Source organism: Canis lupus, chromosome X (assembly GCF_048164855.1).
Source record: "Canis lupus baileyi chromosome X, mCanLup2.hap1, whole genome shotgun sequence".
Classification (NCBI taxonomy): domain Eukaryota; kingdom Metazoa; phylum Chordata; class Mammalia; order Carnivora; family Canidae; genus Canis; species Canis lupus.
Window position 1 is genome coordinate 98,885,045 of NC_132876.1, and position 121,896 is coordinate 99,006,940.

General features: G+C 42.4%; 1 protein-coding gene and 1 non-coding gene across 3 annotated transcripts; both read right to left on the reverse strand.

The window, feature by feature from the left end:
- Positions 1 to 13,189: 13,189 nt before the first annotated feature.
- Positions 13,190 to 13,262, reverse strand: TRNAE-CUC (transfer RNA glutamic acid (anticodon CUC)). The gene has a single exon. It is a non-coding gene; the product is annotated as a tRNA-Glu (tRNA).
- Positions 13,263 to 28,762: 15,500 nt separating this feature from the next.
- On the reverse strand, positions 28,763 to 121,532 carry LOC140627529 (uncharacterized). 2 transcript variants are annotated; one of them, XR_012026224.1, is made up of 3 exons: positions 48,399 to 53,339; positions 33,659 to 33,855; positions 28,763 to 32,386 (listed from the first exon to the last, which is right to left on the reverse strand). XR_012026224.1 is itself a non-coding variant. In XM_072815907.1 (3 exons), the coding sequence occupies exons 1-3, from the start codon at positions 120,996 to 120,998 to the stop codon at positions 29,277 to 29,279; spliced, it is 996 nt and encodes a 331-aa protein (XP_072672008.1). In that variant the 5' UTR covers positions 120,999 to 121,532; the 3' UTR covers positions 28,772 to 29,276. The 2 variants fall into 2 exon arrangements, 1 of the variants encoding a protein (XP_072672008.1); XM_072815907.1 differs by lacking the exon at positions 48,399 to 53,339 and adding an exon at positions 120,937 to 121,532 and having other exon boundaries at positions 28,772 to 30,013.
- Positions 121,533 to 121,896: the final 364 nt, after the last annotated feature.

Here is a 121,896-nt window from a genome sequence, read left to right on the forward strand (position 1 = left end):
TGTTTATTGGTCAACTTTTTATTTTATTTTTTTAAGATTTTATTTATTTATTCATGAGAGACACACACAGACAGAGAGAGAGAGAGAGAGAGAGAGAGGCAGAGACACAGGCAGAGGGAGAAGCAGGCTCCATGCAGGGAGCTCGACATGGGACTCGATCCTGGGTCTCCAGGATCACACCCCAGGCTGTAGGCGGCGCTAAACCGCTGAGCCACCGGGGCTGCCCTGGTCAACTTTTTAAATCAAGTGTGGTATGCAAAGAAAAGTGCACAAATCAGAAATGCATAGAGGTCAATGAATTTCCACGGAGTGAACACACCCAAGTAAAAGAATCAAGAAATAGAACACAACACATTCAGAACATCAGAGAGCGCTCCTTAAGCTTCCTTCCAGTCACTCACCCCCACCCCAAGGTAACCTCTATTTTGCCTTCTAAGAGCATAGTAGTTATGTCGGGTTTTGAATGTTACAGAATGGAATCATACTATCTTACTTGTAAGATTTTTTTTTAAGATTTTATTTATTTATTCATGAGAGACACGCAGAGAGAGGCAGAGACTCAGGCAGAGGGAGAAGCAGGCTCCCTGCAGGGACCCCAATGCGGGACTCAATCCCAGGACCCTGGAATCATGCCTTGAGCCAAAGGCAGACGCTCAACCACTGAGCCACCCAGGCGTCCCTGTAAGATTTTAATTAGCACCCTGGTGATCCACTGATCTAATCAGTAAGTGGTGCATCTTTGTCTCTATGCTCAGAAAGGGATGGCCATGAGTGTCTGGCTGATGAAGTCAGTGATCAAAGTACATCCCTAACCACTGTGTGTGTGTATGTGTGTGTGTTTCAAAAGAACTGCATGAGAGAACGTTGTGCCCCCAAATTACAATACCTCTCTATAAAAGGACACATCCCAGGACAACATCTTTATCTCCATTCTCTTTCCAAGTCATCAATTTTAAATTACCAAGTGACCCAGAGGCACTGCAGATTCCAGGCCCATAATCTCTTCCGAATCAGGAAACAGAGTGGAGAGGATCAATCTTCAGCCTGTCAGAAAGCCCTGAAACAACAATATCCCTGTTAACCTCGTTAGGAAGAAATTCCATTCTCTCGTGCTCTGGGGAGGAGAAAGGCTTCAGCCCCTGAAATTAGATTATCTCCTCTGCTGGTGCACGATGGGGCAAGACCAGGGGTGACTTCATTTTGGATTTAGTGGGTGACTAAGTGGGGCGCCTGAGGGATGTCTTTTGGGTGCGGACACTCTGGGCAGGAAAGATATAGAAAGTGACACAAAGAACACTTGGGAAGAAAATGCTATAAAGGCAATTGTTGAAGCTGTTGATGGAACGCAGACTTGGAAACCTGGGTATGTAGTACGGGTGTCAGGAATCAGTGCTATTGATGACCACACCGAGGATACTGGATGCCAAAGGTAGAGCAGCATCTTTACTTTTCCCATTTTTTTCCCTCAAAAACCTCTCTGGCTGAAGTCTACCTCACCCATGTCAAACTGAGGAGATTGTAATAGCCACGAAGAAGGATCTGAGGAATAAGAACACATTTTATCATTTCAGGAGCAATGAAAGCTTCCTGCATGGTCCAGAATAAAATTGTTATGGCTCTAGAATGTAAGGATTTTTTAAAGATTTTATGTATTTATTCATCAGAGACACAGAGAGAGACAGACACACAGGCAGAGGGAGAAGCAGGCTCCCTGCAGGGATCCCAATGTGGGACTCCATCCCTGGACCCCGAGACCACTACTTGAGCCAAAGGCAGAGGCTCAACCACCGAGCCACCCAGGTGCCCCTAGAATGTAAGGATTTAATACAAAATGTTCACCCATGTAAAGTCCTATTGTAGCATCCAGATGTAGGCCACAGAGCCTGATATCTTGATTGGGTAACACATCCCGTCTTATTTGAGGTCATTAGAACCCGCTGGTGGTGGCATGCAGCTTTTATGAAAGGATGCTATGACAATGTACACAGCTTTCAGTCAGGACACATTCACAGTTGGCACAAAGCCAGGTGTATTCCCTGGTCTCAGGAAGCGCACTGTGGGGAGGGAGTTGGGCATCACCTGGGGCTGGGGTGAAGCGCAGAATCCCGAGCTCCTCCCCACTCTTGAATCAGAACCTGCACTGGAGTAAGAGTCCAAGGTGCTGTACACCCACATTTAAACTGGAGAAGCTTGGAGCCTAAATGACACTCTAGCTCAGTTATTCTCAACCCGGGCCATACGTTAGAACTTTCTGGAGAACTTGAAAAGTCCTGGTTCCCAGCAGAGCAGTATGTCATAAGAGGCCCTGGGCTCAGAACATGAGGTGGGAAAAATGTTGGGGTATTCCAGAAGCAGCAAGCAGGAATGAGTGATGGAAAGAGCGGTGGGTGGTAAGGTGAGCAGCAAAGACTGTTCCAAGGTAACATTCAGGCCATTGGAACTAGTAAGGGTTTTATTTGATGGGAAGCCCTTGGCGCATTTTGAACTGGGACTAGCTAGTAAGCATTCAGAATAGGAAAAAACTCAAGTATTAGAAAGCAAAACAAGAGGCACCTGGGTGGCTCAGTCGGTTAAGCATCTGACTCTTGATTTCAGGTCATGAGCTCAGGGTCCTAGGATTGAGCCTTGTGTTGGGCTCCATGCTCAGCTCAGAGTCTGCTTGTCCCTCTCCCTCTGCTCCTTTCTCTCAAGTAAATAAATAAAATTTTTAAAAACAACCAAAAAACAAAACAATGGGGCGTCTAGGTGGCCCAGCCCATTGTCTGCCTTTGGCTCAGGTCATGATCCCAGGGACCTGGGATCAAGCCCCACATCAGACTCCCTGCTCAGTGGGGAGCCTGCTTCTCCCTCTATCTGCCACTCCTCCTGCTTGTGTGCTCTCTTTCTCTATCAAATTAAAAAAAAAAACTTTTAAAAAATGCTGGTAAACTATTTTTTAAAAAAGCAAAACAAAACCCCTACATACTGAGAGTAGTTTGTCTATTAATGCAGTGTAGAAACCAAAATTAAACTTTATTAAGATAACAGAATTCACAGAGCAAAATGAATTAAGTAAACTCACAGGTTGAAGTCCTTATCTGGTGTTGCAAGATCAGTTGATCCACCAGCAGGGTGGGAAGGAGGTGGAAAGGGAGTCGGAGAGAAAGATTGAGAGAGCCAGCGCCCCTCTGTGGATGGGAGGCTATTTACAAGGGTGCCCAAGAGACTGGACACCCTTCCCAGGCTACCTCTTGGGCTGCTCCCTCCTCCACCTCCACCCCTTCCTCTACTAAATCCTTTTCTGCCACGCCCTGTTCCCCCAAGCGAAGTCACTTAACATCAGTTAGATGAGCTCTGGTAGAGTCTGTGCGTCTGGCTCTAGTCCTCATCCTGAAATGGGCTACCTCCCTTCTCCCTCAAGATCATAATTCTAGGTGGGAGATGATAGAGCAAAGTGAGGGATGGAGAAGGACATGGTGCACAGTCTGGGAGATAACTCTCAAAGACTTAAATCCACCAATGACAGTAAATAGCCTGCAATCCAGTTCTCCTTACATCATAAAGTTAGAAACTGAAACCCAGAAAAATGAAGTGTTCTGTTTGTTGGTTGGTTCATTTGGTGTCAGAAATGTAGAGCTAGGGATCCCTGGGTGGCGCAGCGGTTTGGCGCCTGCCTTTGGTCCAGGGCGCGATCCTGGAGACCAGGGATCGAATCCCACGTCGGGCTCCCGGTGCATGGAGCCTGCTTTTCCCTCTGCCTGTGTCTCTGCCTCTCTCTCTCTCTCTCTCTCTCTCTCTCTCTCTCTCTCTCTCTGACTATCATAAATAAATAAAAATTAAAAAAAAAAGAAATGTAGAGCTAGCTTGTAGCCAAACCCACTCTCGAGTCGAGGCCCTCAGTGAAATTGCCTGTCCTCTGAGGAGTACTAAACCCCCTCTTCATGAGTGCAGTTTGCCTCCAGAGAGCCAGGCACCATCCTACCCCTGAGCCTATCGTGTGGATGTCTGCCCTCATCCCTGTCCTTGGAGTTTCTGCAACTATCCCAAAGATTCTCAGTTGAATCAGAACAAATCCAAGAAACATACAGAAATGTCAGAGGACCCTCAGAGGCTGTGGAGTATAAAGAACTCTTGGGGCACCTGGGTGGCTCAAAAAACAAAAAAACCTTTTATTAAAAAAAAAATACAGTATGGGTGTCTACAGAAAAGAACGGTTATCTTAGAGTGCTGGGATTATGGGTATTTTCCCATTTTCTACAATCAGCATGTTTTTTGGGGTATTTTAGTAATCAGAAATAGCCAACAAGGACTATTTATTTATTTAAAGGGAGCAAAAATAACCAACTCTTGCTAATACAGAGAGGCTTGTTCTTTTGTGCTTTCATTTTCATCTTGGGGGAAGTAGAAGAGTGGAATATATCGGTTTGGGGACTGTTTGGAGAATTTCTCTTTCGGATTTTTATCTTCACATTCTCTGAAAAACTTGATGTGAATTTACTACTCAAACCGCTTTGCTGTGTTATTATTAGACCATCCTCCTCTAAACTTGGCCGGAAATCAAAGGCCCCTCTAGATAAGAATCTCCACAATGTGCATTTTCAGAGCAAGTCAGAAGCTGTTTTGTTCTAACACTCAAAGAAAGCTTTTGTATTTTCAATTTCAAGTGCTCTGCAGTAAACCAACAGTCTATATAGATTATACAAAAAGGTCATATGTTGGTTTGAGCCAGTTTCTGGGACGGGGGCGGGGGGGGGGTCACAGTTGAGGAACAGCAAGTGTTTAAACAATGAACTGACAGCTGCCGGTCCATTAGCTCCGTCCATGGGGCCAACTCCCTCTCCTTTCAATTTCACCGTCCTCTGTAGATACAACTCTCTGTGACTGAGCTGGTGGTGATGGGCTATGTTCCAAAGGCACCTGCACTTATCAGAGCAATACCTTTTATCAGAGACCTCTCACCCAGTCCTTTATAAGGAAGAGAAATAGTGCCAGCATGGAAAGGGAGAAGAAAATACATACCAATTTCAAGTTTCGTATTGGCCACTTCAGTACTTGCAGAGTGAGCACTAAAGGCTTGAGGCTCTCGATTTCTACAATACTCCGTGGCCATCCTCAGGAGTATCAGAATCCCTTCTCAGCCAAAGTTTCATCCAAAATCATAAGCCTCATAATTTGCTAAATGAAGTGCTCATTAATGATAAGGTCTGTCTTTAAACAGTATCTTTCTGGTGACAGGCTTACAGAAGCCAAACAAAAGAATATTTTCTTCCATTTGCTTCAGGAAACTACAATCCTTTTAATTTTCTTATCATTGGGGGCAGATGTGAATCATCAGCACCAGCCTTTTCAAACAGTCCAGGGGTTTGGTTCAGGGTTTCACAGGAGAGTACAAAGTTCTAGGTGAGGACTAGCCTTTGATTATTTGTATCCAGGTTTTTTCCACACCTTTGATTTGCTTCTCTGGGGGGATTGCTTCTTTTCCTTCAGTCTCGTAGAATGCCTTCCCTTGGGAGCTCTGGTTTAGCTTTTCGGTTGCTGTTTACACCTCCGTTTGGGCCCACTGCTTACCTTGACCTCATCTCAGATGTGCCAGATCTTGGCTGCTTACTCACTGCTGACTTACTTCTGAGACCCATTACTTCCTCTCACCTCTGATCCTTAATAACTGTCCCTCTGGTTTCCTCCACATCACTTAGCTGCAGCTGTCTGCACTCAGACCCCGAGAAAACAAGGTTTTAACTCTCCCAGTTTGAACTGAGCAGCTAGTTGAGTCAAAACAGTCAATTCAATTTACATTCCAAAATTTAGTTCTTCGATTCAGTGGATTTACTTTTCGTGCAATTAATGAGCAAATTTTCTACTGCACTAAATGATAAAGTCAAAACAGAAAATAGGTCATGTCTCAAACAATGTCCTATTTTAGCCTTTTTCCTCCCTGCAAGAATACTGAGTACATTTGGTAGATGTAGGGAATACCTATTTTAATTTTATGGTTTAAGGTTTTGCAGTTGGGGGCCGCCCGGGTGGCTCAGTCGGTTAAGCGTCTGCCTTCTCAGCTCTGGTCATGATCCCAGGGTCCTGGGATTGAGCCTCTCATGGGCATCGGGCTCCCTGCTCAGCAGGGCATCTGTTTCTCCCTCTTCCCCTCACCCTGCTCGTGCTCTCACCCTGTCAAATAAATAAATAAAATGTAAAACAAAAAAAGTTTCATAGTTGGATCTCAAAGCAGAAAGAGGCTGACTTATTTTATCTGACCAAAGTAGATAATGATAGATAGCAGTAGTCTAGTATGAACAGCCAAGGACACAACACTTAAAATTGATGCTATGAGACCCGCAGTAAGTAATCTCTCCATTATCTAGAGCCCTCTACCTACTACCCAGTTCACACCTTCTATTCCATTTGGTCCTTATTGGTATTTCGGCTGTTCTTCCTGAGGACAAGTGTGAATGCCTTGAGGTTGGGCACCGTTCCACTCATCTTAGTACCTTCCACCATCCCTAGCACCAAACTTGGGGCCCAATTAAGCCTCCAATAACCACTGAATTGAATTTAATTATGATTAACCTGAAGAAGGAAAAGGCTTACGCTGAGAAACAGAGATTTGTGCAATATTTTTTTTTTTTAAGGTGGTAACCCAGGAACGAAGAAGGGTGAAAATAACGCCTTAGCGAAAGTGCTTCCAAAGAACTTCGGGGAAGCCTTTAACCACTCAGAACAGGTTGATGTCATGTCACCTTGACTATGGGGAAAGAAAATCAAAATAGGTTTAGTATTCCAACAGCCACGTAAAAAGTTAAAACTGCTACTAAAAAACCTGAGTATGATATTTTTACCAAAAAAAGCCCAAAGGCGTCGGATGGCAAAGTAACATCAAAAGATTCCTCAGACCAGTTTAATTCATCCGGAATGAGATGAGCAGGGGAGCAGTTTTGTCTGGACATGGAGGCATTCAGGCTTCTCTCTATCAGACAGAAACATTCCATCCAATGAGACGACTGCAAACACTGCGAAACATTCTCTATGTATCATCAGAATACAGAGCGACATAAGTTACCAGAAAATGCTGAACAAAGTCTGAAGTACTACCACTGTCAAAATGCTGACGTAGATTTTATTCACTTCTTAAGATCTAAATTGGAAAATCAAAAAGGATCAGATTGAACACAGGTCTTTATGATATACTATAATCAAAGACAATACAGGGCTAGGACTACAATGCATAATGGAAGGTCTCGAAGGATGGAATTTGCTGATTCTGGGATGGAGGGAATGAGCTGCCATTATCAGAATGGGTTTTGTTCCACAACTTAGTGATTTATTACTCATGCTGCCAATTCACAGATCATCATCGCCTCACTCAGACAAACAAAGCTGGAGCTTTGTAAAGAATAAATAAGGAAAAGCAAAGACCTAAACCCACGAAATTATGTGCAAATAAAGAAAGGGAAAACTAATTTGCTCTCAAATAGCTTTTATCTTTACTTAAAAAAATACAGAAGCACAAAGAAACAATTCTTCCCTGCAGTTATATATAAAAGCAGAGGCGCTGAAAATTTTTTAAAGAACTCATCTTTCATAGAGAAATGTATTTATAGAGAAAATAGACATGCCAACATGGAGTTGGGAGAGCTCAAGTCTGGAATCCCCGCTTCCTTTGTCAGACGATTGCTCCCTTAATTAATGTGCTAGGTCAGGAGTCGGTAAACTCTGGCTCGCGGGGCAAGTCTGACACACAGCCTGTTTCTGTGCCACCTAAGGGCTGACAATGGTTTTGACATTTGCAGATGGCTGCAGAACATTTTTTTAAAGCATAATATTTCATGACGTGTGAACATCATATGAAATTCAGAAGTCGATGTCCATAAATAAAGTGTTATTGGAACACAGTCTCCATGTGCTTACAGATCGTCCACGGCTTCTTTCATGCTACAACGGCACAGCTGAGTAGTGGTGAGAGACCGTATGGCCTGCAAAACCTAAAACATTTGTTGTCTGGCCCTTTAGAGGAAGAGTTTGGTGACTCTTGTATTAGATCATTAATAACGTATTTACATTCAAAAAAGGATGCGTTTCCAAAGAGACTGGACCTTCCTGTAACCAAAGAGGCTGGGACTTCCTGTAACTTGACATTCGAAGGAAAACAATATTGTCTTATGCAGATGCACAGATACACTTACTTCCACGCACACACAAATGAGGTACACAAATGACCTGTAGGGGCAGCTAGTACATCTTCTGAATGCTTTTGATGGTTTTTGGCTTTGTTTTTTAGAGAGAGAGAGAAAGAGAAAGAGCAGGGGGTGCAGAAGGAGAATCTTGAGCAGGCTCCAAGCACAGAATGGGGCCCAATGTGAGGCTTGATCTCATGACCCTGAGATCATGACCTGAGCCAAAATCAAGAGTCCGACTGAGCCACCCAGGCACCCCTCATGGATGCTTTTGATAGAAGGGTGAATTCACATACTACCTAGAGAGCTACTTCTAAGAGGAGATTAGCATTTGGAACAGATCCCTGGTGGTTTTTCTCTTTTCTTTTTATGACTGGAATAGATGGGCTGCATGTGACTGAGCTATTTCATTAATTCTAGACATATACAGAAAGGAAGAATGCCAAGGTCAGATCTTTCCAAATTTAAATATATAGAATGTCACCAGTACCAATGAAAACCTAATTATTCTTAGAAACTTGCCACATTATAAAAAAAAATTGCACCCTCTTTGACACCAACTCGCTCCCATACCCCAGAACGCAGGTTAGGTTGTATGTTATTGGAACCCTGGAGGACTTGGCCAGAGAGAAAATGGAGCACACACAGAAAAATATATTGTTGAGTTTCCTGGTTATGGCTTTCTTATTTTAGGCAACTCAAGTGTAAATGCAATCCTGACATATCCACACGTTGATATGTGAAAAATACACAATACGAGCAATAAACAACCACCCAAGCATTATATTTCTAATGTAGTCTGCTACTGTCTTACAGTATGTTGATTTGCTAAATATAATTTGTAGCCTCGCTATTGGGCAAAAAGCCACTGCCCACAACCAGGTTCTCTGAGTAAGAGTGTCCCGTAAAATATCTCTAATAGAAAAACAATACATTTTTAAAAATTTTACTTGGTGTACGCACGAATGACCCTGAGTATAAAAATAACTAGTGTGTGGATGTAATACGTAAATCAGGAGATAATATGGAACACTAGCTATTTTTATTAGAAATTTCTCACCTTGGAATATTGTGATGTCTCTGTAGGACCCAGTCACTGAAGAGGCAAAGCAAATGATCTTGGGAAACAAGGAAGAGAAGCCCCGTATTGTTGACGGGGTGAGAAAGGAAGTTCACACTCACAGGACTTTGGACAAAGCGCTCCTAGAGAGTATTTCTTCCACCAGAGATGGTGTGGTTGATTGCAAAAAAGGCCACAGATCCCTCTCATCTCTGTATGTACTCCCTCTGAAAGTTAATTTTTCTGCTTCCCCCAGCAAGAGGTGGAGTCTACTTTCCCACCCCTTAAATCTGGACTTGGCCTCAAGACAGTAGCAAATATGACACAAAGGGAATCTTCTAGAGCCCCCACCCTCCCTTTGGAGTTTGCCCTCTCTTGGTGCTCTTTGCAACCCTGAGCCCACCATGTGAAGAAGCCCAACAAGCCCACTGGACTTTGTGGAGCAGACAAGCCATCTCAGCTGTAGTCCCCGGGACCAACCACCCCACCAACTACCAGGTAGCACAGAACAGAACCCCTCAGCTGACCCACAGAATCAGGGAGATTAATAAGTGTTTATCATATTAAGCCACCACATTTTGGAGTGACTTGTTACGCAGCACGAGCTAGAATAGGTGCCTGGGTGGTAGAACCAGAGTGGTTCCTGCATCGGGGGTCCAGTCACACTGCTTTGGCCTAGAATTTGCCTGACTGTGGGGGCCATTATATACAAGCCCATTGAAGTCTGCTGGGCTGCGTGCTGATTGCTGGGATTTGTTTATAGGGTACAGGGTTACCGTAGGTAACAGAGGACATGCCAAGCCCTAGGGGACCTTCTTGGGCTGGCAGCCACTTCTGTGAAGATTCTTATAAATTTCGGTTCCTTTGGGTTTCCTGCCGGTCTGCTGCAATGGCTCAGATCCATGAAGTTGGGGAAGCCCTGGAACTTCCTCTACCACTTAGGAGTTCTTTCTTTTTTTTAAAGATTTTATTTATTTATTCATGAGAGACACAGAGTGGCAGAGACACAGGCAGAGGGAGAAGCAGGCTCCCCGCAGGGAGCCCGATTCAGGACTCGATCCCAGGACCCCGGGACCATGCCCTGAGCTGCTGAGCCACCCAGGCACCCCTTAATGAAAGTTTTATAATGATGTGTGTACAATCTTGTAGAAGTGGGTTATTCCTGAAGAGGTAGCAACGGTCTGTTAAATCTTCAAGAAACATCAAACTGTAAAGGTTAGCTGACAACCGTTCTCACTTCTCTGATATACTTTCTCCCGTGGCTTTGGCCAAATGTAATGCATCTTACAGGATCAAAAGGGACAGTGGCACATCAACAAAATAAGGAGAAACAATCAAGTTAGACGCACAGTTAGGATGGAATCAGAAGCTGGTACTCCCTCTATATTAATTGGCCAAGAATTTTGTGAGCTTCTCATTTAATCCTGTTCTACTCCCAAACCAAGCTAACTCCCACTTATCTGGGCCCCCCAAATGATCATGACTGCAAATAGAAATGTGCTCTAGAAGGAGATGGTTAAATCCACACCAAATTTCCATGGCATGTGCATATGTGTGTATATGTGCAGGCACTGCTGTGTGCACACACTCATCTGTAGCCGTCGCCCCAAAAATAGAGGCATCTTTGCTTTCTGAAGGGCAATGCAAGACAGTCATGAACTTGGGGCACCTGGGTGGCTCAGTGGTTGAGCGTCTGCCTTTGGCTCAGGGCGTGATCCCTGGGATCAAGTCCTGCATCGGGATCCCTGTGGGGAGCCTGCTTCTCCCTCTGCCTATGTCTCTGCCTCTCTCTGTGTGTCTCTCATGAATAAATAAATAAAATCTTAAAAAAAACAGATATAAACTCATTATAAAAGCTATCATTTTCTAAGTACTACCTAAGCTCTGTGCATTATTGAATTGAACTTCTTTCCTGATCACACTATTCAAACTGCAACCTACCTCCCACCCCTTGCCCCAGTGCTCAAGTCCCCTTACCATAGTCTACTGTGTGCTTTTTTCCATTACACTTATCACCTTTTACAAAATTTACAATTTACTTGTTTTGCTGTTATTACTGTACTCAGTTCCATCATTGCCTTGTTCATTGATGTAACCCAAGATCCTCAGTTTCTGGCACATAGTAGGGGTTCATTAGATATGTGTTTACTAAGTGACTTCATGAACACGTTCCTTCCTCATCTTCACAACAACCCTTTGAGATTGATGCTATCATCTCCATTTTATTTTTTTAAGATTTTATTTATTTATTTGAGAGAGAGCAGGAGCAGGGGGAGGGGCAGAGAGAGAGGGAGAAGCAGGCTCCCCAACACAAAGCAGGGCTCCATCCCAGGACCCTAGAATTATGACCAGAGCCCAAAGACGGATGCTTAACCGACCAATCCACCCAGGCGCCCCTATCATCACCATTTTAAAGAAGAAGAAGTTGCAAAGGAGGTTGCAAAAATTGGCCTAGGGTCACATAGCTAGTAAGTAATATAATTTTGGTTTTGAAATCAAATCTCTCTGGACTCCAAATCTTGTAGTTTAAAGAGTGGTCCACAGACCAGTGCTGTTCCATGAACCGTTATGATTGAGATAAGTAAACTTGAGAAGGGACCTTTGGAAACCTTTTAACAGTTTGACGTTGCTGCCACATGTAAGAAAGCGTCTATCAGTGGACTGGTGTCATGGAACAGGGCACGGACCAGCTTGGCTGTTGTCACCCTTGCCTGGTGAGTACATGTGGTGCCAGCTGCAGACAAGTCAAGCTCCGTAAGACCACATTACAATATGTCATATTTTAGGATTACTCTGTCACCCGTAACTCTAAAGTCTAGAAGAATCAGAGACAACTTAGGAATTTATTTCTTTTAATAATTTTTCAGTCTTACAATGTTTTAACTTTTAAGGATCCACATTATTAACTAAATTAAGGAAGTAAATTTTGATGCTGGATCACATTTGACAAAATAAGCTTCACTAGGACATTTTTGTCAAGAAGATAAACCATTTCTGATGGCAGCAAGAGTAGTAAACCAGTTGATGCTAATCAAAATTGAGTCCTGAAAAAAGAAGGCCAAGAGGAGTTTGTACTAGTTTTATTCACAAGTATATTCCTTCAAGTGGTAAGTTCAGGTTTGTAGCCATAACTGATGGTAAAGTGCTTCAAACAGAATGTATTAGTTGTAGAGTTTTTCTAGCTAAAAAGAGCAATCAAAATATCAAAATGTGAGAAGCATTTACAGGTCAAACATAAGAATGAACGAGTATTGAAATAAAAAGTCAACGGAAGCAGATGCGCAATTTTTCACACATAAACACTAGTGCTGTGCAGCCTTCTTTTTAAAAAAAGATTTTATTTATTTATTTGAGAGAGAGAGAAGGAGAGAGCACCAGCAGGGACAGGGGCAGAGGGAGAAGCAGACTCCCCACCGAACAGGGAGCACAACATGGGGCTCGATCCCAGGACCCTGAGATCATGACCTGAGCCGAAGGCAGATGCTTAACCAACTGAGCCACCCCAGTGCCCCATCTGTGTAGGCTTCTCATAATGTAGCCCTTCAGTTTGCTAAGGCTCCAAATCCATATACAGTTGCCAAGGCATCAGAGAAAGACACAACAAAAATATTTGCTTAGAAATGTTGGGTGAATTGGTGGCAAAGAAGGTAGCTCAGGTTTCACCTTCCAAGCAAAGGAACAGTCTAATTTATGAAAGAGCAACTCACACAAAACGTAAAGCTTGCAAAGTGTTTTCCATTGCAACTCGGTATCCTTAGCAAATAATTAATATAGTAATTTTTAGCATATGTACAATTTCAACGTGATGGAAATATTAAGGAAAAATTGTTTTGTCAACCTCATTGCTTAAAGTACAACTTGCACCGCGCTGTATAAAACCAGGAAGGCAAATGTTTCATCTGATAAAACATTGCCAATAAAAGTGGTCGAAAGTTTAGATTCCACATAAAAGTAATGCTTTGTTTTTAAGTAGGCTCCATGCCCAACATGGAGCTTGAACTCACAACCCTGAGATTGAGAGTCACATGCTCTACCGACTGAGCCAGCCAGGCGCCTCTAGAATTGACATGCTGATAAGTCATCTGCAATCATAAAAAAAACATTCCAAGTAGTTACTCAGATTAAGGTGTCTCCAGAATGTAAATCAACACACTTTCCTTCGGCAAGAAAATCTTGCTATGAAAACAATGTCAGCTAAACCAAACAATGTGCTTATTGACATAGAAAATCTGAGAATTACATTAAAACAAATGCATTATGGGGCACCTGGGTGGCTCAGTGGGTTAAGCATCTGAATTCGGCTCAGGTCATGATCTCAGGGTCCTGGGATTGAAGGTTGTTGGGCAACTTGCTCAGCAGGGAGTCTACTTGTCCCTCTTCCTCTGCCTCTCCACCCCCACCCCTGCTCATTCTCACTGGATCTCTCTCTCTCTCTCAAATAAATAGATAAATCCTTAAAAAAGAAACTAATGCATTACACTTCAGATTTTTGTCTGTATTTCATGATAACATAGAATCTGAACATAAACAGTGATTATTGCATGCTGGGTATGATGATAAGCAAGAGAAAAGTTTTGTCAAGGATGTTTAAACTACAGAATAAACTCTCAGTGTTCCTGCAAAATAGGAAAACAGTTTAATCCAACTTTTTAAAGGTACAAATTAGACAGTTTGATATTTTTGTGTTATATTTTCACTATATTTATAGGACTTAGTACATGTTTTTTGACAGTAGATAAGATGTAAAAACCAAACAGAAGCTAGAACCTTGGAAGAACAAAGTTTGTACAGATTGTTATGTCCTATTTCATAATTTAACAATTATCATAGACTTGGGTAATGATTTCGATATTGCATATCAGCAAAAAGTTTTCTCTGAATATTTTACAACTCTGATAGAACATATTGAGTTTTATTTTCCTTTTTTTTAAGATTTTAATTTATTCATGAGAGAGAGAGAAAGAGAGAGAGAGAGAGCGAGAGAGAGAGAGAGGCAGAGACACAGGCAGAGGGAGAAGCAGGCTCCATGCAGGGAGCCCAATGTGGGACTCGATCCTGGGACTCCAGGATCAGGCCCTGGGCTGAAGGTGGCGCTAAGCCTCTGAGGCACCCGGGCTGCCCGAGTTTTATTTTCCTTAAAAAAAAAATCACACACGGGAAATTCATGGATCTTTAACCCATCCCTTTCATAAAAAGAGATCTTAAATTTAATTATACTTTATAAGATTAATTGTTAGAACTGGCTGCCGATGAAAGATTGAAGATGAGGTTTGAAAATACAGCATTGCTTAGTACGTTTGGTTAAAAGTTAAAAACAAATATCCCCAGCTTGCTGAAACTGCCTTAAAATACCTTCTTCCATTTCCCTCAGCACACTTAATATAAGACTGATCTCTCTACTATGAGTGTTATTAAAACAAAACATAGAAACATTTTAGATATGCATTATGCTCTGTGAGTAGTCATATCTAGAATAGATTAGTTAACAAGCAAGAAGCAGGCTCATTTCTTACCTCAAAACTACAAATATTGATATATACAATGTTTGTTCAAAAATATGTACTGGGTGGCTCAGCGGTTTAGCGCCGCCTTCACCCCAGGGCATGATCCTGGAGTCCGGGGATCGAGTCCCACATCAGGCTCTTGCTTCTCCCTCTGCCTGTGTCTCTGCCTCTCTCTCTGTCTCTCTCTGTGTCTCTCATGAATAAATGAATAAAATCCTTTTTAAAAATGTGTACAGGCATTTAATATAGGGAATTGCCACTTTCCTCAACTTTTGTTGTGATTGTGGCATAACAAGAAGTTATGTGTAATGGTGATTATATTAATAGCCTATATGCACATTTTCATAAACAACCATATATGCTTTCTGCGCTTTTCTCTTTTATGTTTTATTTGCTTTGATTATATTTATTAAAATGTAATTTGATGCCTGTTGAATCTAATAAAACAGACTTGAATTTTGTCTTTGTTTCTTTTTTCTTTTCTTTTTCTAGTATTTTGGTTTTATTGGATTTTTGCCAAAGTATTGGTTTACTGTGGGGCTGGGGAATTTTTTAAACATCTAATCCTGTACCACAGATAGCTTGAGAAGCACTGGCCTAGGGTGATATGCTATATGTTGGGGTGATATGCTATATGTTGGCAAATTGAACTCCAATAATAAAAAAAAAAAGATTCTGACTTACAGATATTGTGAGATAATGATGCATATTAAGTTGCTAATTTTCAGTAGTTTGTTATGCAGCAATAGGAAAGTAATAAAGTTACCTTGCATAACAGAAAAAAAAAAAAAGAAGCACTGGCCTAACAGCCACCCCTTGGTGGCCATGTTGGCCTACCAGGAAATCTGCATCTATCTATGTTGCTCCTTTAGATTTGGGCTGGTCAACTCATTCACTGAATCCCCTTAAGATTTTGGATCAAAGGATTTAACACAAGTTGTTTCCTGCATCCATGCAGGGTCTATTTCTATAGACAACCTCCTGAGCCCTCTGGAACCCCTGAGTCTTATCCTAGGACCCAAAACCAAAAGAAAGCATGATGGAGTCCTTTGGGCTATTGAGAAATGTTGATGGTAATGTATTTCCTTGTCCCTTAAGCACATGGATGGAATGTGTTGAGCCAAGGCAGGAGAGGTGGACTGAAAATCAAGTTGACAAGGAGAAATATGATAAAAATAGAGCAGAGCCTAATCATTAGTGACAAGGAAGCTTGCCACCAGGGAGCAAGAGGAAGCCAGAGACCTGCTAGTCTTTGGAGACAGGTTTGGCTTCTGCTTCCACATACCAGTTTGCAGGAGGCCCTCAGCATGCCCTTGTCTCCTTGGAGAAATGCTCAGAGATTTGGTAGTAGATTCTCTACACCTCAGACAATATACAAACAAAAACAAATCATCTACAACTGCAGCCACAAGCACTCTAAATTCTTTATTAGGGGGTACCTCTTATGAACCGGGCACTTGATAGGAATCGAGTCTTTCTTTAATCCTTACAACACCATGAACTAAATATTCTTAGCCATGTCTTTACAGATGATATGAATAAAGTTCCAAGAATCTGGAAAAATTGTTTACGCCCCAACCCACCTACTTTTCTCTTACCACATCATCCTCCCACCTTGGCTGCCCCCACCACCATTTGCCTCAATTCTGCTGACCTTTCCTGACCCAGCCTAAACCTGTCGTTGTCAGCCTGGGCTTTACCTTGGAATCACCAGAGGAGTTGCTAGTCTCTGGGTCCCATTCTCGGGGAGTCTGCTTTAATCTATCTGGGATGTGGCCGATTAACCCAGCCACCTAGCTGGGTGGCTCAGCAGTTGAGCAGATGTCTGCCTTTGGCTCAGGGTGTGATCCCGGTCTGGGGATCAAATCCCACATCAGGCTCCCTGTGAGGAGCCTGCTTCTCCCTCTATGTCTCTGCTTCTCTCTGTGTCTCTCAGGGATAAATAAATAAAATCTTTTTTAAAAATTCTAAATAATTCCAATGTTCACCCAAAGTAGAATAGCATTGGCCTAGACAGCCTCCAACACTGAGTTAGATGCCCCTTTTCTATGGGTCCACAGCACCTTATTTTTTAGTCATTCATTCATTTATTTACTTTTTATTACCTGTTAACAAATTTACCTTCACAGTATTCGTATTGCCTGTTGCCCCCTGTAGATGGTAAATCACAGGGGCTTCCCTATTTACACTTGTCCATTCGTTCATTCACTAACTTAGCAATTATTTATGAAGCACCTACTGTGAGTCAGGCTCTGGGCTAGTACTTAGGAGTACAAAAGGGAAAGAGATGTCACACACACTCAGAGTACAGTGAAGGAGACAGAAACAGACAATATATGTGTGTTCTTAAATATGCATCACAAGGATGCGTCTGGGGAAAAGGTCTCAAGAAGGGTAAGAGCCCTTTTGGGCAAGAGATTCTTGGGCCCCAGCTACCTTGAGTGGCACTAGCCATATATTTGCATGGCCCAGTACAAAATGAAAATGCAAAGGCCCTTGTTCAAAAGACAGGAAAAAAAGTGCTGTCAAGGGTACTAAAATATAAAGCATTTTCCCTTTTTCCACAGTCCGACTTGTCACAGTGTTGTTTATTTGCTATTTAATGTCATTCTAAAAAAGAAAAATTAAAAATTTAAATTATTAGCATGAATTTTACCATTCATCTTTATCTCAGGCCGTGCCAGTTTTAAATGCAAATATAAGAGCTTTTAACTCATATGAAGGATCACTAAAATTACACAATTCCTATTTTAAAACCAGTATTTACATTCATATTTCATTCCTACTAGAGCAGTGGAAAGCCTGCACAAAATTCACTCAGCCATTTTTATTTCACTTCTTGATGTGTGCACATGCTACCAATACTCTCTACCTTCAGTGTCCTGAGGAGTGAGGATGGAGTGAAAGGAGCAGGAACTATGTGTTAGCCTATTTTCCTCTTTCCTTCTGTGTCTTCATTTTCAGCAAAAGTGGTTAGCTGCCACAGGAAAGTAAATGAGTAAGAAAGGATATGATAGGAAGGATATGATAAGAAAGAATATGCTCATTTGTGCTTTCTTAGAATTCTTTCTGCACTCAAACAAGTTCTAGTGTGAATGGGAAGCGTGGCTTCTCTGGGTTGTTTGCCCTCACTGCCCCAATCATAGATGTAACACATTTATTTTGTATTTGCTTTGAGTCTCACAAAACTCCCACGCATGTGGGACTATCAGAATCCCAGGTTCACAGGGTGCTATAAACACTATAGGAGGGGTCATGAGGAGCAGAGATGTAGCATATAGGAAATGGAGGGTACTTCCTCTACTCACATGCATATCCACTGTTCCATCATATTTCATTTACAAAGCACAAGCTCAAAGATAAAATTATTAAGCCTTTCAAGACAGTAACAGCGGAGCATTAAATCAAGGGTAGGCCTTTCTGAGCCCAGGGCCCTGTAGGACCACACAGGGTTTGGGCTAGGAGGGTCGAGAATAAGCTCTCAGCAGCCACAGACTCTCAGTGGACTAATCTCAGGGGGGTGTATTTCCTCAGTCCTATGGACCCTTCACCCTCTGATGGGGACTGTAATGAAAAGAGAACCCAAGTGGGACTCTCCATAGACAGGTCCCAGGGCAGGAGCCCTGTCTCTTGCGCCCAATTCTAAAAGCAAGAAAATGGTGACTTCTACTCCCAAAGGAAAGATGGTGGGAGCGACAGGTTTAGGAAGAATCAAAGAGTTACTGTATCCTCAACCAAGCATATTGAACAGACTCGATACATATTTATGAATAAATGAATGCAACGCACATACGGCAAACAAGTGGTCGTGCGAGCAAACAGATGAGAGCATGTGTTTTGATGAAATGATACCTGACTTACATTGGGAATGCAGGCCTACATTCAAAGCCAACTCTTCCTCCGGTTCATTAAAATGTGATTTTACATATGCCCTAATTGTGTACCATTCATCTTGTGCTATCACACCACACAAAGAACCACCAAAGCATCATCTTCCGTCTTCCTCTTTATATATAAATGATTTTTTTAATTACCCAAACTAACAAAATACTGAGCTCTGTGCTTTCTTGCCTCAATTATGTTTTTCATCATTATATTCCTTCTTCAACCTTGAGATTCACTTTTCTTAAATTGCATTCCCCACATCTGGGATACAAACCATTCTGTTGATACAGCAAATGCATATGATAAGGAAAATGTGCATCTGTTTTAATTCTCTAAAACCCAGGCAAGATTTGACCAAACAAATCACTAGGCCATTCAAAAATCCACTTTCTTCGTTGAGTATATTCATACAGAACTGGTAAGAAGTCAACACTCCGGAAGAAAATGTTGCTCACCTATTTTTTTTTCTTGATGAACAAGGCTGAAATATTTGGATTCCATTGTACTTTTTTTAAGTTTGATTAGGACAATGAACCTGTGTAAAATGTCCCACCACCAAAAATGAAAAATTCATACATTCACTGAAAGAAAGTAACCCACTCAAAGGAAATAACCCCTTAACAGAGGCCTAATAGGTTCAATACATATTATCTCTAGTTTCTCTTTTTGTTTCAAATTTTGTTTTAAGCAGATACTCTGTACTTGGTCTCAAAAAATCTCATTGCATGACTATGACTACCTAACCTTTATAAAGAAAAAAATACTTTTCCTACTATGCTCTGAAACCTTCAGAAATTCTCCCTTCACTTTTATGACTGAATTCTCTCAACACTGGGCTTTTTTCTTCAAAAAGGCAGATCTTGGTTCACAGACCTCGCTCCTGTCTTGCTTGCATGTGTATTCTCCATTACCTTCAACAATTCTGAAGCAATCTAATCAATAGAAATAAGCCAAATTTTAAAAGGCTATGCTAATTGCTCTAATTCCTTTTATTCACTAAGCCTCCCTATATTTCATCCTTCCTTAAAAGAGAATGGTAATTTTTCTTTAGGAATCAATAAACTCTCTCAGAGCCACTGAAGCTTCCAGAAAAGGCTGTCAGGTAAAATTTTTATTTTATCTTAAGTTCTTTCCATATTCATTGATCCCACTGGCTCAAAGACACAAAAACAAAACTGGATCTGAAAAAAATGAAATACAGCCACCAGAGCACAAAGTAATTAGTTAACCTTCTCTAGTACAAGTGGTTGGCCTGTTTCTGATGCAGAGGAGGTGCTGGGGCATGATTTGTTGATTGTTTGACTGATGTTTAAAGGGCAAGCACCTGAGGGGAAATTGGAACATTCCTTATCATTGTATCCTTTTCCAACTGTGTGAAATACATGATTTTCTATAAATCATTCTCAAAACACATTGTGTCATTTTCAAGTATCAGAAAAAAGGCAATTTGGACCAGTTCTCCGGCAATTTGTGATGAAAATTGGATGACAAAACAGTTCAACAACAAATAGCATTCACGTTTCGCGAGAAGTAGCTATGGGCCAGCCACTTACTAAGTATCAGACATGGAAGGACACCTAGAATTGAGTCCTTGACTTCTAAAAGTTCACAATGAAGTGGGGGAAATAGTAGTATAAATAATCTTCATGAAATGTGTAGGCTTGTAATACAGGTATGTGCAAAGTAGTGCAGGCACACAGGGACACAACAGCCCATGTGGATTCAGTAGAGTGGTTAAGAGCAGAGGCTCTGGAGTTAAACTGGGTTTGAATCCTGGATCTATGAGTCACTGTGTGACCTTGCAAGTTACTTGGCCTCTCTGGATCTCAATTTTCTCCTCTGTTATAGTGACTATGGCAGTACCTATCTTATAGGATCATTGTGAAGATTAAATGAATAACTTAAAACAGTGTCTGGAACATAGCACTCAAGAAATTCAGCCACTATTAATATGATCAGGTTATATACAAAAGGGAGCCTAAAATTTGACCTGCAAAAGTAGACAGAGAAGTATAGGCTTTGTGTTGTAGACGTGCTTGGAGAATCCCAAGCAACTCTGTGGCTGGAGAAGAGATTAATGGAATGAAAATGTGAGAATAACACATGCTGATCTGGATCGTGATGTATGTGAACCTTAATTCTGCTACTCACTAGCTAAGTGCCTGACCAAGTCAATCTGGCAAAAAAAGAGTAGGTGCTCAATACATGAGAACAAGTATTACTATAGGTGCATGGAAGGAAATGGCTTGACATTGGCACTAGAAGTCTGATTGAGTTGAAATTGTGGAAGGCTTGTATATTACATGTATTACTCAACTATTGCTACAACAATGCTGTGTAACAAATAACCCCCTCCCATCTTAGTAGCTTACCACAGCAAACATTTATTTTCTAACACACAGGTGGATCAGCTGAGGTTTGGCTTAGTTTGGTTGATTTTTGCTGGGCCTACGCAAGTTCAGGCAGGGTTGGCTCCAGGCTGAGACCAGTTTTGCTCCACATGTCTCACTCTGGGACCTGTAGCCATCCGTGCAGAGCATGTATTTCTGGGCATGCATTCCTCATGACAATAACTGAAACTGGAGACGGGGATCCAAGCCACATAAGCACATTTGAAGTCTTCTCATATCACACCAGCCAAGATTCCATTGACCAATGCAAGTCACATGGGGCAGGGAAGTATACTGTGTTCACATTACATAAAGAATTGCAGTCACATGGCAAAGGGCATGGATACATAATTCTATTGTGAGGAGAAGGAAGAATTAGGAACAATAATCCAATCTACATAGTTAAGGTTTTTCATTCATTCTATAGATTAAAAGATCCACAAATGACATTATTTTAAGAAAATGCATGATTAGATCTAAATTTTGGGGGATCCCTGGGTGGCGCAGCGGTTTAGCGCCTGCCTTTGGCCCAGGGCGCGATCCTGGAGACCCTGGATCGAATCCCACGTCGGGCTCCAGGTGCATGGAGCCTGCTTCTCCCTCTGCCTATGTCTCTGCCTCTCTCTCTCTCTGTGTGTGACTATCATAAATAAATAAAAATTTAAAAAAATCTAAAAAAAAAAAAAAGATCTAAATTTTGGAATGTTCCATCCTGATAACTATGTGGAAGGTGAAGGGGATGGGGAAGAACATGAGTCATTTGGACCAGGGCTTCCGATCCATGGGCCAGACAAGACATGGTTAGGATATTGGATTGTAAGAAAAGGATAAATGTGAAAAAATTTAATGAGTTAGGATTAGCAAGACTTGGTGACTAACTGGATGTGCCACGAGGGTGAGGGGGCAGGGTTGAGAAAGAAAAAAGGTAGAGATGAGTCAGAGGTTCTAGGTTAGACAAGTAGGAGGATAGTAATGATATAGGGAGAGTGTCAGAAGAGCATTTTTCTGAGAAAAAAGACACAGGAAGATAATGAATCTAATTTTGAAAAATAGGGTGGCTTTTTAACATGTCAGCTTGCCTGGGCTAATCTTTGTTTCCCAGAATTCTTTTCTGTGAATGTGTTTGGTTATGATTGATCAGAGGAGACATTTTGTGTGAGATTCAGAAGATCGGTACAGGGACACCAGTTGACGTTGCAGTTCACGCCCACTGTCACTTCCTGTTGGCTCACCTGATCCATGTGGGTTAGCAATGAGGCCTGCAGGTACTCCACCTTCCACCTTGGCTCACCTGATCCATGTGGGTTAGCAATGAGGCCTGCAGGTGCTCCACCTTCTACCTTATTTACCTTCTGATTCTCTGACTCTGGACCACGTGCATGGTTGGCCCCCCAGCTTCTCCTGTAGGACACCTACATCATCCAAGTTATAAGTACAGACCATGGGAGACCAACATCGTTCCAATCCTTTCTCATGGATCCCTATTTGTCCTTGCTCCATCCCCATTTACAGCTACCTTCTCTTCCCAGTTGCTCGCCCTGCTGACTTAAGCTGTAGAATCCAGTGTGGAGACCACAGCCTTACAGAAATAGCTGACTGACTTCTACTATAAGTACAAAAGTTCAAGTCCTCGTAAGAAATCATATGTGATTTCCTAGTGGTTCCAGCTCTGCTACAACCCTGACTACTACAGATAGGTTGAGTCTGAGATGCACGTAGTAAATTTGTGTAGAAACAATAAATATGGTCTATAGTTAAGAAAGTGAGCAGAAATGTAGGGGTACCAGAGTGGCTCAGTCTGTTGGGCACCCAACTCTTGGCTTTGGCTCAGGTCATAATCTTGGGGTCCTGAGACTGAGTCTGATGTTGGCCCCACACTCAAAATGGAGTCTGCCTGTCCCTCTCCTCCTGCTCCTCCCCCTGCTTGTGGGCTCTCTCTCTCTCCCTCCACCTTAAATAAATAAATAAATAAATAAAATCTTTTTTTAAAGTGAGCTGAAATGTAAATTTGATAGTATCTGCTAGAAAGTGGGAGTTAATGATTCAGGAACAGATGCAATTCATTAGAGATTGTTTAAAGTAAAAAGAGAGAATACCTGAATACAAAATTGAGGGAAATTCCAATATTCAAAGATCTGGAAGAGAGAGAAAAATCACAAAAACGCAAGCAACAATCAAAGGGAGAAAGAGGAAATCAGATGCAAGCAGTGCTCTGGAAGCTACAGGATGAAGTGTTTGAGAAAAAGAACGGGGTGTCCATTGGGTGTCCCAGTTCTGCACAAAAGTCAAAGGGAATGAGGAGAGAATAAAGGACCGCTGAGTTGGAGAATTAGAAGGACGACAGAAGGTGGACGTGGCTTTGAGATAGAATCTGCTCTCAAAAGCTTAGTGAGAAGTCAAGGAATAGATAAGGCATCTGTTTTTCAAGTTTTTGAGGCATGGTGACAATGTCAAGAGATTTCCTTCGGATTACAGCAACACAAATCTACTTACATTCAGGAGGAGGGAGGCAAATTGGAGATCAGGATTCCAGAGAGAATGAGGGTAATGGGTGTGGTAGGTGCTGGGGCACATGATAGGAAGAAATGCCTGTGTATAGAAGTCACACCTGATCAAAGCCATTGGAGACAGTGCTTCCTCCAAGGCAGACAGGAAGGAGGGAAGAATATGGTTGATGGTGTATAGGAATTTCTCGATGGGCATTATCTTCTTAGTAAACTTACAGACCGAATCATTATATCTATCAGAGCTTCTTTTCTAATCTGCAGAACAGCACTAGGCTCACACTTCACTGTGTCTCAGTGAGGTCTCAGAGGAGAGACCTTCTCCTAAAGATGCTATACAGGCTAGCCCTGGTGCTGCCATCACTCTAGTTCCAAAGGAAACTGAAAAAGCATATTTTTGCCTTATACTTTGGTGAGCTAGGAGACAGGAAGGGTGTTCTAAAGATTCTGGGAAGCTAAAGAAGCAAAACAAATACTCTCTAGGACAACTGAGCTAAAAGGGAGGAAGATTTCAAGAGAACAGTAAGTGTCTGAAGTCGCCATTAGGAAGATAAATAGTAATTAAGTAAAATGATTTCTCAGCAATATGAGGTTCCAAATAAGATTGGAGCATAAAAATTTATAATTCATTTGTTCAGTTATTTAATTATTTAACCAATATATCTTAAATGCCATGTGCCAGGGACTGTTATAGCTACTGGGAATATGGTGGTGAACATGAAAACAATTAAACTAGGCATTCTGGAGACGATGATAAGATGATGATAAACGTTTGGGGGGGAATGCAGCAGGCTTAGGGGTTTGAAAGGGATGGAAATAAAGGTTGCAAGTTTAGATGGGATTTTAAGGGAATGCCTCTCAAAGGGAGTGACATTTGAACAGAGCCCTGAATGTAGTGAGGGAGAAAACTGTGTAAAGTGTCCCGAAAAAGGTGTTTCCAACATAGGTAACAGCAAGTGCAAAGTCCCTAAGGGAGAAAGAAACTTGGAGTGTTTGTGGACCACCAAAATGGCCAATGTGACTGTAGCAGGTGGTGTGGGGAGGGCAAGGGGAAATGGTAGGAGGTAAAGCCATAAGGTGAGTGAGCTGAGATTACATGGGGTAAGCCATGGTAAAAAGACTACATTTTATTTTACTTGTGAGGAAGTCTGTCAGGGAATTTTGAGCAGGGGAGTGACATGACTCGATCATGTCGATGGCAAGACGGAGTATAAACCATAGGTGGGCAGCAGTGAAAGCAGAGAGACTAGATTGGAAGGCATCACACTGGTTTAGATGAGAGACACAGCAGCTTAAAGAGGGTCTGAGCTGCAAGAAGTTGTCTTAATGAGGGCCGTTATCACGAAGTACCATAGGTGGCTGGTTTCAACAATACACATTTCTGGGGAACGCCTGGGTGGCTCAGTTGGTTACATGTCCAACTCCTGGTTTTGGCTCAAGTCATGAGCTGGGGGTCGCCGGATCGAACCCTGCATCAAGCTCCATGCTCATCGGGGAGTCTGCAGGAGTTTCTCCCTCTCCTTGTCCCTCTGCCCCTCCCCCACTCTCACTCTCTCTCCCTGTCTAAAATAAATAAATATATGCTTTTATTTTTTTTTTTAATTTTTATTTATTTATGATAGTCACACACACAGAGAGAGAGAGAGAGAGAGAGAGGCAGAGACACAGGCAGAGGGAGAAGCAGGCTCCATGCACCGGGAGCCTGACGTGGGATTCGATCCTGGGTCTCCAGGATCACGCCCTGGGCCAAAGACAGGCGCTAAACCGCTGCGCCACCCAGGGATCCCAAATATATGTTTTTAAATACACATTTATTTCTCATGGTTTTGGAGGCCAGGAAGTCTAATATGGATGGAGGGGCGGCCAGATCCAATTCTTTTTGAGGGCAATCTTCCTGGCTTATAGACAGCCTCTGCCATCTCACTGTGTGCTCACATGACCTCTTCTCTCCGTTTGCACAGGGACAGACTTGTGGTGTCTCTCCCTTTTCTTATAAAGACACTAATCCCATTATAGGGGCTCCACTCTCATGACCTCACCCAAACACAATTTCCTCCCAAGGGCCCCACTTTCTCATACTACCGCTTTGGGGGTCAGGGCTTCGATATATGAACTTTGAGGAGATGCATTCAGCCCGTAAGAGAAGTTGTCGGATTATGGACATAATTTGATGGATGAGATATGAAAAGAAAAAAAAGTTATCAAAGATAACTCCTAGGTTTGGTGCCTGAGCGATCCAGGGAATTGGATGAGTAGTGTACTGGAACATGTTTAACAAATGACACTCTGGAAAAAAAAAAAAAAAAAGCCTAGATTCGTAGCATTTGTCAGTTTCTGTGTTGTGAATACTTCCCTCGTGGCTGATGTCAAACTATCAATGTGGTCTCACTGAACAGAGTTGAAAAGATATACTAACTTTTGAACATAGTACTCTGACAATATAGTTTTAATTTAAAGACAAAAGGAACTGCAGAGGTGTCTGGCTGGCTCAGCGGGTAGAATGTGTGACTCTTGATCCCAGGGCCATGAGTTCAAGCTCCATGTTGGGTGTAGAAATTACTTAAAAATAAAGACAAAATGAACTGCAAATGAATCTTGAACTTTTATTGATGGGTTTTGTTTTGTTTTGTTTTTCTTAATGGCATAGGTCTGCAATTCTGAAATTCTTTTATGTGTGTTATGGGATTGAGCAAATGAGTAAATATATTGATGATACTGGAAGCCAGGTCTCTCACTGTTGATGAAGAGAGATATAAATATGAATTGAGTAAAGACTAGGAAAAAAGTTTTGATGGTGAATCGGAATTAACTACAATACTTTTGTAGGTCTGTCCACTGTGAAGGGAAGCAAAACGCCACTATGGCAATGAGAGCACCTAGCACCAAGTCTTTGTTTCCCATTAATGACCATTGCCCACTAAAAGGAGTCAAGAATCCTTGGATAAATGGCTGCTTTCAGGGCTAGGATATAGGAACTATAAGATGTGCCTGAAACATTGTTTTGTTTGTGTGCCAGAAAATAAGAAAGTATTCAGAAAATTACAGTTCTTAACAAAAGTACACAGTAGTCATCCTGAAGAGGATTCCATTGGCCAAATCTAGGGCATTTTAGTGTCAAAATATACCAAAACCCGATAAATTATAACACACTGAATAAAACAAAAATCTATGATTCCAGGGATGCCTGGATGGCTTGATCTGTTAGGCATCTGACTCTTGATTTCAGCTTAAGTCATGTGCTCAGGGTCATGGGATCAAGCTCTACACTCAGTGGGCAGTCTGCTTGGGATTCTCCCTCTCCCTCTGCTCCTCCCTTCTCTCTCTCTCTTTCTCTCTCTCTCTCTCAAATAAATAAATCCTTAAAAAATAATAAAATAGGGATGCCTGGGTGGCTCAGTAGTTGAGCATCTGCCTTCAGCTCAGGGCGTGATCCCGGAGTCCTGGGATCCAGCCCCGCACCCGGCCCTGTGCTCAACAGGAAGTCTGCTTGAGATTCTCTCTACCTTTCCTTCTGCCCCTCCCCCTTCTTCATGTGTATGCACACTCTCTATATAATAAATAAATATTTTTAGGGATCCCTGGGTGGCCCAGCGGTTTGGCGCCTGCCTTTGGCCCAGGGCGTGATCCTGGAGACTCGGGATCGAATCCCACATCGGGCTCCCGGTGCTTGGAGCCTGCTTCTCCCTCTGCCTGTGTCTCTGCCTCTCTCTCTCTCTCTCTCTCTCTCCGTGTGACTATCATGAATAAATAAATTTAAAAAAAATTTTAAAAAAAATAAATATTTTTAAAAATCTTTAAAAAGGGAAAAGGACACAAGCCAAGGCAGGAAACTGGAAAATGTGTCAAATGGAAAAAAAGCTCTAAGAGTCCAATGGAGACTGGATGGGCAGTGAGGATGAGGCATGGGAAGGGGGATGTCCAGATGAGATTGCTGGAAAAGTAAATGAGGGCGAGATAATGGATGACCTGCTTGTGTGTGTGTGATTGTGTTTTGTTTAAGATTGTAAGTAAGCTCTACACCCAACGTGGGGCTTGAACCTACGACCCTGAGATCAAGAGTCTCATGTTCCACTGACAAAGCCAGCCAGGTGCCCCCAGACTGTATTTGAAAACATAACCATCCCCACGCCAGGAATTTTCTTTGCTACTGCCAGGGGCATGAGGGTACCAGCAATTCAGGATCACTCAATCCAGTTTTAGGGCAGGAACTTTTCTGATTCTGATCTTCTTGGATGCCTTGAGTCTGGGCTACAATTACGTGGTAGTTTGCTTCTGGCCTTTTCTGACTCCTAGAGTGGCTTACTAGGGTACTTCCCCTTGACAGCCCCTGGACTCCGACTTTTATCTTCCTTGCCCTGAGACTCTGTCAAAGCACAGCCTGTTTTCTCAGCTACCTGTCACCTTCCCAAATTCCCTCCCAGATCAGTCTCTCATGACTATTTCATTATCTACTTGATGTTTTTAAGAAGACTGAAACGATTTTGTCCAGCTGGGACATTGTTCTGAATGAATTCATTCTCCTTACTGGGTGTGGAAGGTCTGCTGAGCTGCTACTTTAAATTTATGATAAAAAATCTGAAGTGGACGCTCAGCACTGCTGAGCAATCTTGATACATTTTGCAGTTAAGTCACTCCCTCTTTTTCTGAGATAACTGATAGATGCCTTCTTCTTTCTTCTCGAGTGTTCAGCACCCCTTCCCGCCTCCTCACTCTCAGCTGGGGCTCTCAATTCAAATTGCACTGAAGTATTAGAAGCAAAGGGAATGGCTTCATCTTTCCACCACTTGTCATCATAACTGCAGCTCTACCCACGTGTTCCTCATCTACCATGGATGAGATGTCTGAACTCCTACTGGAGCCCAGTGGTCTACTTATCACTGGATCCCAGTCCCTCGTGCCTACTCAGTGATTTTCTCCTGTCATTTAGCCCCTTGTCTTGTAGCACCCCTTTCTCTTTTCCAGCCGCATCATTATGAAAATATATCCATCACACATTTACGATGTTTCATATTAAAAGGCAAAGCAGGGATCCCTGGGTGGCGCAGCGGTTTGGCGCCTGCCTTTGGCCCAGGGCGCGATCCTGGAGACGCGGGATCGAATCCCACGTCAGGCTCCCGGTGCATGGAGCCTGCTTCTCCCTCTGCCTGTGTCTCTGCCTCTCTCTCTCTCTCTCTGTGACTATCATAAATAAATAAAAAAAAAAAATAAATAAAAAAAAAAAATAAAAGGCAAAGCAAAGCAAAACAACAGCCTCTTCCTTTTTTAATTTTTATTTAAATTCAAGTTACTTAACATAGAGTTTAGTATTGGTTTCAGGGGTAGAATTTAGTGATTCATCACTTGCTTACAACACCCAGAGTCCATCACAACAAATGCCCTCCTTAACGCCCCCCTCTAGCTCATGCCCCTGCCCACCTCCCCTCCAGCGACCCTCAGTTTGTTCTTGCTAAGAGTCTGTTATAGTTTGCCTCCCTCTCTGTTTTTATCTTATTTTATTTTTCCTTCCCTTCCAACACCAGCCTTTTCTTAGCCACACATTTGCCCTCAGCTAAGCAAAACTCCCTGAAGGAGTCGTTTCTTACTTGATTCTGCTCTCTTAATCTCCCATTCCCTCACTAACAGGTCCCAATTAGGGCTTCTTCCCCAGCACTCTGCTGAAACCTCTCCTGTCAGGGGTGCCTATGATCTTGTTAAATTCAAAAGTCAATTCTCATGTAGCTTTTAACATAGTTGGTCTCTCTCTTGCCTTTTAATTTTTAATTTTTATTTTTTTACGATTTTATTTATTTATTCATGAGAGACACAGAGAGAGGCAGAGACATAGGCAGAGGGAGAAGCAAATTCCCTGCAGAGGAGCCCAGTGCGGGTCTTGATCCCAGAACCCCGGAGCACGACCTGAGCCAAAGGCAGATGCTCAACCACTGAGCCATGCAGATGCCCCTGACTGTCCCTTTCTTGTCCAGCTGCCAGGGTCCAAGGAAAAAAAGAAGATAATTATCCGATCCCGGCCCAGGTCCAGGTCCTGGGTGAGAAAGTCCAAGAACCAAGTGCTGTGAACCTGCTTCTCCCCGCGGGAGTGCCCACCCCGCAGACGGAGGAGACGGCCAGTGGCGCGCAGGGCGGGGCGGAGCCTGGCGCCACCAAAGCCAACGCTGGTCGCACCGTCGGGTCCCCAAGGTCCCCAGCCCTGCCCGGGACGGCTGCAGTGGCCATGCAGAGCCGCTTCTCCAGTCCCGGGGGTGCGCGGCCAGCAGGCAGGTGCGCGGCCAGCCCGACGACTGCACGTCTGGCAGGAGGAACCGGAGTGGCCGCAGCAGCGGAGCAAAAAGCCATTGATTTGTTCCTGGATTCTGACATCTTCCGTCGCGTATTATAGCTGTGCGTTGTTTGCTCCCTGCTATTTTGCGAGTCTGGAGAGGGCCGACCCCGCATCTCGTCCATCCCTGTGTCCTCTGCATCAGGGGCCTGGCTCCTGCGCAGGGTAGGTGCCCACGAACGTCTGCGCCTTGAACTGTGACAGCTGGATAAATGTCAAAGCCGCGGTTAAAAGCTATAGATTCTCTCTGCCAGCCTCCAGTTCTAATCAGATAATGTTCCCTGGTTTTACCCAACTTTGAAAAAGTTACTTTCAAGGTCAGGAATGAGGGAACATTCCGCCCGTTCTCTTTTATGAGCAGACACAAAGATTAGGTTTGCTTTTTCCTTTTTAGTTCTCCTAACATCGGGCTGATTGATGGAAGGTAGAGAAAAGTAATAAACCTTTATTCACAGAACTACAAAACCCTCTCCGGCTGCCACCTCCTTCCCCCTCTGGAGATAGATGGGGCCATTGCTATTATGAAATATACAGCAGAGGGGTATTTTTCCAGGAATCCCTCGGCTACTCATCTACATCTTGACTACTTCTTGATAAAGATATCACCCTCCAGACAGAAGCTGTCATCAAGACAAGCAGGCCACATATACATTTAACTGTTTGGTTTCTTAAACGGAATAGCAGCTTAACAATGAAAAATTGCTCCTTTCACCTCAATGATTTTCCAGCACTGGCGGGGAAGCGTACTAGGTCACCGGGAGAAATTTCAGAAATAAATTAGTCATAATGCCCCATGCCACGGCGCCCTCCTGTTCTTGATTTCAGCGAGTGACAAGTGGCCAGGGGCCCAGCTGGCCGAGAGGGAAGCCAGAAGAAGCCATATGCACAGGTGAGCCAGGTAGCTGTCCACGCATCGTGGTGCTGAGAGAAGGGTCCCGAAGCCCCAACACAGCCCTCCTGCCCACTGGGGGTGGACCCTGGTGCAGTTAGCTCTGGCTGCAACCCAAGCCTTCGTGGAACCGTGTGGCCTAGAACAAACGAGGATTCCTTCTTCACTCTTCTCCAGGCCACTAGGGCAGCTCTTCTTGCCCAGGCCACTTCTTGGACCCCTGTGGACAGAGGGCCGGCTGATGGCTGCACAGGGCATGCGGAGCCTAGGATGGCCTCACTCTCGTGTCTGGCAACTGGCTCAGTGTCAGCCTGGTGGGGGGGGGGGTGATGAGGATGACTTGGCCCAGCACATGTGCCTCATCACCCCATAGGCTAGCACAGGCTCTGTCACACGGTGCTCTCGGGGTTCAATGTGCAGCCAGACAGCGAGTCCCAGAACACGGGCTTTCAGGCCTCTGCTTGGGGCAAGATCCTGGGACATAAGCCCAGATGGAAGAGATGAAGAAATAAAGGCTGCCTCTGAATGGGAGGACATACGAGGCCACGTTGGACAGGGGCACGCACATACAGACGAGAAGGATCTGTGACTCTTTTTGCAACATACACAGGCTCTAGCCTCCACAACACTTGCCTGCCTGAGTCATCTCTCTTTTGTCACTCTCCTAGCAGGTAACAGCAGAAAAACACGTGACTGAAAAAAAGAAGGTGCTACCAGATGCCTTTCCTGGAGGCCTTTCCCAGTGGCCCACATTGGGTTTGCTGCATGCCACCTTGGAAGGCAGTCAAAGCAAACACCTGGAATGAAGAGATAAAGCACATGCTAAGAGGACAAAGCCTCCATCCAGGGCTACTTGTCTGGAAAAGGAATAGGGGAGGGAGGGCAGCCTGTTTCCTGAGTGAACTGTTGGGGGAGGTGATGAGAAAGGAGATATGGCAGGTGCAGGTAGGAGGGGGTGGACCTAGGAGAGGTTCGTGTTGCACCTTTGCTCCTTACTCCTTCCATCTATCAGCTCAGTGGCGTCAGAGTCACTCTGAGGCCACACTTCCTGGAAAAGTGGGCAGCATGGTTTAAAAAGTACTTGATTACACACAAAAACTGCATTTAGAAAGCAGAGTTTTCAGGTTTTACATTTAACCTTTTCTTTCATGGTGGTTTCAAGGAACAGAAGAATTGCAAGAATATGAATCATACATAGAACAGATGACCCTTTATCCAGAGTCACTTACTGTTACCATCTTGCCTCATTGGCTTTATCATTTGTGCTCTCACTTTCTGTCTCTGTGTGTCTCTTCTCCATTACTCTGAAATAATTCAGTATATACGTGTATATAGAGATCTTCCTTGACTTACGATGGGCTTACCTCTCGATAAAGCCATCGTAAGCTTAAAATACCATCAGTCAAAACTGCATTTACTACACCTAACCTACCAAACATCACAGCTCAGCCTAGCCCCCCTTAAACCTGCTCGGAACACTTACTTACGTTAGTCTACAGTTGGGCAAAATCATCTCGCACAAAGCTATTTTATACTAAAATGTTGAATATCCCATGTAATATACTGAATTCTGAACTGAAAATGAAAAACAGAATGGTTGTATGTGTACCAGTCGCTGATCCTCATGATGGCGTGGCTGCTGCTGCTGCCCAGCACCACAAGAGAGTATCATCCTGCATGTTGCTAGCCTGGGGGAAAAAATCCAAATTCAAAATTCAGAGTAAAGTTTCTGCTGGATGCATATTGCTTTTTCACCGTCTTAAGTCAAAAAGCACTAAGTGGAACCATCACGAGTTGGGGACTGTCTGTATATACATGCACTGTAGGGTGTGTGTATAAGTATATATGTGTGCACATATATGAAACCATTCAAGAGTAAATGGCATACATCATGGCTCTGTACCTGAAATACTTCAGCATATATATTTTAAGTATATATTCCGAGAACGAACACTGAAGCAGGGCCCCTCCATCTGGCAGGTGGGAGCCCCAGAGCAGTGCACGGGGTGCTTGGCTGGGCAAAGCCCCTCCCACGTGCGCTCCTCCCCTCCAGCCACAGCAGCCCTCCTCCACGCCCCTCTCTAAGTGCCCGTGGCCCGAAGACAGGAGCAAGCAACAGCAAGGGACAGCGAGGAACAGGGCATGTAGCCTCAAGGGACGCGAAGAAAGAGCAAGACCTTCGTGATTGCTTCTGGGAACTCAAACAACTGGAGCAGAGGAGGGAGGAAGAACACTTAAAGGTGTTGGGTTTTTTGGTTGTTTTTTTTTTTTTTTTTTTTGGAACAGGGATGGGGAGGAAGGAAAGCACATGCTGCAAAGGAACATGCGGGCTTTTAGAAGGCATGGACAGGCATCCCAAAGACACCTGTTCTCTACTTGTTTAATTTGCTCAGGGCTGGGGCACTTGGGCGGCTCAGCGGTTTAGCATCTCCCTTCAGCTCAGGGCCTGATCCTGGGATCCTGGGATCGAGTCTCACATCGGGCTCCCCGCAGGGAGCCTGCTTCTCCCTCTGCCTCTGTCTCTGCGTCTGTGTGTGTGTTTCTCATGAATAAATAGATAAAATCTTTAAAGAATAATAATAATGATTTGCTCAGGGCTGCCTTTCCGGGAAGTCTTGGGAGGACTTAAACACCACAGGCATCGCAGTGGTACACATTGAAACGGCATGTCTTTTCTCCTAAAAACATTCTAGCATCATTTTCCCCATTTGGAATGATCATTTCCTCCTGTTTCTCCAAGTGCGAAGCTGCACGCTCCAGCTGGGAAGGTTGTTGACTGCGGCTTGCTGGCCTCTAGTGGCTGGGAAGGAACCTCCCAGCTCCTGGCTCTGCTCGGCTTCATTGTAACTCTAGGGAGGAGGGGGAAGGCAGCTAGGTGCTAGGTGTCCTCGCTGCTAACCTCGTGAAGGGTTTCTTGGGAATATTAGATAATCTGCTTCTTTACCCAAACCCCCGTTTACCTGGATAAGAAACTTTCGTTGGCCCAGAACAAATCATGGAGTTAGGCCCAAACTCAAGCCCCTTGAGATGTGGATAACATTCTATGGATAAGGCTTTCCAGTTTCTCTGATGAAAAGTGCAAAAATAGATGGCAGGCAAGACATGTTTGGGGGATACTCTCACAAGCCTGTGAAGAGGAAGTTCAACTGGAAATAACCTATGAAAAAAAAAAGAAATAACCTATGTTTGTAAATTCTAAAGAAACATATACATATACAATATTATTTTTGGGGAAAAAATCAGTGATCAAGTCACCTCTATAATAGTTTCTTGGACATTTGCAACTTCTCCAAGCTTCAGTTTGCTCATCTAGGAATAACAGTACATCCCACAGGCATGTATTGCTGAGTCACTCAGTCACTCAGCAAACCTCAAACCTAGTTAAGGTTTACCTTTGGCTGTGCGGGACTGACAGTTATTAAAGATTAATAAATTCAGCTATTATCATTTTTTAAGTAGTGTTATTCTCTGGGAGATACAGTCACATGCTCAGATGTATGACAGGATGGACTAGAAAGCCATCTCAGGCCTACAGTTCCACATCACATGGCTCTATGACCCACATCATTGCTTGCAATTTTATGAGCACAGGAAAACAGCAGAAGAGACCAGAGACACTGTCACAGTACAAGCCCTGGGTCAGTCCTGTGCCACACAATGAAGGGGAACTCCATCCTTTCATCCCCATAGACAGGCACTCAGATAGCTCCCAGACACACAGGGATGCTCTCGGAATGACACAGGGGCTGCCAGTGACAGCAATCTCCCTCCCAGTGCCGTGTGCCAAGAATGCTTTCCAAGTGGACAAAAAGATTGGCATCAAGCTGAAGTCGATCAAAATAGTAAGACGTTGCAAGATGGCTGGAAAAATAAAGCAGACCTAAATAAATGACTAATCATAAACACTGGCAAGGATGATTTAGACGTCAGTCTGATTTTTGTGTGTTATAAATAATATCAATCCTTCGTATTTTGGCAGAAAATAATGCAAATAATATCACATAATTAATCATTTATATCAGACAATAATAGAGTTCATAGAATTCTGTGATTAGGGTGCATAGGAAGAAACTAGATATGTTTGTATTGTGACACAGAACCTACATATACTCAATTCTTCAATATAGAAAGGTAAAATAACAAAGTGGTGAATTAACTGTAGTAAATAATAATAATGAGCCAGAAACTGTTAAGAAAAATTTGTCATTTTAAATCAGCCATAATTGGATTGTAAGATATTTATAGTTTGGAATTACATGGCAAAAATATAATAATATCAGGGTGCCTGGGTGGCTCAGTCAGTTAAGCATCTGCCTTTGGCTCAGGTCATGATCCCAGGGTCCTGAGATGGAGCCCCGCATCGGGCTCCCTGCTCAGGAGGGGAGCCTGCTTCTCCCTTTGCCTGATGCTCCTCTTCCTTGTACTGTCTCTCTCTCAAATAGATAAATAAAATATTTAAAATATATGCATATATAATAATATCAAAATAGCCCATGTTTGTTGAGCTCTTATTGAACACTGGATGCTATGCAAAGTGATTTTCATGCATTATCTCATGTAATCCTTGAGACAGATAGTGTATTATCCCATTTTACAGATGATAGTATGGTTCTTACAGAATTTTTTTCCTTCTCTTTCATATAATTTGCCACGATATATAATGACACATTTATTTGCTTGGGTATTTGATGTCAAACATGCAATTACAATATATGTTTCTTGAGTACAGCAATTATCACTGTTTCACTAAGCTTTCCTTAGCAAAGTGCTTAGCACATAGCAATTAATATTTGCTAACTAAAGGAATGAATGTCAGAGAATTAAGAAACTTGCCCATAATCATTCAGCCTTGGGAATCCTGTTTTAGGAACTGTTAGCTTTTGGAAATACTGCATATACTATATTGGTTTTAAATATATGAAAATATGGAGCTAAGATAACCATCTTAAAGCCATAAAAAGTCAGAAGTGATATCAGCAACACGGCTGAATAAGAGGTCCCTCATTCACATCTCCACTTTAACAACTTGGAATCTATCCATGGGCAAAAGCACCCTTGTGGGAGCTGTGTGATTCAGCACTGTATGATGAGAGACTTGGGAAAAGTATCACCCATCCACGCATCAGGTAATGGTAGACAGATCTTGGTCTCAGCTGTGAACCCTGAGGTCCATAAACTGGTTCCAGCCCCTCTTGGCTATGGTCCAGAAGCCCTTGGAGAACACAGTCTTTGATAATCACCCATGGACAAGAGAGCCTTTGTGTAAGTCCAGGTTTCCAGCAGCCGTTTCAGCACACCATTGAAGAAAAAAATATGAGTTTGGACACATCAGAAAGGGTAAGAGGAATAGTTGGACTTTACCCGTGTCACCCCTTTCCCAGGTGGCACAGCTCAGTGCCAGGGAGACCTTCCCAGTCCATGGTTCTTCCCACAGGGAGTACGTGAATGAGTAGCCATCTTCCCCAACTGTACAGGATGCTGCCAAAGAGAACTATTTCTCTCTCACACCCCATCCAGAGTACTGAATTGTGAGCTGCATGACTTGGGGGTGGGAAGAGGCTGGGAGAACAGCAGATAGGACACTCAGAGGGCATTAAAGGACGCAGATCCTAATAACTGCATCAAGGATTCCATCAAGAAGCCCGCCCACGTGCAACTCAGAACATCTCACCCATAGATCCCTGCAATGGGCCAATGAGTACACCCTGTGCTCCATGCCTCATCCACATGCATCTCCACCCTGTGACCAGCTCCCTCTGCATGCTCTTGATCAGCTAAAGCAAGCTTTGGCAGATGGCTAGCAAACATGTGCAGAAAGCCTGCCTAAATCTGTGGGCAGGGAGAGACCACAAACTGTTTGGCTCTGCCCCTGGGAAAGCAAAAGGAAGGCTGTCAGCACACAAGCCTGATACTTTGCAAGATCAACAGGAGGCATCCGAGCTTAAGAATTCTGCCAACAGAGAGCAAGAAACATGGAGCAGGTGTATCCATAGAGGGTCTGGGAAAGCCTCAGAATCCCTATCAGGGCTCACAGAAGGTATTTATCTCCTGAAGGCAGCTAGTAAAGACTAGAGGGAGTGACGACTACTTCAAATGGGAAGACAGTGAGGCAAGACTTCAAAGAACATGAAAAAAGCATGGAAACATGACACCACTAAAGGATTACAATAATCTTCCAATAACCAATCCCAAAGACTTGGAGATCTGTGCTTTACCTGATAAAGAATCAAAAACAATTAATAAGATGGCATTGGTAAATCTGTACTTATCAATAATTGCTCTAATGGTAAATGAATCAAATTACCTATCAAGAGGTATAGAGTGGCTGGGGGATACAGAAAAAAAAAATACACATACTACATACAAGAGACTCACTTCAGCTTTAAGGATACACATGGTTTCAAAGTGAAGGGATGGAAAAAGATATTTTATGCAAGTAGAAACCAAAAGAGAATAGGGTTAGCTATACTTATATCAAACAAAATAGACTTTAAGCCAAAAAATGGTAACAAGAGATGAAGAAAGTCATATTATAATGATAAAAGAGTCAATTCATCAAGAGGCTATAATAATCATAAGTATATATGAACCCAACATCAGACCCCTAAATATATTAAGCAAATACAGACAGATCTACATGGAGAAATAGACAATACAATAATAATAGGAGACTTAAATATCCCACTTTCAACAATGAATAGATCATCCAGACAGAAAATCAATAAACACTGCAATTGAACTATACTTTAGACCAAATTGACCTAACACACATATACAGAATATTCCATCCAACAGCAGCAGAATATACGTTCTTCTCAAGTGCACATGGAAATCCTCCAAGATACATCATAGATTAGACCATAGAATAAGTCTTAGCAAATTTAAGAATATTAAAACCATACCAAGTATCTTTTCTGAACCCAAAGATATGAAACTAGAAATCAATAAGAAGAGGAAAACTGAAAAAATTCACAGATATGTGGATATTAAACAACACAGTCCTGAATAAACAATGAGTCAAAAAAGGGAAATCAAAAATATCTTGAAACAAATGAAAATGGAAAGACAATGTACCAGTACTTATAGAATACAGCTAACGCAGTTCTAGGAGGGAATTTTATGGGGGCATCTGGCTGGCTCAGTTAGTGAAGCTTGCAACTCTGGATCACAGGGTTCTAAGTTCAAGACCCATTTTGAGCATAGAGATTACTTAAAAATACAATTTGTTTTAAAAAATAAGAGGAAATTTTATAGTGAAAAGTGCCCACTTTAAGGGACAACAAAGATCTCAAATAAGCAACCTAACTTTACACCTCAAAAAATATAAAGAGCAAACTAAACCCAAAGTCAGCAGAAGGAAAGAAATAAGAAAGATCAGAACAGAAATAAATGAAATGGACACCAGAAAGACAATAGAAAAGATCAACTAGACTATGAAAAAAAGAGAGAAAATATAAATAACATCAAGAGTGAGAAAAAGATTACAACTAATACCACAGAAATACATAAGACTGAGAAGAGACTCTTATAAATAATTATATGCCACCCAAGTAAATAACCAAGAAGAAATGGATAAATTATTAGAGACATACAACTTACCAAGACTGAATCATGAAGAAATAGAAAACCTAAACAGAGCAATAATGAGTAAAGAAATTGAATCAATAACCAAAAATCTCCCAATAAAGAGAAGCCCAGGATCAATTGGTTTTACTGGGGAATTATACCAAACATTTAAAGAAGAGTGAATGCCAATCCTTCTCAAACCCTTCCAAAAAACTGAAGAGGAATTTATATCCCCAAACTCATTTTCCAAGACCAGCATTACCCTGATGCCAAAGCCAGATAAGGACTCTACAAGACAAAACTATAGACCAATATCTGATAAATATAGATGCAAAAAAATGCAAAACATTAGGAAACTAAATTCAACAGCACATTAAAAAGGTCATTTACCATGACCAAGTAGAATTCATCCCTGGGATGCAAGGACGGTTCAATGTACGCAAACCAATCCACGTGATACACCACATTAATAAAGTGAAAGTTAAAAATCAACTATACTGCAATTAAAATAAAAACGTAGGGACACCTGGGCGGCTCAGCGGTTTAGCGCCTGCCTTCGGCCCAGGGTGTGATCCTGGAGTTCCCGGATCGAGTCCCACATCAGGCTCCCTGCATGGAGCCTGCTTCTCCCTCTGCCTATGTCTCTGCCTCTCTGTGTGTCTGTAATGAATAAATAAATAAAATCTTTTTTAAAAAATAAATAAAATAAAATAAAAACTTAATAAATAGGGTGCCTGGGTGGCTTAGTTGGTTAAATGTCTGCCTTCGTCTCAGGTCATGATCCCAAGATCCTCGGATCAAGTTCCATATCAGGCTCCCTGCTCCATGGGGAGCTTGCTTCTCCCTCTGTCTCTGCCTCCTTCTCTCTTTCTCTCTGTGTCTTATGAATAAATAAACAAAATCTTAAAAAATGAAAAAAAAAACTTAAAGAAGAAAAAGAAAAGAAAAAATCACACTATCATATCAATATATGGGAAAAAAGCATTTAACAAAACACAAATCCTTTTATGATAAAAAATACTTAACAAATTAGGTACAGAAAGAAGTAGCTCAACATAGTAAAGGTGGCCCACAGCTAATATCATACTTAATGGTGAAAGATTGAAAACTCTTTTTCTAAAATCAGGAACAAAATAAGGATGCTCACTCTTAGCTCTCTTCAACACAGTACTGGATGCCCTAGCCAGAGCAGTAATGTAAGAAGAAATGAAAGGTATCCAAAAATAAAAATAAATAAATAAAAGGTATCCAAATCAGAAAGAAGTAAAAATATCTATGTTTGCAAACGATATGATCTTATATATAGAAAATGCTTAAGAATCCACCCAAAAAAGCCCTGTTAGACCTAATGAACTAATTCAGTAAAGTTGCAGGATATAAAATCAACATACAGAAATCAGTTACACTTCAATACATGAATAGCATAATATCTGAAAAAGAAATAACACAGTCACATTCATGGTAGCATCAAAAACAATAAAAATATTTCAGAATAAATTTAGCCAAGGAGGTGAAAGATTTGTACTGTGAAAACTAAGATTTTGCTGAAAGAAATTGAAGAAGAAACAAATAAAAGGAAAGATACTCTGTGTTCATGGACTGGAAAAATTAATATTGTTAAAATGTCCATATTACCCAAAAACATCTATGGCTTCAATGCTGTATCTGTCAAAATTACGCTAGCATTTTTCACAGAAATAGAAAAAGCAATTCTAAAAATCATATGGAACTCCAAAAGATCCTGACTAGCCAAAGCATCTCAAGAAAGGAAAATAGAGCTAAAGGCATCACACTTCCTGACTTAAAACTACACTATAAAATTATAATTATCAAAACAATATGGTACTGGCATAGAAATAGACACATAAACCAATGAAACAGAATCAAGAGCCCAGAAATCAACCCAAGCATATATAGTCAATTAATATTTGAAAAGGGACCCAAGAACACGCAATGGAGAAAGGATAGTCTCTTCAATTAAGTGATGTTGGGAAAAGTGGTTAATCACGCACAAAAAGAATGAAATTGGACCCTTATTCTACACCATCCACAAAAGTTAATTCAAAATGGATTAAGGACTTAAACTTAAGACTTGAAACCATAAGACTCCTAAGAGAAAAAAATAGGAGAAAATGTCGTTGACATTGGTCTTAGCAACAGTATCTGGATATGACACCGAAAGCACAATCAACCAAAGCAAAAATAAATAAGTGGGACTATAATTAACAAAATGAGAAGGCAACCTACAGAATGGGAGAAAATATTTACAAACCACATAGCTGATAAAGGGTTAATATCCAAAATATATAAGGAATTCATACGACTCAAAAGCAAAAAAGCAAACAATCCGATTTAAAACTCAGCAGAGAAAAAAAATAAAAATAAAAAATAAAATAAAATAAATAAAACTCAGCAGAGGAACTGAATAGACATCTTTCCAAAAGAGAGATAGAAATGGCCAACAGGTACATGAAAAGATGCTCAACATCAGTCATCATCAGGGAGACGCAAATCAAAACCACCATGAGATTATCACCTCATGCCTGTTAGAATGGCAATTTTCAAAAAGACAAGAGATAACAAGTGTTGGCAAGGAAGTGGAGAAAAGGGAACTCTTGAGTGCCACTGATAGAAATGGAAATTGATGCAGCCACTATGGAAAACAGTATGGAGATTCTTCAAAAAATTAAAAATAGAATAACCATATGATCTAGCAATCGCTCTTTTGAGTATATATCCAAAGGAAATAAAAGCAGGGTCTCAAAGAGAGGTCTGCACTCCTGTGTTCACTGCAGCATTATTTACAATAGCTAAGATACATAAACAACCTAATTGTCCTTTTACAGATGAATGGACAAAGAAGATCTTGTACATGGATTATTTTTCAGCCGTGAGAAGGAAGCAAATACCATTTGCAACAGCATGGATGGATCTTCAGGGCATTATGCTAAGTGAAATAAGTCAGACCAAGAATATACTGTACGCTATCACTTATATGTGAAATCTGAAAAGGTCATCCTCATAAAAGTAGAGATTGGAGGGATGCCTGGGTGGCGTCTGCCTTCGGCTCAGGGTGTGATCCCAGGATCCCAGGATCGAGTTCCACATCAGGCTCCCTGCATGGAGCCTGCTTCTCCCTCTTCCTGTGTCTCTGCCTCTGTGTGTGTGTGTCTCTCATTAATAAATAAATAAAATCTTTAAAAAAAAAAAAAAGCAGAGAGTGGGATGGTGGTTTGCCAGGGGCTGGTTTGGGGCGGGGGGTGGGGAGGGTGGAGATGTCAGTCAAGAGCACAAACTTTCAATTATAGGATGAATAAGTTCTGAGGATCTAATGTACAGCATGATGACTACAGTTAGTACTGTATTATATATTTAAAAGTTGCTGAGAATAAATCTTAAATGTTCTCACTACTAAAAGGAAATGATAATTATGTGGGGTGAACTAACCCTGCTGTGGTAATCATTTCATAATATATAAATCTATCAAATCATCATGTTGTATGCCTTAAAATTACACAATGCTATATGTCAATTATATCTCAATAAAGCCAGAATAAAAACTAGAAGGGGTCAAACAGAAGGAAAAGCTCAAATGATTATAGAGTTGCTAGCTCCAAAGTCCTTGAATTGCTGGATGAATGCAAGCAACCACCTACGTTCAGACTTTCTGTTTTGAAGAAAAAAAAAATAACTGAACTCTGTTTTTATTTAAACCGTTGTGAGGCAGGTTTTATGCTACTTGCAGCTTCAAGTACTCCTGATGGACTCCCCTGTGCCCACGAGAGCCACAGTTCTCGTTCAGCTGCTCACACAGAAGGTTTTGAACAACCATACCATAGAGGTCCTAGGTGGCCAGGAAAATATTCTGTTTCACATGGCAGTTGAAGAACTTGAGGGCTCTTTGCTTTTTGTGCTTCTAAGATTGGGAGGCAGAGAGGGAGGAAGGCAGGGATAGGGGTATTTTAGAGCAAAGTTTAGGACTGGGCTCTAAAGACTGTGAGACTCAGGACTCCCGGGTCTAGTCTAAAACCTCTTAGTGCGACACCAGATTGACCAAGTGTTTACCCAACACAGAAGCCCTGAGCAGTATGGAGAAAAAGCAATCTGAGAGAAGTGAACGTAAGGGGACGCAGAATATACCTGGAGATGAAGAATTTCCTTTCAAGTTGAGTGGCTGGACTGCCGTGGGGGCCAGCTGGAGTGGAGATGGTGGGGACCGATGTCCTGACACAAGTCAGCAGTCGGGAAGGGGAGCAAGCGGTTAGCCAGGCAAGCAGGTTTCCCACCTCACCCGAGACCCACGGAGCCTTCCTAATCATTTGCCCCATGGGAGGCACAGCTCCATGCATGTGCACATGGCATGGAGGACTCACCGCACCTAGGGCTGTTGCAGATCCTCAGGGAGATCTGAGGCCCAAAAACTTGTGGACACTCCCTCCTGACCCAATCAAACTGATGAACATCAGAATGCAGGTGGACAGTCCTTTCAGCCACGAGGTGACGCTGCACAGACGTTTTCTAACATATGGAACCAACAGCAGCCACAAAGGATTGCAACTCTTTAGTGCACATGAAGTTTTGGATTCCTACCTATACTTGTGTCACTTGAACTTTGGATCTGCGTCTGCAGAATGCTAAGCATGTTACCAGACACTGGTTGTGATTGCTCCCACCAGAACTGGGGGTGTTCCGGACCCCTTCTCTGTTTCTGTGGTTAAATAGAATGCTGATTCCATTGCACCAGCAGAGCCCACACAGACTCAGAGAGCCACAGGTTGAAGCAAGACCATAAAGGTAAATCTCCTGTTTTCCAGGTGAATAAACTGAGGCCCAGAATTGTTACGAAGCTAATTTGAGTGGAGACCAATAATATGCCTCTACAATGCCATGCTTGTATCCTAGCGCACCCCTCCTGGCAGGAAAGGGTCCCCATGCAGTGTTTTCTAAAAGACCCTTATACAGGAGACATGAACAGACATTTCTCCAAAAGAAGGACAAACATCATATGGTCTCATTCATTTGGGGAATATAAAAAATAGTGAAAGGGAATAAAAGGGAAAGGAGATAAAATGAGTGGGAAATATCAGAAAGGGAGACAGAACATGAGAGACTCCTAACTCTGGGAAACAAACTAGGGGTGGTAGAAAGGTAGGTGGGTGGGGGGTGGGGGTGACTGGGTGACGGGCACTGAGGGGGGCACTTGATGGGATGAGCACTGAGTGTTATTCTATATGTTGGCAGATTGAACACCAATAGAAAATAAATTTATAAAAAAAATAAAAAATAAAAAGACATTTCTCCAAAAAAGACAACCAGATGGTCAACAGACACATGAAAAGATGCTCAATATCTCTGATCATCAGGGAAATGCAAATCAGAACCACCATGAGATATGACCTCACACCTGTCAGAATGGCTAAAATCAACAACACAAGCAACAAGTATTGGCGAGGATGTAGAGAAAGGGGAACCCTCTTACACTGTTGGTGGGAATGCAAACTGATGCAGCCACTGTGGAGAACAGTATGGAGGTTCCTCATAAAGTTAAAAATAGAACTACCCTGTGATCCGGTAATCACACTACTGGGTATTTACCCAAAGAATACAAAAACACTGATTCGAAGGGATATATGCACCCCTATGTTTATTGCACCATTACTTACAATGACCAAATTATGGAAGCAGCCTAAGTGTCCATCAATAGAGGAATGGATAAAGATGATGTGAGATATGTGTATGTGTGTAATGGAATATCATTCAGACATCAAAAAGAATGAAATTTTGCCATTTGCAAGGACATGGATGGAGCTAGAGTGTATTATGCTAAGTGAAACCAGTCAGAGAAAGACAAATACCATATGATCTCACTCATATGTGGAATTTAAGAAACAAACAGATGATCAAAGGGAAAAAAAAGAGACAAACCAAAAAAATAGACGCTTAATTCTAGAGAACAAACAGATGGTTACCAGAGGGGAGGTGAATGGGGCAAATGGGTGAAATAGATGATGGGGATTAAAGAGTATACTTACCACAGTGAGCACCAAGTAATAAATATATGAAGTGTTGAATCATTATATTGTACACCTGAAACTAATATAACACCCTAGGTTGGGATCCCTGGGTGGCGCAGCGGTTTGGCGCCTGCCTTTGGCCCAGGGCGCGATCCTGGAGACCCGGGATCGAATCCCACATCGGGCTCCTGGTGCATGGAGCCTGCTTCTCCCTCTGCCTGTGTCTCTGCCTCTCATGAATAAATAAAATTAAAAAAAAAAACCACCCTAGGTTAACTACACTGGAATTAAAATAAAATTTTAAAAATAGGGGCACCTGGGTGGCTCAGTAGGTTAAGCATCTGCCTTCAGCTCAGGTCATGGTCCAAGAGTCCTGGGATCAAGCCCCGCATTGGCTTCCCACTCACCAGGGAGTCTACTTCTCCCTCTTCCTCTACCCCATCCTGTGCTCATTCTCTCTCTCTCTCTCTCTCTCTCATAAGCAAAATCTTTTTTTAAAAAAAATAAGGGGGCACCTGGGTGGCTCAGTGGTTGAGCATCTGCCTTTGGCTCAGGTCGTGATCCCAGGGTCCTGGGATCGGTCCCCACAGGGAGCCTACTTCTCCCTCTGCCTATGTCTCTGCCTCTCTTTCTGTGTCTCTCATAAATAAATAAAATATTTTTTAAGAATTAAATAACTGCAATGCCTGGGTGGCTCAGGGGTTGAGCACCTGCCTTTGGCTCAGGGCGTGATCCCAGGGTCCTGGGATCGAGTCCCACATCAGGCTCCCTACGTGGTGCCTGCTTCTCCCTCTGTGTCTCTACCCCTCTCTCTCTCTGTCTCTCATGAATAAATAAAAATCTTTTTGAAAAATTAAAAATTAAAAAAATAAGTCACTAAATAAATTAACTAAAGGCTCCTTATAGGGCTGCACCAGCCGATGGTTGTAGGAAGCTTTAGTGCCATATGGGATTGTCGGTACTCCACGGCAGTGCAAGGAACCCCCTTGGGAGACAGCAATGACCGAAAAATAGTCAGCTGAAAGAAGGTGGGTTGACAATGCAGTCATTTGGAAAACCATTTAATTTCAGTTGCTGCCAACTTCAGATAAGAAGCATATACACAATCACCTAAGCCAGGAGCACCACTTAATATTTTTTCTAAGTATTTAAATATTACCACTTATTGGTGATTACCTCTGCATATTTGTAGGAAAACAAATAAAATGAAATGTATTACTGGGATATTAAGCCACATTTTGTTGCAAGGAATTTAAATAAATTTTATATTTCAGTCTGCCAATTATGTTATTTCTTTCCAGTTTCTGAATATAATTAATTAAAACAGTAATGGGTCTGTAATCAAAGTTTATATTAATATTTGGATTGTTAAAGTACGGAGAGAAAATCATTTCCCACACAGCACATCTTTTACTTAGCTAATTAAATAATTTCCCATTTTAGACTAGGAGAAAAAAAGAGAGGTAGAAAATAACTTTGAGGTTTGTAACGTGAGCAACTCGGAGGATGAATTCACATAGTTAGCAATACACTAATAGCTGTGGGGGATTGTTTGCAAAAAGAACTGTAATAATTTCCTCTCTCTCTCCATGCGCCCTTGACCCTGATTCTTGGCTCACCCATATGACTTGCTTTGGCTAATGGAACAATAGCGAATGTGACGTCAGTGAAGACTTGAAAAGTACTTGGGCGTTGCTCTCAGGAGCTCTGTAATCACAACCATGTGAATGAGCCCAGGCTAGCCGGCTGAATAATGAGGGACACAGGTCAAGTCATCCCCGGCCTCACGTGACATAGAGGCAATAACTAGAAATGTGAACAAAACCATCTGAGATGAGCCAGCCTCACAGCCTGGGTTACCTAGACTGGAAGAATACACAGCCAAATAATAATAATTAATTACAAATATTTTGTTGTTTTTTAAATGTCTCTTAAGCTTTTAAAATTCTTTTAAATGAAAAAAAAATTCTTTTAAATGTTATAAAAGGTATCATCTTTAAGCACTGCATCTATAGAGAGAGAAAAAAAGAAAAGATTAAACAATGTAGAGCTATGTTTCTTTGTTTCATTCACAGTAAAATTCATATTGGATGAATATGGATCATATTACTACCTTCCTTAAATCCTCCAATGACTTTACATTTTACCACAAATAAATACAAACTCCTTACTGTAAAATCAGCCTCTGTCTTCCTCTCAGACCATGTCTAACTTCCTCACAAGAATGTCAGACTCATGAATTTTGTTTTAGATTATATTTTTCCTTGTTGCCAATAGTCAATTCAGTAAGCAGGTATTATTAAATAAATGATTGAACAGTCAGAGTAAATAAATGGCTCTATGGGTACTTGTGCTTTTATATCATATTTTTTATTTAATATACCAAAAGTGCATGAAATACATATGTCTTTAAAACGTAGTAAATGTAAGTACTACTGTCTTTGAAACTCTGTGGTGACAGTCACTGGTAGGCTGGTCAGTGGATGACTCCATGGAATTGGGGAATCTCAACAGGAATTTCGAAATCATGGAGTTATAAAATAATAGTGATATTTTCCTAGATCTCCCATGTATTTATATATTACAAACAATAAATGTGGGCTAGAATCTTCACATACAGCAATAAGAAGCACAGGATTTTATTTATTTATTCATGAGAGACACAGAGAGAGGCAGAGACACAGGCAGAGGGAGAAGCAGGCTCCATGTAGGGAGCCTGAAGTGAGACTCAATCCCGGCTCTCCAGGATCATACCACAGGCTGCAGGCGGCGCTAAACCGCTGCACCACGGGGGCTGCCCAGAAGCACAGGATTTAGACTTGGACTGGAGATTTCCATTTGACCGTCCAGTCTACACTCTACCAATCCATACTCCATTCTGTACCCCCAAAACTGAACTATCGCATCTTGTGGCTTAAGGTTGGGTGTGGTCAGTGGAAGCATTAACAGTTGATTGGAAGGTGAGAGGAGAGTAAGGACAAGGTATTTACTCCTCCTCCTCTGCTGGACTATGAGTTGCCATATCCTGCTATCAAAGGCCATAAATTCTGTCTAGTGGTCCTTTCCATACAGCTACTCTCACCTGGTTCTGGTCTTTCTTCCCTCTGTTTGCTCCCCCATGCTGGTGCTAGTCCTGGAGTATCACACCATCCCTTCTTTAAACCCCGCCCCTACCTTTGTAAGTGGCCAGTTTCTTAACTCACCTCAATTACCCACTTTAAATGTTCTATATGGGGACACCTGGGCGGCTCAGGGGTTGAGCACCTGCCTTTGGCTCAGGTCGTGATCCCAGGGTCCTGGGATCGAGTCCCACATCAGGCTCCCCCACAGGGAGCCTGCTTCTCCCTCTATGTCTCTGTCTCTGTCTCTCTCTGTCTCTCATGAATAAGTAAATAAAATCTTTTTTAAAAATAAATAAATGTGCCATATGGTTTATGCTGGGACCCTGAATGGTACACACATCGATCCCAGAATTGGCCCTAAGACACAGAACACTAAAATGCCATTCTGGGATCCGACGGATCACAAATCAGAGGAGTGCATAAAGCACTTCCTTGGGACGCTGGTAATCCCTGTGGATTCAGTGACATCACAATAATTCAGATGATCCCACAGCGCAGGTGAAGGGCAAGGTTCTGTGAGAGCAAATGGTTGTGGGGTTTGATCACTTGGCAATGAGAGTGATTATAAAGATTGCGGGGTGGGGTGGGGGGCAGCCCGGGGGGGACTCAGTGGTTTAGCACCACCTTCAGCCCAGGGCGTGATCCTGGGGACTCGGGATCGAGTCCCGCGTCGGGCTCCCTGCATGGAGCCTGCTTCTCCCTCTGCCTGTGTCTCTGCCTCTCTCTCTCTCTCTGTCTCTCATGAATAAATAAATAAAATCTTTAAAAAATAATAAAATAAAATGAAAAATAATAAAGATTGCGGGATCAGCTGATATTTCTAATGACCCCACAGCTCCAGTGCCCAGAGGCCGGACATAAGCAGAACCACGGAGGCTCTGGTTTCTCCCGCACCCTCCAGATCCAGAGGCCCTGCGGCGGGAAGGAGGCGCTGCGGCTTCCCTAGCGGCCGCTCGGGAAGGCCAGGTGGCAGAGCCAAGGGTTGCAGAGGGTCTAACCTCCATCTGGTGAACTCTGACCAATGAAAGATGTGAGCCAGGAGGAAATCCGCAGACACGTTCCTCTTCCTTTGTCCTTCCCGCGGCTGTTCCCAGGAGCGGCGGCTGGCGAAGCCTGTCGAGAGAAACTAAACGGCAGGACCAGGACCGAACAATCAGGGCAGCTCCCCTTGAAGGCCCCGCCAGCGTGGAGATTCGCCCGTGCATCTGCTGTCCCTGCCTCTCCGCAGGTGCTTTCCCTTCCCTCTCCTTGTTTCTACCCTGGGATTGTACGTCTCAATTAGGGGGACGCGCCCAGGACTGAGGGACAATCAGTGTTAAAATCTGAACAATTGGGGGATCCCTGGGTGGTGCAGCGGTTTGGCGCCTGCCTTTGGCCCAGGGCGCGATCCTGGAGACCCGGGATCGAATCCCACGTCGGGCTCCCAGTGCATGGAGCCTGCTTCTCCCTCTGCCTGGGTCTCTGCCTGTCTCTCTCTCTCTCTCTCTGTGACTATCATAAATAAATAAAAATTAAAAAAAATAAAAAATAAAATAAAATCTGAACAATTGGGACGCCTGGGGGGGCTCAGTGGTTGAGCGTCTTGCCCTCGGCTCAGGGCGTGATCCCGGGATTCCGGGATCGAGTCCCGCTGCAGGCTCCCGTTAAGGCACCTGCTTCTCCCTCTGCCTGTGTCTCTGCCTCTCTATGTCTCTCATGAATAAATAAATAAATCTTTAAAAATTAATTAATTGATTGATTGATTAATAAAACCTTAACAATCACAGGCAAACCCAACTCTCGAGAAAATATGAGGATTTAAGCACTGAATCGGGTTCTGTTTTCTAAATCTGAAGTCAAACAATGGGGAGCAGCGGAAATGGACCCCCGGAACGGATCATAAGGCTAGATGGAAAGATGCCTGGGGATCCTTGAGTGGCCCAGTGGTTTAGCGCCTGCCTTCGGCCCAGGGCGTAATCCTGGAGTCCCGGGATCGAGTCCCACATTGGGCTCCCTGCATGGAGCCTGCTTCTCCCTCTGCCTGTGTCTCTGTCTCTCTCTCTGTCTCTGTGTGTGTGTGTGTGTGTCTCATAAATAAATAAATAAATAAATAAATAAATAAATAAATAAATAAATAAAATATTAAAAAAGGAAAGGGGCCTAATGTCACTCTTCTGTGACTTGGAGTCTAACTCCTGGCAGATACACCTGGGACCTTAGTACATTGCCACGATGATTCCTGAAGCTTCGGCCGACCAGATAATGGCCTATGGCGGATAGGCTGGAACTGCCCGACAGATCACCGAGAGGAGGTCACAAAGTGAGGGAGGGAGAATGTGACAACAGATTAATATAAGTAACTAGAGAGTTTCGGTCTCGGACTTTCCTTTTGGGGTAGGGGGGCCAAAGGACACTTCCCTTGATTAAAGGAATAAGGAATGCACTGGTGAGAAGGGCAACACCAGCTTCCAGAAATTCCGCATAGCCATCCTCTGTATACCAGCCTTGCTGCCACGAAAGCCCCAGGCTTCCTTAGAAGAGAGGTGATGGCTCCGGGAGTAGGCCTCCTGGCCCCTCTGGTCTCCACCAGATTTAATCAGCCAGTGCCTCCCCTTGGGGCTGCATTTCCACTGCAGGTCAAGGTCCTGTAAGCCAGCCCTCTCCATGACGCAGCCTTTTCGCCTGCAGGTTCTGCTTCCTCCCCTTCTTCCCACATTAGTCCTCGGAGGCCCCTGTCACTAGCTCCACGGAGCGACCCTGTGACTGTGGGCTTCCCAACATCCCTCTTGACTTTGTCAATAATCTCTTTCCTTAAATTGATTAATTCAACTGTACCATCTGTTTCCTGCCTCGGCCCTATATACACTTACAGTATATTTGGAAAATTTTCCCAGAAACCTTAGAGGAACTGGGTGGCTAGGGAAAAGGAACGGGAGGAAAAATTTCCAGTGTACACTTAATGAATTTAGAACCACATAAATGCATCACTTATCAAAATGAACATTCCACACTAATGTATACTTTTTAAAATTATTTATTTATTTAAAGTAAGCTCTATGCCCAACATGAGGCTTGAACTCACCACCCTAAGATCAAGAGTTGCATGCTCCACCGACTGAGCCAGCCAGGTGCTCCTCATGTATACTTTCTTTTTTTAAAAGATTTTATTCATTTATTTGAGAAAGAGAGAGAGAGCAAACAGTAGGGAGAGGGAGAAGTAGGCTCCCCACTGAGCAAAGAGCCCAACATGGGGCTTAACTAAGCCACGGAGGGGCCCCTCGTGTACACTTTTAATAGCAATGTTAAATTTCTAAGAGACAGGAGAGACAATGTGGCTTTGATATCATAAGCCTTAAACATGTGACACAGGATTTCCAGTTCTAGAAATGTATCCCCCAAAAAGAATTGAAGGTAGAAAACTTCCTGTACCAGGAGGATTCACTGCAATCTTTCCTTATACAAAAGAACATTTGCTAATAATGCCAGTGCTCAAGGGGGGCATTTAGAGAAAAACATATGACAAACATCTCTGTAGCCATCAAAGATTGTGCTTTTAAGAAAAATTTTAAAGAACACAGGAGAATGTCATGATAGAATGTTATAGGGCAGAAATAGAATACAAATGAGAGTGTATAAAACTTAGTAAAATATGTGTGTACATTAATCTCTTTTACCAGTGTAGGCAACCAGGCAGAGAATAGTTAATATTTGTATGCATCCAAGGTCACAGGGTTATGAATTTGGATTTTGGAGAATATGAATAACAGAATACCCAACTCAAAGAACTGAAACGAGAAGTATTTCTTTTTCTCACCAAGATATCTGAGGGTGGGCAATACTAGGGTTAGTCTGGCTACTCAATTATGTCATTAAAGACCCCTATTCTTTCTTTCATTCCACTCTGTTGCCTTTAGCGTGTGAGCTTTTTGTCCTTGGGCTTGTCACCTTAGGTCACAGAATGACTGCTGCAACTCCAAATGTCACATCATCACAGGCAATGATCAAAGCAGGAAGGCCTTGGGAGCAAACTGGGTTCTAGCAAGCTCTTTGTCTGGGTTAGCTCTTGGGCATGGCTTGTACCCATGACACAACCAAGGGTTTCTCCAGATATATCTGCACTGCACAACGGGCTGTCTTATCATAACTGGACTCTTCTTGCTTAAATGACTTGAAACAAATGCAGAAAAAGAGTCAAGTTTCTAATGAATTCTCTTCATCTGGAAGATGAGTAAGTTGGACAAGATCATCTCTGAGGTCCCTTCCAGCTCTGCCAGGCTCTGATGAGAAAAAAGCCTGGCAGGAAACCCACCAAATTATTAGCTGCGGTGAATTTGGGATAGTGAAATCATGGAGAATTTTCATTTTCTTTTTTACAATTTCTGTTCTTGCCCAAATTTTCTGTAATGAATGTGTTATTTACGTAATGAGAAAATACATCATTTTTTAAATATCATAAACATTCTAAACTAGAAAACTGTTTTAAACGAACTTTGTAAAGGTAATATGTGGAGTTTTTAAAACTTGTCTGCCAAGAGTTCACCCTATTTTCATAAGACCTATTCCCATATTTTGACCACCCCACTGTATAGGTATAAATGTCACCTGCAGTTACAGTTATGGGCATCCTAGTAAAATAGTGGACATCACGCAGATGGTGAGCAAGCTATTTCTTCTCATGTGAGCTCGATTGCCTTAAACAACTGAAATTCCTCCAAGAAAAGATACAGAATATGTGGGTAAACTCATGATGCATTTGACTACCTAAAAAACCTAACTACAAATCACAGGATTGTGAAAGTGATAACATCTAGATTTATTTACAAGACATTCAGAACTGCATACCAATCTTTGTACTTTGTTTCTCATGGAAACTGAGTTGTCTTTCAACAAATTCCAAAGGTCTTTGGGTCTAATGAACCTCAAAAATTCCTTAACATTCATGAGACCCTGGCCTGTTAAGAAACAATAGGAAGGCGAGTTAATGCTTTTATTGGCAACAAATACCTGTCAGTTGAGTTTCCTATAGCGACAGACTCACTTCCTTCATTTTTGAGAAAATGTCTGCCAAATACCCACATTAGAAACACCATAGTTTGTCTCTATCAGTCTTTCTCATTTTTTTTTAAGATTTTATTTATTTATTCATAGAGACACACAGAGAGAGAGGCAGAGACACAGGCAGAGGGAAGCAGGCTCCATGCAGGGAGCCTGACGCGGGACTCGATCCCACGTCTCCAGGATCAGCCCAGGGCTGAAGGCGGCGCTAAACTGCTGAGCCATCCGGGCTGCCCCATTTTTCTTTCTTTTCTTTTTTTTTTTTTTTAATTAATTATGTAGGCTCCACACCCAGCGTGGAGTCCAACACCGGGCTCGAACTCACGACCCTGAGAGATGGAGACCTGAGCGGAGATCAAGAGTCAGGCGCTTAACTGAGCCCCACAGCCATCCCTATTGGTCGTCTTTCAAGTAAAAATGGTGCTCCCTGAACAAAGCAGAGTTCAGTTCCCAACACAAACAATCCCACAAGTCCTTTGCTTGAAATGACAACCGACCTTTGGCACACAGCATAAAATCTGTCATTACACAAACTATTATAAATATGTGTGAGGATCGAATTTTTTTTTTTTTTTTTTTTTTTTTTTTTAGGATCGAAATTTAACAAAATTAACCAGATGCCTGTGGCTCAGAGGTTGAGCATCTGCCTTCGGCCCAGGGCGTGATCCTGGAGACCCAGGATCGAGTCCCGCATCGGGCTCCCTGCGAGGAGCCTGCTTCTCCCTCTCCCTGCCTATGTCTCTGCCTCTCTCTCTCTCTCTGTCTCTCATGAATAAATAAAATCTTCTTTAAAAAAATTAACCATTTTTACTGCACATTCAAAGACATTGTAAGTGAAACTATCCTTTTTGGCAGTGATGTGGAGATAAAGAATATAATGACTATTAGTGCAGTTTGGTGTCAGTTCCTTAATTTGTGTTTAGAAGTCAGCAATTGGGCAGCCTGGGTGGCTCAGCGGTTTAGCGCCACCTTCAACCCAGGGCGTGATCCTGGAGACCCGGGATCGAGTCCCACATCAGGCTCCCTGCATGGAGCCTGCTTCTCCCTCTGCCTCTCTCTTTGTGTCTCTCATGAATAAATAAATAAAATCTTCAAAAAAAAAAAAAAAAGGTCAGCAATTTTTCCCACATTTGCTTTTTGCATTGACAACACAGAGAAAAATGCAAATACAGTCTCAGTATTATTATTTTGACCACATGGGCCCCCTGAAAGTATCCTGGGAACTCCCAGTGGTCTGCAGACTACACTTTGAGAACCACTGCTCTTGACTATGGGTAGGTAAAATTCAATTTGAAAAATAACCAAATTAAAAAGGGAAATAAAACCAGGACAAAAATAAATTGTATTTGTGAATTAACCAAAAAAAATTAGACTCTCAACCCTTAAATAAATATAATCTACATTATTAGTGAGTTCTGTAAGTTAAGTCTTCAGGTAAAAATAAATGAAAAGATCATTTGGATTCCTATACATTTTTTCTAAAAGAATTTATTTTTCTTACAAGGCAATATTCTATCACCCTTCCAAATTTTCAAAAACATAATTATGCAAGTTTGTTATATTATTCTTCCTTCCCGCTCCCCACTCCACCCTGAGTTTCTTGAGATCAGAGACTATATATTATTCATAACTGAAACTAACACTTGGCACATAGTAGATGTTCCATAGATGTTTGTTCTACCAAATGAATATATTTATCAATTAATCAAGAAACAATATGAGTTTTTAAACTTAAAACTGGAGCAGCCCAGGTGGCTCAGTGGTTTAGTGCCAGCCTTTGGCCCAGGGCGTGATCCTGGAGATCTGGGATCAAGCCCTGCATCCGGCTCCCTGCTTGGAGCCTGCTTCCTCCTCTGCCTGTGTCTCTGCCTCTCTCTCTTTCTCTCTCTCTCTCTCTCTCCCTCCCTCCCTCTCTCTGTCTCTCATGAATAAGCAAATAAAATCTTCAAAAAAATTTAAATTAAATTAAAACTGTAGGGGCACCTGACTGGCTCAGGGGTAGAGAATGTGGCTCTTGATCTCGAGATTGTAAATTTGAGCCCCACATTGGGTGTAGAGATTCTTTATAAATAAAATCTTTCAAAATAATTAAATTAAAACTGTACACAAGCTAGTTGAAATAAAAAACTAATATACAATTTTCTTCAGAGGCTGATATATTTAAAGAAGTTACCTAAAAATTTATCTCCAATGAGTTCATAAAGTATTGCCAATTAAAGAGAATTTTGCCCAGCATAATTTGTAGTCACAAAATTATTTAATTACTTCATTTTTCTCTGTTCTTATTTCTGACTCCACTAAATATCAAAAGCAGAATGTTTGCAATGCAAACATAAAGTCTGGTGCCCTGGGAATCTGTCTAGTTTCAGACTATCAGAATGATTTTTTGCCACATAAAAAGAACGGAGCCACGTCTAAAACACCCACACATAAGCAAGCACAAATGCATGCAGGCGTACACACACACCACAAAGAATGGAGGACTGGAAACAAGGCATATGACAAATGCACCAGAAGTTAATAAGGGACACCTATGTGTGTGTGTGTGTGCACAGGCATGTGCGCGTGTCTGTGTGTACGTGTGTGTTATTTTTTTTTTATGATAGTCACAGAGAGAGAGAGAGAGGCAGAGACACAGGCAGAGGGAGAAGCAGGCTCCATGCACCGGGAGCCCGACGTGGGATTCGATCCCGGGTCTCCAGGATCGCGCCCTGGGCCAAAGGCAGGCGCTAAACCGCTGCACCACCCAGGGATCCCATGTGTTAGAGGAATGTAGTATGGTTCTCAGTTTCGTAATGCTATCTATTATCTTTTTTTTTTAATTTTCTTTAGCAATGTTAAGAAACTAGAATAGACCATAGAGGTCATTGGTCCAATTCTACCAATTTACAGATAAGAAAAAGATGCCCAGTGAGCGGAAGTATAACCTATAAGACAATAAAAAAAGAAAGATACGGTATTTTGTCAATGCTTGGGCTCCCCTCTCAATGTCTCCCGCCTCAGCACATTTTATACATGAATGGAGATTCTGGGATTGTGTCCATTATGATCCTAAAAATAGTGAGATTGCTTTTTCTAGATTTGCTTTGATTCATCATTAATGTTTGGCCAGCTGTGTATGAATGAAGCCATCTCCTTGATCAAACCCTCATTCGAATAATTTTCAAAACCAATCATTTCAGGTTAAGATACAGCTATGAGCAGCATGTAATGTGCATGATTGCAACTTGGAAGGGGTATCTAAAGGCACAGATCGCTGTTTAAAGAAGAGAAGAGAAATAGTGGGGCGCCTGGCTGGCTCAGGCAGTGGAGCATGTGACTCTTGATCTCGGGATTGTAAGTTTGAGCCCCATGTTGGGTATAGAGATTATTTAAAAATAAAATCTTTTAGGGGCACCTGGGTGGCTCAGTCAATTAAGCAATCAATTCTTGATTTCAGCTCAGGTCCTGATTTCACTGTTGAGAGACCCAGCCCTGCGTTGGGCTCCATGCTGAGCATAGAGCCTGCTTAAGATTCTCTCTTTCCAGGCAGCCTGGGTGGCTCAGCGGTTTGGCGCCTGCCTTTGGCCCAGGGCGTGATCCTGGAGACCCAGGAACGAGTCCCACATCGGGCTCCCTGCATGGAGCCTGTTTCTCCCTCTGCCTCTGTGTGTGTGTGTGTGTGTGTGTGTGTGTGTGTGTGTCTCATGAATAAATAAATAAAATCTTAAAAAAAAAAAGATTCTTTCCTTCCCTCTCCCTGTGCCCCATCCCCCACCACACGCACATGCATGCACTCTCTCAAATAAATAAATAAAATATTTTAAGAAATATTATAGTGGAACTTCACCATATATTCATTTAACTTACATGAATTAAACTATATGCGTTAAGCAAAACAGAATTGAAGAGAGAAATAATCATTTAAATATTAGTTATTTGAATATATTTAAATGTTAATAAGTTGGTATTTAAATATCAGATGATTCTGACCGTCTCATTCAATAAGATACGGATCTGATGTTCTCTCAGTTGATCTCTGGATGTAGCAGCTAACAAACGGTCATTCATTCAATATTTAGTGAGGACTTACTAAGCCCCAGTACTGTTCTACATCCCAGGGATACAACAGTAAGCAAGATAAATAAGGTCAGTTGGAAAATGCCTGATGTGGGCTGGTTTGCCAGAGTTACTTTCTCACTGTCTCTGCTTCTGGTCTTGGATTTCCCATTTGTGTTATATGGTTGAGAGTGTGTCTCTTGTAAATCTCCCCCGCCACCCCCACTCTCTTGTACTGTTATTTTTACCTGATACTTGTTGACCTGCAGTGAAGGGCAGGAGACAAGAGCATTCTCTGATGATCTGATTGAGCCTCAGTCTTATAGGGCACCTGGGTGGCTCAGCGGTTGAGCATCTGCCTTCGGCTTGGGTCGTGATTCCAGGGTCCTGGGATCGAGTCCTGCATCAGGCTCCTCATAGGGAGCCTGCTTCTCTCTCTGCCTATGTCTCTGCCTCTCTCTCTGTGAATAAATAAATAAAATCTTAAAAAAAAAAAAAGCCTCACTCTTAAACAGAGTCTCTGAGTCTCACAAGTGCTTTTGACTCTCCAGCTATAGTTTTGGCCTAGTATGTACTTTTTTTTTTTAAGTTTATTTACATTTTTTGTTGTTGTTGTTGTTGTTAGGAATCTCCACACCCAGTGTGGGCTCAAACTCATGACAAGGAGATCAAGAGTCACGTGCTCTTCTGACTGAGCCAGCCAGGCACCCCTACCTAGTACATATTCTTGCCATTCCTTCAGAAGTAGAGTTTTTTCTTCTCTCTTCTCAACCGCACTGGGTTTTCACCAGTACCCTATGATAACTACTTTTGTTGTGTGTCCCCCTATAAATGTAGGCTTTTATATGATAGGGGAAGTAGAAAAAAGAGTTGAGCAGAGTTTTAGTAGTGGCTGCCGTTCTCTCTGCTAACCAGCGGCTTCATGGAAGCTTTGTCACCATTCTCCCTGAACTTCCCTATGAGTGCTTGGTGGGGTTTGTGGAGGAAAATCCTGCAAGAGGATCAAGTCCTCCAACTAGCTCACACTTGGCCGAATCCTCTTACCAGCTTAAACGGAGTCCAGCAGCATCTGCCCCAGAGAAACAAAACTTCGGCTCCTATATCTCCCTGCAAGAACTTGGCATTCCTCAGATCTTGGATAATGTGGTTGCCCTATAACCTCGGTTGTCTGGTTCATTCAAGAAAAATCACTGATTTCCAGTTTGTCCAGATTTTCCTTGCTGTATGGATGGAAGAGACTCTTTTTTTTTGTATATTTTTTTATTGGAGTTCGATTTGCCAACATATAGCATAACACCCAGCGCTCATCCCGTCAAGTGCCCCGCTCAGTGCCCGTCACCCAGTCACCCCATCCCTCCGCCCACTTCCCCTTCCACTACCCCTTGTTCGTTTCCCAGAGTTAGGAGTCTCTCATGTTGTCACCCTCTCTGATATTTCCCACTCATTTTCTCTACTTTCCCCTTTAATCCCTTTCAACTATTTTTTATATTCCCTGAATGATGAAACCACATAATGTTTGTCCTTCTCCGGTTGACTTACTTCACTCAGCATAATACCCTCCAGTTCTATCCGTGTTGAAGCAAATGGTGGGTATTTTTCATTTCTAATGGCTGAGAAATATTCCATTGTATATATAGGTCACAGCTTCTTTATCCATTCATCTTTCGATGGACACCGAGGCTCCTTCCACAGTTTGGCTATTGTGAAGATGGAAGAGACTCTCATGCAACTTTCTACATCTCTAAGCTAAAACCAGAAGTCCTTATTGGAGGGTTTTAAGCAGTGTAGTAATATGATTGAATCTACACCAAAAGCTCAGCAGGGGCTTCTGGCTGGCTCAGTTAGTAGAGCATGGGACTCTTGATCTCAGGGTTGTGAGTTCAAGTCCCATGTTGGGTGCAGAGCTTACTTAAAAAAACAAAAAAAGCTCACTATGCCTGTTATATGAATGGACTGTAGAAGTCTGGGGACAAGACAACAGAAAAGTAGAGAAACCAGACAGAAAGCTGTTGCATTTGTTCAGATCAAATGTGTTTGAGGCTTCGGCTTGGCTGCTAGCAGTAGCGATGGGGAGGGTGGATATTTCAGGACACATTCTTGAGGCATAGTAGAAAAGATTCTATGACATGGGATGCATTAATCGGGACCAACTCGTGAAACAAAAACCACAACAGTAATTTGCAATGGGAAAATTTAGTATAAGTAATTATTAACTAGCAACAGGAGCTTAACTACTATTAAGAAGAGTGAAGCTAGCTCTCCAGGAATGCCAATGAAGGAAGCAGCCGCTATCTCTAAGGCTTTGGGAGAGCATCCAAAGAAGGAACAAACTGGGAGAAGGACACCTCTTCAGAGATTCAGACCTTGTTGGAGAGGGTATGGTCCCCTGGATGACCAAGAAGTTCACTGAGGTGCTCCGGGCCTGGGATGACAAGCAAGAAGCCAAAATTCATGTGCCAGACTAACTCACAGCTGCCTACTGTGATGCTGGCAAAACTCATTAGTTCTTAGATTTGGTGGTAAATCCTGGTGAATATACCTGCAATTTGACTCAGCAATTCCATCCCAGGTATTTATGCAAGAGAAATGCAAACATATGTCTACAAAAAGGCATGAAAGAACTTTCTAGAATGATGGAAAAGATCCCCCTCTTGATCACAGCGGTGGTTATACAGTGTGTATACATTTGTCAAAAACCACAGAACTGAGCAGCCCCGGTGGTTCAGTGGTTTGGCGCTGCCTTCAACCCAGGGCATGATCCTGGAGTTCCAGGATCAAGTCCCACATCGGGCTCCCTGCATGGGACCTGTTTCTTCCTCTGCCTGTGTCTCTGCTTCTCTCTGTGTGTCTCCATGAATAAATCAATTTTAAAAATCTTCAAAAAAAGATTTAAAAAAATTTTTTAAAAAGCTCTTTATTTAAAAAAAAAAACACGGAACTTTACACTTAAAATCAGTGTTGGGGGAAGGAAAGGATGTTGGAGAGAAAAGAAGAAGAAGAAAGTGTGAAATAGTTGTCTCAGATTTGGAAAGTGAATTTACTAGAGAAATATAATAGGATTAGCCAGGACTACTAAAGGCTTACTAGAGATTTGCGGTAACAAGTTTAAAGTAAGAGTCCTCAACAGAGGTTGTGTCATTTTCTCCAGCAAATTTCAGCTTCTTAGTCACTGATGTGGAGTAGTCAGTTAACTGACTATAACCAGGGTTAGAATTTTGCTAGGAGGACATGGTGAGGGGAAGTTGGGACATTTGCAAGACAAGGGTGACATCAGTGATAATCCAATGGATTAGAAAGCGAATACTTTATTTTTTTTAAGATTTTATTTATTTATTTATTCATGAAAGACAGAGAGAGAGAGAGAGAGGCAGAGACACAGGCAGAGGGAGAAGCAGGCTCCATGCCAGGAGCCCAACGTGGGACTCGACCCTGGGACTCCAGGATCACACCCTGGGCCAAAGGCAGGCGCTAAACTGCTGAGCCACCCAGGGATTCCCTAGAAAGCGAATACTTAAAGATATAGAATGTGTGTTTCACATAACATGGCCACAATCACAAGCCAATTATTTCATCTGGCACTCAAAAGAAAATTAACAATCTCTCCCAATAACAGAGGGAAAAATGTTTGCTTTGATTGTAGATGGTAACTGCCTAAGGTATATCCAATGGCAATTTTGACTTTACATGATTTTTTTCCTTCCTTACATGTTAACTGGGAAACCTAACCCCAGAGAGAGATGTGGCTTTACTATACACCAGGAGTGCATCAGTTACTGGTTGCCTCAAAAGAAACCACCCTAAAACTTAGTGACTTACAACAGCTGTTTTATTTATCCATGATTCTGTAGGTCAGCAACTGGGGCTACGTAGTTCTTCTGCTGGCCTTGTCTTATGCCATCTCAGTTATCTGGTGGCTCAACTGGGACTGAATGGCTTAAGATGGCCTCACAAACGCATTGGCAGTTGGTGTTGGCTATTCACTGGGCCACAAGTCTCTATTTGACTGGCTGGGGCTTGTTCACATGAAAATTGGATTCTAAAAGAAGCAAAAGGGCAGCCCGGGTGGCTCAGCGGTTTAGCGCCTTCCTTCCCTAGGGCATGATCCTGGAGACCCGGGATCGAGTCCCACGTCGGGCTCCCAGCATGGGGCCTGCTTCTCCCTCTGCCTGTGTCTCTGCCCCTCTCTCTCTCTCTCTCTCTCTCATGAATAAATAAAGTCTTTAAAAAAATAAAAATAAAAAATAAAAGAAGCAAAAGAGTAGGCAAGCCACAACGCACAAGCACTTTAACCAGCCTCTGCTTGTGTCACGTCTGCAATGTCCCATTGGCCAAAGGAAGTCACATGACCAAGCCTAGTGTCTATGGAGAGGGTGAAGAATTACCCAAGGGCAAACAGGGACTTGCGGTGCCTGGAAGGCTGTTAATTTTACCATCAACCACAAGGACATCAGCAGCAGTGCTTCCTTCCTACAGCCAGTAAATAACAGCTAAAACTAAACAGAAAAGTGAACCAGTCACGCTTCTAGAGAAACAATCATTTTCCTAAGAGTATTATAACCTACTCTAGGACGTCTGCAATTTTTCTCAATGTCACAAAATTCTAAAGACAATCAATTTGAAAATCCATGTGTCATTGAACATTTTGGGAAGAGAGAGGTCATACAGTTAGATGATGATAGTGTTTAGCAGCTTCAAAAACTTGTTAACTTGGCCCTTAAGCTTTGAATGAGCATATCTGTAGACAGGAGACTGTACCATATGACCTTTAATGTTCTTTTCCAGCACTAAGATTTTTATGATAAACCATTTAGTAATCAGTCTATTACAGCTCATTCTATCTTGGCTGAGAAAATGCCCTTTTTTCTTGCAAGCTTATCCACATACGCCTCTGCATAAAGCAGAATTCGGAGACAAATGACAGTTCTGTTTCATAATATTTGTCTCCTGACAGAAGAGGACCGGCTCTTGAGTTATTGCCTCATTAGTGAAAATAAAAATCATTGACAACTCCCAGGATTATGGGAATGGAAGTATTGAAACTTTGATTTACAAGGGTTATTTCTGACTTTCATTTTTCTTTGAACACCAGAAACTTGGCTTTCTCTGCCTCTACTCCTAGATCAGTGGAAAGGAAATCCTGAAGGTCAGAAGTTGAAAAACAATTTTAGGCACGGACAGAGAAGAAAAAAATTAACCATTATCACGTTTCATGATGATTAGAAGGAAAAATATAAATAATTTTCATTGTTCTCTGAAGAATTCCCTCTTATAGTTAAAATTCTTATTTCATATGACATCATGAGAAGAGAGCTTTGCTGACCCAGAATTACATCCCCAAGTTTTTTATTTGCTCTGCTGGCACAGCAAAGCTTATGGGCAACTTATAATTACCTGAGTGCCCAAAGGTTATAGATCAATCACTCAGGCTGCCAGTCATGCCAGCTCGCAAACCTGGGAATAGTCAGAGAGGGTTGGGATCTTTTTTCACTAAGGCAAGATGGCTTATTGTTAAATTTGGAGAAAAAACAGAGTGAAAGGAAAATGCTATTGAGCGTACTTAGTGAGAAACATCATTTATATCTGACAGTAGCACATTTTTAATAATGAGGCCAGCAGGGAAAAGACAGAGGAGGAAAGATCTTACAAGAAGAGTTCTGTTCAGTGAGCCAACTCAGCTGGTGTGAGGTGGACCCGAAAGTCCACAGGGGGAAAAGAACATTATATTTTAAAAATGCAGTGTACAGCGTTTACGTTCATTTTCAGAGGGAAAAAAGATGCTTGAGAGTCAACCCCTCCCACTGACTTCACCTCATCTCAACTCATTTATTTTTGTCAGCTAAAACGTCTGGGTTACACACATCTGAAATCTTTTTTTTTTTTTTAACAACTGAGCTTGTTTTTTTTTAATTGTTCAAATATTCGACATCATCTTTTTAAAAAACAGAGATTTCACTTTGCCACAGGTTAGTATTAGATTGAGTTGTATGGGATTGCCAGTATTCTACTATTTTTGGCTCTAAAACAGCAACTTCATTGTTTAGTTTCATATGTGTATCTATAAGTAATTATACAATAGCTATGTGATGCTTTGGTGTTCTCTATTTGTGAGGATAGGAAGAATTATTTAAGAGATGGTCCTCGGGCTATTAGACAAGCATTTGAGAAAAAGTAAAGTAGGAGCCCTACATCAATCCGTACACAAAAATAAACTCCGGGTATTACTATTTAGCTAAATGCTAAAAATATAGAAAATGAAGAGAATTTGGATATTTACATGATTTGGATATTTACATAGTTAAGTGCAAAAAGCATTTATCAAGGAAGCGCAGGGAAAAAAGCCATAATAAATTTAAGATGTTTTAAGTGCCAAACCCTCAATACAACTCTTTTAGAAACTCTGTAAATAAAATTAAAGCACAATCCTAAAGTGGGGAAAATATCTGCAACATATATGTTGGAAAAAAGCCGAGACCCATAATATCTAAAGAACTGTTAGCTATCACTAAGAAAGATAAACACTCTGATTAAAAACGAGCAGTTTCCAAAAGGAGACATACAAATCCTGGTAAACCTCCCAGTCAAAGATAAGGCGATTGAAAACATTAATGAGATACAGAGTAACACCTTTCAAATTAATAAAGTAAAAAGAATGACATCCCAAGCATTGGTAAGAATATAGGAAAATAAACGTTCTCATACATAGCTGGTGAGGGGACATTAAATACAAGCTTTCTAGTGGGCAATTTGCATCAAAAAATGTTAAAACTTTGTGTATCTTCTGAACCCACTTTTGCAAGTTAGCTTAAGGATAAAACCACAAATATGTCCAAAGTTACATGTGCAAGTATTTCATCACAGTGAAAAAAATGGAAATTAAATGTTTTGAAATAATGGCATTGTTCAGAAATCACAACACATATAAAGGAAAAGATCATGCCAGGGATTAAACCATGTTATAAAAATATTTCTAGACATGAGGAAAGATATACTACTTATGGGAAAAGGAAAAAAAGCAGGCCTGTTGACCTTTTAGTCAACAGATGCACTGTACACCCTGGGGTGGGGCAGGATCCACACCATAATTTGCACTGCATCCGGGAGCTCATTTCCTGGTCCTGGCTGATCTCCTGACACCTACGAGATACTGAGGTGAGTGAAGGTGGTGTCGTTAGCTACACAGAACATAATGCTATCCAAATTTAGCTCCTTCTCCAGAGTGCGGAATGGAGCATCTAGAATCATTTTGACACAGTTCTAGGTTGCTGTGGTAGTGGTGGTTTATGGAGGGGTGACATAAATCTGGCTTCACTAAACACGATAGGAGTAGTGGCCTCTTATTATCCCAGTGGCACTCCTCTCCCTACCCCGAACACTCCCATTCCCTTTATCCTGCTTTTTTCTTCTCCACATACATCACCTTCTAATACTTTCTACGATTTACATACTTATTATTTTTATTATCTGTCTCCCCCTACTGGTATGAAGGCAGAAATTCTTGTCTGTTTTATTCACCACTGTATATGCCCAGCACCCGGAACAGTACCGGGTCCACAGCAGGACCTCAATAAGTATTAAGTGAATGAATGAAAGGAAGGAAGCTCATATTTACTATATGCTTTCCAGTCATCGGGCACCTTAACTCAATCAGTGAAGGAGACCTTTTAGGGGAAAAAAGATCACAAGCCATATGTGGGGTACTGGGGAAAGGGAGGAGCAGTGGCTCACTCCCTTGGCCTTGATTGTGGTTTTGAGGGTGTTGGGTAAGATCTCATTAGCGACAAGTGGGACAAATGTCTCTTTTAATGCAAACATGGGGCGTTGCCTGTCTCCCTACCAATTGTGCTCAGGACACATTCTCCACTGAAAACACAATAAAGACGACCCCAAAGTGGGAGACATAGAGGCATCTCTCTGGTTCACTATATTCTACATTTAAAGCTGATGGGCCCTTCACCAATAACCCAGAATCCCAGCAACAGGGAGCAGAGGAATGGCATTAAATTATGTCTCAATAAGAATAGTTCCAATACTGAGCAGATATTCATATGGTGATCATTTCTCATGAATTTTTAAAAATCCACCTTTCGGGTTTCACTACTTAGAATCCCTCATTTGCTCTCTATATTCAAACTCGTCATTCTCAGAAGGTTCACACTTGTATCCTAGAAAGACCAGTTCTTTGAATCCTACCTCGTAATTACATTCATTGTATTTTCCTGCTGAGCCAGATGAGCTTTGCATTTGTTTAGGTAGAAGTGCAGTGAAGTTTAAGAACGTCTGTCCTGCCCTTCTCTCCCCCATGTTATCTGTCATAGCTCCTGCCTTTTGCTTCTTTTGCTGATCATTGGTTTAGAATGTGCCTACTTACAATGAATAACACCTTCATTTTCATGCATTAACAAAAGAAAAAGAGAGGTCTCCTCCCGTGAGTACAAAACAGCCAGGTTTTACAACGTGAACAGGAACTTCAAAATTATTGCCAGTTCCTGACATGCAGATAATTCTTGTAGAATTGCAGTTTTTCCCGTCCAAATTATACTTGAAAAACTACCGGCTTCCTAGAATAAACTCTATGTAATGTCCAGCTCATACCACCCCCGCAATAACAGGAAGATTACTGCTTCATATTTCTCCCTTGAAAGGCAATGCAGTCTAGTTGATAAGAGATCAGAGCAGACACCGGAAAACCTGATTGTATTTATGACTCTATTTCTTAGATACTGCTCTTTTTTTTCTTTTCCTCTCTTTGCCTCTTTTCTCCCCTCCTCCCTGCTCCTTCTCAGCTCTTCTCTCCCTCCCCAGCCCCTTTCTCTCTCTCTCCCTCTCCTCTGCCTCTCTCCCTCTGCTTCTAAAATGAAATATGTGGGGGCTCAGTTGGTTAAGCGTCTGACCCTTGATTTCGGCTCAGGTCAAGATGAGGTGGAGAGATGGAGTTCCCCCCGCCCACTGCCTCCCTTGGGCTCTGCTCAGGGGGGAGTCTGCTTGGGCTTTCCTCTCTCTCCTTCTGCTCCTCCCCTCCTCTCTAAAATAATTAAATAAGTCTTAAAAATAATAAACTAAAATGAGATATTTGTTACAAATAAATTTATACTAGAAACCACAATACCGAGTGATGCCAAGAAGGTGGAGGAACTGGACTGGTCATACGTTGCTTGTGGGAGTATGAAATGGCACAACCATTTGGGGGAAAGGTTTAGCAGTTTCTTATAACATTAAAACGTGTGACTACTACATGGTCCAGCAGTTCTGCTCCTAGGTATTTGCCCAAAAGAAATGAAAACATTCATCCACAGGGGCGCCCAGGTGGCTCAGTCATCAAGCATCTGCCTTCGGCTCAGGTCATGATCTCAGGGTCATGGGATTGAGACCTACATCGGGCTCCCTGTTCAGCAAGAAGCCCAATTCTCCCTCCGCCTGTGTGCTCTTGCTCTCACTCTCTCTCTCTCAAATAAATAAATAAAATCTTTAATTAAAAAAAAATGTATCCCCAAAAAAACTTCTAGAAGATGCCAGAACAGCTTTACTCATTTCTGCAAACTAGAAACTACATGAATGCCCATCAACACATAAATACATGCACAAACTGAGATGTTCACACCAGGGATTGCCCCTCAGCGTAAAAAGTAACGAACTGCTTGCCGATACACGCACTAACCTGGATGAATCTCACCAACACCATGGTGAGTGAAAGAAGGTAGACACAGGGACGCCTGAGTGGCTCAGTGGTTTAGCGCCACCTTGGTCCCAGGGCCTGATCCTGGAGACCTGGGACCGAGTCCCACGTCCGGCTCCCTGCATGGAGCCTGCTTCTCCCTCTTCCTGTGTCTCTGCCTCTCTCTGTGTCTCTCATAAATGAATAATTTTTTTAAAAGGAAAAAAAGAAGGTAGACACAAAGGAGCACATACTACATAGTTTTCATTTATGTGAAGTTTTAGAATGCACTAGACTAATCTACAGTGATAGAAAGAAGTTCACTAGCTCCCTGCAGCAGCAAGCATGGCCATGGTGAAAGGGATTGACCTCAAGGGGAATACGGAAACTTTCTGGTGTAGTGGGAATGTTTGTTATCTTTATTAGTGTAGAACTTTGAAGGTTCCTTATATGTGTCAAAACTTATCATACTATAAACTTAATACCTATGCATTTAATTGTGTGTGAATTGGATTTTGTGGGGCGCCTAGGTGGGTCAGGAGTTGAGCATCTGCCTTTGGCTGAGGTCCTGGGATCAAGTCCTGCATCAGGCTTTTCATAGGGAAACTGCTTCTCCCTCTGTCTGTGTCTCTGCCTCTCTCTGTGTGTCTCTCATGAATAAATAAAATCTTTTTTTAAAAAATTGTATCTCACTCAAGTTGACTGAAAAATTCCTACTGGATCGTAGGCAAGAGTTTAGGGGGAAAAAAATTCCCCAGAGTGCACAGGGGATCCTGTCTGTAAGTTCACATAACAGTGGGGCTCAAGGAGGTGGTTGCATCAGTGAGGTGGCGGGTATGTTGATGAGGTTCCTACTACCTGTTCCATCAAACTCAACAGACAGTGACGGCTTGAGTCTGTCAGATAGCATGTGGGGAATCACTAGAGATATAAAAATGAATTTCAAAATCCCCCACTCTCAAGTTCGTGGTAATTCTTTTGGGTCTAGTAGTGATAGAAAAAGGGGGGGTGGCATGAGCTCAACTGGTTATTGTAAAATAAAGAATAAAAGGGTACTGTGGGATCATACTTAACACATCCTTAGTCAATTCACAGAAATGTCACAACCTATTGTATGTCTTATTTATGTATGGTCCCTAAGTCCTCCAGAAAGAATTTTGAGGGGTACTTTGTGTCCCAAGAATGGATTGGCACTGGGATTAAGACTCTTTCACAAAGAGGTTGGGACAGGGTTGCCTTCCCTCCCCTGGGGAAAAAAATGACCACGAAAGGAAAAAACAAGCCTAAGAGAGTGGTGACTCAAAGGATGGCACCTAATCTGAGACACAGGGGTAGGAATGATAGAAGATAGTTAACAAGATCATCAAGATCAGGGCTATAGGGACGCCTGAGTGGCTCAGCGGTTGAGCACCTGCCTTTGGCTCAGGGCGGATTCTTGGGTTTGAGTCCCACATTGGGCTCCTTGCATGGAGCCTGCTTCTCCCTCTGCCTGTGTCTCTGCCTCTCTCTCTCTCTGTCTATCATGAATAAATAAATAAAATCTTTAAAAAAAAAAAAGATCAGGGCTATAGAAAACAGCCTCACATGGTCGTACTCTAGGTCTTTATTAATTTTTTTTTAATTTATGATAGTCACACACAGAGAGAGAGAGAGAGAAAGAGAGAGAGAGGCAAAGACATAGGCAGAGGGAGAAGCAGGCTCCATGCACTGGGAGCCCGACGTGGGATTCGATCCCGGGTCTCCAGGATCGCGCCCCGGGCCAAAGGCAAGTGCCAAACCGCTGCGCCACCCAGGGATCCCATCTAGGTCTTTATTAAGCAGAGTTGTAAAACTGGAAATGCAACTGTATTCATCAGAGTAGGTTATTTCAGTGGCTTCACATAATAAAGTTTCTTTCTTCCTCCCTCCAAGTGCTATGCAAACATTCTTGTCTGAACAGCTGTCCTGGACCACTGTCTTCCAAATGATGACTCGGGAACCCAGAGGCTTTCATTTTGTAACTCCAGTAGCTCTGGTGCCATCTAGTTAATAGATGAGGAGACAAACATAAAGATCATTACGTGGAATTTTTTTTAAGATTTTATTTATTTATTCATGAGAGACACAGAGAGAGGCAGAGACACAGGCAGAGGGAGAAGCAGGCTCCTTGTGGAAAGCCTGATGTGGAACTCGATCCCAGGACCCCAGGATCACACCCTGAGCCAAAGGCAGACACTCAAGCACTGAGGCACCCAGGTGCCACTATATGGAATATTTTATAGGTTAGGCAGAGAAGTGGCATACAACCATTCTGCCCAAATCCCCCAGACCAGAACTCAGTCACATCATCCCACTTAGATGCAAGGGTGGTTGAGAAATTTGGTTTATGGGCAGCCCGAATGGCTCAGTGGTTTAGCGCCGCCTTCAGCCCAGAGTGTGATCCTGGAGACCCGGGATTGAGTCCCACGTTGGGCTCCCTGCATGGACCCTGCTTCTCCTTCTGCCTGTGTCTCTGCCTCTCTCTCTCTCTCCCTCCCTGTGTCTCTCATTAATAAATAAATAAAATCTTAAAAAAAAAAAGAAAAGAAATTTGATTTAGCTGTGTGCCTAGCACAGAGAAGAGCCGGAGTGGTGAACACCAACAGTCTTGACCACAGCAAGGCTACCAATTGAGACTTTTGAGAACTCCAAATGTGCAATATTCAATTCCTCAGTGACAGCTGAAAAAGATATGAAGTGGGGGTTGGAGATGGGTAAGGTAGGCTATATTCTCCTCTTTAGAAAGTTCTGTCCTCCGCCTGGGACTAGGGGAACACATCCTCAACAACTGAAACTAAAAGAACCATTTGTGGCACAAAACAAATGCCAGGCTACCCAAGATGCAGAAAAGAAAAATAGCAGAGGTCGGGGGTCACCATAAATCGGCCAAGGACATGACAAAACGGCCCCTATGCTTTCAGAATCCCAAGGCTGGAATGGATGCATTGCTCAGGGCAGCAGGAGTTTGGGTTGGATCGACTGGATGAATTGTCAGTAGATACCGTTCTACTGTTTAGTTTAGTTGGGAGCTCTAACCAGATACCACGCACATTATTAGATTTTTCCCTTTGTCTATGCAGACTAAAAAATGAAGGACACTTGCTCAAAAATTTAAACATAGAAGTACCTGTGATCCGGCAATCCTACTTCTGAGTATATACCCCAAAGGATTAAAAGCAGGGACTCAGATATTTGCACACCCATGCTCATAGCAGCTTTATTCACAACAGCCAAAAGGTGGAAACAACCCAAATGTCCATCAAGAGAATAATGGATAGGGGGATCCCTGGGTGGCGCAGCGGTTTGGCGCCTGCCTTTGGCCCAGGGCGTGATCCTGGAGACCCGGGATCGAATCCCACATCGGGCTCCCGGTGCATGGAGCCTGCTTCTCCCTCTGCCTGTGTCTCTGCCTCTCTCTCTCTGTATCTGTCATAAATAAATAAAATATTTAAAAAAAAAGAGAGAATAATGGATAGGGCAGCCCAGGTGGCTCAGCGGTTTAGCACTGCCTTCAGCCCAGGGCGTGATCCTGGAGACCCGGGATCGAGTCCCACATCAGGGAGCCTGCTTCTCCCTCTGCCTGTGTCTCTGCCTCTCTCCGTGTGTGTGTCTCTCATGAATAAATAAATAAAATCTTTTAAAAATTTAAAAAAGAGATGAATGGATAAACACAATGTGATGTACACAGGGGCGCCTGGCTGGCTCAGTCGGTGGAGCAGGTGACTCCAGATCTTGGGGCTGTGAGTTGGAGCCCCACGTTGGACATACTTAAATAAGCAAACAAACAAACATTTCAACATGCACATGCAGTGGAATATTATTCAGCTTTAAAAAGGAAATTTTGACAAATGAGATAACATGGATGAAAGTTGAACAGTTTACAAAGTGAAATAAGCCAGACGTGGTAAACACACACACACAAATATTGTGTGGTTTCACCCATATGAAGACTCAAGGATAAGCAAATTCATAGAGATGACCAGGGGTAGAGGGTGGCTGTTATTGGTCGATAGGTAGAGTTTCTGTTTGGGATGATGAGAAAGTTCTGGAAACAGATAATGGCGATGGTTGGATGGTATTGTGAATGCACCTAATGTCACGGAATTGTACACTTAAAAATGGTTAAGAGGGGGCAGCACAGGTGGCTCAGCAGTTTAGTGCCGCCTTCAGCCCAGGGTGGGATCCTGGAGACCCAGGATCGAGTCCCACATCAGGCTCCCTGCCTGGAGCCTGCTTCTCCCTCTGCCTGTGTCTCTGCCTCTCTCTGTGTCTCTCGTGAATAAATAAATAAAATCCTTAAAAAAAAAGAAAGAAAGAAAGAAAAAGAAAGAAAGAAAGAAAGAAAGAAAGAAAGAAACCCAAATAGAGAAGGATTCCAGTTGGCAAATGGGACAGGAGAAACCAAGTCAGGCTTCATGGAAGAGAGAGTCACATCCACTGGGCCTGGGAGAACTTCAGGATGGAGATTAGAAGAGCAAAGAGGGAGGATATCATCCGGGCTGTGGGAAAATGTGCGCAAGTGCAGAGTCATAAAGTATGTAGCGTTATCCAAGAAAGTGGACAGTGGGGGCTCCTGGGTGGTTCAGTAGGTTAAGCATTTGCCTTCAGCTCAGGTCATGATCTCCGGGTCTTGGGATCGAGCCCCGCATTGAGTTCCCTGCTCATGTTCCCTCTCTGGATCTCGCTCTCTCAAATAAACAAATCAATAAAATCTTTGGGAAAAAAAAAAAAAAAGTGGAGAGTAGTTGGGTTTATTCATTGCATCTTCTACTTGCCCCTGCTGAGGGCGCTAATACTCTCTCCTGGAAGCTCCGCGAGCCCCAGTCCGTTCAACACTCCTGGAGCGCTCGCAGCACAGAAAACTCTAGTGGCCTTAGGCGTAACCCTGGGCCGTGTGCACACAAATGTTTCCACCGGACTCCTACTAGGGGCGTTCACAGAACTGTGTAAGAGACCAGTGTTCTTTCTCAAAGGGAGTCGGGGTGCTCTGAGGAATTTCAAGGACACAATCTGTTGATACATTGTCAGAGGCATTGATGGATAATGTCTCTGAAATGGTAACTAGAATGTTCTCTCTCCCACACTTCCTCCTTTGTTTATCCCTGCTCAAGCCGGTGGGTGAGTGTGTGCGAGGGGCCTCAAGGAGAGATGCAAAGGGGTGGGTGGGGGGGGTTGTCTCCTGTTTTTTAATTGAAGTATCATGGACATAGAACATATTCACTACAGACAGGATGGTATTTCAGATCCTTACGAAAGTTAGGGAAGGGGACGCCAGGGTGGTTCAGTGGTTGAGCGTCTGCCTTCGACTCAGGGCGTGATCCTGGAGTCCCGGGATCGAGTCCCGCATCGGGCTCCCTGCATGGAGCCTGCTTCTCCCTCCTCCTGTGTCTCTGCCTCTCTCTCTCTCTCTCTGTGTCTCTCATGAATGAATAAATAAATCTTTAAAAACAACAACAGGATACAAGTTGCTGAACACCAGTAGGCAGTTTTGCATCTTTGTGTTTGTCGGGTTTTAACTTTTTATCTGTCCAAGACGATTCTAAGTGATGTCAGGTCGTGTATTATCTGCACTGCTTCCAGCTTTCTGCTGGAGATGGACTTCCTCTTCCTGTTTCTTTCTTTTTTTTTTTTTTAGAGGCTATTATGCTAAGCGAAATAAGCCAATCAGAGAAAGACAATGATATGATCTCACTCATATGTGGAATTTAAGAAACAAAACAGAGGATCATAGGGGAAAAGAGGGAAAAATAGAACAAGATGAAATCAGAGAAGGAGATAAGCCATAATAGACTGTTAATCAGAGGAAACAAACTGAGGGTCGCTGGAGGGGTGGGGGGAGGGGACAGGGTAACTGGGTGATGAGCATTAAGGAGGGCACATGATGTAGTGAGCATGGGTGTTATAGAAGACTGTTGAATCATTGACCTCTCCCTCTGAAACCAATAATACATTATATGTTAATTAACTGAATTTAAACTTTATTTTAAATTTTAAAAAGTAACACCCCAAGTAAAAGGCAAACAGACACTGTGTACCTCTAGATGAGATACCCTGATACTGTAGCTTCCCTGAAAAAAAATCCCCTTCCCCTGAGGTTGCTTTTGGGAAATTCGGGAGTATCCTTGAAATTAATTCCCTTGGTAGGAAGATGTACCCTCCCTGTCTCTCCCAAAGCAGTAATTAAACTTTATTCTACTTACCATCCTCCTGAGGATCTTGCTCAAATGTAGATTCTGGTTTAGTAGATCTGGACTGCGGCTCTACATTCTGCATGTCTAATGAAGTTGCTGGTCTGCAGGCTAAATTTTGAATAGCAAAGTCCTAAGGCAGGGGTTCTCAAAGTGCTGTTCCTGATCGGCACTAGCAGCATCACCTAGGAACTTGTTAGAGATGCAAATTCTCACACTGGTTTCCAAGACCTACTTGCTTACTGAATCAAGAACTCTGGGCATGGGGTCCAGCCCAGTGAGGGCCGAAACTAGGATTGGGCAAAATTTAGAGAGGCATCTACTTCTTGGGTTCGTGCAAATGCGAGGTCGGACCTGAGTGCAGCAAATGGTGTCTTCCAAGTCATCCAGAAGATTCTGCTGAGTGCCAGAGTTAGAGAACATGGTCTCCTTTCTTCTCACTATATCATCTCACTACCATAGCAGCTTAACTGTATTCAATTTATCTGGGACCCGGAGGGCCTGGCTGGCTCACTCCAAAGAGCATGCAACTCCTGAATTCGAGCACCACGTTGGGTGTAGATGTTACTTTTTTAAAAATTAATTTAAAAAATTATCAGGGACCCACCACCTCAGACTTATTGAATCAGGACCTTTAGGGGAAGAAAAGTGTTCATCTGGCCCTTGAAGGGGTATGAATGAGAGAATGCTCAAAGAGCTGTTTGCCACGGAAGGCTTTAGGAGAAAAAAAGTAGCAACCATGATACATTGGATAAGCAAAATGTGTGCAGTCATACTGCAGTTAGAAGCCAGGAAGTAGAAGGGCACCTGGGTGGCTCAGTCTGTTAAGCGCTTGACTCTTGATCTCAGCTCAAATCTTGATCTCAGTCAAGGTTGAGTTCAAGACCCACACTGGGCTCCAAAAAAAAAGGAACTAGGGACACCTGGGTGGCTCAGCGGTTGACCATCTGCCTTGGGCTCAGGGCGTGATCCTGGGATCCGGGATCGAGTCCCCCGCATCGGGCTCCTTGCAGGGAGCCTGCTTCTCCCTCTGCCTATGTCTCTGCCCCTCTCTCTATCTCTCATGAATAAATAAATAAAATCTTAAAAAAAAAAAAGGAACAAGATGTACCATAGAGCAATGTGACAAGGGCAGAAAAACGAAGAGTTAGATAAAAGTTGTGAGAGATGTGATCTAGAGCACAACACCACTTATGTAAAATTAAATTGAACGTATGTTTTAAAATACACTATTTCTTTTCTAATAAAGATCCATGAATAGAGAGGGTAGCAGAGTTGAAGTGGAGTGGGAGTAAGGAGCGGGGATAAAGGAGAAAAAAATTGGTAAACAATGAGACAAATATGCATAAAAGTGAAGAGCTTTGCCCAGAGATGACAGTATGCTTTAAGTGGAGGAACACGATTAACTCAACTCCAACATGAGGTTCACTAGTTGGCAGGGTGTGTAGAAATCGTTGCAGGTGGAGTCAAGAAATCCATTGAAAACAAGACCCCAGATGAGTTTGCTGCATACGGCCAACATCTATAACTCCAAAGTGTTTTCATTTTTTAGCACAAGGTTCCTTGATTTGGTCGCTACTTAACTCTCCAGTCACCCTGGCTTGCGTGTTACAATCCAGTAAGATAACAAATGTCAAGAGTGTCCCACTCCCAGATCTTTATTCATGCTGTGTCTCCAGCCTGGAGCACTTTTTTTTTTTTTTTAAAGTAATCTGTGCGCTCAGCATGGGGCAGGAACTTCTGATGACCCTGAGATCAAGAGTCAGCCAGATGCCCCTAGAACACTCTTTTTATCTCTCTTCACCTGGCTACCTCTTATTTATTCTTTTCAACTCACCCCAGGTACCATGTCATCAGGTAAGTGTCTCTGACCCCTCTGGCTGGGTTAAGTAGATCCCCTGGCGTTCACAGCACTGGGTTACTTGGTGCTTGTATATTATGCTGAAATCACAGATTTGTGTGTTTTTAAACCTCTCCAGCCCCAGGCCTCACTCTTACCACCTTTTTGTACCTCAGGGCCTATTAATTATTGTGCCTGGTGATCCAAAAGGTCTTCAAATGTGGTAGAGCTTAACCGGCGCCAGGAATATTATTTATGTATTTGTTCACTTAACACAAGACGTGGTTCAGAAAGGCCTTGAGGCAGCACTTGAGAACTAAGCTTCAGAGCAAGAGAATGTGGAATTTCACTGTAACAACCACCAGCAAAGTCACCGTCCCTAGCCACAAGGACCCATCGTGGCCGCCTGTCCACAGGGACCAGGAGCCCAGCAGGAGCCCGCAGTTCTGGCTGTGGCCGGTCGCAGCAAGTTCTCCATTCCTGGGCAGCCCGCGTGGCTCAGAGGTTTGGCTGCCCAGGGCCTGATCCTGGGGACCCGGGATCGAGTCCCACGTCGGGCTCCCTGCGTGGAGCCTGCTTCTCCCTCTGCCTGTGTCTCTGCCTCTCTCTCTGTGTGTCTCATGAATAAATAAATAAAATCTTAAAAAAAAAAAAAAAAAAAAAAAGTTCTCCATCCCTGCCTGCTACTGCCATCTCCAGGGGACTGGCTGATTTTCACGCAGCTGCAGGACACCAGCTGCCAGGGGAAAGTCACAGCCCTGGAGTAAAATCACCTTCATCAATTAAGGGAGAGAGCTCGTTCTTCCCTCTTCTTTTTCAGGTCTCTAAGAGAGATGTTGCACAACCCTGTGTCTTCCGGTTAGGTAGAGACCAGAGACTGTTTTACGCTGCTTCTTCATCCACGTCAAATAATTTCTGAATTGACAGCCCACAAGAAAACTCCAAAATATGGGATCCCTGGGTGGCGCAGCGGTTTGGCGCCTGCCTTTGGCCCAGGGCGCGATCCTGGAAACCCCGGATCGAATCCCACGTCGGGCTCCCGGTGCATGGAGCCTGCTTCTCCCTCTGCCTATGTCTCTGCCTCTCTCTCTCTCTCTCTCTCTATGTGACTATCATAAATAAATAAAATTAAAAAAAAAAAAAAAGAAAGCCTTTAAGAAAACTCCAAAATATAGACTGCCTTTACAAAACCAGGGAGTTACATGATGGACGGATGCAGAAAATCGGAAAGTTTGTCAAAAGACCCACAAACCCTCCAGTGAGAAAACATTCACAGTTATAGTGATGCTCTCTCCCCTCCCACAGAAAGGAAAATAAGTATTTTATTGAAATCAATGTTATGAAAGTTACAAAAACAACAAGCCTGAAACATGGAGTCTAAAATGAACTTGCCTCTTATTTCCAGAATATTTTTCAGTCTTCTATCATTGCATTTCTAAAAGAATAGTCATAAAGGATAGGCTATTTGTCTTAACAGACAAAATTGTGCTTGCTTAACGATAGGGAACATGGTTTTGTAAAATCCAAATTCAGGTGGCTAAAACAACCTTTCCTATAATCTGTAAGGTACTATCTCAGAATGAATCAAATAAGGGGAAAAAACAATCAGGAAAAAATTGGGATACTCGCTAAGGCAGGAATACTCAACCTCAGCGCTACTCATATTTTGGGTGGGATCATCCTTTCTTGCTGGGCGTGGGGGCCGCTCCAAGTGCTATAAGATGTTCAGCAGCATCCCTGGCCTTTACCCACCAAATGTCCCCCCACCCTCAGTCACTGACAGTCAAAATATCCTCTGGGTGAGGGAGGGGTGCAAAATCACCCCTATCAAGAACCACTGCACTCGAGGGAGACACAAAGCCATTGACAAGTAAGATACAGATAAGAATCCGTAAATTAGAACATGACACAGAATACACAAACCTCTCCCCTGGTCCAGGCCCCAAGGATTGGACTTCCCTAATGCAAAGGTGTCAGACTTTCCAGTACTGTATTTGGGAGCAGATCCTTTTATAATAGCATTTTGAAATCTAGCCAAGATATATCTGATAGAAGAAGTCTATCTTTCAATAATTAACATATTCTTTCACTCCAAAAATGGACCTTTCAATTTTGGATGGTAACAAAATACTACCCAAGGACAACAAAGGAGCTATGTTGACCTCAGTGAACAGGCTTAACCATTCTTTTTTTTTTTGGTTTAACCATTCTTGACAAGAACTCATAAGCAATTTATAAGGTAGCAACTATTTATTAAGCGGTTGCAGTAGGCAGCCATAATGCTCCCCCACCAAAGATGTCCAGGTCCTAATCCCCAAAACCTGTAAGCAAAAGGAAATTTGCAGATGTGATTACGTCAAAGATCTTGAGATGGAGGGGCGCCTGGCTGGTTCAATGGGTAGAGCAGGCAACTCTCGATCTCAGGGTTGTAAGTTCGAGCCCCACGTTAGGTGTAGAGATTATTTAAAAATAAAATCTTAAAAGAAAAAGAAAAATCTTGAGGTGGAGACATTATCCTGCATTATCCAGGCAAGCTCAAGGTAATGATAAGGATCCTTATAGGGGAAAGAAGGAGGAGGTCCCAATAAGGGAAAGAGAAGGAGATATGAGGGCAGAAAACAGAGGTCTGAGTGATGTGATTGCTGGCTTTGAAGATGGAAGAAGGGGCCTGGAGCCAAGGAATGCAGGCAGCCTCTAGCAACTGAAAAAGCAAGGAATAGATCCTCTCCTCCTCTCCTCCAGAAGGAATGGGACTCTGACCTTCAGAACAGCAAGAAATAAATTTGTTTATTTAAGCTGCTAAATTCATGGTAATTTGTTACAGCAGCAAGTAAAACTAAAGCAGCGAAAATCCAACAGGAACATTGATCTGTGAAGTCAGGAGGCCATTTCATAGTTTCTGTAAGCATAATTATTATCTTTAATTTTTTTTTATTTTTTATTTTTATTTATTTATGATAGTCACACAGAGAGAGGCGCAGAGACATAGTCAGAGGGAGAAGCAGGCTCCATACACCGGGAACCTCATGTGGGATTTGATCCGGGGTCTCCAGGATCGCGCCCTGGGCCAAAGGCAGGTGCCAAACCGCTGTGCCACCCAGGGATCCCAAGCATAATTGTTATCTTAAACCATAAAGATCTCAGACAATACAATGATGCGTTATCTTTCCTTAATAATACCTGAAAAATACAGCTCTTGGATGTTAAGACACTAGTCCAAATGCATTACGGTGTACTAATTCATTTAATCATCATTAACACTGTGATGAAAATACTTGGAGTATTTCCATTTTTCTTTTTTTTTAAGATTTTATTTATTTATTTACGAGACAGACACAGAGAGAGAGGCAGAGGGAGAAGCAGGCCCCAAGGAGGGGTCTCCAGGATCACACCCCAGGCTGAAGGCAGTGCTAAACTGCTGGGCCACCCAGGCTGTGTTTACATTTTTCTTTTTCTTTTAATATTTTTTTAAAGATTTATTTATTTATGATAGACATAGAGAGAGAAAGAGAGAGAGAGAGAGAGAGGCAGAGACACAGGCAGAGGGGGAGAAGCAGGCCGCATGCAGGGAGCCGGACGCGGGACTGGATCCCGGGACTCCAGGATCGCGCCCTGGGCCAAAGGCAGGCGCCAAACCGCTGAGCCACCCAGGGATCCCCCTGTTTCCATAATTCTAATAAGAAAACCAAGATACGGAAAGGTCCCGTATGTAATTTCAAGCTGGCGGTGCACTGGGCAGCACTGGGCTTCAAATCCAGGCATGCTATCTCCAAAATCCAAATAAACGGCATCCAGAGCAGTTCCATGAAGTCCGGGGATGGAATGTGTAAAAAACAAAACCCCCCATACTTCTACACCCAAAGTGGGCGCTTGACGTAAACACTGGCATCTCTGCTTCCAAGTGTAGGGATATCTGCTGTTTGCCCAGCCAGTATTCCTGCCACCTTATTTATGCATTTGTTGTTTGTCTTGTAAAATCTCCACCCAACGTGGGGCTGGAACTCCCGACGCTGAGATCCAGAGTTGCATGCGGTCCCGCCGGGTCAGCTGGCCAGGCATTTAGAGGGCAGCACGTCAGATGCCCTGAGGCAATCACGCCCGCGCACGCCGCCGCCTAGTCTCTCTGGACTGCCAGTCGACAGAAGCCAGGCCAGGGCAATTCCCCGCTCAGGAATTCGGATGTCAGAGATTCTCCTGGGCTCCCGCCCCGATTCCCCGATTCCCCGAGGTCGCTGCTTCCTGCTGGTCCAGCTTCTTTGCCATGTGCTGTGCCACCCCCTACGTATCTTCCCATGCGGCCCGCTATCACTGGAGCGTGCAGCAGTCACTTACTTGCCTTCCAAATAAAAAAGTCTACCTGGAACTGGGCATCCAAGGGACTCCCTAGCTGTTCAGAACCCCCGCTGCAAGGGGCCTTTCCCGGCGCACACCCCCTCCCGGCCCTCGGCGGGGCGGGCAAGGAACGAGAAGCTGCGGCGCGATCGGCGCCCAGAGGCCGAGGGGCAAGCAGGCGCCTCTTCCCCAGCGAGTTCCGCTGCAGACTGCGTAGCCAGATGGGGCTCAGCAGTGACGGGGCCACCCCGGCACCCACTGGCGTGGACACAAACAAGGGACGCACCGAACCCAGAGGGCCCGGGAGGCGACACGAGGGCGCTCCCGGCATGACTAATCCTTCTCTTGCCGTCTTCACGCGGCTGTCATAAGCTGTCTCCATCTGGTGGACACCAGGTGACCGCCGCAGTCAAGATACTCTTGACAGAGTTGACAAATCAAATAAAGATTTGCTTCCGGGACGCCTGGGAGGCTCAGCGGTGCAGCGTCTGCCTTCAGTTCAGGGCCGGATCCCAGGGTCCCAGGATCGGGTCCTGCTTCTCCCTCTGCCTGTGTCCCTGCCTCTGCCTCTCTCTCTCTCTCTCTCTCTCTCTCTCTCTCTCTCTCTCTCTCGGTCTCTCTGTCTCTCTCTCTCTCGGTCTCTCTGTCTCTCATGAGTAAATACATAAAATCTTTTTAAAATAAATAATAATAAGGATTACTTCCAATGGAATGCTACCTTAACAGGGCTTATTTCTTTTATAGTTACCATATAAAAGTAGGACATGAGTAACACTTACTTTGAATCCCCTAGGCTTCAGTTACCCTATGCATCATCTCGATCTAAAAATGTTTCACTGAGATGTGTTTTCCCTCTGCAGTACCTGTTACATGTACAGCTCAAAATCCACAGCCTCCAATCCCTTAAGATAAAAACTTTGAGATCATCAGCAGCTTCGCTGACCTGATTTTAACAGGTCTTAAAGTCACTTTGAGTTGTCAAAACTTTTTTAATTACAAAAAGCTACATTTTTCCAATAAACGAAATGTCAAACGTTTTGAGATTGCCTGAGGCAGACTTTTTTAAGTGTTGTGGTTTTTTTTTTTTTTTTGACTTTCCATTCGTGACTGATTCAGGGACATTAAAGTCCTTATGTATACTGTCATCACCCCCTCATCTTTTTCAACAATTTTGTCCCAGATTCCGGCTATAGAAGACAACTTTTACTGTCACTCTTTAAGAATGTCACTGAGAAGTCATTCTCCTCTGAAATAGCGACCTCCATGATTAGCAGATCTTAGGAGGAAAAAAAAGTCTCCAGTGTAGTCTTTTCACTGAAAGTCATGCATTTCTAAGGACTTTAAGAGAACAAAAGCAAATTAAGAATGCATTCACGTTTCAGTATATTTTTTGGTTACAAAAATATATTGCAGGGACAGCCCGGGTAACTCAGCAGTTTAGCACCGCCTTCAGCCCAGGATGTGATCTTGGGGACCCAGGATCGAGTCCCACGTCGGGATCCCTGCCTGGAGCCTGCTTCTCCCTCTGCCTGTGTCTCTGCCTCTCTTTCCGGTCTCTCATGAATAAATGAATAAAACCTTTTAAAAAAAGATATATATATATATATATACATTGCAGTGGTTCGGGATTCAACAATCATCAGAGGTTTCTTTGTTTCCTTACATCCCTAGAGTTTATGGATCTTTTTTTTTTTTTTTTTTTTTAGCTTATGGATCTTATAACGAAATTTCTACCTTTTGACTCCCTTCATCCATTTCCTGCATTCCCCACAACCTGCCTCTGGTAACAAATCTGATCTCTTTTCCCATGAGCTTTTTAAGAAAAATTCCATATAGAGGGGAGCCTGGGTGGCTCAGTGGTTGCATATCCAATTCTTGAACCTCAGCTCAGGTCTTAATCTTGAGGTCATGAGTTCTAGCCTCACATTGAGCCCCACGCTGGGCATGGAGTCTGCTTTAAAAAACAATCCATGTCTAGGTGAGATCATACAGTATTTGTCCATCTCTGACGTACTTCACTCAGCATAATGCCCTCAAATTCCATCCACACTGTGCCAAATGTCAGGATTTCCCTTATTATTGCTGAATTATCTATGTATACATATCTCACATTTTCTTTATCCATTCATTCATTGAGGGACGTTTAGGTTGCTTTCATGACTTTGCTCCTGTAAACAATGCTGCTGTGAACATAGGGGTGCAGATAGCTCTTCAACATGGTGTTTTCATTTTGGATATATTCCCAGAAGTGGAATTGCTGGATCAATCATCAGATTTACTTCTCATTAAAGTATCCGTAGCTATGTATCAGGATAGATAGCAAAAAATCTCCCCAGTCCCTTGCCTTTCCTTGTTTCAGCTTCTACCACCAAAGAGTGGAGTTGATATTCCTGCCCTTGAAACCATAGCTGTTCTCAAGATTTACTTTGGCTACAAGAACACAACTAAATTGACCTTATGTGAGTTGTAAGTCTGGTCCCCAAGGGGCATTGCAACTTCCCCTCTTGCTGCTCTTGGAACCTGACTCCGCTATATGAATAGATCTGGACTAGTATATTGGAGGTAAAGAGGCCATGTGGAGAGGTGCTCTTAGCTACTCCAACCTTCCCAGCCAGGGTTCCGGACATAGTAGTGAGCCCTGTCAAGAAAAGCTGAGTCTGGTTCAGATCATAAAAACTGCCATCAGAAAAAAAAATAAAAATAAAAATAAAAATATAAAAATAAATTTTAAAAAATTGTTTTAAATGCCATCAGCGCAGTTTGCTTGAGATTCTCTCACCCTTTGTCCCTCTGCTCGTCTCTCTCTCTCTCTCTAAAGCAAGTAAATAAATCTTAAAAACAAAAAAGAATGATGAGCCAAATAAATGCTTATTTTAAGCCACTAAGTTTTAGAATACTTATGATGCAACACAAGCTAACTTGTGTAATGGCCCTTAAACAGAGCACTTAAGCTCTCTGGGCTCTCTAAAATGATGGGACTACAGTAGCCCTAGAATTTTCTTATTGCAAGGGCAGCCCGGGTGGCTCAGCGGTTTAGCGCTGCCTTTTGCCTGGGACCTGATCCTGGAGACCCAGGATCGAGTCCCATGTCGGGCTCTGTCTGCCTGCGTCTCTGCCTCTTGCTCTCTCTCTCTCTCTGTGTCATAAATAAATAAATTCTTTTTTAAAAAAGGATTTTCTTATTGTAAAAACAGTCTCAGTGATCTATTTACCACCCTGTTTACTCCTGAGCACCCAAGCTGAAGGAAGCTAAAAATAAGATTGACGCGATTATATACAAGGATTCAAGGTGTGTAGCATAGCATAGTATGTGAAAATGCCTGTAAACAAACAAAAAAAATGCCTGTAAACATTAAGTCATTATACAAAACTAAGCTGTCATTGTAATTACACACACCTTAGGAGTACAAGTTAGCCTAAGAAAAGAAATGAAGACAAGCACAAAACCGTGGAGGGGTACTCCATCTCTAAGGCAGTCTGGAAAACAGTACATAACTAATGGTTATGGAGCACTCACAACATTCCCAGTGATTTATGGACATTAGATCATTTATCCCTCAAAATGATCCTGTCAAGCAGTGTTATAATTGGGCTCCTAGGTGGCTCAGTCGGTGAAGCGTCTGCCTTCAGCTCAGGTGGTAACCCCAGGGTCCTGGGATTGAGCCCCACATTGGGCTCTCTGCTCAGTGGGGAGTATGCTTCTCCCTCTCCCCACTGCTTGCTGAGTAGATATAATAATATTTTCATTTTTAAAAACTAGTGTTATTATCAATCCATCTCACAGATGAGAAAAATAAGGCTTGGAGGGCCTGAATTCAAAGAGAATAAGATATACTGATGAGGGTGTGAATACAGGCCTGCGGACTTTTTTTTTTTTTTTTAAGATTCATTTATTTACTCATGGGAGACCTAGAGAGAGAGAAAGAGAGACATGGGCAGAGAGAGAAGCAGGTTCCATGCAGGGAGACCGATGTGAGACTCGATCCCGAGTCCCCAGGATCACGCCCTGGGCCGAAGGCAGGCACCAAACTGCTGAGCCACCCCAGGTGCCCCGAGTATTTCTTTGCTTTCACTAACTTAGCTGTTGCCACCCAGCAGAGAAAAACTTAGTCATCATTAAACATTTTTCTCACTCTTTCTTTTCATGCCTATAGATAAGAATGGCATAAAAGGATTATCCATGCACTCAAGATCTTATTGTCCTAAAACATCTTCTGTTAATTTCGGGACTTTTTTTTTTCCCATCTGTTTTCTCTACACTGGGTTTTTCTTTAATCAGGTAAAAGAGCGGGCAGCCCGGGTGGCTCAGCGGTTTAGCGCCGCCTTCAGCCCAAGGCCTGATCCTGGAGACCTAGGATTGAGTCCCGTGTCAGGCTCCCTGCATGCAGCCTGCTTCTCCCTCTGCCTGTGTCTCGAATTAATGAATAAATAAAATCTTTTTTTAAATCAGGTAAAAGAGCATTTTTATTATATTTTAAAATCATGCATGTAATATATGAACATATGTTTATTATAAAAAGTCAAAGGGGGTGCCTAGCTAGCTCAGTCAGTAGATCATGGGACTCTTGATCTCAGGTTTGTGAGTTCAAGCCCTACGCAGGTTGAGTTTGGTTAAAAAAAATATATATATATATGGTTAAAAATATTATATATCTGGTTAAAATATATATATTTTTTGGTTAAAAAAATAAACACGTTTATTATAAAAAGTCAAACAGGGGCGCCTGCCTAGCTCAGTGGGTGGACTGTGTGACTCTTGATCTTGGGGTTGTGAGTTTGAGCCCCTCACTGGGTGTAGAGATTACTTAAAAATAAAAATCTTTTTAAAAAAATCTTTTTAAAAAGTCAAAGAAACAAAGGCTTACAAGATTTTTTAAAAAGGATCAATTTGAAAAAAAAAAACAAATAAAAAGGATCAATTTGGTGTGTACTCTTCCAAACACTTATTACATAAAAGATTCTGTGCATTATAATAAATTATTTCTTACTTATATGCAGATAATATATATTTTCGGGATATATGGAATAATTCTAAATATATTTGTTGCAACTTTCTCTTTTACTTACCAATATGTCTTGGAGATCCTTGCATATCGAGACATAGAGATCTCTTACATTGTTTTAAAACTATGCAAAGGTACATGCACCATGTTTTATTCCAACCTTCTCTTATCTATAGACACTTAGATTGTTTTTAATATTTTATTGCAACAACATAATTTTGCACTTTTTTTAAAAAGTGCCTCAGCAAATATACTAACACATATAGTGTTAAAAATATGCAAGCATTTCTATTTACAAATGTGGACAGAGTTTTAATTTTCAAAAATACTCCCCCAACCAAAAAAAAAGTGTATAAAAAGGGGATCTTGAGTGGCTCAGTTGGTTAAGTGTCCAGCTCTTGATCTCACTTCAGGTCTTGATCTCAGGGTGCTGAGTCTATTTCCAGCACCCTAGTGAATACCAGATATACATATTTTTTTCCTAATCTGATTAGAGACAGATTATTATTGCTTAATTTACCTTTCTTCTATTTCAAACAAGCATTAGTTCTTATGTTTATTGGACACTGAATTTTCTTCTTCAATAAATTATTAATTTATTTCTTGTATTAAATTTTAATTGGATTGTTTTCCTTTCGCATACACAGACATACACACAAAATGGATACTGAACCTTTAATGTATATATTTAAAATATACTCCCATTCTGTCACTTACCTTTTATCTTGGTTTATGATATATTTTAATGTACAAAAGTGTTCAATTTGCACATATTCAAATATGTCAATATTTTCCTTTTTGGATTCCAAGTTTTTCAAAATAATTTTCTCCCCCACTCAGATTGTGTGTGTACTTCTAGTACTTCCTAAGGTTTTATAACATTTATATATTTAATTCATCTGGTATCTATTTTGTATTTGATATAGAAGAACTCTACTTTTCCTTTTTTTAAAAAAAAATGATTTTATTTATTTATTCATGAGAGACACACACAGAGAGAGAGGCAGAGACACAGGCAGAGGAAGAAGCAGGCTCCATGCAGGGAGCCCGATGTGGGACTCGATCCTGAAACTCCAGGATCATGCCTTGTGCCGAAGGCAGACGCTCAACCGCTGAACCACCCAGATGTCCCTCTACTTTTCCTTTTGAGATTTTATTTATTTATTTGAGAGAGAAAGAGAGAGAGAGAGAAGCATGGGGGGAGAGGGACAGAGGGAGAGGGAGAAGCAGACTCACCACTGAGCAGAGAGCCCAATGTGGTACTCAATCCTAGGAGATCACGCCCTGAGAAGATCACTTTGAGATCACGCCCTGAGAAGGGCTCTACTTTTAACACAAAGAATTGCTGGTTTTTCAGAACACCATCACCTATGATACCAATGCCAAAGGATTTTTATTATTTTAGCTTTATAACATGTTTTATGTCTGGCAGGGCAAGTCCCTCTTCATTATTCCTAGTTTTCAAAAACCTCTTTGTTATTCTTATACATTAGCTTTTTTACATTAAATTTTTTTAATTTATTTTATTTATTTATGATAGTCACATAGAGAGAGAGAGAGAGAGGCAGAGACATAGGCAGAGGGAGAAGCAGGCTCCATGCACCGGGAGCCCGACATGGGATTCGATCCCGGGTCTCCAGGATCGCGCCCTGGGCCAAAGGCAGGCGCCAAACCGCTGCGCCACCCAGGGATCCCCAGCTTTTTTACATTAAATTTAGAATCACCTTATCAAGATTCTAATTAACATTGCATTAAATTTATAGGTTAATTCTGGAGGGAAATGACAGTTCTATGTGGTAGGCAGATTAATGTCTCCCCAAAGATGCCCATGTCTTAATGCCTGGAGCCTGTTAATATGTTATATTACATGGCAAAAGGGAATTAAAGTTGCAGATGGAATGAAGGTTGCTAATCAGCTGACCTTAAGATAGATTTTTCGGCATTATCTGGGTAGGCCAAACATAATCACAAGTCAAAGAGGAAGGCAGAGAAATAGGGTTGGAGAGAGATAGGATTATGAAAGAGTCAGAACGGTGCAGTGTTGCTCTGGCTTTGAGGATAGAAGGAGACCATGAGCAAAGGAATGCAGGGTCCTCTAAAAGCTGGAAAAGGCAAGGAAATGGATTCTCTCCTAGAGATTCAATAAGGAATATAGCCCTGCTGACACCTTTATTTTAGCCCATTGACATTCATGTTGAACTTCTAAGCTGTAGAGCTATAAGATAATTAATTGTTTTAAGCCACGAAAGTTGTAGTAATTCTAGGGGCACTTGGCTGGCTCAGTCAGAAGAGCATGCAACTCTTGATCTCAGGGTCATGAGTTTGAGTCCCATGTTAGGTATAGAGATTACTAAAAGCAAATAAAAATTAATAACTTCTAAAATAAATAGATGAAGGCATCTGAGTGGCTCAGTGGGTTAAGAGACTGCCTTCAGCCCAGGTCATGATTCCAGGGTACTGGCATCAAGCCCTATGTCGGGCTCCCTGCTCAGTAGGGAGCCTGCTTCTCCCTCTCCCTGTCTGTCCCTCCCCATGCTTCTGTGCTCTCTCTCTGTGAAATAAATAAATAAAATCTTCATTTTAAAAAAAGCCTACGAGGGAGTTTGGAGAATGTAGTATATAGGGTCTTAACTCCAGCAGTATGCGAGAGAAAAATGAAAAGTGAGTATAGAGCTGCGAAATAATGAACATAGGAAGAGTATGCTTAGTTCGTTGCTTTTTCATTGCTGTGTAACAAATTATCACAAACGTGACACCCTAAAACAACCTACATTTATTATCTCATGCTTTCTCTGGGTCAGGAAGTTAGGCATGGCCTAATTGGCTCCTCTGCTCAGGACTTTGGTTAAGGTGTTGGCCAAGGCTGTGATTCCATCTGAGCCTCCAGGTCCTTGTCCAAGATCACATGGTTGTTGGCAGAATTTAGCACCCTGTGGTTGTAGGACTGAGGTCCCTGCTTTCTTGCTGGCTGTCAGCCAGGGGCTGCTCCCAACAACTAGCTTCTGGTTATGGGGTCCTCTCACAATATAGCAGCTGCTCATTAAAGGCAGCCGGGCAATCTCTTTAATGTAACATTATCAAGGGAGTGACTGTCTCCTCACACTTGCATTATTCTATTGGCTAGGTTCCACCACCACTCAAAGGGATATAAGGGTGTGATCCATTGGAAGGTCACTTTAGGGTGTATTCACCATAGTTAGGATGTAGATGCTGGCAACTACACCACATACCACTGATGCTAAATTCCTACTACTGCCATGCCTATGAACAATTTGTAAGCTTTTCTCAATCTTGGTACCACTCTCTCAAGATTCAAGGAGGGGGGTGTTCATTGGCTGAACCTTGTCATATGCTCACTCATCCCTAGATAATGATGGGAGGGAGTATTTCCCTCCTTTATTTCTCACAGTGTTTCCACCAATGTTACACAAAAGAGAATTTCCCTCTCAAATAGAAAAGTGTCTTCTTGGATGCCCACTTGATATATCTCCCCATTTATTCAGGTCTTCTTTTAGAACATAATGTAGTGCTGTAGGTTTACTCATAAAAGACAAATATGTTTTTGTTAGTTTTTTTTTTTTAAGTAGAATCATTTTCTTAAGATTTTATTTTTAAGGAAAAAAAACAAAAAACAAAAAAGATTTTATTTTTAAGGGACACCTGGGTGGCTCAGCGACTGAACATCTGCCTTCGGCTCAGACCATGATCCTGGAGCCTAGGATCCAGTCCCAGATCGGGCTCCTGCAAGGAGCCTGCTTCTCCCTCTGCGTACATTTCTGCCTCTCTCTCTGCATTTCTCATGAATAAATAAATAAAATCTTTTTTTTTAAAGTTTTTATTTTTAAATAATCTCTACACCCAACAATGGGGCTCAAACTTACAACTCTGAGATCAAGAGCCACCAGGCACTCCTTTGCTAGATTCTTTTAATTAGTCCAGAATTTCAGTTGCAAATGACAGGAACCAGAGCAGATACGCTAAAAGAAAAAATAAAATACATTGGCTCATTTATTGAGAATACTAGGGAAGAAGCTAATTTAGAGATTCCAAGAACTCCTGAGAGAAAGGAGGGGGGAGAGAGAGAGAACTAGAAATAGAGACAGGAAAAGAGATAGAAACATGGAGATGAAGCTATATAACAGATACATCCTATCTACAACCATCCAAGCACAGAAGACCTTTGTCCATGAGATAGGGAAACATGTGACCTGACTGCACAAAAGTAGTAGATAGGGAGTTCACAATCCTAAAATGTGAATGCAGAAAAATGTAACTTCTAAATATAAGGTACCAATATTTTTCTGGAAGTTGGAAAACTCATTAATTATGTGAGAGAATTTCTTAGTGCTTAAAAGTCATCACTACAGGGATCCCTGGGTGGCGCAGTGGTTTAGCGCCTGCCTTTGGCCCAGGGCACGATCCTGGAGACCCGGGATCGAATCCCACGTCAGGCTCCCGGTGCATGGAGCCTGCTTCTCCCTCTGCCTGTGTTTCTGCCTCTCCCTCTGCCTGTGTCTCTGCCTCTCTCTCTCTGTGTGACTATCACAAATAAATAAAAATTTAAAAAAAAAAAAAAAAAAAAAAGTCATCACTACAGAAATCCTTTAAATAATTAATGAGTTTTAAAGATATTTTACTGGGATGCCTGGATGGCTCAGCAGTTAGGCTCTGCTTTGGGCTCAGGGTGTGATCCTGGAATTCAGGGATTGAGTCTCACATCGGGCTCCCTGAGGAGGGTCTGTTTCTCCCTCTGCCTGTGTCTCTGCCTTTTTCTCTCTCTGTGTCTCTCATGAATAAATAAATAAAATATATTTTTTTAATTTACCTAAAATAATGAAACTTTCAAATAACCTAAAAATTTCAACTTTTTTGCTATTTAATTCAGTTATTGAGCCCCCAAAGCAGTCAGCAGTATAAAGCTTAACATTGCCAATCCAAGGTAATTCAGCAATTTCCAGATTGAACCGCAGACACTTCTTAGTGATTGAGGACTCCCATCCCCCTTGTCTGCAGAAATAAGCCAGGTTCTTTCTGGGTGACTTACTACAAATCAGGCTTCAATAGGAACAGGGTTTCTAAATACAGAGGTTCTGTCTTTTACCCAGAATTAATTGGAACTTGCTCATCCAGTCTTTGTCATTGAGTTTTGGCATTCATTTCTCAAGTTCATAATCTCATCATGGGCTGTGATGACCAAGACACAATCCAGACTCTTCTCCATCCTGACCCCAGGCACCTCAGGCCCTTTAGCACTCTCTCAAAGGTTTAAGAATACTCAGTGACTTTCCCCACAACAGGCTGATTGATGTGCACGGGGCCCCCTGGGAGGCTGACCTCAGGTACATCTGCTGGGGGACCTCTCTCAGCATCAGTATCCTCGTTCTGGTGTCCTAGTAAGTGAGAGGCTTCTCTTTCTCTCTCTCTCTCTCCCCCTCTCTCTCTCTCTCTTTCATTTTATTTTATTTTTTTAAAGATTTTATTTATTTACTTATGAGAGACACAGAGACAGGCAGAGACACAGGCAGAGAGAGAAGCAGGCTCCCCTCGGGGAGGCTGATGGAGGACTTGACCCCAGGATCACAACCTGAGCCAAAGGCAGATGCTCAACCACTGAGCCACCCAGGTGCCCTTGAGAGGCTTCTCTTAAAGGTTTGCAGTCTCCTGCTACATTTGTGACACAATTTTTTCCACCCTCAGATCCCATCAGAGGCTTGCATCACTTCCTCCCACCTCAGACCCATCCCAGAGAGTGACAGCCAGGCCCCACTGCTCTCTTAGGGACCTCACTTATCTCTAACTCCCTCATTTTCCATTCAAATTCCACTCCTTCCGTGCCCTAATGGAATCCCTACCTGACCTGGGGCAAGAATTACTCTTACATCATCGTGCATTCTTACTTTGTTGGTTATAGTCCTTATATTCTATTTTACTTAGGAAGAGTCACAAAAAGAGTAAAATGGAAAAAATGTTCTTTGAAAATTCTAAAGCTCTTTTGAAATATCAGGTGACATGTCAACTAATGTCTTCATAATAAATAATACCCTCTTAGTTTGAACTTAGTGTTTCTTCAAACCTCCAGGGTTGAGAAAAAGGAAAAACAAAGCAATTCACAATCGATCATCTTAAAATGTGAATTTACCAAGTTAACAAACAGGATATTCTTGAACAAAATACCTTATTTTTCTAGGGCATGATTCCCTTTTGCAGAAATTTGTGTTAGCTGTAATAGCGGCTGATTTTTCTTTTAGGTGTCAAAACTATATTTAGGCTTCATTTTTCTTATGTCACACACAATTAATTACAAGATGACTTATTCAAGAAACACTGACCACATTATTAACATATTTACATCACAGTCAGCCCAAACAGTCCATGGTCGTGAATTAAAATAAAGAGGAGAGGGACGCCTTGGTGGCTCAGCAGTTGAGCTTCTTCCTTCGGCTCAGGGCGTGATCCCAGGGCATGATCCCGGAGTCCCAGAATTGAGTCCCACATCGGGCTCCCTGTGGGGAGCCTACTTCTCCCTCTGCCTATGTCTCTGTCTCTCTCTGTGTGTGTCTCTCATGAATAAATAAATCTTTTCTAAGAAATAAAATAAAAAATAAATAAAAGTAAAATAAAGAGGAGAATGTTGACATTCAACCTGAAATCAGAAATCAAGTGTCCAGGTACACCTGCATGTCTCAGTTGGTTAAGTGTCCGACTTTGGCTCAGGTCATGATCTCAGAGTCCTGGGATCAAGCCCCACATCAGGCTCTCCGCTCAGTGGGGAGCCTGTTTCTCCTTCTGCCCCTCCCCACTGCTCATGCTTGCTCTCTCTCTCTGTCTCTCAAATAAATAAAATTCTAAAAAGAAAGAAAGAAAGAAAGAAAGAAAGAAAGAAAGAAAGAAAGAAAGAAAGAAAGAAAGAGCCCAGGAAGTATCAGAGGGATTCTACAATTCTACAAGTTGGGGGAACTTTTTATAGCCTTTGTCACTCTTGATCATGTATCAGGGTATCCCTAGGGTGCTCAGACTTACAATGCTTGATATTTTGTTTCATCCTTCTACTTTGTACAGTTTTACCCTGATATAACCTGGTTTTTAAAAATCATATGCAGCCTTAAAGAACAAAAAAATGTTACCATAAAGAGAATGCATGGAAGGGAAGAGGGCTAGCCGCCACATCTACCTGATTTACTTTGATGATGACTCTCTATAATAATAAAAGTAGCTGATATTTATTGACCACTTACTGTGGGGAAGGCATTGTGCTAGATTTTGCACTTATATGATCTGGTTTAATCATCAAAACAACTTCATGAGGTAGATACTCTCATCAACCTTATTTCATAAATGAGAAAAATAAGAACCAGAGAATTTAAGTAACTTACCAATAATCAATCACACAAATGAAATATTAGGCTAATAAGAGCACCTAACTCATAAGATTGCTTGAGCATAAAATGAAATTTTCATGTAAACAATTAGAATATTATAGAAAGTCAACAAACATTAGCCATTAGGATGAGAAAGAGAAAAAGAATAGAACTGATCTGCAATGACAGAAAACTCAGTAAAAGTAATGAGAGAAGCAAAGATATAGGGAGAGAATAAAAAAGGAAGTGTTAGCAGTCACACCCGGGTTCCAAATATTCCTGGTGCCCATGTATGTCCTGCAACTCTGGGAATCAATAAATGCTCCATTCAGATTAAACTACTGCCATGGTCTGAATGTGTTCCCCTAAAGTTCATATGTTAAACCCTAGCCCCCAAAAGCAATGGTATGGGAGAGGGGAGTTTAGGAAGTCATGAGGGAGGAGTCCTCATGAATGGGATTAGTGCCTTTATTTAGAAAAAATTTAGGGAGGGCAGCCCAGGTGGCTCAGCAGTTTAGTGCCGCCTTCAGCCCAGGGTGTGATCCTGGAGTCCCGTGATCGAGTTCCGCATCGGGCTACCTACAAGGAGCCTGATTCTTCCTCTGCCTGTGTCTCCGCCTCTCTCTCTCTCTCTCTCTCTCTGTCTCTGTCTCTCATGAATAAATAAATAAGATCTTTAAAAAAATTCAAAGATAAAATAATCCTTGGAGCTGTTGGTTAAGTGTCTGCCTTTGGCTCAGGTCATGATCTTGGGGTCCTGGGATTGAGCCCTGCATTGGGCTCCCTGCTCAGTGACGAGTCTGCTTCTCCCTCTCCCTCCAGCTCTCCCCTCTGCTTGTGTGCTCTCTCTCTCTCTCAAATGCATAAATAAAATATTATCTTTAATTAAAAAACAAAAAAGATATAATAATCCTTAAATAAAAAGATAAAAACAAAAACTTAAAAAAAATCAATAAAACAGCTATTATTGGGATTCCTGGGTGGCGCAGCGGTTTAGCGCCGGCCTTTGGCCCGGGGCGCGATCCTGGAGACCCGGGATCGAGTTCCACATCGGGCTCCCGGTGCATGGAGCCTGCTTCTCCCTCTGCCTCTCTCTCTCTCATGAATAAATAAATAAAATCTTTAAAAAAAAAACAGCTATTATAACTATGTTCAAGTATTTAAAGGAAAACATAAAACTAGTGAGGAGAGAAATGAAAGATAAGAGAAATAACCAGACAGAACTTCTAGAGATGAAAAGTACACTCTCTGAAAGGAAACATTACAGGTACTGAAAAGAAACTCAATAGGACAAAATAAGCTGAACCCATTTTACAAAAGGATCAGTTCCTTGGAAGATAGCACTGAAGGATTCACATACAATGCAACACTGACAGAAATAAAAGGTATCAAAGAGAATCTATAGATTCCTACAACTCAACAACAACAAACAACCCAATTCAAAATGGGCAAAGAGCTTGATAGATATTTCTCCAAAGAAGATATACAGATGACCAAAAAACTCAGGAAAAGATGGCCAATGTCATTTGTTTTTAGGAAAATGCAAATCAAAACTACAATGAGTTAGCATTTTACACTGATTAGGGTGGCTATATCAAAACACAAACAAAAACAAAACTCCTGAAAAGAAGTGTTGTTGAGAATGTGGAGAAACTGGAACCCTTGTGTATTGCTGGTGAGAAAATAAAATAGTACAATATCTGTGGAAAACACTTTGGCAGTTCCTCAAAAAGTTCAACACAGAATAATCCAACGATTCCACTTCTGGGTATAGACTCAAAAGAATGAAAGCAAGAACTCAAACAGATACTTTTATACCCATATGCAGAGCACCATTATTCACAATAGCCAAAAAGTTGAAACAAGCTAAGTGTGCATCAACAGATGATGAATAAACAAAATGTAGTCTATACTTACAATGGAATATTCTTAACCCTAAAAAAAAAGGAATTCTGATGCATGCTACAACATGAATGAAACTTGAAAGCAGCTTCCTAAGTGAAAGCAGCCAGTAACAAAAAACAATTATTGTGTGATTCTACATCCACGAAATATCTAGTATAAGGCAAATAATAGATAAAAAGTAGAATAGAGGTAATGGAAGATTCTTGTTTAATGGGTATAGAGTTTCTGTCTGGGATGATGAGAAAGTTCTGGAAATGGGTCATGGTGATAGTTACACAACATTGTGCGTGCACCTAGTGCCACTGAATTGTACACTATAAAGTAGTTAAAATAGTAATTTTATATTATGTATATTTTATCATGATAAAAAGAGGTCAGAGATAAATAATAAATAACAGACTTGGAAAATACACTGTGAAGTTACATACGTGTCTGATAGGGTTAGAGAAGAGAAAGGGAGAAGTAGCAAAAAAAAAAGCAATATTTGAAGAAAAAACATTTGAGAATTTTTCTGCATAAAAACATTGGAGGGGGGAAGCCTGGGTGGCTCAGCGGTTAAGCTCCTGCCTTCAGCCCAGGGCATGATCCCGGAGTCCTGGGATCAAGTCCCACATCGGGCTCCCTGCATGGAGCCTGCTTCTCCCTCTGCCTGTGTCTCTCCCTCTCTCTGTGTGTCTCTCATTAATAAATAAATAAAATTAAAAAAAAAAAAACATTGGAGGGGTGCTTGGTTAGCTCAGTTGGTGGAGCACGCGACTCTTGATCTCAGGGTTGTAGGTTTGAGCCCCACGTTGGGTGTAAAGATTACTTCAAAAAATAAAATCTTGGGGCACCTGGGTGGCTCAGACGATTGAGCATCTACCTTTGGCTCAGGTCATGATCTCTAGGTCTTGGGATCCAGCTCCACATTGGGCTCCCAGCTCAGCAAGGAGTCTACTTCTCCCTCTCCCTCTTCCCTTCCCCTTGCTTGTGCGCTCTCTCTGTCTCTCTCTCAAATGAATAAATAAAAAGCTTTTAAAAATTAATTAATTAATATAAATTAAAATAATAATATATATAATAATATATAATAATATAAAATCTTTTTTTAAAGATTTACAGTCCTCACTTCTAAAAAAATGAGGTACCCTGAGTACCAGATGGAATAGAGATAAATCCATAATCAGATGTATTATGGTAAAACTGCAAAATATCAAAATTGAAAGAAAATCTTGATTATCTACTCTACTATTCAGGGTAAGTAAAGCCGATGTTGTAACAAACAAGTCTCAAATCACAGTAGCTTATAAAATAAGAGATGTGTGTTCTTTCTTTCATTTTTTTTTTTAGTAGTCTCTACAGCCAAATGAGGCTTGAACTCACAAGCCCTAGATCAAGAGTTGCATGCTGTACCAACTGAGCCAGCTAGGAGCCCCTAAAAGGTATATGTCTTGTTTATGTCACAGACCTATTAGATACTTAAGAAAAGCCTTCTAGATGTGGTATGGATAGATACAGTGGAATATTATACAGTCGTGAGAAAGAAAGAAATCTTTCCGCCAGTGACAACATGTGTGGATCTTGAAGGCATTGTGTTCAGTGCAATAAGTCAGATAGAGGAAGATGAATACTGTATGTCCTCACTTATACGTGGAATCTGAAAAACTGAATTGAAAGAAACAAACATCGGACTGATGACCACCAGGGGTTGCAGGGTGAGGGAAATGAGAAGCTGTTGGTCACGGGTACAAACTTCAAGTTACAAAGTAAGTTAAAAAAAAAAAAAACAAGGTGAATAAGTTCTGTGGACCTAATAATGTACAGCATGTTAACCATAGTTAATGATAATGTATTATATACTTAGAAGTTGCTAAAAAAGGAGATCATAAATGTTCTCACCACAAAAACAAAATGATAATTATGTGATGCAATGGAGGTATTGGCTAACCCTATGGTGGTGATCATTTTGCAAAATATATCAAATCAACACATTGTACTCCTTGAACTTACACAATGTTGAATGTCCATTATGTCTCAATAAAGCTGTGGGGGAGAGGGGAGAAGAAAAGCCTTCCACGTGACCTTCCAAAGATCTAGATAAGATAAGAAAGGAAAGAGTGTGTGGATAAGACATACCAGCTCTCAACTGCCTCATATCAGAAGGGACACATGGCTCCCAATTCATATTACATTGGCAAGAACTACTGATCATGTGGCTCCGCTTAGGGGCAAGGGGACTGGGAAGTATAGTTTAGCTTTGTGCCCAAGAAGAGAAAACTGGGTTGTTAATCCTAAAGCTATTCTCTGCCACAGCCACATAAGAGAAGAACACACACACACACACACACACACACACACACACACATTATCTGCATCAGAATTATAGTCTGACAGCTGTCTGCAAAACTGTAATTCAACAGTGGAGACAGGGCAGCTCTGGTGGCGCAGCAGTTTAGCACCGCCTGCCGCCCAGAGCGTGATCCTGGAGACCCGGGATCGAGTCTCTCTGTCTCTATGAATGAATAAATAAAATCTTAAAAACAAAAAAAGAAGAGTGGAGACAGTTTAACACAGACTCTCAGACTGCCCCTAAAATAAATATTAAAGGAAAAATTTCAGCAACAAGCTAAGGAAACAAATGGGGGGGGTGGACAACATTATCATGGGAATCATTCATATTTTGGTAAAGTTGATGACCTGTTGTATGTAAGGGAAAAAAGTTATATATATTTTTTTGCCCATAAAAAACTAACTAAAAAGTATTTTGTTTTTTATTTATTTACTTTTTTACAAAGTTTATTGAATACACTGCAAGGGAGTGGCAAGCAGGACAGCAGAGAAGAGACTGTCTGCCTAAAAAGTATTGTATTTTTAAGATTTTATTTATTTATTCATGAGAGACACAGAGAGAGAGAGGCAGAGACAAAGGCAGAAGGAGAAGCTGGTTCCATGTAGGAGCCTGACCTGGGACTCAATCCTGGCACCCTGGGATCATGCCCTGAGCCAAAGGCAGACGCTCAACCACTGAGCCATCCAGGTATCCCTCTAAAAAGCATTTTTTAAAAAAAGATTTTATTTATTTATTCACGAGACACACACACACACACAGAGAGAGAGAGAGAGAGAGAGAGAAGCAGAGACACAGGCAGAGAGAGAACCAGACTCCATGCAGGGAGCCTGATGGGAGACTCCATCCCAGGACTCCAGGATCACGCCCTGGCCCAAAGGCAGACACCCAAGTGCTGAGCCACCCAGGCGTCCCTAAAAAGTATTTTTTTTTCCTAAAAAGTATTTTAAAAGAGAAATCTGCTTTCCAACATTCCTGAAAATGGTTTCATCCCTTCATGTAAGTTTAACTGTTTTCAAAGGACGTAAAAGAATAGCTAAATAAGAGCTACAGTATTCGTGGATGGTGCATTCGTCAGCTTCGGCAAGATTGTGCTGACTTTGGAGTTAATTAAGAATCTGGAAAAAAAAAAAAGAATCTGTAGCTTCTTCTATTCCTCTAAAGTCCCCAAATTCAGAGATTCCTCTATTCCCTCTGGTTCTTGCTTGCAGAGTGGCTAAATCTTGGCTGGGCATATCTTTTTCTTTCTTTCTTTTTTAAAATAACATTTAGTCAAGATTTTTATTTTTTTATATATTTATTTTTAAAATATTTTATTTACTTAAGAGAGAGAGAGCACGAGGAGGGGAGGGGCAGAGGGAGAGGGAGAGGGAGAAGCAGACTCCCGGCTGAGCGGGGAGCCCCATGTGGGGCTCCATCCCAGGACCCTGAGATCATGATCTGAGCTCAAGGCAACTGAGCCACCCAGGCATCCCAAGGCACATCTCTTTCTTGTGGCATCTCTCCAAATGCAGCCCATGGGAGTGAAGGCACATCACTGATCTGTTTCCTGTCCTGTCTCCCTGAACCCACATGCTCGTTCAGCACCAAACCTGCCTTCACAAGGTATCATTAGTGATGTTTCACCAAATGTTCACCCCTTCATGATAGGATTGCCTTCTTCCCAGCCTTTAATGACTTGCTACTTAACTTCAGAGCCAGTGCGACACAGTTGTAGGAGTTTTTTTGTTTGTTTCTAATAGCTGCGTCTCATTTTTCCCACTAATTATCTCCTTTAGAGGCACTTGGGTGTCTCAGTAGTTGAGTGTCTGCCTTTGGCTCAGGGCGTGATCCCAGAGTCGGGGGATTGAGTCCCACATTGGGCTCCTTACAGGGAGCCTGCTTCTCCTTCTGCCTGTGTCTCTGCCTCTCTCTGTGTGTCATGAATAAATAAATAAAATCTTTAAAAATAATAATAATTATTATTATTATCTCCTTTAGTCTGCTTAGGCTTAGTTATAAAGCAGTAACAAATGACACAAAAAGCTCAGTGCCTCCCAACAACAAAGTGGATTTTTTGCTTTTGTGACATTTCTATCACAGGACAGCTGTGTTCTGCTCAAGTTTGTCTGCACTCTGGCATGTTCACTGAGGGGGTGGCCCCTCTCTGGGGCACTGCTGCTCTCATGGCAGAGGGAGGAGAGGCGTGATAACTCTTCAAGGCTCATTCAAAAGTGACACAGGGTGGGGCGCATGGCTGGCTCGGTTGGTGGAGCATGAGATTATTGATCTCAGAGTGGTGAGTTCAAGTCTCACATTGGATGTAGAGATTACTTAAAATCCAATTTTAAGTACAATTTTAAAAGATTACTTTAAAATCCAAGATTTTAAAAATAAAATCTTAAAACACACACACACACACACACACACACACACACAAGCGTCACAAGTTATTTCTCCCAATGGCTTGGTGAAAGCGGCCAAACGACCTCAAACGGACGTGGCCACATCATGCTCTCCCAGAAAGGGGCAAAGACTTTGGAATAATTACCTAATCTACCACAGATGTGAAATCTCAATATTGGAAAGACGTCCCAAATAAAGTGATTAGTTTCACACAATTCCAAGAAACTCCCAGCATGTTTATTGCTGCCATTGCCAGGGGCTCGACCGATTTAGCTTGTGTTTCTATCATCTGTTTTGCTTTTGCAGAACCTGAAAAGCTGATTCCAAAATGCTTACAGCAGTACACAGTACCAAAACCTGCCAAAGCCATTTTAAAGGGGTCTGTCAAGGGATCCCTGGGTGGCTCAGCGGTTTGGCGCCTGCCTTTGGCCCAGGGCGCGATCCTCGAGACCCGGGATCAAATCCCACATCGGGCTCCTGGTGCATGGAGCCTGCTTCTCCCTCTGCCTATGTCTCCGCCTCTTTCTCTCTCTGTATGACTATCATAAGTAATAAAATAAAAAAAAAAGAAAATTTAAAAAAAAATAAAAAAAGAATAAAGGGGTCTGTCAAGGAGGGGAGATTTTCTTTATGATATATCCCTCCTCATTATAAAGCTGTATAAACTAGGAGATTGGGATATTGGGACAGAAATAGACTCAGGAATTCCAATTCTAGGAATATAATGTAAAGGTATTATTGCACAGGTGGTTACAAAGAAATGCTAAAGAACTTTTGCAATAAAAATTGCAGTTTGTAATAGCATAAAATTGGAAATAACCTATATGTGCATCAACAGTTGAATAAATACTTTGTAGTCCATGAAAAAGCAGAATGCTGGATTAACTTTTTAAATGACCCAGAACTACATATATCAATATATGTAACTTTTTAAAGTAAGCTTTACACCCAATATGGGGCTTGAACTCACAACCTTGAGGTCAAGAGTTGTATGCTTTATTGTTGACTGAGCCAGCCAGGTGCCCCAATATGTGTAACTCTTAAAAATACACAATAAATAGAAAAAAGGAAGTTGCAGGACCCATACTTTGTAATAAATCTATACAGATGTTAGTATATATAAGTAATATATATACCACCTATATTATTTATGTATATACATATATGGAATTAAATATTCATATTTTTATATATGTTAAATATATCTTTCTGGTAAAGATAACATCTTGGCAAATTTGGGACAGTGGGGAATTTGAGGAGGAAGAGAGAGGAATGAGTTTGAGGGGTTAATACAGAAGGCTTCATCTATTCCTGAAATGTTTCATCCCTTTAGAAAGTATCTGAAGCAAGGGCACCTGGGTGGCTCAGTCAGTTAAGCATCTGACTCTTGATTTTGGCTCAGGTCATGGGTCATGATCTCAGGGTTGTGGGATAGAGCCTCTTGTCTGGCTCTCCACTCAGCAGGGAGTCTGCTAGAGGTTCTCTCTCTTCCTCTCCTGCTCCTCCCACCTGCACACACCCATTATCTCTCTCTCTTTCTAAAAAAAATAAATCTTAAAAAAATATAGAATGTATCTGAAGCAAATATGGCAAAATGTTAATGTACCAAGTGTCAGGTACAGAAGTATTTATTTTATTTTTCATAACTTTGTATGCCAGCAGTACTTCCTAATAGAGTATTTCTAGCACCTAGCAAGTCAGTTAACATTTTCTACTGCAAACTGCCAGACGTCTTTTATTTATATACATGTGCAAATATGTAAGTTCCAATTTTAAACAATATTGAGCTCATGGACTTCATAATACTTTGTTACATGCTATTTTCACTCAATAGTATCATGAATATTGTTTATGTTAATGAATATATATTTACAATGTCTTGATGGCTTATAATATTTCATTATACATTTGTATCATGATTTTTAATCAATCTTGTATCATTATATGCTGTTTCCAATGTTTCAATGTCACAATCTAAATTACAATAAATGAAAAAAAAATTACAATAAATGTTATTCTATTGTCTTTGTTCAATTATATGATTATATTCTTACATAAACTCCTTCAAGTGGAGAGGGTTAGATGAAATGTACTTTTGAAACCTTCAAAACATATTGACAAGTTGCCCTTCTGAAAATACATCTCAATTTATACTTCAGGTATGACTGAGATTCTGATTTTTTCTATTTTAGTACTTATCAGTTTTAACACTTATTTATAGATCTTTGGAACACCTAAACATCCCAATTGACAGAAGGCAGCCAGGGCTATTTCTCTAAAAGCTAGTTGTCCTAAGAGAGCTGTGTTTGCTTAAATGTAAAATTTCTCAACAAACTACCTATAATTATAAATTGCATTTTGCTGAGTCATAGGAAATGTAACAAATCTTGGGAAAATATTGTTTATACCCTTGGGGCCAGTTCTATATATTTTATTATAGGTATTTTGAACTCTGTAGAAAGTATGCAGTTTTCTTTTACTTCAGCTGGTGACTTAACTCGTACTGAAGTCTAATTAATCTAATTGGATGGGGAGATTAAAAGGTCGAGGAAAATAATCCAGAGCAAGAGGTTTTTTATTCCACTGGCAATTTCCTGCTGTTTCTTGAAATTGCCCTGAGTGCCTGGGTGACAATTCCCCTTTCGTTTCTAACAACAGAGCAATGAAAATTAAAATCATGTTCCAGGTTTTGGTAAACGTGGGCCTCACCCTTCCAGTTTCTGGTTTGACAAGTACTTTAGGGATGCAACAAAACAAAACAAAACCTTAACCAAGTTAGTGTGGTGCGCGGTGAAACAAGATACAGAAGAGGTCGCCTTGGAGGATCTTATTAAAGTTTTAACCCTTACTACAAACTTTTCACCTAAGAAATGGCTTAAGGAGAATAATTAGTTTTCAGATGTTTTAAGTAAAAAAACTGCATAAGTAAAATATGTCCTTGTATGATCGCTCTAGGTGAGGCCTCACAAGCACTCATGGACATAGTTTAGAGGACATAATGAACCCATATTTTGGATCTGGTGAATGAGATTAAAGAAGCATGCTCAGATTTCAGTTGACACTTGGAAAACTTCCTTGACTCAGCTTTTCTAATCCAAGGACGACTGCCTATAATTTTATTAAGGTTTCTTAAATTGCATTCCTGGTAAGGCTTCTTCATGTAGTAACAAATTATTTTTATGGGCAATCTTCTAGTTCCAACCAAACTACAGCCCTATTGGTCTGCTGATCACTCAATTTAAATTCAATACCCATTCCTACTTGATACATTTTATGTATAAGATTGTTCAGACAATATTTACACGGGCACAAATGGCTTCTAATATACTCTTCCATAACTTTTGGGAATATCTGTTAAGAATAACAAGTTATATGTCAGTTTAATTTAATTGACTACTCCTTAACCATTAACTGTCAGATATGAATGGGAACTCAATAGGGATCTTTGATTATTCGTTCTTAATAGGGCCCCCGCCTCAGCACCACTGTGAGAATTAGGGTCTGTTCAGATGGCCTCCCGATAGCTAAATCAATAATTTTAAGTGGTGTAATATAGGTGTGCACTGTACAGCTCTTCCCTGGCTTTGTATCTTGACTATTTGTAAAACCCTCTTTTAGATAGCCTAGAATCACACCCTCTCACTTCAGGTCCCATTGTAGAACAGAAAGATTTGTATCTTTCATTACTGACTTGAACTTGTAGCAATATCAACAGACAATTAGTTGTAATCTAATTATGATCGGAAATACCTCTTAAGATAAATTACTATAGAATGCCATTATTTGGGATGAATGATCCCGTATCATGATTAAGATGGACTACAAGTGATAGCTCAAAAAATATTAGCTTCAATGAAACTGAAGTTAGTTTCTGTCTCACAAACTGAGGTATAGGGTTTGTCTCCACACTCAGCACACGTCTTACGTTGGCTTCCAGCTTACTAACCACTTTCTTCCCCATCCTCCCCAATCAGCATGTCACCCATGCAGTGAATCAATGTGATACTCTGTGGCACTGTCTAGATCTCTTTGGATTATGTGGATAGAGAAAACAGTTTTTTTATTTAACAGAAGATACAGGCAAGTTAACCCGTGGCAAGACAGTAAGTGCATATGGGAAAGACAAGAACACATTTGCCAAACCAAGGGCTGCATATCATATACATGAGATCAGGTTAATCTGTTCTAACGTTGATATCATGTCAGGCGTAGTAACCGTCAATGAGCTTATCATGCAACAGTCCATGATCATTTCTCAGGATCCATCCAGTTTCTTTAGGGACCAGACCACCAAATTAAAGGATTCAGGAGATCTCTCTTTTTTTTTTTTTTTTAAATATTCTTTTTCCCCTTTTCAATCTTTTTCATTTATTCATGATAGTCACAGAGAGAGAAAGAGAGGCAGAGACACAGGCAGAGAGAAGCAGGCTCCATGCACCGGGAGCCCGACGCGGGAACCGATCCCGGGTCTCCAGGACCGCGCCCTAGGCCAAAGGCAGGCGCCAAACCGCTGCGCCACCCAGGGATCCCCAGGAGATCTTTTTATGTCCTTAAGTGTGGCAATAATCACCATCCCCTAAGATACAATATTGTTTGTTTGTTTTTTTTTTTTATTCATGAGAGACACAGAGACAGAGAGGCAGAGAAACAGGGAGAAACAAGCTCCGTGTAGGAAGCCTGACATGGGACTTGATCCCGGGTCTCCAGGATCATGCCCTGGGCTGACCGCTGAGCCACCGGGGCTGCCCTACAATATTGTTTTTGAGTTTCTACCTTGGCTGCTGGGGTAAGGGTGAGGGAGTAAATGAAGGATTGCATTCTATCCATTTGGACTATGATGGCTCTGGTGCCACACACAGGGCAAGCACCAATATGGGGATTAAATCAATTGCCAAGTATGTCCATCTCAATTATGCATTCAAGGACTAGGAAAATTGCTAATGGGTGGGTCCATAAAAAAGTAGAGACATCATAAGATAGACTTTGGCCCTCATGCCTCCACTCTAACAAGAGACCTGATAATGCTCTGAGTCTCTGTATATCAGTGTCCACTTGGAGTCTATGTCCAATTACCCTCAAAATGTCTACATATTTCTCTTTCCTAACTGTAGGTGGGCAATAATAATTTTCCCTCTAGTATACTAGGTTGTTGGCTTATACCCTTCACCTTGCCATAAGCAACAGCTTCACAGGAGAAAAACAGAAGTCTAGTACATGGGAGCACCTGGCTGGCTCAGTCAGCTGAGTGTGTAACTCTTGATTTGGGGGTTGTGAGTTCGAGCCCCATATTGGGTATAGAGATTACTTAAAAATAAAATCTTTAAAAAAAATGTTTAATAACATGTATACCTCTTGCACATATGGGAGAGACCCAGGAAAACGGAGTGATTCTCTAATATGGCCCAAACCACCCCCTTAAATACCATCTTCAGTCAAAGACAAAAGATGTTGAGTGGAAGGGGAAGGTCAGTTATGGGAGGTGACCAGGAAGGGCACAGTAATCAAGGGTGTGGTTGTTATGCAAATTTCAGTCGTTGCCTTCTCTGGTGATAAAGAGTTTCTAGAAATTTAGAGTCATTCTTTCCTTCCTGGTACAGGGAAGGAGACACCCTTACAAATGGAGATTTCCCCTTATAAGTGGACCAGCTCCTACAAAAAAATGGTAACTTCTACTCAGTTTTCAGAGCTTCTCCTGTGTCTGTAGTTTCTTAAAAATAAACAGCCCCGGGATGCCTGGGTGGCTCCAGTGTGGCCGAGTGTCTACCTTCGGCTCAGGGCGTGATCCTGGAGTCCCACTTTGGGCTCCCCGCAAGGAGTCTTCTCCCTCTGCCTGTGTCTGCCTTTCTCTGTGTGTCTCTCATAAATAAATAAAAATCTTAAAAAAAAGAAAAATAAAAATAACCATCTTCACAGTTCTCTCCTAGTTAAAGCCCATTGGTGGCTACTCCAGCCTGTCTGGTCATGATAATTGCACTCCCATAGCTTCTGGCAGTTAACCACTGCCATCTGGCCTCTATTGCTTTTGAGTCCCATTTTTTTTTAAGATTTTATTTATTTATTCATGAGAGAGAAAGAGAGAGAGAGGCAGAGATGCAGGCAGAGGGAGAAGCAGGCTCCATGCAGGGAGCCCGACGCGGCACTCGATCCCGGGTCTCCAGGATCAGCACCTGGGCCGAAGGTGGCGCTAAACCGCTGAGCCACCCAGGTTGCCCTTGAGTCCTATTTTATCATCTCCTTTACTATCAACAAGCCAAACTTTGTGACAGTCTCTGTCTTAAGCTTACAGTGGAAACCTCTGCTAAATGTCTCAGTAAGGCTGAGAGCTGGCTCCCCAGCACATTTCCGATGGTCTCAGTGAATGGTGTGTCCTCTGGATTTTTCCATAGGGCATAATCTACTGATGAGTCAGCCGACCTCATGTAATATATGCATTCCTGTCTACCCACCTCTCTCTTAATTCCTTGCTCTATTGTTTGTTGTGACAATTTGGGTATTTCAACTTTGCTCAGTTTGGGCTACCACTTTCTCCAGGCATCTAGAAATGTCCCTAACAGACCCATCTCCGGGGTCCTTGCCAGGATGTCCCAAGAGAGTGCCAGTCAGTCAATAAACTCTCCCTTAGCCAGTCCTAGTCTTCAGGCCTATTAATCAATCATCCATCAAAGCCCAGTCCAGTTTCTCCCACAGCTCTTGCTGGCACATGTTGACAGGTCTTGCAGCTCCATTGGGGTATCTTCCTTTTCCTCCTTCACCAGGCCCAGCCCTCCCCCAGCTGAGTTATGTTGTTGCAGGATTCTACTGATCGGTCTGGCAACCAAGAGATAAAGTTGGGCAGATCCTGAGCAGCGTGAGGGTATGGAGAGGGGCACCCTGTTGCCTCACAGCAGGGGGGGTGGTAGACGACTCTATGATTTCTTTCTTTTTTTTTTTTTAAGATTTATTTATTCATGAGAGACACACAGAGAGAGGCAGAGACATACGCAGGGGGAGAAACAGGCCCCCCACGGGAATCCTGATGCAGGACTTGATACCAGGAACTCAGGATCATTACCTGAGCCAAAGGCAGATGCTCAACCACTGAGCCACCCAGGTGCCCCACTACACTTCCTTCTACACTGGAGGTGGGGAGCATTATAGCTCTCACTAGGGAGGGGTGGGTCACCTTTGAAGGCTTTGGGGTTCAAAGGAGCCTGGTGTTAACAAAATTCTGGCAGCCCGGGTGACTCAGCGGTTTAGTGCCCCCTTCAGCCCAGGGTGTGATTCTGGGGACCTGGGATCGAGTCCCATGTCGGGATCCCTGCATGGAGCCTGCTTCTCCCTCTGCCTGTGTCTCTGCCTTTCTCTCTCTCTCTGCATCTCTCATGAATAAATAAATAAAATCTTAAAAAAAAATAAAAAGAACAAAATTCAACTGAGTGAATGTTGGAAATCTTACTGGCTTTATTGAGTGATTCAGGAGTTGGGCAGCATCCAATCCAGCCAAGAGAAAAGAGCCCCAAAGAGATGTAAATTTCAGAGGGTTTTATAGACCAATACAAGTGGTCTATATGCAGGGTGTCTGCTGATCAGTTGAAGCAGGGTTCGTCTCCAGATCTGGAGCAAAGGGAGGTCTTGGAGCCTGGTCAGCTAACTTGTGCTGAAGCAGGCAAGGGCTGCCTGGTAGACTTAGGCCTTCCTTTTCTGGGAAAACTGAGTAGAGAAATTTAGTACAGTTTTGGTGTGCAATCACGGGGCTTAGCACAAATGACTTCAACCTGTCCTTAATCTGGTTCCTTTAACACTGTCAAGCCAAAATCTTCAGGGCCATCTGCCCACATGTCCTCATCCCACATAGCAGAGTCCTGGCTTGCCCCAAACAGGGCTCTGACCTTGTCCTAATAGGATGCCTCAGTCAAGCATCCCATCAGCTTTTAGGGCCAATGAATATAACTATGCAATCTTGAGTTTTGGCTTCAGCTTTTTCTGCTCTTCCACTGCAGAAGAGCCTCTTTGTAAACTATAGAAGAGGACTTCAGGCCTTCACACCTGGTTTTCTTTCTTTTATTAATTCATTCATTTATTTATTTTTTAAAGATTTTATTTATTTATTCATGAGAGACACAGAGAGAGAGAGAGAGAGACTCGGGCAGAGTGAAAAGCAGGCTCCTTGCAGGGAGCCCGATGTGGGACTCCATCCTGGGACCCCAGGATCATGCCCTGAGCCAAAGGCAGATGCTCAATCACTGAGCCACCCAGGCGTCCCACACACCTGGTTTATTGGCTGGCCTTGGTTTTTCATTACCTCTCTGTAGGGTGTCCTAGAACTTCACAGCACACAATCCCATTGTACTCTTATGCACTCTTCGCCCCCTGCTCTGGCTCCCCCAGCCTCCACCCCCCCTCTACCTCCAGACTTCTCAAATCCTTGCACCAGCCCAAGTGATCCCCCCAACGGGAGCCTTTCCCCACATCACAACCAACATAAGTTTTAGCCATTAGACCACCACGTTCTCCGTGTCCTACGTACTACTCAGGATGGAGTCTTCATTACCCGATAGGTGGTGAGGGACTGTCACTGGTGTCTTCCTTTTCTCCTGCTCCCTTGAGCCACTTCTAGTGTTGGCTGTGTGTCAGTTCAAATTCTCTGGGTGGAGACCCCTGGGTGGCTCAGCAGTTGGGTGCCTGCCTTCAGCCTAGGGCATGATCCTGGAGTCCCAGGATGGAGTCCCACATCGGGCTCCCTGCGTGGAGCCTGCTTCTCCCTCTGCCTGTGTCTCTGCCTCTCTGCCTCTCTCTCTCTCTGTGTCTCTCATGAATAAATAAAATCTTTAAAAAAAAATCCTCTGGGTGGCCAATGATGCAGCAGAGAGTAAAGAGCGGAAAATGTTCCTTGGATGAGTTTAACGCGTGGGAAAAATGAAGACAGAGGAAGCAGAAGCAGGAGAAAGCCTTCTGACTGCATTGCAGATCTGACACCAGGGAGAAAAAGGGAGAAGAAAAAATGGGGGGGGGGTGCTGAGAGCCTCAGAGGGCAGTGGATCTGCGGGAGGCTGCCAGAGAGCCAGAGAGCTCTGGGCCAGAGGGCAGGCTCCTGGTTCCTGAACTCCGGTGTTCTGCAGGTGTGGCTGGGCCTCTAGAGGCAACCTGCATCGTTGCCCCCTGGAGAGCAAAGCCCCACAGCTCTGTGCAGAGGCACAGCCCAAAGACACAGCAGCCGGTCGCCAGCAGCTCACCACACTCCCTTGCCACTGAGAGCAAGTTCTTTCTTGAAAGAATGTGCCAGTGGCACATCTGGTTGGCCAGCGCAGGGAAACACAGCACGTGCCCCTCCTCGTTTCCAGCAGTAATATGAATATTACTGGACTAGATGAGGAAGTCATAGAGACGTTTGTCCTCGTAGTTCCTTTTGGGTTTTATTGTTTAATATTTTATTGATTTATTCATGAGAGACACAGAGAGTCAGAGACACACGCAGAGGGAGAGGCAGGCTCCCCACAGGGAGCCCGATGTGGGACTAGATCCCAGGACCCCGGGATCATGCCCTGAGTCAAAGGCAGGTGCTCAACCATGAAGCCACCCAGGCATCTCTTGTAGCTCCTTATGAAAGAGAACTGCCTCAGCTACCACTTCCACGGACAGAAGAGTCAACAGAAAGGTGAGTCACTACCATTTACTAAGCATCTGCTTCTGTAGACACTAAACGAGGGGTCTGGCACAAATTCCCATTAATCTTTACTCTACTTGTTGTTGAAGAGTAACCCTAATCCCCGGAGATAGGCCATCCCATACTACTGGCAAAACTGAATGGAACAAAAAAAAAAAAACCTGAATGGAACGAAAGGGGCCACCTGCCTTGACACAAGGTCCATACTCATTCTTGGCCCGTTTCTCCCACCGCTTTATTTTTGGAACTCCAAACTTGCGTGTACCTGCCGCTGACACATGTTCCTGGGTCTATCTGTGGGTTTCTTCAACTCTGACTACTTAGATTTGCTGTTCATTTTCACTTGATTTCCCTTCCAGGCTTTGGTCCATTTCCTGACCCATACCCTATTACCCTCTGGTCTCTATTCCAGTCATACTGGGTGTAAAAGACACCCAACTCTGGGGCACCTGGGTCGCTCAGTTGGATTTCAGCTCAGGTCATAATCTCAGGGTCGTGAGATCAAACCCCATGTGAGGCTCTGCGCTGGGCATGGAGCCTGCTTAAAATCATCTTTTTCTGTCTCTCCTTCTGCCCCTCCATCCTCTCTCTGTCTCTCTGTCTCCCTTCCTCTCTTAAAAAAAATAAATAAATAAAAGGCACTCAACTTCATCTTCAGCCTTGGGGGGTGGGCAGGGGCAGGGGGCGGGGTGTCATCCTTGCTTGGTCTCCAGTAACTGGGGAGTATGGAAAAAATTGAAATAATCAGGCAAGGTAGATATTATCATCCCAATTTTACAGATGAAGAAACTGAGTCCCAAACTTAATTTGGGTAATTGCTTAAAGCTAGTATATTGTGCAGCTAGGTGTCTCAGCTATTGTTAACACACATTATTTAAAACTTAAGAAACAAGGGATAAATTGACCTGTGTCAGGGACCAAGAGTTTCTGTTCCTTTCAAGGCTCCTTCTAGCTGGACTAAGAATCAAACTGGGGGCACCTGGGTGGCTCAGTTGATTAAGCATCTTACTTTGGCTCAGGTCATGATCCCAGGGTCCTGGGATTGAGCCCCACATCACCCCGAGTCACCCCAACTCGGGGTCCCTGCTCAGCGAGGAGTCTGCTTCTCCCTCTCCCTCTGCTCATGCTCTCTTGTCTCTCAAATAAATAAATGAATAAATCTTTAAAAAATTAAGAAGAATCAAACTGACATAAAACAGATTAACAGAAGAAAATAAAATTCAATAGTGTATGTACAAGGAATCCACACAGAAGTGGAAATTCCAAAGACAGTCAGGCAAGATGAGGTCTATATGTCATCCAGAACTAAGGAAGAGTGGGTAGGGGTCTGGGACTTCAGAGGAAAGAAATATAATTCACAGGACAATAGGAAGAGCAGATGTTTGGTAATTAGAGGTTTGTCCTGCCATACTGATGGGCCCCTCAGAGTTTACCTCTGCTAATAATCCTTATTCTGGGAAAGACCCCCAATTTAGATTCTTCTATGTAGTTAAGAGAGAAGCAAAAGTTCCTCTTGAGCCCACAGGGTCTCAAATGCCTTCAACTCAGAATAATCTTCATGCCAAAGTGACCCATTTTGGGGTGGCCTTCCCCTGGCCCCTACAGTTGCATGTCCTTTCAAAGCCATCTTGGATGTTGACAGGATACCCAAGGATTATTTAATTTAGAGGATATATATCTGAGTGTGGCTGCCATTTATCATTAATTAAGGGCTCAGACTCTGAAGTTATATGGTAATTCTGTGCAGTAGAAAATATAGCCCCCAAATTATTTTCATTGCCCTTTGAACATTAATCAGTTTTGTCTCTAACTTTGTAAATTTATTTCAAACTGCCTTTCCTGGTGGACTATAAATATGCCAGTCCTCAAAATGCTCTTTGAACCAGCATTACCATCTTATTGATCCCCTCGCTAATGAGTTGAATAAAATCTCTGACATACATCCATTCCATATTTGTATGAGCACTATGTTTTTAACTTTTGAAAATCACACTTTGACACTATGATGTTCTACTTCAAAGTCCTTGGTCTTTCCCAGTGATACTTAATGACCTTTCAAGATGGGCATGGTGATATATATTGGAACAGGAATAATGTTGTCACCCCCTGAGGTTAATTTTCTCTAGACTTGAAATAAATAGCTTATACTACTTACCTCATGTCACAGATAGGCCTCCACCTTGGCCCAAGTGTTTGAGAAGAGCTTTCCTCTTGCAGAGACTTCTGATAAAGGGAACAGCTTGGGGACAGCCCAGGTGGCTCAGCGGTTTAGTGACCCCTTCAGCCCAGGATGTGATCCAGGAGACCCGGGATCGAGTCCCACATCAGGCTCCCTGCATGGAGCCTGCTTCTCCCTCTGCCTCTCTCTCTCTCTCTCTGTGTCTCTCATGAATAAATAAATAAAATCTTAAAAAAAAAAACAAAATAAAAATAAAAATAATAATAAAGGGGACAGCATGGGTACAATGACCATGAGATCTATCTAAAAAATTATTTCTGAAGTTTCTAAGATCTTCAAATACAGCCTATGTCATTGAAGCAGAGGCTTAAATTCCTCTTTGAGGTTTCTTTTGGATTTGGAAGCATCTGGGATACCTAAAAGTAAAGTCAAGATCCTATTCTGGAACGGACTTTGAAGAGTAGGGGGAGGAGCAGAGGGAGAGCGTCTTTAAGCGGACTCTCTGCTGAGTGTGGACCCCAACGCAGCTGGATAGAGCTCATGACCCATGTGACTACGACCTGAGCTGAAACCAAGAGTCAGATGCTTAGCTGACTGAGCCACCCGTGTGTCCCTAAATTAAGTAAGGATAATAGCTGAAGAATAGTGGAATGTGCCCCCCCAAATTTTCCTCTTTGGCAAAAGAACTATTTTGAGGTGGCATATTTTTGAGAAAAAGTAGACACCGGAGAAGCTCTTAAAGTAAAATATGCCCTTTTGTGAGAAAAATTTACATCTAGAAGATTAATCTCCATTTGCAAGCATGTCTCCCTCTCAGTACCAAGAAGGGAAGGATGACTCTTAATTGCAAGAAACCCATGAGAATGGGCAACCCAGGTGGCTCAGCCGTTTAGCGCGGCCTTCAGCCCAGGGCATGATCCTGGAGACCCGGGATAGAGACCCACGTTGGGCTCCCTGCATGGAGCCTGCTTCTCCCAGTGTCTCTATCTCTCATGAATAAATAAAATCTTAAAAAAAAAAAAAAAACTCGTGAGAAGGCAAGGACTTAAATCTGTGTAACAATCTGGGTTTTTCTGTTAGTTTTCCATACCAAGCCTCCCCCAGCCACCACATCGTTCTTTTTGTCTTTAGCTGACTTTGCTATTTAAAGTGGTATCTTAGGCCATTTCAGAGAGTTTTACTCAGTTTTCCTGGTCTGTCCCATGTATACAGGAGTATGCATATTATTAAACTTTTGTTTTTCTCCTCTTAATGTCTTTCATTGCAGATGGTCTCGCCAAGAGCTCAGAAGGTAATCTGCCTTACATGGTTATTTGAAGTGGGTAGTTACTGAAAGGATGTATAAGGAGGCTTCTAGGATTCTGGAAATATTCTCTTTTTTGATCTGGATATTACCTACGTGTGCATGTACACTTGGTGAAATTTTGTAGAGCAATGCACTTGCAATTTGTACATTATATCTATGTTGTATTTTATTTTTTTTCTATGTTGCATTTTAATTAAAAGTTTGCATTAACATGGAATGGGGATACATGTGATTTGGATTAAGGACTCTGCTTGTCATAATGAGCCCTGGGTGATGTATGGAATTATTAAATCACTATATTGTAAGCATGAAACTAATAGAACACTATGTCAACTACACTGAAATTAAAATTTTTTTAAATGTCTACATTGTGGGACGCCTGGGTGGCTCAGCAGTTTAGCGCCTGCCTTCGGCCCAGGGCATGATCCTGGAGTTCCAGGATCCAGTCCTACATTGGGCTCCCTGCATGGAGCCTGCTTCTCCCTCTGCCTGTGTCTCTGCCTCCCCCTCCCCCCCCGTGTATCTCATGAATAAAAAAATAAAATCTTAAAAAAAAAAGTTTACATTGTTATTCCACTTTCCTTTTGCACTAGGGATACTTCTCTTCAGTGAACTCAGGGTTTAGAAAAAATTCCAGGTTGGGAAGTGTCTTGTATATCACTTTTGCCCCGGCTGACCAATTTCTCCCAGTTGGCTTGGGACTTTCCTGGGTGGTTGCTTTTTTTTTTTTTTTTAAAGATTTTATTTATTTATTCATAGAGACAGAGAGAGAGAGGCAGAGGGAGAAGCAGGCATCATACAGAGAGCCTGACGTGGGACTTGATCCAGGGTCTCCAGGATCACCCCCTGGGCTGCAGGCGGTGCTAAACCGCTGCGCCACCTGGGCTGCCCCTCCTGGGTGGTTGTTGTTGTTGTTGTTGTTAAGTAGGTCACACCCAGCATGGAACCCAGTGTGGGGCTTGAACTCCTGACCCTGAGATTAGGATCAAGACCTGAGTGGAGATAAAGAGTTGGACACTTAACTGACTGAGTTTCCCAGGCACCCCCTTTCCTGTTCTTTTTTTTTTTAAAGATTTTATTTATTTATTCATAAGAGAGGCATTCAGAGAGAGAGAGGCAGAGACATAGGCAGAGAGAGAAACAGGCTCCCTGCGGAGAGCCTGATGTGGGACTTGATCCCAGGACCCTGAGATCACAACCTGAGCCAAAGGCAGATGCTAAACCACTGAGCCACCCAAATGCCCCTCCTGGTTTTTGTACTGAAAGTTCAGTGGGTCACCCTATTTCTGCCTATAAATAGAATATAATTTGGGGAAGGAATTATTAACTAAATTAACTAAAAAGAATTGACTAACTTTCTGGATGGATACATTATAATCTTCACATATCATACAATGCTTATCATTTACTCTTCATCACCATCAACGAAAGATATCTGTTTGGAAAATCAAAGACACTATATCACTTTGCAAAGTCAGAAACTACATTAATCTAAAAGCTTGAGTCAGACATGAGCACGCACACAGAACCATCTGTTCTAGATCCAGAGGGAGCCATTCAGTTGGAAAGTTTACTTTTAAAAAGGTCAAGTTATTCTCCCTGAAGTTCCTGTAGACAAGTGATTTTAGAGATAGAGGCCCCTTGAGATCTAAAGGAAATGCTATTATAATATAAATCAACCTCACGCAACCCAGCCTGTGACATTTGATACCAGAGAGAATATGACCAAAAAATACACAGCACCACTCTGGCTTTTCTCAAACAGAAAGGGAACTGTCAGAGACAACTATAACTTGCAAAGACAAAACCCAAATCATGTTGATTTCCATTTATAGGATGAAGGCCGAAGATGCTGGGGGTCCAGTGGTAGGGCTTGACTGCAGGATAGCTACCGAACAGAAATATTGAGTTCAATCTTGGCTGGACATTTCCAAAATGGGAAGCCAGAGAAGATCCAATTTAAATGAACTTTTGTCAATAAATCCCTTAAACCGGGATCCCTGGGTGGCGCAGCGGTTTGGCGCCTGCCTTTGGCCCAGGGCGCGCGATCCTGGAGACCCGGGATCGAATCCCACATCGGGCTCCCGGTGCATGGAGCCTGCTTCTCCCTCTGCCTGTGTCTCTGCCTCTCTCTCTCTCTCTCTGTGACTATCATAAATAAATTAAAAAAAAAATTAAGTCCCTTAAACAAAATGTTGTTCCTTTAATGTCTTCTATTACATAGTGATTAAATGGGCCCTCATGCAGCTCTGATTAAAAACATTTAAATGTTCCCTCCAAATTGCTTTGGGAGAACAATCTCATGTCAAGGAAACGAATTCAAAAGGACATCCCTATAAGGGCTGAGGGAAATTTGCACATTCCATCCACAATTTGAAAAATATCAGGCTTTGGATTACTTTTATAAGTTTACAAAATAAATTAAAGAAGCCCAATACTGAGTGAAGTGATATTTAGACAGTCCCCATACACATTTAGTCTTTAAAACTATCCGTTTTTTTTTTTTAAAGATAATCTCTGCTCCCAGTGTGTGGCTCGAACTCATGACCTTGAGATCAAGATTCATGTTCTACTGACTGAGCCAGCCAAGTGGCTCTAAAACTATCCTTTAAACATAGGTGATTACCAATACTCTTCAGTAGAATGTACTTGTTTACCAGAGTAAACTATTGGACTAGTGTGTTTTATAAGTATTAGCTTTTATAAAGTATCTCCTTTTCAAAGGCAGTGCTTTGACCTTTTGCCTTCATGACTCTTGGACACACTGTATTTAAACTCCGCACATGCACAGCTTAGTATTCAGCTACAGCTCTCAAAGGGACCCCTGTGTAGGTTTTCGGATCTCTTCGGATCTCAGGTTTTCGGTGAGTCCCCTCACCCTCGAGTACTTCACCCAGCATACACATCTCCCTTCAGGGGACAATCTTTCTGTACTTCATCAGTGAAAGGGAACAGAATTGGCCATCCCAAAATATGCCTCTTTGGCATATTGATTATTTTAGGCTGATTATTTTTAAGAATCTTCAGACACAAGAAGATCTCTAAAAACAGTTACCCTTTGGTTTTTTGTTTTATTTTTAAAGATTTTATTTTTGGGCACCCTGGGCGGCTCAGCGGTTTAGCGCAGCCTTCAGCCCAGGGCCTAATCCTGGAGACCCGGGATCAAGTCCCACATCAGGCTCCCTGCATGTAGCCTGCTTCTCCCTCTGCCTGTGTCTCTGCCTCTCTCTCTCTCTCTCTCTCTCTCTCTCTCATGAATAAATAAATAAAATCTTAAAAAAAAAAAAGAAAGAAAGAAAAATAAAGATTTTATTTTTAAGGAAATCTCTACACCCAACATGAGGCCATCAAACTCATGACCCCGAGATCAAGAGTCACCCATTCCACCCACTGAGCCAGCCAGAGGCCCCCCCAGAAGTTGCCCTTTTGCAAGAGACATTTACATTTATAAGGGATATCTCTATCTATCAGGGTGTCTCCCTCTCTTGGCCAGGATGAAAAGAATGACTTTAGAAATCTCTAGAAATATATCAGTGGAGAAGACAAGGACTTAAAATCTGTAGAACAACCATAACCTTGTCTATTGTGCTTTCCTGGTAACCTCCTGTAACTAACTACATGCCCCAACATTTTCTCTTTTTTAGGTAAACTCTACCTGCAACGTGGGGCTTGAACTCATGACGCCAAGATCAAGAGTCGTGTGCTTTACTGACTGAGCCAGACAGGAGTCCCATATTCTTTTGTCTTCAGCTGGATATGGTATTTAAGGTGGTAGCCTGAGTCATTTGGGGGAGTTAACCAGTCTTCCTGGGTGCCTCCCATGTGTACAGGAGATATACATGTTACTAAACTTCTGTTTGGTTTTCTCTCATTAATCTGTCTTTTACTATGGGGGAGAGTCTCAGCCAAGAACATAGAATAGAGGTAAAAGTTATTTTTCATCATCTACATAGGCAATGATATGCAGTAGAACAGTTTGCTTGACCTTGTGTCCACTTGGGAAAGGACTCCTCAGCCTTTTCCACATGTGACTCTGAATTCTTTGCTCCAAATGAATTATCTAGCAAAAGCCATAGCTTAACACAATTGTGGGGAGCATACATGATCCAAGGGGAGCCACTCAACTAGAGTTGTGTGATGTCTAGGCCTCATCACTTGCTCTGGTTCTATTTCTGTTCATGTGTAATGAAGATTGGTCACTTGTTCACATTGCCCTTAAAGCCACAGTTTCTATGCTTTTTTTGATTGTTTACCCTATCAGTAATAAGATTTTCTATCACAATCTCCAATATATATACAGACTTTTACATGTATCAACACATGCACGCACACAAGAATTTTATTAAGTTTAAAATATAAATTATATATAGAACTTTTCTCTCTCTGCCCCTCCCCTTCTCTAAAATACATAAATCCTTTTAAAAAATGCATATAGGTTAAAAGTGAAAGCATGAGAAACTATATGCCATGCTAACACTAATCAAAATAAAGCTGGAGTGGTTGTATTAGATTTTGGAGCAAAAAATAATACCAGGGATAAACAGGGTCATTTCCTAATGATAAAGCAGTCAATTCATCAATAGTATGTAAGTCATAAATGTTTATGAACTTATTAACACAACTTTAAAATACCTGAAGCACAGGACACCTGGGTGGCTCAGTGGTTTGGCACCTGCCTTTGGCCCAGGGCATGATCCTGGAGTCCCAGGAACAAGTCCCACATCGGGCTCCCTGCATGGGGCCTGCTTCTCCCTCTGCCTGTGTCTCTGCTTCTCTCTCTGTGTATCTCTCATGAATAAATAAGTAAAATCTTTAAAAAATAAAAAATAGGGGGATCCCTGAGTGGCGCAGCGGTTTGGCACCTGCCTTTGGCCCAGGGCGCGATCCTGGAAACCAGGGATCGAATCCCACGTCGGGCTCCCGGTGCATGGAGCCTGCTTCTCCCTCTGCCTGTGTCTCTGCCTCTCTCTCTCTCTGTGTGACTATCATAAATAAATAAAAATTTAAAAATAAATAAATAAAATAAAATAAAATGGGCAGCCCGGGTGGCTCAGCGGTTTAGTGCCGCCTTAAGCCCAGGGTGTGATCCTGGAGACCCGGAATTGAGTCCCCCGTCGGGCTCCCTGTGTGGAGCCTGCTTCTCCCTCTGCCTGTGTCTCTGCCTCTCTCTCTCTCTCTCTCTCTGTCTCTCATGAATAAATAAATAAAATCTTTTAAAAAATAAAATAAAAAATAAAATAAAATAAAATAATAAAATAAAATAAAATAAAATAAAATAAAATAAAATAAAATAAAATAAAATAAAAAATACCTGAAGCAGGGGCACCAGCGTGGCTCAGTTGGTTTAGCGGCTGACTCTTGATTTCTACTCAGGTCATGATTTCAGGGTCCTGGAATGGAACTCTACACAGCTCCATGCTCAGCATGAATCTGATCGGGATTCTCTCTCTCTGCCCTTCCACCCATTCCTACCATCTCTCACTCTAAAATAAATAAATGAATAAATCTTTTTTAAAAATTTAAAAAATAGAATCCCTGAAGCAAAAATTGATAGAACTAAAAAGTCGAGTACTAATAATTACAGTCAGATATTTATTTATTTTTTTTTTTTTACAGTCAGATATTTAAATATCCCCCTCCAATAATTAATCGAACAAATAAACAGAAAATCAGCAAGTATGTATGGAGAAGCACATAATCAATTCACATGCCCCAATTAACATTTATAAAATATTCTGTCCACCAAGAGTAGTATATGCAATCTTTTCAAATATACATGGAATATTTACCAAGATAAACCACAGCATGGGTCATAAAGCAAGTCTCAATAAATTAAAAAGGATTCAAATTATGCAAAGTGTGTTATAGGACCACAATGGAATTAGATAGGAAACAGAGGGACGCCTGGGTGACTCAGCGGTTGGGCATCTGCCTTCAGCTCAGGGCATGATCGCGTGCCTGGATCGAGTCCCGAGTCCGGGCACTGCACCGGGCTCCCTGCATGGAGCCTGCTTCTCCCTCCGCCTGTGTCTCTGCCTCTCTCTGTGTCTCTCATGAAAAAATAAATAAATAAATAAATAAATAAATAAATAAATAAATAAATCTTAAAAAAAAAAAAAAAAAGAAAGAAAGCAAACAGAAAGATCTCTAGAAGATTCTCAAATGGGATCCCTGGGTGGCACAGCGGTTTAGCGCCTGCCTTTGGCCCAGGGCGCGATCCTGGAGATCCGGGATTGAATCCCACGTCAGGCTCCCGGTGCATGGAGCCTGCTTCTCCCTCTGCCTGTGTCTCTGCCTCTCTCTCTCTCACTGTGTGCCTATCATAAATAAATAAAAAATTAAAAAAAATAAAAATAAAAAATAAAAATAAAAGAAAATTCTCAAATGACACAACTCTAAATAATTCATCGACAAAAATAGAAATCTAGAAAAATTAGAAAGCAATTTTAGGGATGCCTGGGTGGCTCAGTGGTTGAGCATCTGCCTTGGGCTCAGGACATGATCCAGGAGTTCCGGGATCGAGTCCCACATCGGGTTCCTGCATGGAGCCTGCTTCTCCCTCTGCCAATGTCTCTGCCTCTCTCTGTTATCTCTCATGAGTAAATAAATAAAATCTTAAAAAAAATAAAGTACTTTTAACTCTATGAAAGTGCAATATGACCTAGTAGAATTTGCAAGATGCACCTAAAACAGTACTTAGAGGGAAAGTTACAGCACTAAACACTACATTACAAAAGAAAACCCTGAATTCAATGAGCTGTTTCCAGAATTAGCTGGGAAATTAAAGGACTATAGGAGTCACGTACAGAGATTCTCTGGACATGGATGTTCTTTCCTGAAGATTCTTATTCTTGGCCTCTTTTGGTAATTGGCAATGACAAATGGGCCACATCCCTTCTCTTTTTCACTGCTCCTCAGCTAGGAAGAGGCTCCCCATTCCCACTTCCATCACCTTAGAAGACTGAGCAGAAACCAGATTCAGGCTCAGGAAAAAGAACACACGAGAAAGGCCTTTCAGGCCAGTTTCTGATCTAGGCAAAACTAGAGCTCACTCCACACAAGTGATACCATCTGCCTCACCTGGGCCAAGATGTCCACACAGAGGTTTGGGGGCCAAAGTACTACAGAGTGTATATTAGACTGCTTGGGCTGCCATAAAAAAATGATAGGCTGGGTGACTCAAACAGCAGAAATTTATTTTCTCACAATTTTGGTGGGAAGTCTAAGATCAAGATGCTAGCCAATTCAGTTCCTGCTGAGAGCTCTCTTCTCGGATTGCAGATGACCAAATTCTGTCCTCACAGGGCCTTCCCTCAGAGCAAGTGCACAGAGACCAAAAGAGATGGTTCTCTTGCCCTAATAAAGCCACCAAGTCCATCAAGAGGGCCCTACTCCCAGGGCCTCATCTAACTCGGGCTCCTCTCACAAAGGTGCAGGTCTCTGAATACCATCACATGAGGACTTCAACATATAATGGGGGGAGGGCACCAATCGTCAAATAGTAATAGAGTTCCTACTAACTAGCTCTTCCAGACATCTGTAGTGGCTTGTGGAAAATTCTGGGACTTTGGTTCCAGTCATCATTACTTCCTTCAAAGACCCAGGAAATATGTTGTTTTGGACACTAGAAAAGATGCCCTTTATTAACTCAAGGCCCATAATAACATTTCAACATTAGCACAATGTCCTTAACAAGAAGGGGAAAAGGCTGCAAAAGGAGGTGAGGGGCAGAGAAGGAACTGCAGCACAGCTAAATGCTAATGGAACAAAAGCAGGATTTATCCAATGTGACCTTCTTATTCATCAAGGACCTTCAGGCCGGGGCTCTTCCAATCATCAGGTGTGGGACTTTGGACAGGTTAGATCTTGAAAGCTCAATTTCCACATTTGTAAAATGAGAAGAGTAATAGAAACCACTCTCATATTTGTTGTGAGACCGGAAGACTATATGAAGAATGCTTGGAAATATTAATTTCAGTGTTATGTTGCCAATCATGTGGGTCAGTGTCTTCTCAGTCATTATCTCCCAGAGACACACATCTAAAACACTGTTTCACATAATCGGGCTCTCACACTTTGTGCCCCTCCTCCTCTCTCCTGGTATGAATATTTAGAGACATCAAATTGAGGTGAAGTATCTTCTCACCCAGTCTGAATGCTTTCATGAATTTTAATGGTCTGAATTATATAATCCCACCATGCCTTCTCCTTGTAAGGAATCAAAAAGATCCACTCTATTCCAACTACTTTGGTTAAGTATTTTCCAGTGTATTTTAGGATGATGAAAAAGAAAAATCCATTAATTTATTAACTCAATAAATATGTATTGAGCATCCACCAAGTGTTGCTCTAGGTACCAGCCATATAGCAGTGAACAAAATACATCAAAGTCCCTTATACGTCACACCAGTAGAAATAGTTATAACGATAGAAACTTCTATCTATGGGATGCCTGGGTGGCTCAGCAGTTGAGCGTCTGCCCTCGGCTCAGGGCGTGATCCCGGGATTCGGGATCGGGTCCCCATCGGACTCCTTGCAGGGAGCCTGCTTCTCCCTCGGGCTGTGTCTCTGCCACTCTCTGTATCTAATGAATAAATAAATGAAAATCTTTTTTTTTTATTTTTTTTAAACTTTTTTTTTTTTAATTTTTATTCATTCATGATAGGCACACAGTGAGAGAGAGAGGCAGAGACACAGGCAGAGGGAGAAGCAGGCCCCATGCACCGGGAGCCCGACGTGGGATTCGATCCCGGATCTCCAGGATCGCGCCCTGGGCCAAAGGCAGGCGCCAAACCGCTGGGCCACCCAGGGATCCCTCTTTTTTTTTTAAATGATAGAAACTTCTCAAAGTCTCTTGACTTTGTTCCGGACATTCTATTTAGAATGATCACTGTCTCCATTCTCAAATAAAATTGGTATTTGATTTGTATTTTGACGGTGCAAACTAATGAAGCTTTTTTTTTCAGTGCTAGAGATGAAGGAATCTGGAGTAGATTTATTACATGAAATGAACATCAAGAAAATGACATATAAAGAAAATGAACATGCTGAGAAGAGAAAGAAAAATCTCTGTGACAATCATTCATTTTTCATCCTCTATAAAGGTTTATCTTACACTGTAAGAAGGGAGGAAACATCATGAAGTATTTAGAATATATTACAAGCTACAGATCCACATTCAGTGAATCTAAAAGAGAATAAAATAATTTCAGAAGTAACTTAAGCAACCTGACAATCATATTGAAAAATTCTAACAGTACATGGGTTTTCTCAACTTCAGTTTCTAAAGTCACTGCCTAGCTGTTCTACCAGACTTTCAAAGTCAAATTTTTGAGAGGGCCCAGAAAAATCAGCCTTATTGCTAGTTATAGTATCATCTTTGAGCATTCATATCAATCATACCCAAAACTAGCAAAAGTTTAGCTGCAACTTTGGGGGGGTGGGGCGGTCTTGGTTTCCTTTTTCATAGTGAGTCCCATGACACTGTACGATATGGCAATCTGAGGAAGCCAGTTTTCTGTTTCGCTGGCCCCATGCCTCCTACAAGTTGCTGACTCACTTTATGGAGTGGAATTAAGAACCTGTCTGAATCAATAGGCATTTGTGGCAGAGAGTGCTAGTCGTACCAACAACCATCTTCTCTTTCTTCTAAGGAAATAGAAAATTCAGCTAGGCACAGCATTAACAAAGGTCAGCAAGATCTTGGAAAGTGCTCATAGGCCTCAGAAGAACAGCATTGGGGTAAATAAGAAATATGTATAATGTTGAACAGTGTCTGCTGCATCTTGCTACTTTTAGCAACACCCTACAGAGGGATGGACCCAGCCAGAGATAGTCTGAGGCGGGGAGGGGGTGGGGGTGCAAATCCCTACCACTAGTTGCACGCATTCCATGGAGCTAGGGCAGCTGCAGGAGGGCACCCAGGGGTGCAGGGCACGACAGAGTCTTGGGCAGTTGCACATCTCGGTCAAGTTCTCGGGGTCTGTGAACCCATTAATCCCCAGGCCCTGCTGCTTCCTGCCTCCTTCGCCCCAGGAGTTCGTGGCCAAGACAGACTCTTGCTGCCCTGAGGCTGACCCCCTGGAACTGGTTCTTCTAAATGAAATTGACAACCAGCAAACAGACCAGAAGCCTATTAAATATTAGAGAGGATCTGAAAGCCAAAGAAGCCAAAAAGCAGGTTTGCAAATGCCTGTGATGATTAGATCTTGCACAGGAAAGGAAAAATTACTTCCCCTTTATCTTTTTAGGTTCTTGGCTGAGACCCTCCCTCCCCCATAATAAAAACACAGATTAAAAGGAGAAAGACAAGTTTAATGACATACATACCTCCTGTATACATGGCAGAGACCCAGGAAAAGTGAGTAACTCCCCAGAGTGGCTGCAGCCATCCCTTTAAATACCAGCTTCAGCAAAAGCCCAAATATGTTGGGGGGGGGGTGGGGAGTCGGTTACCGGAGGCCGTCAGGCAAAGCACGGTAAACAAGGGTGTAGTTGTCATGCAAATTTAAATCCCTGCCTTCTCTCTGGATGACAGTTTCTAGAGATTTGGAGTCAACCACCTCTTCCTGGTACACAGGAGGGAGCCACCCTTACAAATGCAGATTCCTTTTAGACATGTAAAGTCGCTCCCAAAAGTGTGAACTTCTACTCGGTTTTCAGAGCTTCTCCCAGGTCTGCAGTTTCTTAAAAATAATGGGGCCTCGAATAATCCTTAGGCCGAAGAGGCTGGCTTTGCAGTGGCAAATTCTGCTCCTCTCCACCTTCAAGCAAATGTTAGGGCCCCCAAACTGCTCAGCGCAGAACAGACCAATCCCCAAGAAAGGCCCACTGCGAATGTGGCCATCAATAATCAATGGCAGTGAACCTTCCGGAGGGCCACAGAGGACAATGGACAAGGGTTTTCTTTAAGGGAGCAGAGCTGAGGGCTATCAGATGAGCTAACCAAGGAATCTGATCCAGTGCTAGGACAAGGAGCTTTTGCTCTCCCAGCCAGTCGGACTCAGTAATCGCCAGGAACTGCCGACTGCCAGGCATTGTCACTCCTGTCTTTCCAGTAGCACTGTTTCTGTTGCCACCCTGCTCCTACTCTACCATGATGCCGTGGAGAGAGCACATCACTTGTCTTATTTTTTACAGATTGCAGGACCACAAGAAGATACGTTTGTACCTGACATAGGGGATCACACATCCCCCGGAGATCCTGAACTTTGAAATCTAAGTGGCATAGGGAAGGAAAAATAATTCTCTCTGTACTCCTCTCTCGGTTCTTGGCTGAGGACCCCCCCC

What these genes read in the sequence shown, in the direction of transcription:
- LOC140627529 (XM_072815907.1), bottom strand. Translation starts at nt 120,998, where the DNA reads ATGGCTGCAGCCACTCTGGGGAGTTACTCACTTTTCCTGGGTCTCTGC. An exon ending in CTCTGCCATGTATACAGGAG is followed by an intron (nt 33,856 to 120,936) that starts GTATGTATGTCA and finishes TTTTTTTCATAG; the next exon opens with GTTATTTCCAGTTGAACTTC. An exon ending in AACGAAAGTTTCTTATCCAG is followed by an intron (nt 30,014 to 33,658) that starts GTAAACGGGGGT and finishes ACATTTATCCAG; the next exon opens with CTGTCACAGTTCAAGGCGCA.